Source organism: Pan troglodytes, chromosome 3, assembly GCF_028858775.2.
Source record: "Pan troglodytes isolate AG18354 chromosome 3, NHGRI_mPanTro3-v2.0_pri, whole genome shotgun sequence".
NCBI classification, from domain to species: domain Eukaryota; kingdom Metazoa; phylum Chordata; class Mammalia; order Primates; family Hominidae; genus Pan; species Pan troglodytes.
Genome location: NC_072401.2, coordinates 28,718,506 through 28,840,401, shown reverse-complemented (window position 1 = coordinate 28,840,401; position 121,896 = coordinate 28,718,506). Strand labels below are relative to the sequence as shown.

At 35.3% G+C, this 121,896-nt stretch overlaps 1 long non-coding RNA gene across 7 annotated transcripts; it reads left to right on the top strand.

The window, feature by feature from the left end:
• The first annotated feature begins 243 nt into the window (after positions 1 to 243).
• On the top strand, positions 244 to 85,586 carry LOC104006012 (uncharacterized). Of its 7 annotated transcripts, none has more exons than XR_010156509.1 (5): positions 244 to 543; positions 8,816 to 8,920; positions 9,732 to 9,879; positions 32,341 to 32,450; positions 83,851 to 85,586. It is a non-coding gene; the product is annotated as an uncharacterized LOC104006012 (long non-coding RNA). The 7 variants fall into 7 exon arrangements; XR_010156511.1 differs by lacking the exon at positions 83,851 to 85,586 and adding an exon at positions 40,611 to 40,846; XR_010156513.1 differs by lacking the exons at positions 244 to 543; positions 8,816 to 8,920; positions 9,732 to 9,879; positions 83,851 to 85,586 and adding exons at positions 26,582 to 26,734; positions 65,651 to 65,914; positions 69,589 to 71,190.
• The last annotated feature ends 36,310 nt before the right edge of the window (positions 85,587 to 121,896 follow it).

The following is a 121,896-nucleotide window of genomic DNA, read 5'->3' as shown; positions in this document are numbered from 1 at the left end:
TTCTGTCGTGATAGTGATACGGAAGTGCTGGGAAGGGAAGAGCGTGGTCCCTTTAAATGATACAGAAGTAGGGGAGGGAAGCGCTAGGTAGAGAAGGGCATGGTCTTTGCCTGGGGCTCCACCCAAATGGACCTACCTGAGGTCAGGCATTTCCTGCCCAAATGTTGCATTCCCCCGAGACCACTCTGGCCTGCCACGCCCCCATCCTGGGCCTATAAAAACCGGAGACCCTATTGGGCAGATGCGGAAGTGGCTGGAAGTCATGAGGAACACATCAGCGGAACAAGACAAAAGCAGCTGGTCGTGGAGATTCCGCCAGGGGAGGAGTACACCGGCAGGCACCGCAGGCCATCGATCGTCAGAAAGACACGGAGTTTGGCCAGAATTATCAGAGAAGAGTTTGGCCAGAGGGGTCAGAGAAGAGTCCAGGGGAAAACCATCACCCCTGTGACTCCGGAATCTTCTGAGAGCTACTTCTACTTAATAAAACCTTGCACTCATTCTCCAAGCCCACATGTGATCCGATTCATCCAGTACACCAAGGTAAGAAACCTCGGGATACAGAAATCCCTCTGTCCTTGTGAAAAGGAAGGGGGGGCTAATTGAGTTGGTTAATACAAGCTGCCTATACACGGCAACCTAAAAGAGCACCCTGTAACACAGGCCCACTGAGGCTTCAGCTGTGGTATTCACCCCTAGACACTGCTGTGGAGTCACCCCACGACCTGCCCATCTGTATGCTCCCCTAGAGGTTTGAGCAGCAGGGTACTGAAGAAGTGAGCCACACCCTCATCGTACACCCTTTGACGGAGACAAGGGAACCTTTCCCGTTTCAGTAGTAAACATTGTTGGAATTATACACATTAGGTAAATTGGTTTATGAAGTGGGGTGATATTCATTCTGTCTACCTACCTACTTATCTAATGTGTCTTTATCCTTTCAGTTTTATATATAGGGCTGGAAAATGAGAATACAAAATACATTATCACTATTCTGCATGCACCATTTTTTACTCTCTTGCACACATACTCCAGGTTCTAGTCACAAAGGATCTAATGAACCGATCAAAGCCAAAGTAATAACATTGTCTGCCTTCCCCACTTATGTACACGTTTTGTTTTGCAGTAAAAGGCTGAGGAAAAGGGACACTGATTAATAAAAATTCTCAGATATACATGGTAAGTTTCAGGCATTGTGGCACCAGTGTCTGACTTAGGCTTCAGACTGTGAGAGCTTACCTAATGCCTTTTAAATCAAAATACACTGCTGGTATTTCTCCAGTGTACTCACTGAGTCTGCAGACTTAGAAGAAAACTCTTCATACAAGTGCCAGAGAGAGACCAAGAGAAGCCTTTTTCTCTCCCTTGCCAGAAAGGATAATAAAACCTCAAGGATCATTATTCGTTTATTAAGTATTGTGTGATAGAATGGCAACTAAATAGTGTCATTTAATTATAAATAACATTAATTGCTTAATAATAGAGGATACACAGAGAACAATGTTAGCACTAAGGAATACACAGTGATTTTAGAAAGAAATCACAAAACATTTCTTAAATTAAGTAAAATATATTCCTTCTCTTTTACAATGCAGCACTACAAAGCTTTAAACACCTTGGTTTACAACGTTATGAATATTAAAGAATTGCATAAAAACTTTCTTTTAAAGAAGTAATTTATTATTTAATGTTTATTTTCTTTTTATTATTGTTGCCAGGCAAGCAACTTTCTAATGGTCAAATAAGAATGTTTTCATATTTTAGTGCTACAACATTAGTTCATTTATTATTAATACAACTCATAAATACTCTAACCATCAAAAATAGCCTCAAACAACCTTATCTGGGCAGACTCAGACTTTCCGTCTTCCCCAGGGTTTTCCAGTTTCTGGACTATAATTAGTTGTCATCTATTCTGACGGAGAAGATTCTACGAACCATCCCCCATGTCTCAATAATGTTCTTGACAGATTTTATATCTTGAGGCAACCTAAACAGTTTACTAAGTGAGACCCACTAGAAGAAAAAGAAAAGATAAAATGGGAAAAACTCATTATTTTTAGCCAGAAGTTAATTAGATGTTTTGGAGGTCTATTTTTCTGAAAGCATTCATATGTTGCCAAGTGTGGGACTCAGGTTATGCCACCTTTTAGAACCATTTTAGCCACTTGTTTTCACACTCTAACTGTAAGCCTGTGTCTTAAAAAAAACATTTTCATGTTAATTAAATGCCTCCTATTTAAAATTTCATGCTGTTAAATAATTCTTTTAGATTTAACACTCATATGTTCTGGAAAATAGCTCCGCTGTCATTTATTTCCTACAATTCGTTGAGACCATAAATGGCCATATAAAAATTTCAGTAGCTTCTACTTCTGATAAATACTACTACGCTCCGGCTACAGTTAACATGAAGAAGCTGCTCTTTCTATGACTACCTCAAGGAATATATAAGCTCATCCTCCACAGTGCAAGCACTGGCAAATGGTTCCAGAAGACTAAAAATAATCACAGCATAATCAAGCCAGGGCTTCACTATCAAACTGCAGACAAGGGTGGAAATCAACTTTCTTGAAAAGGGAGATCTTGGCTATATCATGTATGGTTGTGTCTGAAACTTCTTGATTGTGCAAGGTATGCAAATGAAAGATTTTTACAAAATAACTGTGAGCATTTTGTAGGCATTGTGTGCCTGTACTTGAAATAAAGGAGTGAATAACACAAGGATCAGCTTTCAAGAAAATGTTTTGTGTTTAGAGATAGGTAGATGAGTAAAGGGACATTTATGGTACAGTGTCACGTGTACTGTGATGAGGATTCCAATACACAGAAGAGGGGCCGTTTATCCAATTTGGAGGGGAGATGGTAGTGACTATTTAACAAAGTCTTTCTAGAAGAAAGGACATGTAAACTATGTTCTAAAATTTATTAAATAAATAATAGCTCCTTAAGGTGGAGTTTAGGGTGGGAGTAGAGATAGGTCTTAGATTGATCACTCTTTTTTTTTTTTTTTTTTTTTTTTTTTTTTGAGACGGAGTCTCGCTGTGTATCCCAGGCTGGAGTGCAGTGGCGCCATCTTGGCTCACTGCAGGCTCTGCCTCCCGGCTTCACGCAATTCTCCTTCCTCAGCCTCCCGAGTAGCTGGGACTACGGGCGCCCACCATCACGCCCGGCTAATTTTTGTTTGTATTTTTAGTAGAGACGGGGTTTCACTATGTTAGCCAGGATGGTCTCGATCTTCTGACCTCATGATCCGCCCGCCTTGGCCTCCCAAAGTGCTGGGATTACAGGCGTGAGCCACAGATTGATCACTCTTGTCATAAAATGTTCTCTCTCGGAAATTATCTTTGCTCCTAGAAATTGTCTTATCTATAACTGCCTCAAATTGTGTTCTTCACTTTTCCTACTCTTCAGTTTAATTTTATTTTATGAGGCAATGAAGTGGAACGAAGTGGCATAGCAGGAAGTGGAGAAAAGCATGTTCTTGAAGCTCACAAGAGAAACAGTTGGTTTTTTGAGATGGTAAAACACTGGGGAAGAGCGTGAACAGGGCTGTTTCTATTAGTTGCTCAGTTCTAACACATCTTCTATGCGTGGCTTTGAGCAAATGACTTAATCTTTCTGTGCCCAAGTCCCTTTATATAAAATATTAACAATTTCACAAGGTTTCCATGAGTGTTGAGTAAAAAATTTAAAGCATACAAAATATTCAATGTTACCTGTGATGATAATGATGATTTTCATCATCATCATCATCATCATCATCATCATCTTCATCATATTGTTTTATTAGCTTAAAAATTGGGGGTGCACATTAAATGTTGGTGTCTCCATAGGAACATTGTATACCAGGTCTAGCATATTCAATCAAGTGCAGCTAAATTCTCTTTTTAAATTGACAAGGTAGAATGTACTTATTTTCAAAAGCATTGCTTTGAGATAAATATAGCAAACCACGTAGTTCTTGTTTTATTTAGCTAGATGTAAATAAAATATATCTAGGATTTCCATTTCTAAAGCCATAGCACAGTTACCATATGAGACCTATGCACCCTTTGTAAACAAGTAGTAAAATACCCGCAGTATATAAAGTAAATGTTTTCAAGCAGTAGACGGCAGAGATTGTAAGACTATTTTATTTGAAAGAAGAGAAACACTTCGAGTGAGCTCTGCATTCACCCTGGCTTCTTGCATGGGAATTTTTTTTTTAGACCACAGCACAGAGATGAGGAACCCAGGAAGAAAGCTTGAGTGTCAATGAATGAAACAGGAAGACATAAGAATTCAGATCTTCTGAGTAGGGATAAGTTTATGAGGCAGGATAATAGAAAAGGGAGAGAAGTACAGAGAAGACCCTTAGGGCAGCATGTTATATCCTCTGTTTTTAAGGATGATGAGGACAAGGCTATGCATGCTCAAGGTGAGACTTTAAGGCCGGCGCAGCTTCCGGGAGGCTAATGAATGAATGAAGACTTCAGAGGTTGCTCAATTCTGGGAAATATTTTAGTATAGCTGAGCTAATGGGGAGACGCTTCCTAAGTAGCAAGTAATCCTGCTACGGTACAGTTGACAGTCCAGAAAGGTCACCCTTCAAAAGTAAGAGTTACAGACTATAACTAGGCAAAAAATTAAAACAGATACATGCAGAAAAAGCCTAAAATAAAGGCACGTGGTGGTTAATTATTCATTTAACTGTATGCCAGAACAAAATACAGTACTTCAAAGAAAGAAACACAATCCAAACATCTTACAATATAGCAAACAATCATAAATACTAGACATGAGATAACCAGAAACAGATTTTTCACACTTGAGAAATAGAAGCATGTATTCTTCAGCCAAAAGAATAAAAGACAGAGTAGAAACAGACCCTAAAGTGATACAGATGTTGGAATGTGCATATAAAATATTTGAAAAAGATATATATATATTCAAGCATTTGAAGGAAAAGGTAGTCAAAAAGAGAAAAAATGGGGGATCTCAGAAAAAGTAAACTGTAAGAAAAGAGTCCTAATGAATTCCCATAAAATAAAATATTAAGTATCTGAAGTGAAAAAACTCACAGGATCAACTGAAAGGAAAAATAAAAATATCCATTAACTTGAATTTAGGTTAATGGAAATTGTTGAAACTGAAGCAAAAGAGAAGGAAAGCTAGAATAAAAAATGAGCAGAGACTCAAATACTTGAGGGATCAAGTCAGCTGACATACATACAATTGGATTTTACAAAGGAAAGAGGAGATAGAAAATTTTGAAGAAATATTTGTCTGCAAACTTCCTAAATTTGCTGAAAAAGATGAACTCATGGTGTATCTTAAAAGCTTAGCAAGCCCAAAGAAGGTAACTATGTTAAAACAAAACAACAAATACACCAGGCACAGAGGTTCATGCCTGTAATCCCAGCACTTTGGGAGGCCAAGGAGGGAGAATTGCTTCAACCCAGGGATTCAAGATCAGCCTGGGCAACATAACATGACCACATTTCTACAAAAAATAAAAAAAAGGCAGATGTGGTGGTGTACATCTGTAGTCCTAGTTACTTGGAAGGGTGATGGAGGAGAATTTCTTAAGCCCAGGAGGTTAAGGCTATAATAAGCCGTGATTGCATCACTGCATTCTAGCCTGGGCAACAGAAAGAGGTCCTATCTCAAAAAAAAAAAAAAAAAAAAAAAAAAAAAACACACACAACGAAAAACACAGAAAAAAAAACTTCACGTATGCATATCATAGTAAAACTTCTGAAAACCTAACAAAAACAAGATATCAATATCAAAAATTCCAGCAACCTTATTAGATGAAGGTATGATAAAACACAATAAGTTTAATATGTTTTTAAAAAGTTGTCAACTGGAATCCTATAGCTAGAGAAATTATCCTTTATAAATAGGACTAAATTTGAAATACAGAATTTTCAGACAAAGTTTAAAGAAATAGTTCCCAACAGAAAAAAGCTGTAAGAAATGATTAAGGATGTTCTTCACATTGAAGGGAAATGTTACCAGATAGAAACTCAGGTATACATGAAGAAATGAAGAGAACCAGAAACTTTCTTGTCATAACATATGTGACAAGAAAGGCACAAAGGTTAGGAGAAGTTAATGAAATGATATTGTTTAATATTCTGTTGTTCTTATAATTTACATTTTATGTGAGGTAGTACAGTACTAAATCTAAGTAGTTTATTAGAAATAAGCAATATACTATAATCCCTAAAGCAAATTGGGAAAAATTATATCATCTGACATTAATAGATACTATAGTAATCAAGATAATTTAATTTTTACATAGGATTTTAAAAACTCATATTAATGGAACAGAATAGAATCCAAAAGTAGACTGGTATGTACATGGTAAATTTATTTTTAATAAAGTTATCAGTGTAGTACAATGGGAAAAAGATTATTGGAATAACCATATTAAACAAACGAACAAAACAATTTTGGTCCATCCCACGACATATTAAAACAGTACTTTGCAATAGATCATAGGTTGAAATGTAAAAGCAAACATTATAACGGATCAAGATAAAGATGACTGCTTTCACAGCCTTGGGGCACACAAAGCATTTTTAGATAGGACACAAAAAGAACAGTTCATATAAAACCAATCCCAAGATCCATAAAAATGCTAGGACCTTGTGTCCAGAGCTTCCTATCAGTGAAGCAGTACCCATATCTGCACTGATCCATTCCCAACTTACCTGCCATTTTTCCATAGGGGAAAATGGAACAGGTTTTCTTCTCTTGCTTGTACTATCAGAGTAAGTGATTAAAGGCTTGATTGTTACTTTCAATATATTTTGCTGAATTTATTGGCTACCGTCAACATCTGACAGCTCAACTCTCTCTCCAGCTCAACTGATCTGACACACAAAAAGGACAAAAAACAAATAGCAATCATAAGTAGCCATCTAGATCATGGAGACTCTTTTTAAGTTAATTGTTAAGATTGTTATCAATATGAAAACTTGAAATTAAAAGATTATCATAGACAAATCGTTTATTTCCCAAACCCAACTTGGTAAACATTGATTAGGTAGTTAGATGTTCAATTTTGGGGGTAATGAGAGAGGATCAATAATAGTTTAATATGTGTTAAAGGCCTTGATTTGATAGCAAAACTTTTTTTGATGTATAAAATAAACAAAAAAGTGTAAAAGTAAGTGGTTAGCCTGAAGAAACACTACAAAATGAGCACACATGTGTAACTAGTGATAAGGTCCGAATATAGAACAGTGTCATCACCCAAGAAGTCCTATGCCTTTTCCCATTTTCTAAGTACCATTCTCTTCTTTCTGAAGTTAAGAAATGTCAAGACATGTGACATTATAGATACGGTTTTATTGTTTTTTCACTTTATGTAAATAAAACCATAAGATATGTATTCTTTTTCTTTCTTTGACTCTTAACATTGTTTACACTCTTCTGCATTAGACTCCTCCAGAATATTTATGCTACTGTTCCCTCTTCATATGTTATGCCAGATATTTTTTCATATCTATGTCATGATTTTTGAAAGATAAAATAATTAAAAATAAAACTTAATGGATCTGATTAACAGCAGATCAAACATAGCTAAAGAAAAAATTTGTGACTAGAAAGAACAAAAATTTGGTTCTGAAATTTCCATTTCATTTTTGTTCATACTCTTGTTTTCTTCAGTATATTTTGCAATTCTTTGACATATTAATCAGTTTAAAGTCTATGTCTATAACTCTATTATCTGGATTTCTTGCGAGCCTGTATCTATTATTTTGTTTTTGCCACTTGATTAATTGTTAAGGCTTGTCTTGTTATATACTTGGTTATTATGATTTAAATGGCATACATTGCAAATAAAAATATAGCTATAATTTAAGGGTTGTATGAATCCATGTTCCCCAAGAGATAATTTCTTTTAGCTTCTGATAGGTTGATAGGCTAGGGAAACGAGCAATTCCATTTAATTTTGATCTAACCAGGAAATAACATTATGCAAGGATGAACTTCAGTCCTTCTAAGGACAAGTCAAATTCCACTTCCCCTGTACTCCTGGCATATATCTCTTAGGAATCCTGACTGAATGACTGGGATATTTCTAGACTCTTCCTTCTTGAAGCATTGAACTTCAGTTTGTACCATTCTTCTCTTTGGCTTCATGAGTCGACCAAAAGCTCTTAGCAGTTTCTCAGCCTATCAAACACCATATTGGTCTGTTCTTGCATTACTATAAAGAAATACCTGAGACTAGGTAGTTCGTGAAGAAAAGAGGTTTAATTGGCTCACGGTTCTGCAGGCTGTACAGGAAGCATGGTGCAGTCACCTGCTTGGCTTCTGGGGAGGCCTCAGGAAGCTTTTACTCATGGCAGAATGTGAAGTAGGAGCAAGCGTCTCACATGGCACAGCTTGAGCAAAAGTTTCCGAAGGTTTCGGGGGAGGGTACCACACTCTTTTAAACAACCAGATCTTGCGAAAACTCACTCACTGTCACAAGGACAGCACCAAGCCATGAGGGATCGTCACCCATGAACCACATATCTCCCACCAGACCCCACCTCCAACATTGAGGATTACAATTCAACATAAGATTTGAGTGGGGACACAGATCCAAACTATAGGAGATACCATTTTAAAAGTCAGCAACTACCTCAAGGGAAAAACATAAACCTAATGATAAGAAAGCTAGATTAAATTTCCAAAGTGTAACAATATAATACCTGAGATTAAAAATTTACTGCAGAGACTAAACTATAGACACAACAGAATAAAAGACCCAACAAAAAGTATCCTTCAAAAATGTGTTTCTGTGTCTTTGATCATATTTCTCTTTTTTCAGTGTCCAGGGACATCTAGATGATAGAAGTTCCTTCAGATGGGTCCCTGGTGTGAGGGTGTCCTGTATCAGACTGCCTATTGAAGTTCAACCTGTGGTTCAAGACAGGTATGATCCTTTGATGTTGAAGTCACTGAGATTGGGAGTTAGTTTGCTTTTGTGTTTGTTTTTGCTTTTTACTGCAGCTTGTTCTATACTATCAGAACTAATTAAAACATTTTAACTTTGGGAAATCTTTAAATATAATTTTCCTTATGGTTTGTCACATTAAATGGGAAAATAGGTGGTTTATATAAATATATGTGGAAAATATATGATAGCTTTCATCACACATTCATATTTTAAAAATCTTAGTAAAGCAGGACTAGGAGAAAGTTATTTAATATTTTGAAAGGTCCTAATAATACTTCTAATAAACATTTTAAATAAAATTTGTATTTTAGAACAGTTTTAGATTTAAAAAAAATTATGAAGATAGTATGGAGAGTATGCCCCAGTTTCCCATATTACTAATGTATTACATCAGTGTGGTACATTTGTACAAATAATGAACCAATATTTACATGTTGTTTGTTTGTTTGTTTGTTTGAGACGGAGTCTGGCTCTGTCACTCCAGGCTGGAGTGCAGCTCACTGCAAGCTCTGCCTCCTGAGTTCACGCCATTCTCCTGCCTCAGCCTCCCAAGTAGCTGGGACTACAGACGTCTGCCACCACGCCCGGCTAATTTTTTTTTTGTATTTTTAGTAGAGACGGGGTTTCACCGTATTCGCCAGGACCGTCTCGATCTCCTGACCTCGTGATCCACCCGCCTCAGCTTCCCAAAGTACTGGGATTACAGGCTTGAGCCGCTGCGCCCGGCCCCCTAAAGTCCATTCTTAACTCAGATTTCCTTGTTACCTCGTGCCCTTTTCTGTTCCAGGATCTCACTCAGAATACTACTTTCATTCAGGCTGGAGTGCAGTGGCATGATCTTAGCTCTCTGCAACTTCCAGCCTCCTGGGCTCAAGCGATTCTCCTGTCTCAGGCTCCGGAGTAGCTGGGACTACAGGCATGCGCCACAACACCAGGTAATTTTTGTATTTTTAGTAGAGACGGGGTTTTACCATGTTGGCCAGACTGGTCTCGAACTCCTGACCTCAAGTGATCCACCTGCCTCGGCCTCCCAAAGTGCTGGGATTATAGGCATGAGCCACCGTGCCAGGCCGATCTTGACAGTTTTAATGAGTATTGGTCAGACATTTTGTAGAGTATCTCTGTATTGGAATCTAGTTCATGTTTTTTTCATAATAGATAGGATTTTATATTCTTGGGAGAAAAAACATTGATATATACTGTCCCATTTTCATCACCTCAGAGCACAAGCCAAGGCTAATAACATCTTCATCTTAGAAATGTTTCTTTCACTTGCCTTCTGTATATCACACTCGCTGATTTTTTTTGTATGACTCTAGTAATACTTTATCAGTTTTATTAAATCCAATTTTCACCAATTTCATAATTTTAGAGCATCTTACGGATCATTTTTTAAGCTTTTATCTACACTTCTTCAGTGATTTCTTCTGGTTTCACAATTTCAATTGCCATCTGCATACTGATGACAAGTAAATTTATATCTCTGATTCAGATTTGTCCACTAAACTTGATAACACTATATATAACTGCATACTTGATATCTTTACTTGGAACATCTCAAAGTTGAAATGCTCAAAATAGAACTGCTTATTATTCCAGTAGAACCTGTTTCACCCACACACAGTCTTCCTTATCATTGTACTTGATCATTCTAGCCCATCCAGGGAAAAAAACACAATCAATCAAAAAAACTTGATTTATCCTTGAAATATTTTATTTGAATCCCACGTCTGAAACATCAGCAAAAATGGTTTTAATTACTTAATTTTTTCCAAAATATAGATAGAACCTGAAAATTTCCCACTATCACACACACTCCCACTATTCTCCAAGGCACCATTAGCTCTCACCCAGGTAAGAGTGATAGCCTCCTTTCTCACCCAGGTTACAGTGACAGCCTCCTGCTGTCATTATTGCCTTCCATAGAGTCTCACTGAAACACAGCAGCCAAAGTGATTCTTTGAACGTGTCAATGAGATCAAGTCACTGCTCTGCTAAATACTCTCCAGTGGCTCCTCATCTGATTCAGAGGAAAGCCAGTGGTTTTCAATGGCCTAATATTTTCTGCACAATCCAAGTTCCAGTCAAAACTCTGAGCTCATCCACCACACTGTCACGACACACTACTTCCAGTTACTCAAATATGCCAGTGTGTTCATGTCTCAGGGTATTACTACTGTTCCCTCTTTTTGAAACACTGTGCCCAAGTGTCATTGTCTCAATTCCTATCCTGGTTTCTTAAACTTAAGAGGAAAAAAATAAGGAAACTCCCTTATGTCCTCCTCCGACTAGTGATCATATTTTAGTTTCCCCGGCCTGTCTCTTCTGCTAATATTCCATTTTCTGAACTTACTTAATGTTTACCCTCTTTATCTTCCTATTAATAGATAATGAGTTTATGAGATCATGAGTCTCTCAGTTCTTACAGCTACTATAATACACTATATAGTTCTTGATACACTATGGGGACTTTATAAAGGTTTTGTGAATTAACTAGTTAATGAAAGACAAAAATAAATAAATAGCCTGGACCCCTGCAAGCTTTGACAGCAGCAAGAAATCAGCATCGTCTTCAGATTTTAAGTATTTTAGTGTCAACTATTTAAATCAGCTAAATAATACAGTAATAGAATCTATTTTGTTTCTAGTTAGAGTCATGACTGAAAGCACTGCTATTCCCTAAAGGGGAAATTCCCTCATTTGCAGAAATAACAAAAGACTAAAAAATATAATTATGTAAGAATCCTAAAGTAATAAAATACATGGATAGAAGAATCAATTTGTAGGCAACTTTTTTTTTTTAATATACACTAGTAAACCAATATGACCTTCAAAAGGTTAACAAAGAAAATAAGTAAGCACTGAACTTCATTTGATGAGTAACATGGCTGGCCTCTAAAAAGTCACCTTTATTATGAGAACAGCAACTGAAAATACCTCAGCAAAGAAATCTCAGGGGATTCTTCCACCAAAGAGAGTGGAAACAACCTATTTGGGCCGGGGTTTGGACATGACTAGTTCAAAGTCAGTGAACTGTGGGTAGCATGCAGAAAATAGAGACATTTTTTTGAGAGAAGGTTATAAAAGTTATTCCAAAGAGAGATGTACCTGTCATTGATTTCTTATACTCTAGTACAACAGAAATGAAAGAGTACAGTTTCTCTGTGGAGATGAAAAACAGGAGCTTTCAAGCTGGCCCTTTTACCATTTCTAAAATCCTTCATGAGTAACTGTAATTATTATTGTATTTCTCTTGTTAAAGGGTATTCCGTGAAAGAAACTATTAAAAATTATGAGAATCAGTGCTACTGTTATCTATCATTTTTCCATCTTGTGGACAGTAAGATCTTAATCTTAGAAGACAAGATCTAGAAGTCATTTTACTTGAACTTTAAAATAAACAAACCTATTTATCTATTTTGCCCAATTCTAATGGTGACATTGTATCACACCATTTGTTAGAGATAAATGAATCTCAATTATCCTGTGAAACTTAAAGACATATATAAAATTAAACAGCAACACCAATTCTGATTGCAGTTTATTTAAATAATTTTATTATTTACAAATGCATTCACTTACCTACCCACATAGATATTTATTTTTTTAAATTGCCATCAAGAACAAGATACGTTGAGTATCCATTTCAACACACAGGATGATTTTATATATCCTTCATGGTTTATTGTAAAAAAAAAATGTACTGGTTAAAAAAAAGTGGGGGAGTTAATTGTCTCTATTTCTTAGAGATATTAAAGGTAAAATGCATACCCCTTGACTCAGTGTGCTTTGATTTTAAGTCTTGATTATGGGTGGATAGTCAATATAATAAATCCTGTTGGCAATTTCATATCTGTTTTCCACATCATTGCACACAGATAACACAAAGCAGAATGTACTACCAATAACCATGAGCCAGTTCTTCAAATGTTGACTGTGATCATCTCTCAGAATAAAATTTTATAAATGTTGAAAGTGGAAATATATACAAATAAAATTAGGCCCTTTTATTTGTTACAGGCATACTTTAAATAAAGTTGAACATATTTTCATCAAATTGGGAAGATATATTTTGGATATGTAGTTTTTGTAGTGCAAACAAAATTCTTTGGGTACATACTCAAAGGGTAACACCTCCCACCAAGAAAAACAGAAACCTCTTACCATTAAGAAACCTCTGTGAATGCAAATCAGGAGAGATGAACCATTTGTTATACGTACCATGGAGAGGGGAAATAACACTTTATAATTTAAGAGTTATAAAAGTGCCTGTTCTAAAAAACAAGTGCTGTTTTATGATTGAGCTACTTCTCACATGGGCGAGTCTGTATAGCAAGCCCTCCTGTACTAGATTCAGGGAGTTAGATAATTATGCTTCATGATTCACAAGAAAAATAGAGTCTATCTAAAATGAGGTTTTAAAAAGATGAAAGTTTAGTTTGTGTGCATGATTTAAATGTAAAACAATTTTTTTAACTTCTAGAAAATAGATAATCCCTAAAGATCCTATTGTCCCAGTATATTTTCAGGGCCCAATATTTTAGGTGAGTTCTAATTTTACCTATATTAATACATTTATCTCTATAGGACTATAGTGTTTTGAGATACACACACACATTATGTATCCATTTTAAATAGTCATTGAAAAAGGCTATGTTAACATGTAATTTCTTTACATCATCTGGTTAATTAAGGTGTAATTCCATCGTGGCATGTACTCTTTCTCTAAGTTGTATGGTGCTGATAAATTACTTGCTGACTAACAAGTAATTCACGGCAATACAAATATCATATCTTTATACTGTTTACATGAAATGTCTCTGTTTGTCCTTTCTTCCCTCAACATTTCAACAGGATATATATATATATATATATATATATATATATATATATATATATATTTTTTTTTTTTTTTTTTTTTTTTTTTTTTTTTTGAGACAGAGTCTCACACTGTCACCTGGGCTGGAGTGCAATGGCATAATCTCGGTTAACTGCAACCTCCACCTCCCGGGTTCAAGCGATTCTCCTGCCTCAGCCTCCCAAGTAGCTGGGATTATAGGCGTGCACCACCACACCCGGCTAATATTTTGTAGTTTTAGTAGAGATGGGGTTTCGCTGTGTTGACCAGACTTGTCTGGAACTCCTGACCTTGTGATCCACCCACCTCGGCTCCCCAAAGTGCTGGGATTACAGGCGTGAGCCACTGCACCCGGCCTCAACAGGCTATGTTTTAAATGGAGTAATCCAATGATAAGAGGGGAGAAAAAAAAGGTCAGTTTAGATTCCAGATGTAAGAATCAATGTTTAGATCCACTTCTTCAAAGTGCTACTTAAGTCAAATAAGAAGCAAATATATCTTCGAGGTCAAAAATAAAAGAAAAAATATATGTTGTATGAATTGAAGGAGATTCTGATGAAATTCAAGCATTTCATTCCTGGTGTATTAGTTTACTAGGGGTGATGAAACAAAACCTCACCAACTGGGTGGTTTAAACAACAGAAATTTATTTCCTCACATTTCCTTAGGCTAGAAGACAGAGATGACAATGTTGGTAGGGTTGGTTTCTTCTGAAGCCTTTCTTTGTGGTTTGTAGATGGCAATCTTCTCTCTGGGCCTTCAGAGGACCTTCCTTCTGTATCTGTTATCTGTCTATATCGAAATATTCTCTCATTATAAGGACATCAGTCATGTAGGATTAGGACTTAACCCTAAGGACCTCATTTTAACTTAATTATCTCTTTATAGACCCTATCTCTAAATACAGTCATATCTGGGGTACTGAGGGTTGGGACTTGTATTAGCCTGTTTTCATACTGCTATAAAGAACTGCCCAAGACTGTGTAATTTAAGAAGGAAAGAAGTTTAACTGACTCAGAGTTCAGTATGGCTGGAGAGGCCTCAGGAAACACACAATCATGGCAGAAGGCAAATGGGTTTTTTGATATATTACTAGGTCCTCGTAAATACAAAACACACAGGACACCAAACGACCATGGAGCTAGATTTGATCATTAAAATCTGGTCTTGATTGACCCATGGTGGTATGCAGAATAGTGCCCCACCCACCCACCCAAAGATGTTCATGCCGTAACTTTGGTACCTGTGAATGTTTTTCCTTATGTAGATAAAGGGATTTCACATATATGGTTTCAATTACAGAACTTGAGATGGGGACACTATCCTAAAATATCGTAGTGGGCCCAATCTAATCATGAGTTCCCAAAAGTGCAGGACCTTTCCAGGCTGTGGCCAGAATGACATATTATGTTGGAACAATGCTCAGTGAGTTGTGACCTCAGTGCACTGAGGATAGAGAAGATGGTCAGGAGCAAAAAAGCATGGGAGGCCTCTAAAAGCCAGAAAAGGCAAGAGTACAAATAATCCTTTACAGCCTTCAGATAGAATGCAGCCCTGATGGCAGCTTGATTTTAGCTCTTGTCAGAATTCTGACCTGCTAAAATGTAAGATATCACATTTGTTTTGTTTTATGCTACTGAGTTTGTAGTACTTTGTTATGGCAACAGTGAAAATTAAAGAAAGATTTTCATGTGGGGATGGAGTGCTGCTGTACCAAATACCTAAAATTGTAGAAGTAATTCTGAAATTGGCAGTAAGTAGAGGCTGGGTGAATTTTGAGAAGAAGGACAGAGAAAGCACAGATTACCTTAAATATCCTGTTAGTAGAAACAGGGATGTTAACAATTCTACCAGTGAGTACTCAGGCAGAAGTGAGGAACATGGTAAGGGCAACATAAATCTTCTTAGAGAATACAGTCAGCCCTGCATATCCAAGGGACCCACATCCATAATTCAACCAACACCAGATTTAAAATATTTTTAAAAAGTTAAAAATAACAATATGACAATAAAAATGAAACAAATAGAATAATACAGTATAACAACTATTTACATAGCATTTACATTGTATCAAGTATTATAAGTAGTCTAGAGATTATTACTGTATACAGGAAGATATGCATAGGTTATATGCAAATACTACACCATTTTATGTAGAGTACTTGAGCATTAACAGATTTAAGTATCTGTGTGGGGTCCTGGAACCAATCCCCTGCTATGACTGAGGAACAACACTACCTAAATTTTTGTGAACAAAATATGAGTAAAAGTACAAACATTAAAGTCACTGTTGGTGAGGGCTTAGAGAAAGAAAAAGAGGAACATGCAACTAGAAATTGGAACAAAAAGGATTGTTGTTTCATAATGGCAGAAAGCTTAGTGTAATTGTTTCCTGCAGTCATTTGAAAACCAAAACTTGTAAATGGCAACAATGAACAGTAAGCTGAGAAAATTTTTGAGGAAAGTGTTGAAGGTACAGCCTGGTTTCTTTATGCCACTTATAGTAAAATGCAAAAGGAAAGAGATAAATTAAGGGATGAACTGTTTAATTAAAAGAAACACTGCACTCCAGCCTGGGTGGCAGAGCGAGACTCTGTCTCAAGAAAAAAAAAAAAAAAAGAAAAGAAAAGAAAAAAAGAAACCAAGGCTGGAAGATTTGGGAAATTATCCGTCTATCCATATTGCAAAATATGCTACATTTCACTATCATGAAATGTGCTTTAGAAGAAAAAGCCAAGGACGTGCCTATAAAACCTCTGCTAATACCTCAGAAAGATTAAAAGTTTAAAGTATTCAGACACATAAAGGCTCTTTAATATGATCCACAATGTGATTATCCCATCCTCTCAATAAAATTACAGAGCATCTAGGGAGTTTAAGGGTGTTGTCCTTCAGCCATTTCAGCAAGAGCCAATAAAGCATATGGAATTATACCACATTGTATGCATGTATCATACTATCACAAATACCCCTTAAATATGTACAAATGTTATGCATCAATGAACAAACAACAAAAAAATGTGTTATTTAGGCCACTTAGATTCTGGGGATTTCTTATGACAACAATAGAAAGCTACTATGCTCACCGAGTCATAAGGTTGGATGTGACCGACAATAACCCAACTCATCAAGGCTCATATAGTTTCCTTCTTATGGAAGAAGTACACCCACTGGGATTAAGCACAAGCAGGATCAGAGTGCACAAGAAAGCTGCATGAATAGATATCCCTCACTGCTCTGTCACCCACCACTATTCCTCTCAGCTTGCAACCGTAACTGTATAGAAAATCTGTACAGCTAGCTGAAGGAGGAGCTTTGGTTCACATGTGGGTTAGCTTTGTAGGTGGTGTAAGATAAAAAGTGAAATGCGTCTGTACTATGCAAGCACTACAGAGGTTGCCTTTAAGCACAACCATAAGAGAAAATGCTCTCAATGCCTAGAGCTTCAGGCAGTGCACCTGATCTGTCACTATGGGTGAGAAGATGAGTTATTTGATGTTATTATATATAGCTTATGCACCATGGTTAATTTCCTGACCAGCTGGTCAAATGTGAAAGATAAAGGTTGTAAGATCAGAAATAATGAGTTCTAGTGACAGAGGCATGTAAATGGACACATGGCAGTAGACACAAAGTGTGGTGATTTTTATCGGATATTAGTACTCCCCATGGGACATCTTCCATGTTTAGGAAGAGGCCCTAAACAACAAAGTAGCTAAAAAGGTCTGGCCTGTTATCTTTAGCCAGTTTTTTACACCAGCCATGGCAAAATTGCCACACGAGTGCATAAACATAGTGGCTGCAGTGGCAGAGACAGAGGCTGCTCATTGGCACAGCATAATAGACTCCTACTTACCAAGCCTAATCTAGCTACTGTCACATTGAAATGTCCAACCTGCCAGCCACAGATGACAAAGTGAGTGCATAACAGAACATCATTGTTTAAGGAGACCAGCTGGCCACTTGGTTGCAAGTTGATTATATCCCATCTAGAAGCACTAGCTGTTACACACATACTTCAGCTATAATATGATATTATCTTAAAAATGTAATCCTGAAAAAGAATAGTTAAACAAAATGAAGTCTGGAATACATCTCTATAAAGATAAATTCAATTTACTTAGAGAAAATAATAATACAAGTTTTATGGTAATGTACAAATAAAAATAAATCCATGTTTTCTCATAAGGGTAAGAGAGTGGGAAACAAAACATGGAGAAAAGATACATTAAAAAAAGTTGATCAAGTATCAATGATAGTGTGGCATGAAGAGTGGAGGGTGATTAACTCAACCCTTTGCATATATGGTTCAAATTAGTGTTTAAAAATGGTATGTCTAACTAAAATTTAAAATTAATATTTGATCTTTTATGTATATATTTCTTGTTGGGTTAAATTACAGAATAAAAAGGCAAATACATTAATGATTTAAGACATAAAGAACTAGGAAATGTAGCCAGGTGCTGTGGCTCATGTCTGTAATCCCAGCATTTTGAGAGGTGGAGACAGGTGCAGAGGGGAGCCTATTTTTTGTAGAGATGGGTTGTTGCCATGTTGCCTAGGCTGGCTTGAGCTTCTGGGCAACAGGAGCTATCTTAAAAATATACTTCTGAGTAAAAGAATAGTTAAACAAAATAAAGTCTCTACAAAAAAAAAATAATGAAGTCTCTACAAAACACCGTCTCTGCAAAAAATACAAAAAAATATTAGCCAGGCCTCATGGTGCATGCCTATATTCCTGGAAGGATTCATTGAGCCTTGTATGTTAGGGCTGCAGTGAGCTGTGATGACGCCACTCACTCCATCTTGGCTGAGAGAGAGGTGCTGTCTCAGAAGGAAGGAAGGAAGGAAGGAAAGAAGGAAAGAAGGAAGGAGGGAAGGAAGGAAAGAAGGAAGGGAAGGGAAAATGATTTTTTTAAAATCACAAAGCCTAATTTTTATAGCTCTAGGTTTATTAATTTATTTCATGAGGTCACATTAAATATCATAACCATATCTGTTCATTAATTTTGAAATCTCACTTATTAAAAGGATAATTATTCATTTAAAGTGGTATTTCCTCAAAGGTTTGTAAAGATTAAATGAATTATTATGTAAAGTATTTAGAAAAGGATAAGCTATGAAAACCATATAGAAGTGTTAGTTATCACTATTAGTGCACTAAAGCACAGTAAATTATAAAACAAATATAAAGTGGACATCTAAAGAAAACAAATGACATGTATTTTATTGCAAAAATATATTTATTCATGTTTTTAGCTTAGAAAAGCATACATAGTTTTTAGTAGTGTATATTTTTGTTATGAAAATAGCTTTCCTGCTTTGTGATAGATATTGCTTAGATTGGATATGTAGTACCTTTCTACTAAGTATTTTTAATATGTATGCTAAATCATCAGCATTAAACCAAGAGTGATTATCTTTCAAAATCGGGCATGTCATCCATACCCCAATTTACAATAACCTTCAACTCCTTGGCTCCCACCCTAAAGGGTTTCCATCCATATGAAAAGATTTGGCCATATAAACCCCAAAGGGTCTCCATCCATATGAGAAGATTTTGCCGTATAATTTGTCATTCACATTAGAGCACTTTTGAGAATCCATAAATATACCTTGAAAAAGACATAGTCCATGACTATTCCAGTTAGAATAGGTCCTACAGTCACAAATATAGGCATAGAGTACACATTCTTTCCTGAGAATGACCCTAAATCTACATTAGTTAGCATCACTTTCTTGTAAACACTATGCTCTGAGAAACTAGAGCTTGACCCCACTTTGAATCCTTGCCTTTCTCTCCAGTTTTAATGCCACCACATTAATATGGGTGATCACTGCCACAGCCCCTAACTGTTCCTGCTTCTTTCCCCCTTCTTCCCATTGCATTATCCACACAACAGCAAAATCACACAAGTCAAGAGATCCTGTCACTGCCCATTAAACATGCCTCAAAGACTTCATTTGCCTTAAAACAAAATCCAAAACCCTTAATCATGTTTCACAAAGCCTCACATGACCTGGTCCTTGACTATGACTCCGATGTGACTCTCATTTGGAAGGCATTATTTACCTTTCTTCTTTAAATCCCTTCAACTCACCAGCCTCTTGTCAAACTAAGAATCTATAGGACACCAAAGGGGAAACAGAAGGAAGCGCATAACAAGCATGAGACTTTAATGTGTCTGTCTTGCTCAGGTAGATGAAGAAGGCAATAAATCAGTAAGGCTATAGAGGAACCGAAAAGTACATGCAATATGGTACTTTTAACTCTGAGTTCCAATACTAAGGAATATAGTTTATTTTCAAAAACTCATACAACATTTATAAAAGCTAACCACACATTAAAACAAGGACAATCTTAACTCAGAATATATACCACTAATTATACACACATGTTAATTTGGCCACAATGAAATTAAGTCAAAAATTAATAGTAATGTCAAAAAACCAATTGCCTCTTCTACCAGGAAACATAAAACAAACAACCACCACTACAAAATATGATTTAAAAATATATGGGGTCAAAGGTGAAATATACACAGAAATTGAAGAATTGTTATAAATTCACAATGATATCTTGATGTATCAAACTCTATACAACATAACCAAAGCTATGTTCAGAGAAAAGTTCATAGCCTTAACACAGCTATCAATAAATCATAAATGAAATTGACACCTGCTTCCAAAAAGATAAAACTAAAACAATGAAACAACCTAAAATAAAGAACATCAAAAAAATCAATATATAAGCCAAACTTAGTGTGTTAGAAAAAAAGTAATAAAATAAATAAAGTATGCCTTGAAAAACAGCAAAAATACAGGATTAAATAACCTGATTTTTTAAAAAAGAGAAAACACAAATACCAAAACAATAAATGAAGACAATTTATTAGAAATCATTTTTGCAAATGTATTTTGAAACCTGAATCACATTGGTAATTTTACAAAAAAATAAACTGTGTATAAGTAGCATATCAAAAGTAAATGAAGAGACAGTTTTTAGCACAGTGACAAAGAAGAAATTGACCTTAGTTGAGTTAAGAAAATTTAAATTACTACCTTCCTTAGAAAATAGAGAGATTACTCAAGGGGAAAAAAAAAAAGGCCCGTTACAAAAATTTCCCAGATCTATATGAATTCACAGGGGGCTTTTAGAAACAGAGAGTCCTAAATTTATTTTAAACAATACCCAAGAATAGAAAAAAAAATTCTCTATTCTGTTTTCAAAAAGAAAAACTTTAAGGAAACTTCTGAAGTAATTTTTAAAAAGAAGGTGAGAAAATGACTTCAAGACCTGAAAAAGATGATACAGTATATTACAATTACAGGCCAATTTCACTTATGAATAGAAATAAAAAATTTAAATACAGAATTATTAAATAGAATTCAATAGAACTTTTTAACTTTGTATTGTAGGAAAAAACTTCTAGGGGAATTGGATGTGAAAAGTGTCCCTGGTCCTATGATCACAAAGATTTGCAGCAAGGTCAAGACACAGAAGTAACAAATGCTTCCAGCCTCAGCAAATGGTGCCCCATCTTCTGCATGGGGATACCCATTATTCCAAGCCTGTTTTCGGGGAAAGTGATAGACGATGGTGGTGCCCAGGGTGCAGGGAACAAAGGGGACTGGACAGATGGAAAATACGCATTGGGGTTATAAAATACAATTCTGCAGAGGTCCTTTTCCCCAGACACAACCTAGAAAATGGCAATGAAAAAGATAAGGAAAATTAAAGAGATGAAATCCAAGATCATTAGAAAGCTGTACATACTGATACAGACACCCAGGAACCTCAAAATCACAGGATACAAAGGGAGAAAAGCAGTAATCGACCAGCTAGGACTCAGCTAAGCAGGACAGCAGAGTAAAATCAGGCTCAAGTGCTAACTTCTGGCAGGTAGATCAGATAATCTGAATTATTGGTATTGTGTATGTGGTATAGGGTGGATTGTGTGATTGATTGATTGTTACCTGTATAATTCTCCTTTTGGTAATTACATTGAGTTTTTTTTTTTAAGTCTTTTTTTTTCTCAATACCACCTCTTAAGGTTTTAAAAACTGTTTCATATCTGATTAAGTAAAAATTTTCAATAACTGCATTGGTAAATTGCTAATAAAAATTAAATGTAACTTTAAACAGTCAATAAGCTATAAGTGCCTCTTAATAAAAGTACTGTATAATAGTTTTGAAAAATTCTATGGCTGTCAAATAGATGAATGTTTGATCATGTTTTTTAAAGAAGAAAGTTGAATCAATTGTTCAATGTAGCTATAGCCTTGAAATGAGAATGTATTACCTTTTTTCTTTTACTAAAAGGGATCTCCTCACAATAGTTATTATCCCCAAACATCCCTTAGAGTCTTTATTTTTTATTTTATTTTTATTTTTATTTTTGGGACAGAGTTTCGCTCTGTCACCCAGGCTGGAATGCAGTGGTGCGATCTCAGCTCACTGCAACCTCTGCCTCCTGGGTTCAAGCAATCCTCATGCCTCAGCCTCCCGAGTAGCTGGGAATACAGGCGCCTGCCACCACACCCAGCTCATTTTTGTATTTTTAGTAGAGACAGGGTTTCATCATGTTGGCCAGGCTGGTCTTGAACTCCTGACCTCAGATGATCTGCCCAAAATGCTGGGATTACAGGCATGAGCCACCACACCCAGCCTCATTAGGGTCTTTAAAGAGGATGGCATTGATAGTTATGGCAAGTCAACTTTTTTCACCACTTGACTTAGGAAACAACTTTATATATCATCAAGAAACCTGATTTGTTGAAATGTACAGGCTCCTTCTCATCTTAGAATCATTGGATTACCTTGTTATTCATAGTTCTCCCTTAATTGTAGAAATCTTATGCTCTCTTAATACCACCAGTGGAATCATGAAGGCATCTAAAGGTAAATGGCTACACATCCTGTGCTTGCTCACCTATTCTGCATTACTTGTCTGCAGTAGGGAACCTAGGAGAGTAGTATCTGAGCATATTTCCTGAGCACTTAAATGCTTATTTTGAGGGTTTTCTTCCTCTCTGAACCCTGGAAATAATGTATGGATAACTTCCATTGTTGTCATGAACACTTCCGTTCCTTGTTTCCTTTCAATAGAGGTCTTTCTTATACTGAAATTCCTTTGTGCTTTGGGAAGTCGTTCACTTTCTTTAACCCATAATCACCATATTCTAGTGTGCTTTGGTCTTAGTCAATTCTTGGCACGTTGACAATTTTTATACAAAATATCACCATCCAGAATCCAATTTATTTTCAACATATATAACTGTGATTATTATGGATTGGTGAATAAGAGATTATAAGAAATTATTTAATCTGTAGTTGATTACAAATTATCAATCCATCTCAAATAATCATAACTTTCTTATGAAATTCAAAAAGAAAATCAGAGGATAAAGCATATTTTTATAACTGGCATGTTAATCATTTTATTATCAAAATCTAAATATTTTAAATGAAAAAAACTGTGTTTGCAAACTTTGCCACTGTATATAAATCAGTCCACACACATGAAATTTACTTTTTATGAATGTATGTGTATTTTATGTATGTACATTTATCTTAATAAATATATAAAGCCACATTTGCAGCCTTATTATAAATAAATTTGGAAGATAAAGTCTTTAAGAATAGTCATTAAAATTATCATGTTAAAGTTCTGCTTTCATCGAATTTCATGATATAAGATATATAACTCAGATTAGATTTAAAAATTACTATTTCTAAAATTTTTAAACAAATGCAAATTAACTATGTGGAAAATTATGAACACACACACACACACACACACACACATACATATGCACACATACACACATACTTGGGAAAATCACATCTCTCCCACTATAAAAAAAACTGTCTTTTTTACAGGTAGATTTCTACATTTAAGAATCGATGGAAATTTTGTTCTCGCCTCCTGACAGGCTTTTAAGATCATAACACATGGTAATTTTTTATGTCAACAGTAAAACTGCAAAGAAAATAAGAAGCAAAAAAAGATGAAAGAGTTTCTTCTTAGGCCAAGTATTTCTACCTGTCTGAGGGGAAAGTTGATAAATCATATAATTAGGTGGTGTTTATGCCTTATTAATTAGATGTTAAACAAAGTCTCAGTTTATATTTTCATCCTACACAAATCTGGAAGAAAAGGACAGTTTGATATCATAATATACTAACAATATCAAAAATATTAAACTATACCAATAGAATAAAACAACTAATACACCTCAAACTATTCAAATTCTTCTAAATTTCTTTTCTTAGAATTTGTTTGTTTTCTTTTTTTTTTTAAGTAGGAAACCAAGTGAAACAACATGTCCTTAATGAAGTGTGTGTCTAAAACCATTCAGTTTCTGTTTCTAAGCATGATAGAGCAACAGAGACCAGACTTGTCTTAAAGCTTTAAAAAAAAGTAGACAAATTTATTACACAAAAAATTTACAGATAGATTGCAAAAGCAATGCAGGACTGTGTTCTCTGAGTGTTGGGAAGTGGTAATTAAGCAAAGTCCTAAAATTACTTCTGCTTGTGGATCACTCATAAACAGTTTTCAGAATGCTGTACGGTGGGGGAAACTCAAACCAAGCCTGGGGTTCTCTCTGGATTAAGGAGACAGATATCTGAGATTAGGGAGAGTAAGCCAGTCAGTATTTTTGAAGCAGAGTACTAGAGAACAGGGCAGTGAACAGAAACTCTAGAGAACTGCAGGGGACGCTGTTGAGTGCTCAGAGAAGGCCTGAAGAAGCGATACTTGGGCATAAATCTAAATGTGAAGAAAGCAGGATTCTTAAGATCAAAGAAAGAACATTTGAAGTGTATGGATGAACAAGAGTGAAAATCTAACATAGAAAAATCTGGAATATCTGAGGTTAAAAAATTTCGAAAGTATCATAGGCAATAAAGAAAAGATTGGTAAGAAATGGATCAAGTAAGCAGGGTACAGATGTTGCAGGACTTTCAGGCTTGGTTATAGTTTTCAATTTTGTTACAAATGTCTTGATCAACTATTGAAGGAGACTGACATCATCTACTCTGTACTTGAGAATAATCACACTGACTGTCCAATAGTGGATGCATTGCAGTAGCGCAAGAGTAATGACTGTGAGATGAGTTAGAGTTTTAGGTAGTCCTGATGAGGTCTTATGATGGTGGTTGTAGAGAAGCTGAAGAAAAGTAGTAATCATCGGAACATGTTTTGGCAGTAAAGTCAAAATGTTTACTGATGGTATATGAAGAAAAGGGAGGAATTTAAAATAATTCCTAGATTTTTGTCTGATTCAAAAGAATAGATTTTGTTGACATACAGTAAGATGAGAAAGGCTTTCAGATAGCTAAGATTTATCACCAATTAGAAGGTGTCTAAATTAGGAGTAGCAATCTAGGAGATATCAGTATGTAGTTGGTGATTAGATACACAAAAAAGAGCGAGTTCATATAGAAAGAGAATAGAAAGTGAAAACAGAAGACTGTCAAAGTAAGACCCCTGGAATACTCTAATATTTTTAAAGGAAGTCTGCAAATAAGGCTGAGAAAGATAGACAGTGAGATCAAGGGGAATTTTAGAAAACGGTATTTCCCCAAAACAAAAAATACATAGTAAATACTAATAAGAAAGAGGATCAAGTCTATCACAACTAAAGCTACTGAATGGTAGAGTAAAAGAAAAAGAGAAATTAATCAACACTCTTTGATCACCTTAATTAATAGCAATACAGTGGGGTTGTAGAGACAAACATACAACCAGAATAAAATGAGAAAAGCATAGCCATGAACAAGCAGAAAATACAAAAGAATGAGTTTAGACTAGTATGTCCGAAAAAGGTGGAAAGCATGGAATAAACTTATCTTTAAATGTTAGTTACATTTTCCAATAATTTCCAATATTTTAACTTGTTAATAACTTTATTTCTTACAATATTGTTTTTAGCTTCCAGACACCTTTTAAATTGTGGCACCTCTAAACTTAAAACCAACATTTCAGTTGTTTATTCAAAAAGAATGTAATATACTATATGTCTACTCTTTAGAGATTTTGGGGGCTTTCTGTAGCATATCTACTTTCAGATACCCTGCATTTTGAGAAGTTACTCTGTAAAGCAGACAAGAAACTTTTGGATCGGGCAGCATTTGGATCAGATATGGAAATGAAAGAAGTTTCTTCTTGATTTTTTTTACATCATTTTTATTTTTTATCCCCGAGTGGATAGAATAACTGCACTTGAATTCATTCCTTAAGGATACAGATAGTAATATAGAGAAAAAGAGTTATATTGCCAGAACTTAATTCGAAAGGCAAGAGTAAAAGGAAAAAGGGGTATTGGTAGTGAGGGAGGGCTTAGCTCTTAAAGGACACAGGGAAGTATCCTCCACTTTAACATGAAGAAAATATATGGTCACAAATTTAGCTAGGTTGATAAAACTGATGGTGGGTTAATGAGATACTTCTCTCAATATGGCATCAATATTCTTATGACTTTTATGTTGGAGTCACCATATGAGAGGGAGTGGAAGTAAGTAAGGATTTGACTCAGGAAATTATGAGTATGCTACCTGACACAGAGTATGATGGTTAATATTGAATGTCATCTTGATTGGATTGAAGGATGCAAAGTATTGTTTCTGGATGTGTCTGTAAGGGTATTGCCAAAGGAGATTAACATTTGAGTCAGTGGACTGGGAAAGGCAGATCAACCCTCAATATGAGTGGGCACCATCCAATCAGCTACCAGCATGGCTAGAATAAAGCAGGCAGAAGAGGTGGAGAGATTAGACTGGCTTAGCCTCCCAGCCGACATCTTACTCCCTTGCTTGATGTTTCCTGACCTCGAACATCGAACTCCAGGTTCTTAGGCTTTGGGACTCAGACTGGCTTCCTTGTTCCTCAGCTTGCAGATGGACTATTGAGGGACCTTGTGATCATGTGAGTTAATACTATTTAATAAACTCCCCTTTATATATGCATCTATTCCATTAATTCTATCCCTCCAGAGAACCCTGACTAATACAGGGAGGAATTGGTTTATGTATAGGGAAGAATGGTAGTATTGACTGGCATTATTGAGTTTGTATTTGATATTCCTGACCACTAATTAGAAAGGAATTCAGTCATCACTCTTGCATAGTTTTTTTTTTCCTACAATATTCAAACATATTGATCCAGGAAAATGATACAAAGGTAACTTAGTAAAGCCATAATTGGAATTTTTTTAAGGCAAGTAATTTGGAAAACAAAGGTAAACGAGTTAAGGGAACTCAACAAGAACATTAAGTTGTTGAAACATTGAAGTTACATGTAGAAGAAGGAAAGTGATTAGTAGACTAAAACATAATTAATATGAACAAGAAAATAAAATAACTTTGGATAAGTCAGATAATTCTTGGTTAAGACAAAACACAGCATGTGAACTGATAGATGGAGATGGTGAATAGGGAGTGGGATGTTTGAAAATGGGTTTAGATTTTTGTGATAACAAATTCTGGTGCCAGACTATGGAAATGGTGGCTGAGGTAAAATTAAAAATACAAAAAAAGAAGAAAAGAAAAAAAAATCACTGTTGGAGCTAAAGAGTATATGAACAGGGGGATCAGAGTTTTGGGTGTATCTAACATTTACCTGGATACTGGAACAGCCAACAAAGAATAGGCAGACAAGTGAGGAGGAAGACAATGAGTCAAGTGATGAAAAAAATGGGAGGAGTGGGCTGGGCGTCAGCAGTAACTGCAACTAGGAAGAAGTGGGAAAGTCTGACTGCATATATATCACAGAGCTTGAGCTTCTGAGGAAGTACAAAGAAGAGTTTGATCAGCATCAGCACACAAGGAGTACATTGACCTTGCGTAAGTGGAGGGTGGCAGAAAAAAACAGCTTGCACTTGTAAGGTCTTTGGGGAAAATCAGTGTTAATAGGAGCCAACCAGGTTTCACAGAGCAAGAAGATAAAGGAAACCTGCAGAGAAAACAGTGTATTGATCACCGCATAAATGCTGCTATTTCGAGGATGAAATATTTACGTAGGGCCATATATTTGACAAGTAATCTCAATGTTTATTAAATATACTTTATTAAATCCACACTAATCTCTCTTTTTCATTCAAATAAAGGTTCCTCACTATTGATTAAAAATAATTACTTACATAAATAACTAAATAAACTGATTGTTTCCTGAATTACCTAGTCAGTTGAGATAATTTCCAAAAGAAGTTGTTATAAAACAAGTTGGTAGTTAGTACAATTCTCATGTAACATAACCAGAATGAATTTTGTACTGGATGTTTCATACATGAAAGTAAAATCTAGGCAAGAGAACCAGAATGCTATAACCATACAAGCCATTATATAAGAAAGCACATCTTTTCAGTGTAGAAAACTCATAATGGGAATACTTTAAATCTGCCCATTTCCAAGCCAACATTCAACTCTGCCCTCAGGAGCCCAGTCTGTTATCAGCAGGCTATCCTCTGTAAGTTTATTTCATGTGCTTCCTTTGAATGAAAGTCATTTTTTACTCACCTTCTCCAGTTTTTCTCTTCCCATCATCTATTAAGCCCTCTCTAGGACACTGAAGAAATGCTTATTGCCAAACCCGGTTTTCAATTCTCTTCCACATCCAACTATATAGCTCTTCATTGAGAGATCAGTTGGCAAAGATGAACACTCCATTCGTAAAATGCTTTCTTTGCTTGGCCTCCAGTATATCACCCTCTTTTTAATTCTACATCTAGATCTGTGGCTGTTATTCCTTAATCTCTTTTACCAATTATTCCTCATCTTTATGAACTTAAATGTTGGACTTCCTTCCACTGTTTACTTTCTAAGTCATTTTGTCTAATCTCTAGTATTACATACCCTAATATTCATATTCCTGTATCCAATAGATTCTTACAAAATAAATAAATTTTGCCCATCTTATTGCCTTCCACATCTTAGTGAATAGTAATTCATTTTTTCTAGTTTCTCAGGCAATACATCTTTATTATACACCTTGTATCCAATCTACCAATAACTTTTTATTGGACATATCTACATATTACATACAGAATTCTACCATAATATTCTCTAATGTTCAGTTTCTAGCCATTGTTACTTCTAACTATTAAAATAATAGTGACATAAAATGGTATCCTCAAGAATTTGTTGTGCCTTTATACAACTTTACTTTGAATACAAGGCTTATCACTAAGTCTTGTATCTTACATCTTAGTATCTTACCTCTTACATCTTAGTAACTTGTATCTTACAACTTAGTATTTTACATCTTAGTATCTTACCTTATCTTACATCTTAGTAACTTATATCTTAGTATCTTGCCTTATCTTGATAAGTATCTTGCATTTCAGCAGAGGTCTGAGGGAAGTAAAGAAGCAAGCCATGACTATCTTGACTATATAACCATCCCATTTTCTGTTGTAGTTGTTGTTACTCAGGAGTAAATTATGAGAGCATGGTTTCAAAGGACATTTTGTGAAAAGGTGGTATGTCTCAGAATGATCCATAGCCAAGGTTCTTATCCCTGGTAAGGATATTCCTTCCTTCCTTACTTAGTCATTACTTACTAACCTACTTAGTCACTATTCCCTGAATATGGTATATATTGCATCATCATAATCATGGGTTTTGGAGAATTTCATGCAATGAGTTAGTAAATGCAAAAACACATACAGTTCTTGATTCATATTAGCTAAATTGAGTGTTGCCATAAGAGGTGTTCTATTTTCATTAAAGCAAATATTTACATATATTTTTTGTGAATATAATTGTATTTTAAAGAATGAACAACTGGAATTCAGGATCAGAATTTATAAGATACATTCATCAAAGCTGTCATTGCATTTGATGCTGCCTCACAGCAGGACAAGCAAGTTGAAGAACTACATTGAATTTCTATTGAGTTATTGCTATCATTATATGGTTATCCCCAGGATGACACAATTCAATTATAGCAGCCTTTGTATGACTTGTGTATTCAGTTAATGTAACCTCATAAATTTATTAAATGCCAAAATGAGGGCTCTTGTTTTTCCAGTGTGTTTATCAAACAATGAGTTCATATTGTTGGCTCTAAAAACCTTGCTTTAGAGTAATTAAAAGCAGTACTTATGTCACCCAAGGGCAATTGCTGCTTATTTATTTATTGTTTTATAATTTACCTTCATTAGTTCAGAGTGACGGGGCTAACTATAGAACAAGTGTCAGGTTATTAGGATGTTATGACTACCGACCATTTGAACTCACATATTCAGTGAAGTGCAAATTTCAACATTTAAATAGTATACCCATTTAAAAGTTATTAAGAGAAGTTGTGTAGACCACAAATAAAAGAAAAGCACACAACTAAATTTGGTCAAACTTATTTCATGCTTATTTTGTTTTGTTTTTTTCAATTATATATTCTGTGGGTACATGGGCAGGCTTGTTACCTGGATAAACTATGAAACGATAAAGTTTGGACTTCCAGTGAACACATCAAACAAAATATGAACATTATACCAAATAGGTAATTTTTCAACACTCACTCTATGCTCACTCTCCGCTGTTTTGGAATCCCCATGTCTATCATTGCCACCTTCATGCCCGTGTGTACCCATTGTTTATTTCCCACATATAAGTGAGAATATACAATATGTAATTTTTTTGCTTTTGAGTTATTTCACTTAGGATAATGGCCTCCAGCTCAATATATGTTGCTGTAAAAGACATAATTTCATTCTTTTTTATGGCTGCATAGTATTCTAGGGTGTATATACTATACCACACTTTATCCAATTATTTGTTGATGGATAATTAGATTGATTCCATGTTTTTACTATTGTGAATAGTGTCACAATAAATATATGAGTGTAGGTGTATTTTTTATATAATAATTCATTTCCCTTGGGTAGATCCTCAATAGTGGGATTGCTAGGTTGAATGCTGGCTCTATTTTTAGTTCTTCGAGAAACCTCCATGTTGTTTTTCATAGAGTTTGCACTAATCTACATTTCCAACAACAGTGGATAAGTATTTTCTTTCATCTGCATTCTCATCAACATCTGTTGTTTATTGACTATTAAATAAAAGTCATTCTGATTTGTAGAAAATGGTATCTCATTGTGCTTTAATTTGGATTTCTCTAATGTTTTGTGATACTGAGCCCTTTTTAATATGTTTGTTTTGTTGGCTGGCCACTGTATGTCTTTTGAGAAATGTCTGTTCATGTCCTTTGCCCACATTTTAATGGGATTATTTGTTTTTACCTTGTAGAGTTGTTTGAGTTGCTTATGGATTCTGAATATTAGTCCTTTGTTGTATGCATGGTTTGCAAACACTTTCTCCCATTCTGTAGGTTGTCTCTTTATACTGTTGATTAGTTATTTTGTTCTGCAGGAGCTTTTTAGTTTAATTAAGTCCCATTTGTCCATTTTTGTCTTTGTTGTATTTTCTTTTGAAATCAGTCATAAATTCTTTGCTTAGGTCAATGTTCAGAAGAGTTTCCCTAGGTTTCCTCCAGGATTTTTATTGTTTTAGGCCTTACATTTAAGTCTTTAATTCATTTTGAGTTAATTTTTGTATATAATGACAGATAGGAGTCTGCTTCATTCTTCTCCACTCTCACTACCCCTATTAACATAGTCCTGGAAGTCCTAGCCAGAGAAACTAGGCAAGAGACAAAAATAAAACACATCCAAATTGAAAAAAAGAAAGCAAATTATCTCTCTTTGCTGATGACATGATCTTATATCTAGAAAACGTTAAAGATTCCTCTGAAAGATTACTAGACTTGATCAATGACTTCAGTAAGGTTTCAGCATATAATACCAATGAACAAAAATGTAGTAGAGTTGCTCTAAACCAATAGCATTCAAGCTGAGATCCAAACCAAGAACTCAATCTCATTTATAATGGCCACAAAAATGAATAATTAAATAAATAAAAATAACTGGGAATACATTTAACTAAAAATATGAAAGATCTCTGTAAAAGAACTACAATGCACTGATGAAATAAATAATAATGACACAAATAAATGGAGAAATATCCCTGGCTCATGGATTGGAAAATCAATATCATTAAAATGTCCATATTGTTCAAAGCAATCTACCCATTCAATGCAATTCCTATCAAATTACCAACATCAGTTTTCACAGAATTAGGAGTAACCATCCACAAATTCTTATGGAGCCAAAAAAAAAAAAAAAAAGCCCAAAAGCCAAATTAATTCTAAGCAAAAAGAACAAAGCTGGAGGCATTGCGTTAGTTGAGGTATCACATTACCATTTTTTTTTTGCAAGCACAGATCAAGTCTATAGTAACCAAAACAGCATGGTTTGAGAACAAAAATAGATACATAGATAAATGGAACAGAATAGAGACCCCAGAAATAAAGCCATATCTCTACAGCCAACTGATCTGTGGGAAAGCTGACAAAAATAAAAACAGTGCAGAAAGGACACCCTATACAATATATGGTGTTGGGAAAATTGAATAGTCATATGCATAAGAATGAAGCTGGACCCCTGTCTCTCACCATATTTTTAAATATCTTTTTAGGGAAAAAAACCAACCAACCAACGAACTGAGCCTGAAACTGGTAACACAGATACGTACAGCATCATATTTAAGTAACCAATCGGAATTATTGCAGTGGAGATGTTTTATTGGTAAGAGTAACTAACCTTTTATTCAGAGTCATCTGATACTATGTCTATATATGCATAAAACCTAATCAAAAAGTCATCTATGAATGTGTACCTGTATCTCTGTGTGTCTATATTATATCTTGGAAAATTAATGTCTTGTTCTGAAATTTTAGCTTTGGCAATCACTAAATAAAGGTCCATCTGAAAGTTAAAATAAATGGACACTCCTTAACTAACTTCAGGAAATTAGAGATACATTTAGATGTATATATTGTTTTGCAAACCAGATATTAATTTTCACAAAGTTTATACACAGATGTGTGAATATAAAAATACTAAAATACTGACTATTGATACTTCATCTTATCTAAATATTAACTGAAGAGAACCGTTATTTTGTTCTTTAAACACATATGAACTAAGTACCTGTAAACTCTGTAATTAGTGAGTTTCTGGGTATTCAATAAAAATATGCAAAATATAATTTCCAGGTAGATTATAGCATTATATTAACAAAGTAATAAGTGAACTAGGTACCAAAACTAAGTAAATTATGTACTAGGTACTATGGTAAATTTATTACATGTGTTATTGATATATAATTGCTACATAATTGATGAAATTAAGTTAAGTCCCATAATTTGGAGATGATTTAACTGAATGAGCAATAAAATAACTCCTCCATTTCACACAGCTTTTAATTGTCAGAGCTGAGAAATGAATGACACATTTTGGCTCTAGATCCAAATGTCTTCACTGCTATATTTTGTTGTGCCTCTAGAGACATATAGACAAAATATTTCTCTAAAAGTTTGTTACAGATTCCATGATACCTATGTAAAAGGACCGGTATTAAAAAGTGGACAAAGCAAGGCAAGAATTCAAATCTACTCTCTTAACTTGAATGAAGCAAGTCGAGAGAGTTTATGTAGGATACCACCCAGTTGCTGGGTGTTGAAAAATTAGTCAGTGTCCATGAGATAGGTGAATCAGCTGGTCAAGAAGCAATACCTAAATAAAGGATTCAGTTTTAAAATATTCTAGCATTATGAAAGAATGTCAGGAAGTTCAGTAAGGCTAGAGGATATGATGCAATTAAGGTGGAGGAGGAAAAAGGAGGAGAAAGAAGTCTGAGAAAAGGCAAAATGTTACACTATTCTTACACTTTCAAATATAACACATATACAAGATAATTCTAGGAGAAACCCCAATAAACCCAAAATAGATTTATTTTAATACAAAAAGCAATTAACATAATTTTTGAGGAGTTTTTAATGCTTATTTTGGGGCTAAAAGTGTATGTAAATTTTAAATGATGAGGTGATGTAAAGAAAACTATCAAATGTATAATAATGCTCAAGTATGGCAAACAAAATTTGGAAAAACGTTGGGAAATTAAATTTATGTACAAAATAAGGAGCTTAACCTTTATCTGAAGAATAGTTAAGAGCAGTTGAAAGATTAAAAACATTTTTGTGTTAAGAGTTTTTATCTTGGAAATATTCGCTTAGCCTGAGTCTAAGGAAAATTTGGTTCCTAGTAAAGTGTTGGAAGGTAGGCAAAAGATACTGCTGAGGATGGCTGGGCACGGTGGCTGATGCCTGTAATTCCAGCACTTTGGGAGGCTGAGGCAGGTGGATCACGAGGTCAGGAGTTCAAGACCAGCCTGGCCAAGATGGTGAAACCTCATCTCTACTAAAAATACAAAAAAAAAAAATTAGCCAGGTGCGGTGGCAGGTGCCTGTAATCCCAGCTACTTGGGAGGCTGAAGCAGGAGAATCACTTGAACTCAGAGGGCAGAGGTTGCAATGAGCCGAGATCATGCCACTGCACTCTAGCCTGGGTGACAGAGTGAGAAAAAAAAAAAAAAAGATACTTCTGAGGATGACCCAGGTGATTCTGACTTGGGAAAAGTGGCGGCTACTGGTACCACCCAATGAAATGCAGAACAACAGTTGTTTTGTTTTGTTATGTTGTATTTTGAATTTGACGGGAGCACGTTAAAGATTTCCAACTTAGACATATTCAGGTTGAACGCTGAAGTGCAGATGACAATACAATGGGCACTGAGGGTCACTAAGTGCTTTGATAGAGAAAGTGACTTTCATCACCAGAACAGTTGTACTCATAAGCAAAGCACATGTTGAAATGGTATAAATGCATTTTGTACTATGAGACTTCAAAAATCTTGTGATCAGACAATGGTTCAAGGCACTTGGATCTAAATATATAGGACACACACTAAAAATAAACTCTTGCTTTCTTTACTGAACCCATTTGATCAGAATTTGTAGGTTGTGGGGCTTAGGACTTTGTATTTTTAACAAGTTTCTTACATAATTTATAAGCATAGCCTAATTTGAAAACAATTACTCTTAAATGAATTTAATCCTTCCGTCGATGCCTGCATTCCACACACCCTGCTACCATTCTAGGTGGTTAAAATAATATACAAAACATAAACCAGAGTAAGAGAAGGGGTGCTTTTTGCTCAATTTCAATAATCACGATAGAAGAGTCCAGGTTCAGAAAGATAACATTCATAATTAAAACAAATCAGATGTAAGAGTTGGGTCCACATGTCTCTTAAACTAAAGGGGGCAGCTGGTATTACACGCCAGGTGATTGTCCTCTTGCTAGCGTGTGGCTGCAGTGTCATACATTTGTATGTGTTTTAGATGTTTAGTTGGCAACCAAATTTAGAACAAACACAATATATCTATGGGCTGGTTTCAACTCGTTCATCTTTTTGAAGCTCTTCTCAAATTTATCCTCATCCATTGTTTTTTATAGAACAAGGAAGAATTTCAAATGATGGTATCCCTTAATTTTCCACCCCACTACTGATATAATTCATTTGTAAATGGATATAAATATATGAAATGCACAATTATGCTTCTAAGGGTTGATGTATAGTAGGTCACCAATCGCTCGGACACTTGTCATTAATAATGGACATTACTACTTTTTCTCTAAATAGCTGTCTCTGATCAAGGATCTAGACTATAGCACTGCTTAATATATGATAGTTACCCCAAGTCTTGACATTCTAAAACTATCACATTTTATGCTGGCAATGTATCTCCTTGCTCAGTAAAGGAAAAACATCCAACCCCTTTAGTCCTCTAGCTTTGTCTTTCAGTGAAACAAAAGTTAGTTTCTTTAAACAATGACTCTGTGAGTTATTAATAATCATAATAGCGTCTGCTAAATGAATATATTCCATTTGGCAGAAACTTACATAGTTTCAGACAGCAACTTTGGGCTTCTATGCTAAATACATTCAGTCTTTTCTTTCAAATTTTATTCTCTATACTCCTCTACCTTACTCCTCTTCCCAGAAAAATGACCACTGTGTTGCTATATCACGTGGCTCTCTGGTCTTCTGGCCAAAGGAGAACTGCAGGAGATGAAGAAGTGAAGTGTAAGAGTGAGATGGGAATTTACTTTCCTAGCATCCTCCCTGAAGGCTTCTCCACCCCTCCCTGAATCAAAACTCCCTCCAGCGTGGCTGTTTCTTCATTACTGCTACTCAAAAGTGTGATGCAAGGACCAGTGCTGGTGAGAAAGCATCTGGAAACATTAATTGTAATTCTACAGAAAAATTTTAGGTCTACTGGGTTTAAATTTTAAAAGCAGACCTGGCATTTTGTCTTTTTAAATTTTAATTTTTCAGTAATTTATTTTGATTTTATTTTACAATAGTATCTGTTTGCATAGGACTACAAAGTAAACAAAACAAAACTAGCACACACAAAAAATTGATTCTTCCTCATAGATAAAGTTGCCAGACTGAAAAACTAAAAGTAAATAAACCAGTTAATTTTGAATTTCAGAACAACTATTATATAGTATCCAAATATTATATGGATTTTCTTTGGCAACCCCAAACAACCCCTTCTCGAACAGATGGTTCGAGAAGTGCTGCTCTGCATGATCCTGTCTTCTCAGGTTTTAACATGCACTTGTAAGCTTTGCCCTTTTGGAGGTAGGGTTGGTAACAGCTCTAATGTCAAGAGCAGGGGCTTGCATGATTCCTGTGGTTTTCCAACATTATGCTCATACCTTTTTCAAAAGTTCCTTTACTAAAAACTCTCCTTTGATGAACCTAATTTCAGTATGCCATCTGTTCCTTGCTGGGACATAAACTGATACATCTTCCATGCTGAATTCTTTCAGTTGTTTCTAAATCCTAGTGTGCAATGCGCTTCCCAGTCTTCTCGCTAGATTCTTGCTCCTCAGAATTGCCACATTGTATATACCAACATGTTAACAAAAGGAATAGAAACAGCCACTGGATGCCTAATTTGGGGGAGACAAGAGCCGTTAAGCTGCCAATCAACATTATCCAGATGTCTGCATCCGGTTACCTCATTCCTCAAATCCTTTTCTCCCTCTGGCTAACCACTTTCAATATGTAGTTTACTTGCTCTCAGACTCTTGTCACAACCTTTTCTTAATTACCCTAATTCACATCCTGCAACTTTGCAATGGAGAAAATGAATAAACTTGCTGTGGACTAACAGTGACTGAATATGACACTGAGCACTCCTGTTTTCCAGTTTTACTTTTGTGCCCCATATGGGAACAGATCCAAGACTCTCCCAAACAGCAATGGTTTATCTCACCTTCACAAAGAATGCCAGAACTCTTGGATTGACAATTCTTTGTTCAACTCTTTTCAGGCAACTAACTCAATCACAGGAAACTCTAATTTTAGATAGTGTCTTAGGTTGAGCCGAAATCTGCTTCCTTGTAACTCTGAACTATTAGTTCTAGTCCTGCTCTCTGTAGTAAAAATATGTGTGTTCTCTTCTATACTAGACATTTATTCATTCTATCGACATTTACTGTGTGGCTAAAAAAAATATGTCATTGTATTAGACCTCTAATTATAATATGCTGCAATGCAATGACTTTCTTTGTGACTGATTATACACACACACACACACTATTTGTATGTTTTATAAAAACCATGTAAACTTTTAAGATATAATTATATCTATATGCAACTTAATCCTGCCTTACAGTACTAGTACTAAATTACATAGAGCCTCTAAAACTATTCTGTAAGCAAGCAAATAATTATTTTCTATTTGTGAGAAAAATAATGTTCCCAAAATTAAAAGGAAAAAAATACATGCATTTGGAGTGAAATCCAAGTCTACCACTTATTAGCAGTGTGATCCTGAGCAAGCCATTTAATTATTTTACAACTGGTGGATATAACACTTTTATTACACTATTACTAGCAGAAAGACTCATTTTCATTTTTGCCAGCCATGTGATGCTACACCCATTTTTTTTAATCTATTCTGCTCAACTTTTCTTCTTTTTTGTATGTAATGTTGGACTCAGTTTGCTAATCTGTTGTTTAGAATTTTTGCATTTGTTTTTACTCAAAATTAACCCACAACTTCCTTTCTTTCATTGTCTTTGCCTCATTTTGGTATGAAAATGGACAAAACAGAAACAAAAGCAAAGCACACACACACACATTGATCAAAATGGTCTTATCCTTTCCCCCAGCTTGACTAAAGTTTGAGCTGTTTTTCTTTGACTATAGGCCTCTAGCCTCCATTTTCTTAGAGTATTTACTTTAGAAATCTTGTACATTTGTTCTCAGCTCCTTTGAGATGTAGTCTTTTTCCAGTTTTGCAGCCAGGGATGTTTTTCTTAAGGACCTGGGAGCTATCTTTTCGAAGTGTCATCATATGTCATCATAGAAGGAGATAGTGTCCTTGTCTCCCAGTCTTTGTGGGAAGATAGGAGCCCAAATTTGCTAAGTACCAATGAGCAAACACAGACAGTCTACTCACATTGACCAGCCTTCCCACTAATATTCTCAAACACTTCTCCACTAGCTTCTTTTTTTTTCTTAACTTTTCTTTGACAATATATACACATGTTCCCCTTTCACCTCTTCTTTTCTCTCTGCCCCTTAAGCCCTTTGTAAAGCTCATTTTTTTTTTTTTTGAGATGTAGTTGCACCCACCACTATGCCCAGCTAAGTTTTTGTATTTTTAGTAGTGACGGGGTTTCACATGTTGGCCAGGCTGGTCTTGAACTCCTGACCTCGTGATTCACCCACCGCAGCCTCCCAAAGTGCTGGGATTACAGGCGTGAGCCAACGTGCCCGGCCTAAAACTCACTTTCTTATTATATAAAATGAGTCGAAGAAGGAAAGGCATGTGTCCTATTTACCATCTTTACCTAGAAATATTCCTCTGTTAGATGTATTCAATTTCCAAAAATATTTTTCCAGGGCTTTTATTTCCTTGTAGTGAGAGGAGCATTGATATTAGCTGGGTGCACAATGTTTCCTGATATCAATTATTCTTTTAGGAAAGAAGATTGTGAGTTATGCTTCTCGATATAAGTTTCATGAACAACATTTCTTTATCTTTTATTTCTTTATACCAAGCAACTGGCTCATGGCCAAGTACTTATTAGGAACAATGTACATGCCAAATGATTTAATTAATTTACAAGTTTGCTTTATGTTCTATTATCCATGATGACCTTTCACAATTACTCCATACAGAATTTCTAATGGAACTTGGTCCTAGGCTGTGATGGATCTGTCCTTCTCATATAGTAACCCCAAGCTTGATGGTGTATTTCATGAGAGCAGTTACATTGGCTACATTTTACATATTGTTTAACTGGTAAAGTGAATCTTAATTTTATCCGATTTCAGGAGCAACCTAGAGGCAGTCTATCTGTGTTCAAGGAAGCATAGGGCTGTGTAAGTCCCAATTTGGGCAGATAACTTGAAAGACATAAAATTATTTTAATATTTTTTAAATATTTAAAATAACTTTACTCATACATCTCCACTACATTCCACTGTTTTTTCCCTATGTCAATTCCTCATAGGTTGTTGAACATTAAGATTGCTGAGGAAACGTGGGGAGATTTTTTTATAGAAACATTTTAAAAAATAAGTAATCATATAATTTTAAAAATTAACCTATGAGAGGTCAGTGTCCACAGGAACTCCAAACCATTCCAACAGAAATTCTCATTTTTGTAATACCTTTTCTCCAAGCCATTATCCACCAAGATATTACAGTAGTCTTATAAGCTATAAATGAATTAGAGTCACTCTTCTGCTTAAAATACTCCAGTGCCTCCCTTTGTTCAACAAATAACATGAAAACTTCCTTACACATCCTTGGAGTTCTACCTGTGTTTTTGGTGCCTGGCTCAGATGCTGGTCCACATTAAGGGTTTCAATCCATATCTGTCAGTTACGTGGAGGAAATTACGACCCTCTCACTGACTTAGCTTCTCCCCTTGCATTGCACTAAAAAATATGCATTTTGAATTGCATTTCTTGCTAATATTTTCAATGGATATGTGATGTTTAAAGAGTTGAAGGTAACTTACTGAATGAGACCACATGATTCTTGATTTGGAGGATGAAAACAATGATAGCCTATATAAACATTTTTATGGTATTGAAATACTGCACATGGCTGATATTGTTTTCAGAGTCTGCAGACTAAGTTCAGTTAGAGGAGAAACTTTTTCATGTTGATAATTTGGGAACATTCTTCTAATGGAGAGAATTGTGTTACTGATATTGCCTCTTTTTATGTTTAAAGGACTAAAGACAAGTCCTACTTTTATCAGACTCAGAAAGAAATGACACCTTACTAAATATTTTAAAAAGGTGTCTAACACCTTAGAAAGGGTTTGAATGAATTCTTCGTGGAAATAGCATCCACAGGGAAAGGAAGAAATACACTAAACTTTAGCTTCATTGTAGTTGATTGTAAGAGTGCATATGAGACTATGAATATCATTTAATATACCTTATAGTATCATACATTTTAATACATTTAAATAAAATATTCTGAAATTCTGTTCTAGGGAAGTACGACACTTCTCTGACAATAAAACTGGCTAATTTTCACCCAAGCCCTGACTATTTTTTCTTTAGCAACAATTTAAATGGCTTTTAGAAACTCACTCAAGGAGTCATACATTATTCTACCCATGATAAACAAAAATGTGTACTGATCTCCAAGTCTCACTTTACTTCATTGCTAAGCTCCTTACCAACTAGATTTTACACTGCTATATTTGTCTACATTCCTCTGTCTTTTAATTTAGGTGGGAAATATGGTATCACACCATTTCAGACATCAGGAGATAATTATCCCTCTCTTCTAGGAACCAACTTCTTCAAAGGAGTCAGGAATTATTTATGATAGAAACTACTGAAACAATACTAAGGAGTTCATAGGTTGCTGAGAAGGTAGCTTCCTGCCCTCTGCTTGAGGAACACGGATGGAAGAAAGGAGAAGATTTGGTCAACACAGCTCCTGAAATGCTGATTAAGCATTATGGGATTTAAGGTTTCCTGGCCAAGTCTGAGCTAAAATGTTAACACTCCTGAAGAACCCCATAAAGAAAGAAAAACAAAAACAAAAAAAAATCTCTCGTTTTTTTGCTTCTCAGTCAATCTTCACACTAGGGTGAGGGATATACGGGTCGTTCTTAGGCTAAGAAAAAGAAACACTGCATGGTACAGATCATATTTTCTTCACTAAATTCAACTTTACTTAGCAAAATATTCAAGTGTCTTAGCTGATTCAGATGGGATAATTTATAAACAGCATAAATATATTGCTCACAGTTCTTGAGGGTAGGAAGTCCAAAATGAAGGTGCTGGCAGATTTGCTGTTTGGTGTGGCTCTCTGCTTCATAGATGGCATTTTCTATGCGTTCTCACATGGCAGAAGAAGCAAGGAAGTGCCCTTCAACTTCTTTTACAAGGGCTCTAATCCCATTCATGAAGGCAAGTTAGTTTTAACTTATGAATTTGGGCAGGGAGTGGGGATACCAATATTCATATCATAGCACCATGTAAAGGAAAAAGTAAAGATTCTAGTTATGGTACCTATGTATAAAAGCCGTTGTGTAAGATTCAACAGGGCCGGTATCATAGCTGTGTTTTTTACTACTAATATGGAATCTCACAAACCCAAGTGCAAAGTAGAATGAGATTGCTATGTTAGACTTCCTTTTGTTCTTTATACCTCTTGTCCTTAAATTTTGGTGCACATGTTGATCACATTAGCAGGTTTCAGACATCTGAATGTACAGGTTTTATTAATTTAGATTAATATCTCTAAGAACAAGGACCAGAACTCATGATTGTTTAAACCTCACCATATAATTCTAATGTACAGCCAAAGTTGATAAACATTGATATATTAGTTTGTTTTTTGTTGCTTATAATGGAACATCTGAATCTGGGTATTTGATAAGAAACAAAATTTATTTCTCACAGTTCTGGAAGGTGGAAGGTCCAAGGTCAAGGGATACCATGTAGTGAGAGACTTCTTGCCTGTGGGAACTGTCTGAAGAGTACCTGGTGGTGCAGTTGCTCATATAACAGAGATGATCTTGGCATATCCCTGGAAAAAACATTATCTCATGGTACATGTGTTTCCTCTCCTCCTACAATTTTGGCCAAATACAATCTATTCTTCCTTCCCTTGCCATCAGAAACTTGATGTTTGCGGGGAGCACGGAGGGATAATCTCACTCAAACTTTAATTTGTATGTTGGTATTCTCTCATTTCTTCCCTGTCTACAAGTATGGATATGTGATTGGATATAACCCAAGAAATAACCTATCCCATAAGTACTGTGAGGGTGCAGAGAGATGCATATAACCCAGTGTGGGGAAACGAGAGTCTATTCCAGGAGTTTTGTTCAAACTTGAAGGACAAAGAACTTCCTTCATGCTGGGCTTGACACTGCAAAATGTAAGGCTACACTACTTGAGTCATCTTATCACCAAGTAGCTTCTAGTTACATAAAGGAAAGCAGAACTGAGAGCAGTAGAGAGATCAGATCCTGGTACACTTGGGAGGACATCTGGATGACATGGTAACTTAAGCTAAATAAACTCTTAGGCTCTCAACATTTTTTGTTAGTTTTGTTGGCTGTTTTGCTTAAGCCAGTCTACAGTCTAGATTGCATTTGCTTACACTTTCAACCAAAAATTACCAAATGTACATACGTCTTTCTAAAATATTATTTCATTATTTTTGTTACCATTCTATGTGTAAAATCTATGACGTACAGATTACTATGTATAGTTTGACAACAATCACTTATTTATTTTGCTATTCTTTTCTTTTATGTGCTTTATTTCTGTAACAAATGGTCCCTTAGTCTGCCAGAATTCAGATCAGATGTTAAATCTTTATTTTTGCTTCAATTACCAGTAAGGATCACTCCTCTCCACTTCCCTATTACCTTTTATTTATATTAATTAATTAATTATGTTGTATACACCTGATAGTAAGATTAATGTATTCATCTTTTAACTTTCACGATTAGTGTAGTGGCTAGTATACAGTAGAAACTTTATTAATATTATTGAATTAACTGAATTGAATTTTTCCCCAAGTTAATAAAACTTCAGGCTGGCTACTTAAACATAATTATAATTTTTACAACAAGGGCAGCAATGTCTCAAATGTTTAACCATGCCTGAAACTTTGTGTTCAGTTCTGGTACAGTCCTTTTGAAGGAACAGAATGGATAATAACAAATTTAAATATTTCTATAAGAAAGTATCAGGCTGAATTATTCAAATTCATGTATTTAAAGCAACTGAAGAGCTTGTGATGTCTATTCTGATGTTTGTTTTTAATATTTGAAGAATTGTGCATCCAACTAGAAACAACACTAAAGCCTGTGGTAGAAATTATAGGGGATTAGGAGTATATGCAAGGTACATTGGGCAAATAGAAATATACACTCAGCATCTTCACATACTGTAAAAGTATCATGTTCTTTTAAAAGCTACCAAAGACAGAAGAGAAGGTTAAAGTAGAGGACTTCTAAAGTCTGTCAAATATTCTAGAATATTTAATTTAATAATAGGTGGCAAATACAATTGACCTATAAACAGGAGACAAAGATAATTTTAAAATCATAACAATCACATAGATCTGAACCCATTTAAAAATTTTTTTCAAACATTGTTGTTTCATTGACTAATTAGTGAATGAGATCTGAATGATCACAGATATTTTCCAGCTTAAGATTTATATCTCTTCTCAAATTTCCCTTAATCTTAATTAATATTCTACATAGATGAACAGTCTAAACTCAAATTAGGGAAATAAATGTAAACCTGAAAATGTTTATATATATATAGATAAATGAAAGCAAAATACTAGCATGTAAATTAAAAGGTTAAATTTCTGGGATAAAAATAAAACCTTTTTCATTTTAATGTATTAAAAATAATTCCATAATTAGTAATTGAAGGAACATTTTTCTATTATCTCTTTAATTAATTTTTGTCTCCAAATGGAGGTATATCCTTTGAAAATTTTTTCCTTTATATTTTAATAAGAGCAATGCAAATGTCGTTAACACTGACTGTGCTGTTTTAAAACAATGGAAAATTTTGCATTAATTTTATGAGGGAAGATAATAAGAGGCTATAATAAATCATATAAGATTTTAACCAAAGAAACTGAGAAACATACATTTTAGGAAGACTAAAATGATACATATTGTTTCAAGTAATTATTATGAAGTTTTAAATAAACATTGTAGAACAAGATTGGGTACGTTGATTTAGATTAGAAAGTTACATAATTCTTAGCTTCGTTGTAAAAGAGTCTCCTAATAGAGATACCTTGCAAGCAAAATGTTCATTTTAAAAGTCGATACTTAACAGTAGTTCTTTGAGGAGTTTATATACAAATGTGGTCAGAAGGAACCAACTACTACTTTTAGCAATTTTGTACAAGTTTCTGCACCATAAATAGTTTAAGAACGAAGTTAAAATTAGAACTTGGATGGATTTTTTGCCTTATTCAACATTTGATCTAGAAGAGGGAATACAGCTTGCCAATAATTCTAATCTCTCCCACATGTTGAAATATCAAGTCAACTGTGACCCATTTAAAAATCAACTTTAAAATCTCACTATTAGTGTGAATGGATAGACATGTGTCAAATAATAGACAGACACATAAAGTTATAATTTGAGGCAAATAATTCAAATCATCCTTGTACAAGAATAAAATCTGAGGGAACCAATTTGACACTTTCTATCCCCTCCACTCCTTGCTGACAACAATAATGAATTTTAAAATCTTTAAAAATAATTCACTTGCATTATTGGGCCAATATGGTGATTTGGTCTAAAAGGACAATATGTTATCATACCTCACTAGGAAAGATATAGGAAACAAACAGATCTATAATAATTATAAGAATAAGCAGTATCTTCTTTATGCCAGACTAGTAAACATTCCACATACATTAAATCCCCTAGAAAATTCATGGAGTTGTTTTATTTTTTATTCTTTAACGTATCTGGGGAAATGGGACTCTGTTAGTTAAAAGCAGTGATTCTCAGTCAAGGTTGATTTTGCTCCTCGGGGTACCTTTGGCAAATAAGTCTGGAGACAGTTTTGGGTGTCAAGAGTGCTGCTGGTGGTGGATGGCTGCTACTGGCATCTAGTGGGCAGAAGCAAGGGATGCTGCTGAACATCCTACAAATCCTTAAGACAGTCCCTGTCTCAACAAAATATGATCCAGCCCAGAGTGACATCAATAGTGCTGATTTCTAAAAACTCTGGCTAAGAAATGTGTCCCTAAAACTTGTCCGGCAACCCTTAAGCTTTGCATTGAGAGTTGTTCCACTTCGTACTTCATTCCTGTCCATACAGAGAAAAGTTTTAGAGATCAGTAAAGGGTTGGAGAGACTTCAACATAAAGCAGGCCAATATAGGAAGAAAGCATTAGTAAAGGAAGAAAGTGAAAGAGACATTCTTTCATTTTATTTTATCTCATGAATTAAACATATAAAATATAAAAATATTGAATTAAATAACAATACATGGAACCTACTCTCAATGATTTTGAAATCATTTAGTTAGGTAGATGCAAAAAAAAAAAGACATAAAGCAGAACAGAGCAAAGTATAATCAAAGTGTAATAAGTATAAGCAAAGTGTAATAAGTGTAAACACTTGAAGTTTTAAGTAGAAAGAACGCATATTTGTCTGGCAAAAATCAAAGCGACCTTGTAAAGAAACTTATATATATTTTTTGACCACTTTATTTTATTTTTTAATAGAGACAGGGTCTCACTATGTTGCCCAGGATAGTCTCAAGCTCTTGCCCTCAAGCCATCTACCCTCCTTGGCCTCCCAAAGTGTTGGTATTACAGGCATGAGCCACTGTTCCCAGCTGAAATTTTTCCTTGATCTTAATGAATAGGTGAATTTGTAGTAGAAAATGAAAGTGTCTATTTGGACACTTTACTTGCTCTATATTTTCTTTCTTTATCTCTTCCCTCTTCAGGTCTCTCTTCCTTCCCTCTCCTCCTTTCCCATCTCCTTCTTTGCCCATCTCTCCTGCTGTCTCTTTCCATTTCCATTTATTTGCTTTCCTTTTCTTCTTTGCTTTCTTCAACAAGCATATATTGAATTCTTGACATTTCCTACTCCAGAAAAAAATTGAAGGACATGGCCCTAAAAAGCTTTCACTCAACTGGAGCATCATAATTATTAAAAAGTAATTATAAAATAATGTTGAAAGTATCATAAAAGAGAAATAATACAATGTGAATAATGTGCCATTTGGGGGGTAACAGAAAGAGGGGTTAACTAGTCTGAGAAGAAAAGAGTGAGGAATGTTTTCTGGGAGACGTAAATTTTGAATCATGTGAAAAGGGAGAAGTGGATGAGGAAAAAAGGTAAATCAATGAAAGCCTGGAAGAAAGTAGGTAAGGTTCTGTTTTAATGGCCTTCCAATTCTCTTATTGCAAAGATAGCATCTATATCCTTTAGATCTTTGCTCTAAAATTCTATCTCAAGAAAGTTTTCCTGATTTCTCTCACTTAATCTCACTCTTTTGTAATTGGCCTATAGAAATACCACTGTGTTCCGCCAGGTGCAGTGGCTCACGACTGTAATCCCAGCACTTTGGGAGGCTGAGGCGGGTGGATCACGAGGTCAGGAGTTCAAGACCAGCCTGGCCAAGATGGTGAAACCTGGTATCTACTAAATATACAAAATATTAGCAGGGCGAGGTGGCAGGCACCTGTAATCCCAGCTACTCAAGAGGCTGAGGCAGGAGAATTGCTTGAACTCAGAGGGCAGAGGTTGCAGTGAGCTGAGATCACGCCACTATACTCCAGCCTAGATGACAGAGTGATGCTCCGTCTCAGAAAAAAAAAGAAATACCACTGTGTTCCCCTCTTTTATGCCTGTTGTCACAGTTGTGATTTTATATGTATTTATATGATTATTCAATTAATATCTGTCTCCCCGTCAGACTGTAAGAATCACAGTATCAGAGACTAGGTCCAATTTTTCTTACCCAATATAGACCATAGCAGTTTCAGCAGAGTAGCTGAACAATAAATATTCATAGGAAAAAAGAGATACATAAAATAATGAGGGAAGACACAGAAGAATATTATTGGAGTAGTAAGTACTTTCTACAGCATGGCAAATTTTGATTTGCAGGAGAATAATAATACCAATTAGGAAAGGTTCTTTTTTGTCTTGCTAAAGTGCTTGAAGCCTTATTCTATAAGGAATGAGAAAACACGGAAATACTTCAACCAGCACTGGGAATTTGCAATCATATTTCCCCTTAAATAACTTATTTAAACAACAATGTAAAGGATGTAGTCAGGATGTAGGTAAAAATGGGGGATAGTTATGAAAATATTGTAGTCTAGGGCTGAAACAGTAAGTTTCTTAGTAGAACTGTGGTATAATGTTAATAAGAAAGAATCAGTTTCAGAATTTGGGCTTAGAAACAAAAGGTAAATTAGAGCCAGATTATGAATAACTTTTTGCATAGCATCTAATGATACAATTCAAGTCGGAAAACAATTTCATTTTCTTTTCCCTGAGTATCTGTTATCCTTCCCAAATGATCCTGATGCCATTGTGTATGGTGTAGATCATTATGTGTGTACTATCCTTTTGATATTTCTTCTTTTGAGATAATTTATGACAAATCTATCAATGCATTGTTGTGCTCTAAATAAAATATATTCCTCAAGCATAAAGTCAGATCCTGTCTTTATAAATGATGTTGCAAGAAAAAGCTAACTACATGATGTATCTTCAGAGTCTTAAGACAAATTATTGTGGTGGATTAGATCTTAAAATGGAATCATAAATTATAGGCAGCACTAAACATTATAAGGTTTAATGATTAGCTTTGCTGTAACTCTCATCTGAGACAAATGTTGCCATAAAATTCTAAATCAGCATTTAATGAATTGACAGAAGCTGGAGAATATGAGTTGGTGCTAAGGTGGGAAAGACTACAGACATGGAAAAAGAACTTAGGTTAGAATTTAAAATCTGTGCCTCCTCCATTCAACCTTCTGTGAACTGAGAGGCTCTCAAATTACCTCTCTCTAAGATATATAAAAGGTTCTGAGGCTGAGGCTTGATCTGTGCAAGAACTAGCCTCTCATTTTTTGATGCTCCAAATGAGACAAAGAATTAGTAGCTGAAGCATCTGTTCCTGCACATGCTGAACAATGGATAAATTCTGTCTTTAGTGAAGTGGCAGACAGAGCAGAGTGATCCGGAAATGTAAATCACCAAAAGGATTTTCCCTGGAGTGTTAATAACAGGTCAGTAATTACTCTGAAAAGGAAGGAGGCAGATAGAACTCTACTGAGAGTCCAACCCTCCCTGTTTTACACCCACTATGTTTTCTTTGGGGAAAAGTAATTTAATTTCAATGGGAAAATATATTTTCTGGCTACAATCTCTATTAAATGTTTAATTAAAGTTAATGGAAAGTCTCCATTTAAAAAAGCAATTAAACACTAGAACACTAGAAAGTGTTTTTCCCCCTTTTGATTTTTACTCTGTTGGAAACAACAGTGTAATCATTGTCCTCAATGTTAGAAAAAATTCCAAATGGAAATATATTACTCATGTCATTTTCCAAAGCTTAGTTTATATGTGAGAAGGAAATAACTCATTTTTAAGATAATACAGAACACAATTATTTATGACAATTTTTCATTGGGAAATAGAGAAACTATACTGGTGATTACTTAGATTATTATTCGTTTTCAATATTGTTCGTATAAAGGCATTACCTAGCCAGAAAAACTTGATCTGGTTCAGATGGGAAAATATAAGCAAAAGTATTTCATCGTGGAGAGTGCTGAGCAAGCCAGACTTCAAAAGATAATGGGTATCTGGGACCTTCTTAAATATTAAATTAACATCTTTTCCTTTTGACAGTGCTGGGAGAAAATCTACACATTCAGTCTTCTAGACTTCTGAGTATATTTAGAAATTCATAAAGAGAGATTCAATGGCCTGAATGTGTCCTTACACCTCTCAAACTGCAAGGGATATAAGGGAAATAGTAACGTGCTTTCTTTTCTTTTTCTTTTGAGACAGAGTATCGCTCTGTTGCCCAGGCTGGAGTGCAGTGGCATGATCTCAGCTCACTGCAACCTCTGCCTCCCGGGTTCAAGTGATTCTCCTGCCTCAGCCTCCTAAGTAGTTGGGATTACAGGTGCGCACCATCAGGCTTAGCTAATTTTTGTATTTTCAGTAGGGATGGAGTTTCACCACATTGGCCAGGCTGGTCTCAAACTCCTGACCTCAAACGATCAGCCCTCCTCAGCCTCCCAAAGTTCTGGGATTACAGGTGTGAGCCACCTTGTCTAGCAAGTGACATGCTTTCTTAAAAACTCTCTACTCCACTCTAAGAATCCATACAAAAAGGACTATGTCTGTGTTATTCATCTTTGAGTCACCAACACCCAGTACAGTGCTTCTTACATAGTAGAAACTCAATAAAATACTGTTAAATAAAGAAATGTATTTTTCCCATATGTTTCATGTTTAAAAAATGGATTTTACACAGTGACGTAACATGAGTATGTGTGTGTGTGTGTTTAAAGCAATATTATCTCTATTGACTCTGTTATTCATTTTGTCTTTCCTAAAATCACAGTATGTTACTGTGATTTCCAGAAAAAAGATGGAGAAATAAATTCATGTCTGTAGTACAGACAGAAATAGTCTTACTAAAATAACTGGAGGAAAAGAGTGGCATAGGTGTTATAAGCAATCATTCTTATTTTGATTTTGGCATTTACACTTAAGTTTAGTGCATGTGGTAGTGGAGTAACAGAGGAAAAAGCAATATAGTGAAAAGAAGGTGTGAATATTGTGCTGTTCAGCTTACTATCTTTTCTTTCAGTTAACCTATTCCTCTGTACCTTACATGCTAGAAATTGACTGGGCCACATTGCAAAATTAGGAAGTGAACTTACATTTTGCAAAAAACTTTCAAACTTCCATTTCTCTAGAATAGAGATAATTAAGTGGACTTTCTTGTCCTTCTACTCTTAAATTGGACTAAACCAAGAAACTTGTTCTGTTAGCAGAATTTTTAATTGAGGGACATATTTTTCAATATAGTAAGAATGTGAAAACAAGATGTAAATGACAAAAGGCAAATTGTGGCAGGTGGAAAAAGAGGATACAAATGAGGAAGTGAAGGAAATTGGATTACAAAGGCGGATATCCAGGCATCTAGAAGTTGAAGTAAGGAAAGGTAAAAAAGAAATCATCATTCTCAGTAAACTATCGCAAGAACAAAAAACCAAACACCGCATATTCTCACTCATAGGTGGGAACTGAACAATGAGAACACATGGACACAGGAAGGGGAACATCACACTCTGGGGACTGTTGTGGGGTGGGGGGAGGGGGGAGGGATAGCATTAGGAGATATACCTAATGCTAAATGATGAGTTAATGGGTGCAGGACACCAGCATGGTACATGTATACATATGTAACTAACCTGCACATTGTGCACATGTACCCTAAAACTTAAAGTATAATAATAATAAAATAAAAAAAAAGTTTGAGGAAGAAGAGGGAAAAGAAAACGTAAACTATAATAGAAATAGAAATACAGAGACTCATTTTTAAAGAGGCAGAATACTTTTGTTTATATTTTTAAAAAAGATAAACTCCAAAAGGAAATATATAAGAGAAACGTAAGTTGTATTTTGCAAAATCTGAAATGGAAAGGTGTACTTTTAAGTCCCAATGATAATTTTTATCTTAAAGAAGAGCTCCAAAAGCAGAAAGTACTTGAGTTCTCTCTTTTCTTTATGCATCACGTACAGTTTCATGCAATTCTTGTTGACACACTTCCTAACCATATCCCACTTTTTTTCGCTTTTCTGTCTCCATTATTACCATACTGCAGCAATCCTGTTCTATTATCTTCCTAATGAGCTATAGCCTTCTAACTAGACCTCTTACATTCCCTTTTAATTCTATACAATCTAATCTAATCTTGATATAGTCACTACTAGATCTTTGTAATTATAAAATATATTAAATCACTCCTTTACTTAAAACAATGCAACAGTCTTGCCAATGGAATGCAATGTAGCAGTCTCTGGTTGCCTGAGGTAGTACCCAGCATCCTTTGATTCAGGACCAAGAAAGTTAAGGAGCATGGGCACTAAGGATGAGGTTGGAATGAAAGTGTAATAAGCAAAAGAAGAAATACTCCATGTTACTTTGTTCCCCTTACTGTGCATGTGTCAGAGGATGGAATTTTCCATTGCAGGCATGTCTGGGCAAGTCTCTTGTGTAGCTTTTCTCATCTGTGCGACAGTAGGCATGTCTTTGGCAAGACCCCCAACCCTCCACCCCACCCCGCCCCTCGCTCAAGTTCCCTGCAGGCTGTTCTTTTGTTTGAAAGATTTCAACCAAGGACCCTCACTAACTGCCTGCCTGACCGGTTTCTTCCTTTCTCCACTCTCAACAATTTGATGATTTTCTATCACACTAAAAGGAAGTCAAAACTCTTCAACTTGGCTTATAAAGCTTCATGGATTGCAAATTTTTTAAATAATCATTTTTTCTCCCCTGTAAGAGTATGATATTTCTGTTCTTACCATGCCTCCCTGGAGAGGAAGTACTCTTACTTATGCCTTTGCCTTTGGAGGCTTACACATTCATATTTTTATTGAATAAAGAAGTCACAGGCCATCCTTAGGCATGTAAGCACACACGATATGCAAGAAGAAAGTATAGCATCTACCACTGTCTCTTCATTCAATCCAGTCCCAGTCCACTCATATGAAAGCCTAAATACCAAAAGATCTGTAGTATCCATATTCATAAGATTCAGGCAACATAAATTAATGCTTCTTTGAGATGGACATTGCAAAGTGCACCTTAGGACAAAAGTCTACTATTCTCTTTGCTTTTATAGAGGCTTTGTTCTGTGGAGAGCTTCAGTACACTACTGGTCACAATGACAGCATAGGTGATGTCAGTGGAGTGTACAGGCCATACTTAACAGGCCAACAGAGAAAATAGCAAGTTCAGAAGCAAAGGATTAGTATGCCCATGGGCATTAGCAGCCCAGGCTTCTCACACACCTTGGATTGTTGAAACAGGTTAGGAGAAAACTGACAAAAGGACATAACATCTGACTTCACTATTTAAGAGTGGAAAAACCCTGATAAACTCCCTGACGTGTGTGATTTTTTTTTATATGAAGGGACCAAAATCACAGAAAAATTATTTGCTACAATAAGTGAGACTAAATTATTTACCATGAGATGGGTAATAATATAAACCTTTAAACCCTACCTGTTTGAATATATATCATGATTTCTACTAACTGCAACTTCACCTAAATCAGGTCAGATCAGGTGTTTACTAAATTTCAACAGCTGAATAATTCTATTTTGCATTTTTTCAATGTGGTAAAGGTTATATTAAATTTTACTTTAGCATTGAAAATAAATGGGCTGCTCTGATTATTTTACACAAGAGTCTGAAGTTTAACAGACTCTTTTAAGTAAATCTGAATCAGAATGTTCATAAGTGCTTGTGAATTGAAGCTTCAAGTTGCTTAATCTAAATCACAGCATGAGTAATTGCAATAAATCCTCCTCACATAGCTAACAGTCCACCAGAGGCCAGATCTGTGACAATCTTGTTCTCTAGGCTGGAATTGTGAATAGAACATTAAAAAAGATACTGCATTTGTGAACTTAAAGTGGTACTGTTTGTGCCTAGGTTATCTTCAACTTCAGAATATTTATTCCATCAAATAAAATACATATAATAATTTTTCTTTAATAATAATAGGTTTGTAGTAAAGCATTTAAAAAAATTTTAGCATAGTTTATTTAATTTGTCATAAATGTTTAAATCAATATCCATACTTAATTTTTGATTTGGGAACTAAAATATTTAATTTGACTAGCTAAATTAAATATGTCATGAATTGAAGTTAAGAACTGAAGGTTTACATAAATGTCATTGTCATTTTCTGAAGTGTTTCAAGTAAATCACAGGAAGCAGTTTGGGATGTTAACATTGATTTACAGATTAGTTTCATCACAGAGCAAACATGAATATTACAAACATCATAAAAATCATTAAATATGCATGAATTCCTGCATTTTGGACAGACATTGTATGAGTACTGTGTGCCAAATACTGCATTTGCAAGGTACTGGTGGATTAAAAGATAAAATAATTTTGTTTCAAAGCCTTGCTTTCTTTTATTTTGAGCGGGCTGTACCCATTGCAGAGGATCTGAATGGATCTATGACATGGCTGGATCTGAACTGTTTCCATTCTAAAGAAGAGGTTTACTGTAGCATACATGTACTGAGATATAGAAAAAAATGTTTAAACAGTGAAAGGGAGTGAGCATCATAAGGTGTGTCTGACCTCCCATCCCACCATGGCCAGGAATTCAGTTTTTAAGGTTCCTCTGGGGTCCCCTTGGCTAAAAGGGGGTCTGTTAAGTTGGTTGATGGCATTATATTTTATTTTTAGTTATCAAAATCTAGTGGTAAAATTATAAATTTTAGAGTTTCTATATAAACCTTCTCTCTTCTTCTAATGACAGACATTTCTTTTTAATTTTATATATTCCAAAGCCATATGCTCCATGCCTGGTAGTGATGGTCAGATATCAATTAGCATTAACAATCTGAAGAAGCCCCATACAACTAATTCTATATTAACCCACAATCTTTTCTGCTTTTACAAAATTTTATCAGTCTTTGGTTTGATTGTGTTAGATATTGTCAAACAACTTCTTATCTTCGTTTAATGTTCTTATGGTTGACTACGATGGATTCTGTTCTATTCTTGCAAGCTTTAGGATGAGAATTGAGTTTTATTCTCTCTTTGTTACTCTTCAACAGACTGAATGCATGTGTTCCCTCAAAATTCCTGTGTTGAAATCTAATTCCCATTGGGATGGTACTTGAAGGTGGAGACTTTAGGAGGTGATAAGCCTTAGCAGTTGAGCCCTTATGAATGGAATTAGTGCTCTTATAAAAGAGACCTCAGTGAGCCTCCTTCCCCCTTCAACTATGTGAAGATACAACTAAAATATGTCCATCTATTTGACAGGTAGCAGGTCTTTACCAGACACTGAATCTACCAGTGTCTTAATTTTAGACTTCCTTAGACTTCTAGAAATATAAGAAATAGATGTTTCTTGTTTATAAGACACTCAGGCTATGGGATTCCGTTAGAGCAGCCAGAGAGGACTAAGACTCTTCTCTCTCTGTGTGTGTATGTGTCCTCTCACTGTATTCGTGATTCTTCATAATACCCAGGTTATAACAGATACCATTCTTTATACAAAGATTGATCAGCAGAAGCCTGAGGAAGTAGATTTATAGTCCTAATGTGTTACCAAATAATTTCCTAAAAATAATTTGCCTAAAAATAATTTTCCTAAAAATGTACTGCCCTGCAAGAACGGAATCCACATATATTTCTTTTAAAATGAGAAAGGAAGAGGAATAAAATGAAGAGCTTTACACCTCTCTGATCTCAATGTTAAGTTAGGTTCATACCTTGAAGAAACTTCACTGCCTTGCAAATTTTCCCAAGTTTGTCCTTGTCTATAAAGGGCTACAAACAACTCTTTATAACATCTTAGCAGTGCCAGGCACTCAGAAGAAAACCCTGTATTAGCCTGAAGTGTCAACATATAATGCTGTAGTTTCCAAGACGCTTTTAAACTGTACTGTGGTATATAATGCGCATCCCTGAGCTGTTTGTGAGAAATATTTCTACAAAGTGAACCTCTAGGAAATCTCGTCTGCTCTTCCCATGTTTCATCATGAGGGTCTGTCATTAAAGGTTCTAATATATCCATCAGCTTTATGCTCATGAAACATGAAACTGAAAAATAAAAGAGGGTGAATCAATAATTCAACAACATAATTTGGCAGTATTTTTTAATTCTATGGTCTGCAGAGGACAAATTGTATTCTTTAAAGTATATGCATTTGATATGCAAAGCTAACTGCTCTCATACTTCTAGCCATACCCATTCTGAAGTTGTAAATTGGGAAGTGCAATGACATTCACTATCACTGGACAGAAGATACTATGAGGAGGTCAGAGAATATAGCTTTCGGCAAACAGGACTGCAGACGCTAAGAATGGAAGTGTGCAAGTTCTGTACAAACCCCTTAGCTCAAGACATCATGTAAATCATGAAGACCAATAAGCAAGATGCATCAATTTACAAATCAGATACTAATATTATATATTTCCTCTGGGTAAAGAAACACTCAAAAGATTTAAGGATTTCTTTTTAAACTGCAATTTTCTCTGAGCATCCATGTAGCCCTGACAAAAGAAAAACAATGCAACAAAATAAACACAAGACAAAAAAAAAAAAAAAGCATAGAATAACTTCAGTCTGATACAGTAGGAAGAAAAAGTAAAAACCTTTTTTTCTGGTAAACTTTTCTAACAATACTACATGACAATATAATTCAATTAAATTATATAATTTCTTATCTGAATAATAATTTGTACCATTTAATTGATAGACATGTCTAAACTTGGGAAGTAATTAATTTTGCTATTAGTGTTTTTTTAAGATATTGAGGAAAAGAGATTTTTAAATCTTTGAATTTGTACAAAAATGCATTATTCCAGCTGTCAGATAATTTCACCCCCAAATTGGTGAGCTCCAGGCTACTGTTATAGAATGTGCATTGTCACGTCCTCTGAAGCATTTTGTTCATGCCTTAATCAGTATTTATAACCTTGCTGTGTGACAACACTTGAAGTGATCATACTATTATATTACATGAAACCTGTCCCAGAGCTCAAACTTAAGATAAGGCACAATAAAAAATATAATAGGTGAGAATTAGTCTATTCAAAAAAGAAATGCAAAAGAGACACTTGGGGACAAATGAGATAAAGGGAGAATTATAAAGCATGCAGACTTTAGATATCTGCTATGAGAAACCTGCCTGCCTGCCCCAAATTTTTCAGGAGAATTTCAAATCCTACTGCTCTTTTTCAGGTAGATGACCCACAACCAATTTTATTTTGAATCTGAGCCCCTCATATTCTCTTCCCACACCCAACCCAACATCTTCCTCCAGTGGTTTACACTGTCTCTGTAGACGGCAACTAAGCCTCCAATTGCTCAGGACCAAAATTTTAGAACCATCCATGAGCCTCTCCCTCTCTGGTACTTCACATTTCTTTTCACCCCTTGCAAATTCTTTCAGCTCTACCTTAAAAATATATTAACATATATGCAGAACCTAAACACTCTTCATGATCTCCCTCCTACCACCCAGGTCTGAGACACCATCGCGAGTTATTGGGAACTAGGGGAGGGGGGTAGCCTCTCAACTAGTCTCATTTCTTTCCCTTTGGCCCTAAACTCTCCTTTCTCCATGTCCCCCGCTTCAGACTGTACTCAACACAGTAGTAAAAATGATTGTGTGATAGCCTGAGTCAGATATGTCACTCCACAACAGAAAGAGCCAATGGCTCCCCACCCTAGTCTGAGTGAAAACCAGTCTTAAAGATGAACTGTGAGATTTGAACTCCACCCTCCAGACCTGCAGTGTCACTATCTCAAGGAAAACCATTTCTTTGTCTGTTGCTATCATTTATTCTTCTCCAGGCACACTGATCACTTGTATGCTACTCATCATTCCTTCTTTCTGGAATGCTTCCCCAATATCTGTGTGGGTCACTGCCTCTGCCACTTCCAGCCTTTGCTTGGATGTCACCGTCTCCTTGATTTATCCTCCGACCACTGTAGTTAACATTTTAACCCTGCTTCTAACCTAGTCCTCCCAACCCTCATTCTTGATTCATTTTTTTTTTCTATCTTAAGCATTCCATTAAACATAAACATTGATTTCATATTTTTCATGAAGATTCCAGGTAATGTTTAGTAGGAATTATTGCTAAAAGTCAGTCCTTTGGGCAAATAACCTCTTTCTTCCTCTTCAGCTCTTATTCTTTGACCAAGTGCTTTACATACTGTATAATTTACTTGTTACTTCATTTTTATATCTTCTTTTTCTAGAACTTAAGTTTCATGAGAGGAGGATTTTTGCTTCTTTTATTAGCATCCATATGGTGAACATTTAGAGGTGTACTTGGAGCCTAATATTACTCAATAAATAAGTTGTTGAATATACTTTCAATGAATAATAATGGCTTTCATTTATCCCTTCCCTTTAGTATTTAGTAGGCTTATAGATGCCAGGTTTTGTAGAATGAAAGGGAAATGTAAAGGATTTCTATAGATCACAACATGTCTTTCTTCCTTCTCTATCCCCAAACCCCATGATATGAGGATTTTTAACTATTGAGGTTCATTTTTGTAGTTTATATACTTAGCATAGGCCCTTGACTAATGGGGCTTTTAATAAATATTTGGATATGGATGAATGAGTCATAAATATAATTTCTGTAAAATGAATAGCTTGGCTTAGAAGTGTTCCTCAATCTTGGTGCTATTGTCATTTTAAGGCACATTCTGGGTTACACGCTAGATGCCAGTAGTACTCATCACAACCCTTCGATAGTGACAACCAAAAATGTCTTCAGGTATTGCCAAATGTATCCTGGCAGCAAAATCACTCCAGAAAGGAACTTCTGCTCTAGAAGATTCTAACATTTTATAAAATGAAGCTATGAACTTCTCATCTACTACCCTAATGGATGATCCAGGCTTCTTATTCTCTCTCTTGCTTTCCTGATTTCAGCCACCAAAGATTTGCTGTCATCCACACAGAAGAATAAAAAGATGAAATATCAGTGAGTTGATCTATGTTGCTCTGATTCAAAGTTAATGATACAGTCTTCATGTTTCTGTGCTTTTTCCTGTTTTATCATCTCTGCCATCAACTCACTATTAAAGATTTTGTTTTCTTATTGTATGTGCAAAGGTAATATATAGACTACCAATACAATGAGGTGAATAGGTTTGCAGGTTGAAATATTGAACCGTTTTATGTATGCAAAAGCCAGTGAAAATAAACACTTAAGCTTTTTCTGACATTATCTGGTTCTCAAGAGACTCTTGACAAATGGAATTGCTAAGAAAACACAGCAAGAGTATCAAATATTTGGTGTTTATATCGTATCTTCAAATTGGTGAAATAAAATTTAGTACAATGTCTCTGTCAGGATATGTTATATCCATTGAATAGAATATTGCATGTAGATAAAAAAAACTCTTTTCATCAACTGCTATGTTTTTATTTTACAATGTTCCAAACAATTAGCAAAAAACTGAAACTACTTCATCAGTGAAGTTCAGGCTCTGGAGAACATCAATCAAGTGACTCTGCCAACAATTCAATGTAGTGTTTCTCTATTATTTCACAGGGAAATTGGAATGTTGCTGAAACACTTTAGCTAAGTACATTCTGGCAATGGAAAACATAGCACAACTCTCAAGTCAATCATCAACGTGATTGACATACAAAGCAGGAAGATTTCTACCCTCATGCCCCCTCTTTACCTTATTTCTCTCTTTCTACTACCCATACCATAAGCAGAGCAATCCCTAGTCAAAACTGTAAAATAAATCAACGTGGGGGGTGACTAATGCTGTTTTCATTTGTAATTTGGCCTCTACATCCATCAGGATAGATGAGCAACTCCCACAGACTTAGAAGTTTGAAACAACAAAAGCTTGTTTATCTCATGCTAAATATCTTGAGTCAGCAGGAGAGTCTGACTTGGAGACCTAAAGTGATGGGATCCTCACTATCTGGAACATTGGTAAAAGGAACAGAGTATGCTAAATTGTGGGTTAATACTTAAAGGCTCACATTTCGTTGGCCAAATCATATCACATAATTGCGTCTCACTTAAAGAGGAGTAAGGTTGAGTAATCCTGCCATGTGCTTACCCCATCAGAAACAGGTGAAATAGCAATAATGACCATCTCAGGCCTCCTTTATTTTTCAGAAATGTTCTGCTTTATTGTCATAACTCTGGTCATTTAAATCGCTCATATGTGATCTTTTTTTTCTACAACCAAAATCCCTATAATGATAGAAAAAAATGCAACTGATTGTATAATTTCAAAGAGGAAGAGCTTTGCTTGTTCCTAGCACAGATATGTTTTAGTCATCTTTGTATCCTCAATACCGAGGACAATATCTAAAATGAAAGTTGGAGGCACTCCATAATACTTGTTAAAAAATGAATAGTTTTTTTAAAGTAGTGAATTAACACGACCTCTGAACTTTCATACAAAAACAATAATGAAATAATTACTTTCAATTCAAATAGAAAGTGAAAAGTACACAGAGTAAAAATAATATGTCAGTGTTGGAAATGGGTTTATGACATCGGTAAGAATCCACACCAAGGCAATGATCACTCAGCAAGGCTAATTTACTTTCTGCAGAAAGGGTACAACTCACCAACAGTCTCACCACGAGAGCACGCCAAACAAAGGAGACAGGGACATTTATAACTTACATAACCTGATGCAATCGCCCTATGGCAGTGTCCTATTTCCATTGGTCAGAATGGGACCTCACATTCTAAGCTTGACCCAATTGGTTAACAGCTTGGAAATTTCCCAAATAGGCAAAAGAGAAAGAGGACAAAGCAAAGAGGAAGCTAGTCATGAGATGGCCAGGAGGGTTTCCAAATAAGGAATGGCATGCACTGTGGTCAGGGGCTTGTTTAGTCCTGTCCAGGTATGCCAGGGGAAGTTAGAGCAGCTGCATTAGAACATATAGATATAGATATACATAGAGCAAGGAAATGACAAGCTCTTTATGGTTTCAAGAAACTTTGAAGAAGAACTTCTCTATTCCTCACAGTCAGATAACTTTCTATTGTTATTGATTTTATCCTAATTGTATTGAAATTTTGATGTTCCCATAATCCTGCTTCCAGCCTTTTTCTCTTAGTATACATGCTAACCCCTGGTAATAAGGTAGAATCATGAGAGCAGAAACAACATTTACATTTTGTTTTTCTACTATAATGAAGCCAAAATCTTAATCAGGACTCATCACACAGTAGATAATACATTGAATGAATCTCCACCATTAAGGCTGAAGATATTCTCCATAAGATTATAATCCCCAATTCTTACATCCAGTCCAAATCTCTCTCTTAATCTTCAACTGTGTGTGTGTGTGAGTGTGTATATAAACATATACATATTCTTTATATGCTATGGGTATCTCAAACTACACAAGTCCAAACTGGATGCATTAACTCTACTTCCTTCCAAACTTGATCTTCTAGCCCACTATTCTATGAAAAATACTATCAGTTACCTAAATCAGAAATCTGAGTATTATTTTTGACTATTTCCTCACTCTTACAATCCATAGCCAGCCAATCAGTAAGTATGGTCAAATCTACCTCTTCCCTGTCTTTTAAATATTACTTTATTTTCTCCAAATTCCTTGACAATGACCTGCATTAAGCCACTATTACTTCTTATGGAATTAATGGAACATTCTTTTGACTTTCCTCTAGCCCGTTTGTAATTTTTCCTCCAAGCGATACATGAAAATCTGATTCTACCATTTTCCTGTTTAAAGTCATACAAGAGGATATTTTTGTCTCCAGTAAAAAATATCTAACACAAAATATATTTTTGTTTAATATTTTTAAATAATAATTATTTTTTCTCCGTTTTCCTTTTTAGCCTTATCTCTAAACATCAGCAGATATGACACCAGATTAAAACATTAGTATTTAACAATGGGGATTATATAAATCTTTGATAGTTTGAGTGATATTAAAAAAAGAACTTTTAGCAAACACACACACACGCGCGCACACACACACACATACACACACATACATATATATATTTCTAAAATCACTTTACTTCTCCCTAAAGAAAAAAAATGCTAGGATAGGTGGATATCTGAAAATCCACAGAAAAAAAAAAAAAAAAAAACTGATGGATTCCATCTCCTTAGCTGAGTGTGCCACTGATGTTCTTAGATGTTAGATATGGAGCTTGGATATTTGTCCATTTCTAAAATACTATGAATTTTATAGAACAGTCTTTGAGACACAGGGAATATATTATTATTATTTCTACATTGCAAATTGGGAAAATGAATTTTCAGTGAATTAATTGATTTGCCAAAGGTCGGTCAATTATTTTGTGACAGAGCAAAGATGAGTCTTCAGTTTTCTCACCCTTTTTTCTACTCCAGTGTTTATCTGGGATATATGAAAGTGGGGATAGGGACTACCAATCTCTGCATCCTAGAAGATTAAATCTAGATCTAAAGGAAAAGGAGAATTAAGTAGACTAAAATGAAAATCATGGTGATAATTTGACTTTAAAGGATGCCTTGCTTTTTCTGTGCCATATCATTTCCGCTAATAAACTATCATTTCAGTGTTTATAGTAACCTAGAATATTAGCAATACACTTGCAAAACAAATGGTGAATAGTTAAGTAAGATGTTAAGATAAAATAAACATGATTATAATACTGTCATTTACTACCTGTGCCTATGTACATTAACTCAATTCATTTTAATAATAATTTTACTTACCTATTGCCTACATATTTTCTTCTGACAGCACAAGTCTCCAAATTATGAGTGAGTTAGCACAATCTTAGATAATTTAGAGAAGACTGCATTGCTGTCACAGTGAATACTAAGTAACTTCTGTATTCTGCTACTGAGTTTTGATAATATTTGTAAAGTCTGTTACTTATAAAATCTGTAGCTGTGTTGCATTATACTAAATTATTTATTTTTTAATCAGGAAATATTCTTTGGGATTATTTGTTTTTCCTTGAAATTTTATACTTTTTTATGATCCTCACCAAAACTAATCTCTAGCTAATCACTTTCTCACTCCTTTCAAAAGCAAATTTTGAATGTTTTGTTTAGCAAGTAGATTTCGCTAGAGTTTAGAACAAAACACAGTAATTAAATGTTTTTTTGTTTTTTTTTTTTAACTTTGGAATGTGCATCTAACAACATGCTCTACAGTTCAGTCCTAAATCAATCACTGGAGTTTCTAATTTCTCCTCCTACTTTTTAATATCCTAGTGGCTCTAGAACATCTCAAGCATGAACTGTGTGCTAAGAGGCAAAAGATCTAATAAATATATTACTGTAGCATATTTAAGAGTTTTAGCTGTAGTTTTTTAAAAATTATATTTCCCTCTAAATAAAAGTAGCACTATAACAGGAGGAGTTTTAAGTGATCTTCAGGCATTTTCCCCCATTTTTTCTTTGTGAGACTACCACAAACATTTGGTTGCCAATTTAAGTGAGTACCATAATTTGACAATATATTTTAAACTGACAATGGAACTCACAAAGCACCACTTGCTTACTTACATGGCTGAAATCACTTTATTTCTCTGCATTCAAATATTTTCTCTGGAAAATGCAAGAAATAATATTGACCTTACTCAATGCTAACTAATAAAAGTGATCACCAAGCTCTTAATAGATGCAAAGTACTATGCAAATGTAAGTGCTCAATGAGGCAATGAGTCTCGTGGAATATTTTTCTGCTCTGTTAAAATGCTTGAATGTTCCATCTTCATAAAATCAGTTCACAATACTACTAAAGATGTTTCATTAATAAAATCATTGAAAAGTGCATCGATTTTTTCAATTAAAAGGTGGGATACTTCTTTAATGTAAAGTTAGAGTATTTGAGGAGCATTTGTACCAGAAGTCTGCTTAGAAATGCATGTCAATGAGTGATCAGTAAAACATTCAGCAGGTTGTTTGAGCCAAAGGCCAAATTACTTTTTAAAAATAGTGCTTTGTTTCTATAATGTGAAGCTGGTATTTCTAATTACCAAATCACCTACTGTTATTAGTAGAAAATATTTGGGATACGTACACATCACCTAATGCTCCCTGGAAAATCTATTTACATGGTTAGGGCTAGTAAAAACAAGGGATTCTGAATGATCTGATCATGCAATCAGATTTAATTGCTCTCTGTTGGTGCAAACCAATTTAGGATAAACTGGGAATTCATAAATAAAAATTAATATAACATTGCCAGTTTGGGTGACTAAGGTAGACCAAGTCCTTCACAAAGGCACCACTATGAGATATTTATCATGATAACAATTTTGGAGATGAGAAAATAGAGACTTAATGTTACTTCCTCAGAGTCATATTTCTCTAAGGGAGTTACTAAAATTTCATTCTATATCTATATAATTTGAAAGCTTCTGTTCTTTTTTTCCTACTATAGCACGAATAAAGTATCCAAACATTTGGACTTCGTCATCATCTATTACTTTCAAATGGCAGCAAATTCCCATAAGGAATGGATTTGTAAATATTAGTTGTCAAATTTTAAGGATAAACTGAAAATTGGTTAGGTCAAGGATTCATATATAAAACTTTAGTTCAACTCATATTCATGGAGCATCTATTTTATGCAAGACACAGTGCTTAATGCTGGAGAGAGATAAATAAAATATTAACTAACAGATACATTACTTTTGCACAAGACCTCACTCTAAGCATTTTACTTCTTAATAATTTAATCCTGACAACAATTCTATGTGCTAGATATAATTACCACATTTCATATATAAAATAATGAGGTTGGGGAGGGTTTTATATTTTACTTTCAAGAAATTGGATCTCCCTGTTGTGGAACCTGAATGTCAGAAATTTGTAAAACAGGAGGGCGGGCTGGAAATTCAGGTCAGCGTTGATGGTACAGTCGGGAGTCTGAAATCTGCAGGCTGGAAATTAGGCAAGGTTTATATGTTACAGTCTTTGAGTAGAATTACTTCGATTACTTCAAAAGTTAAATTCTTGAAGTAGAATTACTACTTCTCCAAGAAAGAGGAAACCTCCAACTGACTGGATGACATTCATCCACATTATGAAAAATAATCTGCTTTACTCAGTTTACTGATTTAAATGTTAATCACATCTAAAAAAAGAAAAACACCTTCACAGCAGCATCTAGATTGGTATTTAACCAAACATGGGTACCATAGCCTAGCCAAGTTGACACATATTAACCAGCATATCTTCATTTTATAAATGAAGAAATAGAGATAGAATAAGTATTTTTCACAAAATCAGCCAGCTACTAAATGGAAGAGCCACGATTCGAAGCCTGGTACTTTTTTTTGAAGTTTGAATGCTTAACTACAACTCCAATATGATTCAGTCCTTCTACCTTCTGTTTGCCTTCCAATCTAGAGGAAAGGTAGTTAAGGATGCCATTTTCAGTTTCCATGTTTTCATGTTATGCTTGGGAAGATGGTGATGATGCACTGCTCTTATCTAGTTGTATCAGATATTTTAATTATGAATGTTTTTAAAACTTCCTATAAGTAAAGGTGATCAAAAGAAACAGTAGGTAATCACTGTTATACAAAAATACATGAAGAGTTTGGAGTAGTTGGCCAAGTTGCATCTTTTTTCAATTCTGAAAGCTTAAGTGTCTGTGTCATAAACTTGCTAGTGCATTCCTCACATCTAGCAAGCCCAGAAGAGAAAGGGCACACAAAAGTCTGCAGTCACAACAAGCACAATTCTCCCTCGTTGACAATTAATTCCCTTAATACAGCCACTATCTATTGTGGCTTCGTGTATTTGCTGGGTTATTTTGTTTTGTTTTGTTTTGTTTTGGATTTTGAGATCCAAAGGTATCTCAATTAAATAATAATTTCAACTTGTCAAGTAATTAACAGAAATCTTACTATACATTTTAGTACATTAAGTTATTGCATGTTAATTGCTTAGAATAGTTGCTGAAAAATGTTTGTTGTAAGTATTATTATCATATAACTGACTGATATTACCCATCAATTTTTTAATTCATATAAATATCAATACATACTGACTGTTGAATTTTAGTTGTATTTTTTTGTTTGCTAGTTGCTATGTTACCCAAAAAGAACTCAAAACTAAGTCCTGGCTACCAATAAAAATCTAACCTCAAAGCAGTACTCTATATTTCTGCAAATATTATTTTATAATTTATTTTCTATATATAGAAAGAAAACTAAGTGTAAAACTTTTCCCAAAAACTATTTTGAAAAAAGAAATTGTGAGTTGCAGAATAGAGACACTGATAAGAACTTTTGTGATGCCTCTGAGTATTGTTGAATTTTAGTCAAAGGACTTAGCTCCAATCCTCTCTGTAAAGATGAGACTTTTGTTTACAATTTACTTGCAAGTCTTATTTCTGGATCCCAGTTTAATAAAGTACAAATGAAGCCTCTTGGACTTCATTCGTTTATCTCGTATCTATTAATGTTCTTTTTTTTTTTTTTTTTTTCTTTTTTCGAGATGGAGTCTTGCTCTGTCGCCCAGGCTGGAGTGCAGTGGCACGATCTTGGCTCACTGCAAGCTCCGCCTCCCGGGTTCACGCCATTCTCCTGCCTTAGCCTCCCGAGTAGCTGGGACTACAGGCTCCCGCCACCAAGCCGGGCTAATTTTTTGTATTTTTAGTAGAGATGGGGTTTCACCGTATTAGCCAAGATGGTCTCGATCTCCTGACCTGGTGATCCGCCGGCCTCAGCCTCCCAAAGTGCTGGGATTACAGGCGTGAGCCACAGCGCCCGGCCTATTAATGCTCTTTGACTCCAGATTTATCAAAGGGAAAGGGAAAATTTACTTCAATTTTACTCAGAAATTACATTTAATTCATTCCCTGCTAAAACTAATTGCTTATATCCCATCTATTAATTTTCAATGTCCTAAGTGATAATCCTGTGAACATGTAAGCTATATATAACCTCTACGAAGACACCTTTTTCTCTTTTAGTAGACACTGGCTGATTTATATTATATACATTGTCTATCAGATAACTTCACTTTATGCACAAATCTCTGGAACTTCTTATCTTTATGAACCTAGAGGAGACTGCATCAATGTCTTCTTTTACAAATGCTGTGGAATGGAGAAGACAGTGAATTCTAGTTCAAAGGAAGAAGGTGAAAGCAGGAGAAAATGATTGAGCCAAGGAGACATTGAGAACTTGGTCTGTCACAAGAGATCCCAGCAAGAATCAACAATGAGTTTGCTTCAAATCTAGATTCTCAGTCTTCATCTTTATTAATTCAAATGTAGTAAATCTAATGAAGGGGACCCTGAATTCTGAATTTTTAACTAGCTCCAAAGGTGAGTCATGAACTACCTTTGAAACAGACTGGTCGGTATAACACAGGTTGTTTCCAAATTCTTCCCTTTGCTCCATGGGCTTTTGGTTTATTTCACCCAAAGAGACTACAAATATTCAGTGCATTTCTCCTCTGTCACTTCTATTTATTTCATGTATGCCTCTGTCACTTCTATTTATTTCATGTATGTCTGCTTTTGACATTTATATTAGTCTTTCCTCACACTGCTATAAAGAACTTCCCTAAGACTGAGTAATTTATAAAGGAAAGAGGTTTAATTGGCTCACAGTTTCATATGGCTGAGGAGGCCTCAGAAAACTTACAATCGTGGTAGAAGGGGAAGCAGTGACGTTTTACATGGTGGCAGGTGAGAGAGAAGGTCGAAGGAGGAACTTCCAAATACTCATAAAACCATCAGATCTCGTGAGAACTCACTCACTATCAGGAGAACAGCATGGAGGAACCCACCCTCATGATCCAGTCGCCCCCTCCCTTGACACATGGGAATTACAAATCAAGATGAGGTTGGGTGGGGACACAGAGCCAAACCATATCAAGATTATTTATTAGGTTCTTTGACATAAATATCCTATCTTTTCTTATTTTCATTTTCATTTTAGTTCTTCCAGAGTTGGTTTTACACAAAAATGAGTTCTAACCTATACTCTCGCTTCTACCAACTCAGCTGTAATGTCACAGTCAGAATTCTGACAGCTTTCCCATGTTCTTCCAAGCATGCCCTTCCTTAGAGACCTTTTTTGTCCTGGCTCCATTGTGACTTCACACTCTTAGGCAACTGATATTTATTATAAGTCGGAGACCATCAGTAAAAAACAGATGAAGAAAAATACGGGTCAACTCCAAGGTCTGGTTATATATATCATGTTATTTGGTGGTTGATGATCCTCTTTCCCATAAATCTGTAAAGATAATGTGCATCACATGTAACTACATAGATAGAATCTCAGACATTTCCATCCCGCAAGGCTGCACATTTGCCCCTTCACCTGAGACAGTAGGGCTTTTAGAGTCCTAGCATCCATTCATTCAACTTAGATGACATTTCCTTTGTCGTTTGAGTTAATGGATGTACAATAACCTTATGGAAGTGTGAAAGGACGTCAAAAGGCACTCCAGCTTTGCCGCTATTTCTAGTGCTTTCAGAAGATGACATGACTGATGAATCAAACCTAAATGAAGCCATAGGCATTGTCGGTTACAAATATGCAGGGCACACACTACTGCTAGTTCTCCGGTCAGGACCACAGTACATTTCCTTAGACAGTAATTTAAAGTTAACTTCAAAAATTTCTCCTGGCACAACAAAACAGGGTTAATATTACCATAAAATTGCAATCTAAAATTACTATTGTTTTGGACTGCCTAGAATATTTATTAGTAACACTCAGTGTTTGGAGAGTAGATAACTATATGTATAAATTTCTCAGGGATCTCTGAGATTCTCAAGGTCAGCCTTTATATTTGATTTACATAAATAAGTACAGAGGCTTTAGAGTAGAGAATATAACAGGATTTGACATCACACAATCATCTTCAAATGAAGGCTATAGCATTACATCTCAGTTTGAGATAATATACAGAAAATAATGCCTATCTAATAAGATAATTTTTAGAATTATGTTACTATCATAGATAATATAAAATAATTGTACTGCAATTAGCATATATTACATTGTCAGAAAAACTTTAAGTGCCTAGTAAATAAACAAAAAAATAGAAAAAAATTAACCAGGAAAAATGCAAGTTAAACAATTCTATAATCAAGAATTTAATTAAGAAATAAAATTTTATTCTTAGAAATTTGAAATATATATATTTCTAAACTATGAATATCAAAGGCCCACAAATTTTTAGCAAAATGAGTTTACTCCTAGCTCTGAAAATTAGTATTAGCATTTTGGAAATAATATAAATCCAGATATTTTTGACATGATAGACATAAAAATTACTGTAAAGAAACTTTATACTAGTACATATATGAAATGTCTTTTTAAATAAAAGAAAATATAAAATAAACTATCTCATTTTAGTAGTATAGGTAGAAAAAGTATTATATATGGATAGAAGGTAAACATGCATAAATTAAAAATTATAATTATATGAAATATGAAAATACATTTATTTGAATGGAAAATGCCTGGAAAGCAGAAAATAAAAACTATAAAATCACTATGCTGACAACTACTTAAATAGCTATAAGATGGCATCTAGGTAAAAGATAAGTGATTAAAAGGTTTTTTTCTTGTAAACCAGGATTTTTTTACTTTTATATATTTTTTAAGTGTTTGCAATGCTCATAGTATGGAGAAATAGGAAACTGTACAATTTGCCACTACTTTCTTCATGCCTTTGATATGTCACTTAACTTATCTGAATTTCAGCTCATGCATTTATAAATTAGAGATAATTAATCTTATATTATGGATTACTTGGTATCATATGAGTAAATTTCCTGGACCACAGCCTGCAACATCATGGGTAATCAAAATATATTAGTTTGCATGAATTCCTCTTTTATCCCCACAAATCTAAAATGTAAAGGGGATGAACCGTATTATCTCAAAATTATCTTCCCATCCATAGTTAACCATTCCAAGACAACATATTTTACAATATTTAGCATGTGAGATATTTTGAAATGAGGCATTCATATTTCTGTAAGATATTTGTATCAAAAAAGTCCTGACATTGTATTTCCATGGGACTGTGAGATTTTCTTCATGAAAGTCCTTAAAGTAAAACTAAATGAAAAGCCAACTCTAATATGAAGAAACACTGGTGATTTAAATAATTATTCATAATATATACCATCTTTCTAGAATGACCTTAGGAAAATTAAATCACTAAACAACAAAGAAAAATGCAATAGAAAAAGACTAGTGGAGTCAACCAAGTAATTTATTTATTCATTTAAACAATTTTTTAAAGTAAATCATCATGCTAATGAGAGAATCAAAACATTTCCCAATTCAAAAGTTATGTTCTACTTTTGCATTTTTCAATACATAGATTTCTGTTTTCTGAATATTTTTTCACTCCCATTTCCTCAAAATGTGTTCTTCATCCATGCACTGGTCAGGAAAAAGTCACTTTAATGGGTAAAGGTAAAAGCTGTTCTAAGAGAAGCAGTTCTCCCAACTCTGGCCACCTTGCTGGCTGATAACTTTTTGGAGCATTCATATGTGACATTACACATATCTCTGAAAAAAGAACATAATTCTCATTATCTATCACTTTTGAATAATAGAATGTTAGTCTCACACTTTTATTTTGGTTCTTGTAGGCTGTAAAAGGCCTAGAGAGTGTCCATTCAAATCAAATTTTGACTATTTTTCTCAACACTTATTTCTCTTCTCAGCCTAAGGAGGCCAAATATTCTATCACTTAATGAATTTGAAGATGGCTTAAGGGTTGCCATGGCCTGTTTGTACCATATTTTTCTTTATATAAATTTTGTTGCAATATATGTGAATACAAGTCCAAAAATGGTCAGTGCTTCTGAAGTTTAATCTAGATTGTACCATGGGAGGTCTTTGGAGGAGAGTATCTTCATATGCCTCTCACTGCTCATCTATACAAAAAGGTATATATTAATAACTTAATTGCAGGTTGGTTTAATAAATTATGCATCTCATTTCTGTTTTCACATTTTAGAACATGATAATCCTCTCAGAATCCTCATGTGTTAGTTTCCTGGAACTGCTATAACAGAGTACCACAAATGGAGTGGCTTAAAACAACATAAATGTATTCTGTCCTGAAGGCTGGAAGTGAGAAATCAAGGTGTCAGCAGGGATAGTTCCTTCTGAGGGTTCCGAGGTGGACTCTGTTTCACGCCACTCTTCAAGCTTGTGGTGATGGCTGACAATCTTTGGCATTCCTAGGTTTGTAGATGCAACCCTCCAACCTCTGCCTCCATCTTCACATGGCATTGTCACCATGCCTTTTCCCATTATCCCTCATAAAGATGCTAGCCACACTGATATAGGAGCCCACCCTACTCCATTCATCTTACCTTTTCTAATCTGAAATGATGTAATTTCCAAATAAGGTCATCTTATGAGCTACCGGGGTTAGTACTTTGACATGTACTTTGGGAAGATACAATTCACTGATAATACCCCATTAAGAAATCTCCCTAAATGACTCCTCTGATGAGTTGAACTAGCTGAGCTGTCTTCCCACTCCACCCTCAAACCACATAGAGGTTTACCAGCCACCTGCCTGCCATTCTGAAGACTAGACAATTACACTTTTGTTTGTATTGCTTTGTGGCATTTGTTACAAAGAGACTACTTTAAAACTATTGAGTGAACAAGTTATTCTAATAGACCTATGCCACACATCGTACCCTCATATATTGATTTTATTTCCCATGTGGCCAAAGATGCTGCATATGAAAAAAGAGAGAGGCTCCTAAACTTATATGAGACCATCCATCACAAATCAGACTGACATCTTCTCACACAAGTGAGGGAAGCTATGGTGCTTTAATCCCTGACTAATCCTCTTACTTTAAAAATCACCTGTAGTCATCCATTAACCAATATTTTAAGAGAAACAAGCTAGAGGAGACAGCTCTATCAATAGGAAAGGGACTACTTTTAAAAGTGACCTTGCTTATTGAATACTCAGCGTTATAAAGGAGTAGCATTTTATACACACACACAGCCTGGAAAATGCTGTGCAGAGAAGAAAGCTCTAGAGAACGATAACATGTCTGTTAGCAGATATGAAACTTGTTAAAATGTGACCTAGACCAACCTGCCGTCAAATCAGTGGAACAAAATCCTCTGTGAGCCAACAGAAAGCATCGTGCCAACATTGAACAAGACATCACCTAGTTGCATGTTTCTGTGTATATTCTTTGTGATCCATGCTTAGAATTCTGTACATTTACAAATTCTCTGGTGAGAAACTTGCAATTTGATTAAAAACCTTAAATCTAGAATTTTAATAAAAAACATATTGGATCTCCCTTAGCAAAAGATTATATTAAAAGAGGAACATTTTGAGAGTAAGTTAATACAGAATCTCATCTAGTTTCAAAATCAGATCATTTGACCAACTTAATATTTCAAATTTACTAATCTTTTGCTAATTAAAAGTACATTGTATTTGTGTCTGTTAACATATTTATATAAATTCTTCATCAATCTGTTGTCTATGCTCTGAAAGTTTCATTCTATCTAAATACTACTTGATTGACCTATTTGTAATCAGGCTGATGTGGAATAAATGCCTTTTCATATTTGCAATGAATCTAAGTATCACTATATTCCAGCTATGAGGTGTATGTAATATAGATAATAGAGTATATACTTCTTGCAAAGTTACATGTATTTGCTATACCATCAAATCAGTTTAGCCATTTTGGAACCAAGCTACCTAGAGAGGTATTATTATTATATAGATATGTGTGTGTTTGTGTGTGTGTGTGTGTGTGTGTATTACTTAGCTGGTAGGATTTACTCACCTCGAGAAGGGCAGCTGTACATTATTTTGTTGTTATTGTTGAAATTTCAGGGAAGAATGTTTCTCCTTCAAACTTCAAAACTGTTTTAAAACTATTACTGTCAACCACTGGTTCTCACAAATTTTGTTCTCAAGATCTCTATATATGCATTAAAATTACTAAGGACTCCAGAGAACTTTTGTTTGTAGGTGTTGTATTTACTGATATTTATTGGGTTAGAAATTAAAACTCATTTAAGAATGTTTAAATTTTAAATTGATTTTAAATTTAAATATATACATTTACTGACTATTTACAAATATCAATAAACACATTATATGCTAATGTAAATAATACATATGTTATAAAGTAATAACTATATTTTCGAAAACAAAGTGAGAATAGTGCCACTGTTCTATGTTTTTTAAAATATCTTTAACTTTTAGATTAATAGTATACAGCTGGATTCTCATATCCGCATTTGCATACAATGTGGAATGAAATGTTGTTTTACTTGAAATACATAAAAAAATGAAGGCTCACATAGATAAGTATTTTGAAATTGGATATTTTGACAACATTTTTAGGTAATTTTGGATATTCTTTATAATATGCTACCAAAACTATCCTGTAATGGTTTATTCAAATTACTTGCAATGTGGAAACTGAAATCATATTTGGAAGAAACAATTGTTAGAGGTAATAGTTTTAAAACACTTTTGAAGTTTGAAGGACAAACATTTTTACCAGCGACAATACACTTCTCATACTATGCGATGTTGGTTTATCTTGAAGTTAAAATGGGTATTTTTTCCCAAGCATGAATTGGTAACATCATTCATTTGTCACTGGCTTATGTTGATTTTCCAAAGGAAGGCATATTTTTTATAATGTAACAATTATTAATATCACCAGTGACCTCAGGAAAAAATCTTTTTTTTTTTTTTTTTTTTGAGACGGAGTTTCACTCTTGTTGTCCAGGCTGGAGTGCAATGGCACAATCTCAGCTTACTGCAACCTCTGCCTCCTAGGTTCAAGTGATTCTCCTGACTCAGCCTTCCGAGTAGGTGGGATTACAGACTCATGCCACCATGCCCGGCTAATTTATTTTTTGTATTTTTAGTAGAGATGGGTTTTCACCATGTTGGCCAGGCTGGTCTCAAATTTCTTACCTCAGGTGATCCACTTGCCTCAGCAGGTTACAAGCGTGAGCCACCGCGCCAGGCCAAAAAATCTTTCAAGTAGTAAACTATCAAGTTCAAACTAGAAAAATACAAGTTTTTCTAAAATTTTAATTCTTGCTTTAAATCTATAATTTTATCATTGGTAATAAATAGTATCGATTGTTTTCCTTAAAAAGAAAGTGACAGGCTCACTTTGTTCATCTATAAGATGCCAAATACCCAAACCAAAATAATCAATTTTTTTGGTCAGTTTTGTTTTCCACAAAAATATTACTCCTGAAGAGAGGGGCTAGTGTAGCTTTCAATTCAATTACATAGTAATTTTCATGGAATAAACCATGTACTTTGGTCAGCAGCAGAAATGCTTTATGTGTAATTCTCATTTTATCACACAGAATACCTTAAGGGTTGAGGTCTTATAAAATAATAACTTTTACTGTTTAATAATGAAAATTGTTAAGTGTAACTGGTATCAGTGGGTATGTGTGTGTGTGTATCTGCAAGGATGTGTTTCCGCAAGAACATGGCAATAAAGAATATAGTGACTACGAGAATACTTAATGCCAGCACTTTAATTTATGCTAAGGCACCAGAAGTCTTACCTGCTAATTGCATTTGCATCATCAGGTCAAATTACATTGATAAAGACAAACAGTATCTTAGGGCTATAATAAAAATAGTTTTGATGTCACCTTGCATACCCTCTGAAAGTGCCTCAGGAGCACTTGGAAGTTAATGGACTATACTTTCAGAATCAATGCATAGAAAGGTAACCCTTAGAGGAAGTATCAGTGGAACCCATAACTCCTGATTGTATTTATATATTTAAAATAGTAAACTATGCTTCCCATTCAATCAAAATTGCTCTTTCTAAATTATATTTCTGGTTTAAACATCTTACGTTTTTCTTGCTGCTTCAGATGCCTTTAACTGCATCATTTTTCTTCTGTTTAACATTTTTCAAATTGTAATACAAAAAGGCACCAGTTAAACATTTTTTTCCTGGAAATTCTATGATATAGGACACTTAGAAAGCTTTTAGTTGACAAGACTCAGTTATGTATACTCTTCTTTGCCCCTTATACTAATCACTGTGTGCTGATAACAATGTGAAGCTTCGGCTTTTCTCTTTTGGCCATGCGAAGTACAGAAGTTCTCACTGTGATTTTAACCGGTTACATAGGAGATGAGGCAGAATTTTTTTTGACATTCTGAACATCTATCAAAAAATGTATCATCATATTATAACCTGAACTGTCAGGCTATTATATTAATTCCTTTGAAAGATTTCAATTTAGCTAAAGTTTCAAGTAGTGATAATCTTGGTTCTTAATGGATATTATTCTAGTAGCATATCCAGACATACACAAAAAAAATCACTTTCTCTTCAAGTGTTAAATATATTTGAAGATAACTTCAGAAAACCATTATGAGATGATGATGATCTTAGATTATAGTCACAAAAAGTCTTTATTTCTAAAACATCAGGATATAGGTACATGTATTTGCTTTTATATGTATGTGTATTATACACGTAAATATAAACACACAGGTATACACACAAAAGTGACTGTGTGTGTGTATGCATAGATATAAAATCATTATATGTATATATAAAAACATTCTCTTTTGCTAGCCTATCTTTTTCCATCACTGGAGAGTCTGCTTTAATTTTACATAAACTCTTGTCTGGAATCAAGTAATTTAAGTAATTAACAATTTATTTAATCAGTCTTAGTTATAGGAAACATCACTCTAATTTAAATTCATATTTATTGGTTACTAAAATTTTAATTTTAATAGCTCTATTAGACAAAAATTGATTGTAATCTCCTTCAAATTTTAATAGTCATTCATTCAGATATTTGTATCAAGAAACAGTTATTGAGACTTGAGATAAAGCAGTAATGAAGAGAGATGTGGCTCCTTTCCTTCATAGATCTTCCATTTTATTAGAGGAGGAGGCAGGATATTATAATTAAGTAAACAAATTAATAATCAAGATAATTCCCAAGATTGTTAAGTGTCCTAAAGAAAATCAAACTAAAGGTTGGAATAGAGAGTTGATTGGTTCTGGGAGGTTCCAATTTAAGTAGTCAAAGGAGGCAACTCTTCTATGTTACACTCAAACTGAATTATGAGAAGCTAGGTGTGTAGAAATCAAACAGAAGAGAAATGAAGACGACAATTCTCTTCAATTGAAGAGAATTGAAGAGAAGAGGTCTGAGATGTTAGAACAGAGAAGTGGTCATTCCATATGGCAACATGAAGATTATTTTTGCTGTTCATATAAGATGAATAAATGAAGTGGAAGAGCCCACATTCCTCTTACTCAGGGTTAAGTGAAGGACTGAGTCACAAAGCCTGAAAGAATGTAGAGATTTTCTTCAAGTTCACATGTGAATCAGAGTAGAGAAATATGGAGCTAGCTGACAAATGATGTAGCATCAATGGAGAAGAAGTTAAAAATGATTATACTAGGTCCCTTAAATGTGCCCATGGCCTAATTCCCTGTGAATATATTACTTAGATGGCAAAAGGAACTTTGCAGATGTAATTAGTTAAGGATCTTTGGATGGGGAGTTTATCCTGGATTATGCCTGTGAGTCCAGTATAATTCCAAGGATCCTTATCAGAGGAAAGCAGGAGAATCAGAGTCAAAGAAGAGAATGTGCTGATGAAAACAAACTGGAGAGATATGGCCATGAACCAAGAATTGTGGGCAGCCACTATAAGCCGGAAAAAGTAGGGAAGCAGATTCTTCCCTAAAGCCTCCAGGTTTTATTTGGATATTATTTGATTTGATTTGATTTATTTTATTATTATTTGAAAGTCTCGGTTAAAATGCATTTATTTTTCTCAAGACATATACACAAACTCATGTACTGAGAATGAGGGGTAAAGGGGATGAAAAGATAATTGAAGAGAAAAGAGTACATATAAGCTAATCCTTTTTCATAGGAAAGGTAGCATACTAGGTGGAAGTAGTAGATTTCTCTTTCCCAAGGAGAAAAGACTAAAGACTAGTCACATTTAGTATAGCATTAAGGTATCAATAAATCTGCAATTTCCAATGTAATCTATGTCAGTTTATTGAATTCAACAAACAATTGTCTAACATATAATATAAGCTGGGAACTATGGTAAATCTTCAAGATTAATGCCATAATCACTGCTTGCAGAGTTTCATAGTTGTTGGTCAAGATGTCAAGTTCAAGATGTCAAATCCAAAGGTAGCTTCAAATAGAATATATGAATCTTGTGTCTTGCTAACATTCAAGAGGAGAAAGAACCTAACCATAGTTTGCTAAACTACAGGACAAGTACAATTTTCCAGAAGAGATTAACGTGTCATTTGGGGCTTGAAGGACAAGGATAACAGGAGGATAAGAAGGCCTAGGATAAGAGGTTTCTATGTAAATGTCATTTTTTAAATGCTGTTTTAATGTTTATATTATGGGATGTAAGAACTATCAATCCTATAAATTGTACTTATTATTTAGTTATTACAAAACGTTATAATGTAGTGTTTTTCCAGGTCTTAGAGAGATAATTTGCTTCTTGATTTCTATAATTTACCTATGGAAGCCAAAGTTCTCCTAAACTTCTTTCCAAGAAAAAAAAATTGCAGCTCTTTCTTTCATGTACTCATTTCCAGCTAACTTACTGAATGTTCACTTTGTTCCACCAGGATAAAGAGAAAAATATAAGAAAATTTAAGAGGCCAGTTTTAATTCATTTTGTTTATAGTTTATCCCTTTGATTTGTAACATTTTCTAATCGATGAAAAGGAACCCTACTTCATAATGAAATTGCCTGAGGTCAAAAATTCAAAACCAAAATATTCACAATAAAGCACACAGAGATGTAGCAATTAAAATGGCATAGCAATAAAATATCACATTGTGATACCTTCTTTTAAAGTAAAAACACCACACATTATACTGCATCATTAATTTTACATGAAAAGATTCATAAATTCTTTCTCTTTGCTCTCTGCCCACATTCAAACTTCTGCACATTAGAAAATAGTAATTTGTGCTTGACTGGATATAATTCATTCAGTAGCAATTTCTTTTGGTGCTATTGTTGTATGTGTTTTTTCTTACTTTATTGTTATTTTTAATTAGAAAATGAATACATATTTCTTAGAATCCAAAGAATACAGACATTTATAAAGGAAGGGTGAATAGTCTTACCTTTCCCTCTCTTTTCCTCTCTCAACCTTGAGATGTGCTAAAGCAGTGTTGGCAATTTGGTATTTCTGCTTTCAAACTTTACTTTTTAAAAAATCCTTGTGCAAATATACATCCAATGTTTTATTTTCTGTTCTCTCATTTTTATATTTTACAAAACAAAATCATCCACTGTGGCATAACATGTTATAGACATGTGTCGAGGTCAATAAATAAATAACAAACTAATTTATTTAGCTACTGCATTTTTTACTACTTCATTTATTTAATAATTTTTTACTACTTCATTTATTTAATAATTCCATATTATTTGGCATTTAAATTGTTTTCCGTTATATAACTTGCTTCAATAAATATCCTTGTGCAAATACATACCTGTGTACAAATCTGGCAGTTTCTTGGGATTTGTTGTTGATGTGTGTGTGTAAGTGTGTGTGTGTGTGTGTGTGTGTGTGTGTGTGTGTTTTAGCAAAGTTTACTTTTAATAGATAATAGCATCTTGTTTTTCCGGAAGGTTGTTCTAATATACACTTCCATCAGCAATGTATAAGTGATTAAAAGCAACAACTATGTCAATCTTTAAAATACTTGCTGATACAATACATTAAATACGGTTTTTTTTTACTGTTTTTATTTTAATTTCCCTCACCACCAGTAATGCTGAAGAGTTGTCTAATATAATTTGATGGACATCTTCTTTTTCTTTTTTGTAAAGTATCAATTTATAAACTGTTTTCGTTTTTATTGGGATTTTTATATTTTTCATAAGTTTTCAAACTTTCTTCGTGTTTGTAAGTTTAACCCTTGACTTATTATGTATATTTTCAAGTTTATGTAGTGTACAAATATTTTCATTTTACGCAATTATACATGACTATTTTATCTTAAGGTTTCCTAAGATTAAGTTTGACAACTAGAGAACATGTCAATATTTTTCCTTTTTTAATTTGTTAATTATTGCAGCACTTATTATAAAAAATTTAGTACCTTGAAGTTTAAAAAGAATACAATGATTATTCTTATGGAGAATATCTAGATTCAATAACTGTTAACATTTTCATACATTTTCTTTGTTTACCTATCTAAGATTTTATTTGTGGAACCATTTGAAAGTTACAGAAATCTTAACATTTTACCCCAAAATACCTTCCATGCATCTCCAACAAATAAGGACATTTTTCAGTAGTTCATTCAATTAGTTGCTCCATTTGACCCAGAAAATCAGCTATAATTCTCCAATACCATCTACTATCAATCCATATTCAATTATACTTTTATTCTCAAAAGTTATAATTTTTTTTTCTAAACCAGAACCCAACTGTCAGTAATGCTAAACTTGCTCACTTTTTAAAGAAAATGACCACCAGATCTTTTTAAGAAAAAGACTCACTTACTTTTCCCACATTTTTTCCCCTTTGCAATTCTCAGGTAATCTATGCAGAGGTTCTTTGGAACTTTACAAATGTCTGTTCTGCAGCCCTTCAATAATTGGTTTTAGCATTCATTTCTATCTGACTCACACATACACACACATACACACAGATGCATACAAACACCCACATATTAAGGAATCATGAATTTTTAATCTTCTCCAATTACAGAAATGATATTAATAATAACAAAATACTAATTCAGGTGTGTCAGACTTAGCCTATGGGAGTCCCTTTACGCTTGACTTCTTTGTTCTTTAGCATGTTCTCATGATATTTTGACTACTTGCTTTGCTTTCTGTTATAAGATGTCCCAACATTACTTAATGCTTTCTTTTTCTGGTCCAGGAAGTGGCCATTTCTCCAAAGAGCCTGGTTCCAGTGATTCTTAGCAGTTAATATATTCTTCCTTCTGATTCACTGTCACTATCTTATTTTTGTGGCCGCTTTTTTTCCCCCCTCGCCTCCACTTACCTAAGGGAAATCTCCTATTTCCAAGTGTTTCTCTTTATTCCAGAAGTGGAGCTTTTGCAACACAACCACCACTAGCCCATGTACTTTTCAAGCCCCATTATTTCCAATCTTCAGGAGCAGGAGCCCGACCCATTGTTGGTGTAGCCACCAGAGTTAACATGGTCTCAGAAGGCCCACTTACACGTAAAAGTACTTGTTTAGAAATCACTGTCACCAAATTATGTGTAGTTATGGGTTATGGGTGATTGTTCCTTACCTTCTTGTCAATCTGCATTTTCTGGTTTTGTTCATTTACTTGTTTGTTTACTTGTTTGGATAATGTTAGAGATAGTCCACTTTATGTGGATACTTTATGTTACAGGAAGTAACTGTATTTATATATCTATATCAATATCATTTATATCTATATCAAGATATATTGCTGGTTGCCAATATCCATCTGTTTCTATATTGTATCTCTTTACACCAGTCTAATGGCAAGCTCTGCCAATAGTTACAGGGTAATCTATTTTAATATGTGCTACTCAAGTCCCTCTTCCATCACCTTCTTTTTTCCCAACTTACTTGAAAATTAATATGAACTATTTTTGCCACATGAATTATTAAATTAGCTTATCCAGTTTCAAAAAGTAATTCCTATTGGAAATAAATGTCATGCATAGATATATTTGTGAAAGCTGAAGTTTTCTGATAAGTTTTATACTCTAAAGGAAGGTACATCTCTTTCAGAATGTTTTATGTCTTTCAGTTATTCACTATAATTTATGCAAGTAACCTACTTTGAATTTACCTTTACATGCTTATTGATATTGGTGCTCAGAAAATAGTACCCCAGAATGAAGGCCTCAGAAGCAGTCTCAGAAGCAGTTTTCTCCGATCTGCTCCTGCCTTCCTATCTCTTAGCCCATTCTTCCCCAAGGCTAGCAATAGATCCCTCTTCCCCAAGGCAGGTCATAGAAACCACAACCATTTTTCCCCAGTGGTAACCATAAAACCTAAAATGATTATTCTAACTTTCCCTCCATCTTTCTGTGTAAAAACTGACTGTAAATAAATTATCCGACTACCTCGTTTGACTCTAAGTCATAAGACCCCTTTTCCAGAGAGTGCCTGCCTCATGTCCAGAAGAAAAAAATGCATGCTCAAAAAGGACAAGAAGAATCTAGACCACAGCCTTGCTGAGTTTTGCCTCTTAGTTTATTAGCATTAGATTATAACCTTTTTGTTCAATCATGTTTCTACAAGGCTGTCCACACTTTGTTGAACTTAAGGATAAAAATGGACTATTTCCTCTTTTTCTTTGGGTCTTCATTTTGAAGGTTCCCACATATACATGTTAAAAACATTTGTTTGCCTTTTCTCCAATTAGTCTGCCTTTTGTTAGTTGATTTTCAAACAAACCTTCAAAGGGCCCCCCACAGTTGTTTGGATATAACAAATGGACTATCTTCCTCATTTCTATTTATAAACAGGTAAAGTATAATAACAGAAAACTTCATTTTTGTTTGTCTACTATAAAATTAACAAATTATCTTTTATTAAGATTTGTGTAAATAACTTGGGTTTTCTTATTATGCAATTACAATTTATTCTATACAAACCTATAATTTATTTTAGACCTCTATTTTCCTGTCTTTATTTAAGTAATAGTAGTAAGAGAATATTTAGATTCTGTTTCTAAAAACTGCAACAGTTTCAATATTTAATATACGTGACTTTCATTCTTATGTTAACTGCACACATTCAATTGATACCTCTATTCCCATTTCACTAAACTTTGTATTATTTTTGATTTACTAAAATGTGTAAAATTCATCTCTACACTACATTGTTATAATTACATTGATTTTTTTCTACCTTATAAATATAATAACGTATTTGATTTATTTCCTAATGACAAAGCATTATTTTGTTTCTTGAATGAAATACTTGGTGTTTGGGTATTATTATTATTGAATATACTGATTTTATTTTTTGTGCTAATATTATATTTAGATTTTTTCAGCTATAATTATAAATCAAATTATTAGGCTTTTGTTTTGTGGTATTTTATTAAGGTTATGCTGGTTTTTACTTCAGTTTAGTAGCTTTCTGTAATTTTCTGTGGTCTTTACAAAAGAAATGGCAGAGAAATTATCTCACTGAACATTCAGTAGCAAAGTCATCCTAAATAGGACATTTTAAAACGTGTATTTTTATAAATTTTTTGTATTATTGATCTTCTGAGGTTTTCTACCTCTTCTTGAGTTTCTCTAAAATTTTATATTGTCTTAATATTATATATATAACGTGATATTCTGTATTGTTTCCTTATTATTTTACCTATTTTTTTGTGTTTGTTGTTGTTTTTGTTTTTAAACAAGCTGACAAATGATTCATATTGTTTATTTACTTTTGCAGTAATGTTTTAAACTTTCAGTGCGAAAGTCTTGCAACTCCTTGGTTAAATTTATTCCTATTTTTTTGATGTTGTTGAAAATTAAATAAATTTTTAAAATTTCCTTTTCAGGTTTTTCTTTGCTAGTATATAGGAAAAAACCCTGATTTTTTGTGTAGAACTGGTACCCTGAAACTTTTCTGAATTCATTTGTTAGCTTTAAGATGTTTTAAATGATTTTTTAGGAAATAAAGTCATGTCATCTGGGAATAAAAATAATTGTATCATTTCCCTTCAATTTGGATGCCTTTTATTTCCTTTTCTTGCCTAATTGTTCTGGCCAGAACTTCCAATACAATGTTGAATAGAAGTTGCAAAAACAGGTACTCTTCTCTTTTTCTCATTTTATGGGGAAATATTTCAATTCTTCACTATTGTGTATCATGATAGCTATGGGTTTCATATCAATGATCTTTATTATGTTGGAGAAGTTCGCTTTTATTTCTAGTTTACTGAGTTCATAAGAGAGTATTGAATTTTGCCAAATTATTTTTCTAGATCAATTGAGATTCTCATTTTTAATGTAATTGTTGTGGTGTATCACATTGATTGATTCTAATGTCGAACCACCCTCACTTTCTTGAAATAAACTCCACTTGGTTATAATGTATAGTGCATTTGCTATCTTACTGGATATGGCTGTTAGTATTCTGTAGAGAAGTTTTGAATCTATAGTTCTGAGGGATATTGGTCTTTAGTTTGCTCTTCTCATAGTGCCTTTGTTTGGCTTAGTATCAGGGTAATGCTGGCCTCATAGAACAAGTTTGGAAATGTTCTCTCTCTTCTAATTGTTGAAAGAGCTTAAGAAAGATTGATGTTGATTTATTTTTACATGTTTGGAAGAATTTACCAATGAACCCATGTGGTCCTGCACCTTTTTTTCTCGGGTGGTTTTTAAATCTGTATTCAGTATCTTTTCTTTTTTCATGGGTCTGTTCATATTTATTTTTCTTCCTGAGTCAGTTTTTGTATTTATTCTATACCTGTACTGTTCCATATACATTTTAGAATAGGCTTATCTGTGTCTTCACAAAACTGGACTGATATTTTGTTGGAATTGCATTAAAACTATACATCAATTTGGGAAGAATTACTATCTTTTCTATGTTGAATCATATATGTTATAATTTGTCTACTTTTTTTTGTTCCCATTTCCCATTTAGAAACTTCAATTAAACATATATGAAAATACATTACATTATTTCTCACCTTGCTGAATTTTTTTTTCAGTCTTTTTTCTCTCTATGTGTTTTTGGATACTGTCCATTATATTTTTCAGTTCAATAATCTTTACTTTTACAGTGTGTGATCTCCTGTTTATCCCATCCAAGTATCGTCATTTTGTAAATCTCGACCATGATTTCCTTCTCTAGAAGTTCAATTTGTTTTGTAATATCTTCCAAATCTCTAATTAATATATTTAATCTTCTTTTTTCTTAAATGCAGAGATTATAGTTATATACCTTTTAGCGAAGCCTATCATATGACTAATTTCTGGGTGTATATGTATACACTCTAATTTCTCCTAATTATGGTATAAATTTTTCTGGATTTGTATGCTTGGCAATTATTGTTGGATTATGGACACTCTGAATTTTACTATGTTGGAAGAAAGATGTTTTTGTAGTACTATAAATTTCTTGGCCTTTGCTCTGCAGTGCAGTTAATTTACTTAAAAATGTTTGATCGTTTGAGACTTGCTTTTAAACTTTGTTAGATATGACCAGAGTAGCCGATCTGTTCTGATCTGACGCTATTCCCTATAAATTCTAGCTACTTTGCCTTCCTTAAATATCTATCTCCAAATCCTCAGATCAAATAGACTGTCAGAAACTTCTCTTTAATTGGTAAATTGAGGCAATTTTAAGGATTATTTAATTTCACCTTCTTGCCTAAGTGATCACTCTTCTACGTGATCCAATGTCTTAAAACCATTTGTATATTTTGTCTTAAGTATTAATAGCTTCAGGCAGGAGTAATTTGGGTACCCATTACAACAATTTTCTCTGGAAGTAGAGATCAGTTGAAAAAGTCATATTGCAGTTGCAGATGAAGATTCGTGGGAAGAACATCCAGATGGAAAAACCAACTAGTAAGAAGTTTGCAGGTGGAGATGGGGTTTTCATGTTTGAGGAAGAAAAAAAGAGGTGGAGTAAGACTGTCAGGCAATGGGTGAGAAGAGAATGAGATGAAAGGAGACAGACAACGTGCCAAGAATATGCTGTGGAATGTGGGCCAGAGTACAAGTAAAATTAGGTTGTAGCTTTCCTATATGTAAATTGCACCATTTATTACTGTTTCAGAGAGATTGGATTACTATTTTATGAATTTTCTGGTTTGTTACTTTTAAGAATATGTTATATTTATCTTTTATCTGTAGTCTACTTGAATAATGTTTCATCTGTAACTATAAATGTACCATAAATTATTTTTCTTTCTGGTGGAAATTATAGAAATATAATTTATCAGAAATCCTATTTTCACAGAGCACAAATTTCTAGCAATATTGTGAAAGAAGTTTCTTGAAATACTTCTCATGTATGTAAAAACCTTAATAGATAATTTCTCAAAATTTGACAATTTTACATATTTGCATGAAAATATCAATTGTCATTGACTTGTGTCCCCCAAATTTATAAGTTGAATCCCTAACAGTCAATGTAACTGTATTTGGAGATAAGAACTTTAAGGAGGTAATTTAGATAAAGGGAATAATAAAGGTGGTCCCATAATTCAATAGGGCTGGTGTCCTCATCAGAAGAGGAAGAGACATCTGAAGCAGGTCTGCACAGAGGAGAAGCCATGCTGGGATACAATGAGAGGGCATCTGTCAGCAAGCCAAGGAGAGAAGCCTCAGGAGAAACCACAGCTATCGACACCTTGATTTTAGACTTCCAACCTCCAGAAATGTGAGAAATACATTTATGTTGTTTTAGCCACCCACTCTGTGATACCGTATTATGGCAGCCCTAGATGACTAATATACAAATAACTAGTTGTGAAACTGAAAACTTCTGAAAAATCTTTATAAAACATCAAATATTATTAACCTTGATTGTAAAAAGACTGAATTTTCTTTCTACTATCTTTATATAAAAAGATAATACAAAATATTTGTAATATGAATACGAAGTCAAAAATGTAAGAAAAAAGTATTATAGAGATGTATTAGGTAGCTGATTAAAAATGTTATTTTTCTAGAGTTTGCAATCCTTGTTATTTTTGCACCGATTTTTAAAATGTGAAATTTTTGCTTTTTGTCCTTATTCTAAGTGTTCACTCTCATATTTGAGTATGCATTTGTAATTTTGAATTAATTTCTTAAAGTAGGCTCCTCAAATTGAGTAAACCTCAGGTTTTACATAATCTGAATCTATCCCTGGTTAAAAGTTCTGGCTTTAAAACCAGAGTGACCTGAATCTGCACACAACTTCAGTATTATCACTGTCTGTAACTTGGGAAATATTTCAAAGGACTTAGGTCTTCTATAACAACACCTACCGCATGAGAGTGTTGTGTTAATTAAATGGCATAGCCGCATATAAAATAACTAGCAGAGTTCTCTTCTTATACTTCTTTGGTGGGCTTCAAAATATTGTACCCCAACAAAAGTGACACATGACAACAAAAGTGTATTGTTACACTTTTTTTGGGGTACAATATTTTGTTTAAGGTCTTGTGTCACTTAATGATAGGGATACATTCTGAGGAATGTGTTGTTAGGTAATTTTGTCATTATGTGAACATCATAGATTCTACTTATGCAAACCTAGATGGTTGAACTTACTACACATCTGGGCTTTATGGTAAGGCCTATTGCTCCTAGGCTACAAACCTGTACAGTATGTGATAGTAATGAATATTGTCACCAATTATTACACATTGGTATTTATGTATCTAAACATAGCTAAATATTTTTTAAAGGTACATTAAAAGCATTATAAAAGATAAAAAATGGCCAGGTGCAGTGGGTCGCACCTATCATCCCAACACTTTGGATAGACAAGGTAGGAGGATCACCTGAGCATAGGAGTTTAAGACCAAGCTTAGGAACATAGTGAGACACTGTCTCTAATAAAGCAAACAAAAATTAGCCAGGTATGGTGGCATGCAACTGTGGTTCCAGCTACTTGGGGGGCTGAGATGGGAGGATCACTTAAGCCCAGGAGTTTGAAGCTACAGTAAGCCATGATCGTGCCATTGCACTCCAGCTTGGGTGACAGAATGAGACACGGTCTTGGGAAATTTTTTTAAAATTAAAATTTAAAATGATACATATTTCTGAACCCCTTGAGTCCTATAAAGAAAAATTGAATATCAAATTTTATAGGCCAGCTACATTATAATCTTATGGGACCACTATTATATATGCAATCTGCTATTAATCAAAATGTCATTATGCAGTGAGTGACTATATATACATTTATGTAAATAATACATTATAAAAGAAATGAACAATAAACATTTATTAACATATTTTAATGAGCTTTTGATGTTCCTAATAAAGTTAGACTGCTATGGTTTTAATGTATGTTTTTCCCCAAATTTATATGTTGGAATTTAAACTTCAAAATAATGTAAGAAGAGGTGAGGCCCTTAGAAGGTGTTTAGCTCATGGGTGCTCCACACGCAAAATGGAATTAGAGCCTTTATAGAAAGACTTGAGGGAAATAGCTAGACCCTTTCTTGCCCTTCTTCCCTTCTGACTTCCTCCAGTAAGGACACAGAATTTGTCCCACTCAGAGGATGCAGCAATACGGCACCATCTCAGAAGCAGAGAGTAACCCTTCGCCAGACACCTCTGCTGGCCCCTTGATCTTGGACTTTCCAGCCTTCAGACCTGCGAGAAATAGAGTTCTATTCTTTATGAATTATCCAGTCTGTGGTATTTATAGTTATAATATCAGGAATAAACTAAGGCCCAGGGGAATTTTATTAAAAGGGAAAATATGAAGTCGCTGCAATCCTAATGGAAAGGCACAAGGAAAAGGAAGGTACAAAACTGAAGAGTGAAAAGTATAGAAACTGACTCTACAATGTTGTTCTGGGTTAGCCCAGTGGGAACAGAAATTAGGCCTATCATCTCCACCAACCTCAGAAGATGAGAATAACTGAGAAAGTTCACCCAATGTATCTAATATTATGTAGAACTATTTAGGTCAAATTCTTTTTTCACAGGACTATAAAAAATTACAGATGATGCCTATGTCTGTGCATATTTATTCAGTCTCTCATTTAAACAGAAAGTCAATTCAGATGCTTTGTTTCCCATATACATAGAGACAGTTTGAGCCACAGTTAAGGTTTCTAGGATTTAATGGCCAAGCTATAGGAAATTTATCTATGTAACTGCTGCACCAAATTCTTTAATATGTCATTTTCTTCACTTTTATTTTATTTCCCTTACTTCTGTTTAAGAAAATTTTCAGGTCCAAACATCTTGTTTAAACTCATTATTATTATTTTTTTTGTATTTCAATCTCTTTCACATTTCTGTCCACTTTATTTTTTTTCTTTTTTCTCTTTCATGAGTTTGTCCCCAGTTGGCATCTTCTCTTCTATGCTAGGATTTATTTTTTTTTAAAAAAGTTTTAGATGAAATGAAAGATATGAGAGATATAAATGAAAGTGGCATAAAAACTCCAAAGCTAAGGAAGATAATAGAAGGAGACATTTTAAAATTAAATGCAAACAGTGGCTCAGAGAGTACAAACAAAAGCAGGTGGAAAGAGGACAATCTCCAGCATCCAGAACCAGATATGGTTCTAAAAGGTCAGTGCATGAAGCACACAGCCAGGTCAGCAAACATTTCTCTCTCCTCTGGCCAGAGAAGTAAATAGAAAATTCACAGGAGACTTGAACAGTAAAGGAACAGTAAATAAAATTGCTACTTGGACGCCAAAGAGACAAGATTTGCACCAAACAAGAGTTTGAAGTTTAAAAATCACATGAAGGCACCTGAGGCTAGATCCACAAAAATTTCTGAAGACATAAATATTCTGATAAGGTCTGAGATATTGTTGAAAAACTAAATTCTCTAACAGAAAAGAGATGAGAGTTTAATTTCTTTTGTTTTCTCTTTCCTAGCTGTGTGACCTGTTAAAATTTATTCAACCCCTCCGAGCCTCAGTTACCTATCAATCATTAACTGAACAACACATGTCAGGTCATCACATAGATTAAATACATGAAAATTGCTGAGGACAGTATAACACAAAATAAAACCTTACCAAATTGTAGTTTGCTTCCTAAGAGACTGGATTACTAAATTGAGAGACTGTTTCCGTGGTCAATAAAACTGAAAAAAAGTATAATCTGAACATAGTTCTGGATTGTTATTTAGAAGGTGTGCAAAATTGTAAATGACTCATTCTCATAAAAAAGCAGCTTTCTTTGGTTCTTATATGCCTCAGGCTCTCCACAGCCAAAAAATGAATTAGATAAATGAACAAGTTCTGGGTAAGATTCAAGTACATACTTCATTGGAGTACTTCAGAATAAAGGTAAGATTGACCTGAACTCTTTTTTATTTTTTGTCTAAGATTTCTTGAGTATATTCAGTCAACTTTCCCTTTTCAGCTCCAACAGGCTGCTGCAATAACTATGATGAATAAAATGTACTATTTGCTTAGTTAGGACAATTAGGTCCTTAGATTTCATCGATCACCCATCGTGAATCCTCTATCAAACCATGTATCGAAGCTGACAATAAATAGCAGCATTCCTATATAACAAATTTATTTTCTGTTCTCTCTTTTGTATATTTGATATATAATAGAAAAACAAAGAACAAGAGTTCTTAGCATAGGTAATCTCAAATGGAGCACTATGTTGCTGGGTAAATAAGAGCCATCTTTGCTTCATGGAAATTAGACTTTTTCATATTGACATTCAGCATCATCTAGAAAGTAGTGCTCTATCCAGTTCAAGCTGTCTGCACAAGAGCTGTCTGCAAAACCAGCTTTAGCTAGTGGATGTGTCAAGTAATTTACTTTTCACTAACTAAAGATTTATTAAACATTTTTTAGCAACACTGTCCTGGGCTATGAAGGGATACAAAAGTTATATATGTTCCAACCCTCAAAGGAAATATTGTATCCTTGCATCAATAAGGGAACCAGGAATGGAACAATGGAAAATATTGGAAGTTTATAGTAAGTAGAATTGTAAGTAAAATGATAACAAACAGGTAAAATCACATATAGGAAATTTAGCATCAAAATTTGGCCTATAGACCAGGGATAATCAAACTTAACTATGTATCATAATCACCTGGAAGGCTTGGTGAGTTGCTGATTTAATAAGTAGCTTGGGTTGAGGCCCAAGAATTTGGATGTCTAGCATTCACATGTGATGTAGCTGCTACAAAGGGGATTGCAATTTGCAAAACATACCTAGAGCACCAGAAAGCCATTTAAAGATCAGTCTAGTTAATTTCAGATAACTTCTGTATCTTGTAGAGACGGCACATTGTGATGCCCATAATATACATATACACACACACATGTGCAGGTGCACACACACACACGAGCACACACACACCGCAGAAAAACATCAGGAATATTTAGCTGGATTGCGTTGGGAGTTTCTTTCTCCCGTTAGAGATCCTCAGCCTCAGCTATTGCTTTTAGATGAACGTGCAGCCTCTCCCTGCTCAGATTCAGATTCCCTTCCTCATCATAGGGTTTTTTTCTGTTAACCACAGTGTGTGATTTCACATGTTAATATAAAAACAATTCAGAAATACTGGGGAAAATATTTCTGTCTGTAGTTGCTCCTCTGATATTTATGAGACCCACCTGGTTTCCTTACTTGTGGAGTTTCTAGATGATAGTACAACATTTAAACATATTTTTAAAAATATTATTACAAATATTAACTAAAATTACTGAAAAACTAATATTCTTTTAAAATTATAATTTTACAATTATGACATAAGTACTCTACACTTATACAATACTTAGGAAAAAAATCCCCTAGTTAGATGAAGCAATCATTTTTTGTAGATTCTCATTTTCCCTTTCTTCTATTCATGTATATACCATGTTTCAAAGAATAAGATCAGGACTTGCATTTTGATCTGTAACCTGTTTTTGTGATGTAACAATCCACTATAAATCACCTTCATGTCAACAAAAATGTATCTAAAATATGAGATCACACAACATTTTAAAAGGTATGACTTTTCAACAATGTTTTTTAATTTTCTCCCTTATTTCCTGGTTTTAGGGAATTGAATATATAACTTAAAAGACTAGTTTGTTTTATATTGTGAATTTCTATTATTGGCTGTTTGTACTTTCCTGCCTGTAAGTATAATTGAGGTATGACTGTGCTTTCTATTACTGAATATATCTTATCTGTTTTTCAGGTCCACCATAGATTTGAAAGCATAAAGCCACCTATCAATAAAGACATATGTACAACTGACTCCATGAAAAAATGTAGCTTTCTTTGATTAGATGCCTGACACTTTCTGAAGGACCTTGAGAATTTTACTCATTTATGGAAAGATAATTTCCTACTAATGAAACGTGGGATTAAAAGTTGAATCAAAGAAAATTCAATAGCTAATTATAATCTGTGACAATTGGTGTCTCTTAACCAGTGAGATGATCTGTAACTAACAGAATTATTGCTAGGAGACAGGGAAAAATAAATATTTTTTTAAAAGATTCAGGAAAAAATATTTATCAAGTTTGATGGAAAATATATAGATTTATTAATTCATTTATAAACAGCATAATATCCAATGTTATGTTCTTATTAATTACGAGTTTTGGTGAGTCATTTTGAAGAATTTAAGAATGTTTTATAGAAGCTAGCTAATTTTATTTTGTTCCTTTTTAAATAAATTTTAAAATGAAATAATAAGTCACAGGAGTTTTTCTCACATGTAAATCTCTAAGTCAGACTATTGATGAGAACATTTAAAACAGTCAGTGCTGAATCATCACCAAAGTCCATATTTAGTTGAAATGCACATTGATCACCTGAGAGATGAGAATTCCCTCAACCATTACACAATTGCTGAATATGTCTTCAGTACTAGGCATTATGATAGTAGAGAATGAAAAGATGAATTAAAACATCATTAAAATTGCAGTATATATTTTAGTAGAGAATAAAAAAGAAAATCGATTACTATATAAATTGTTAAGTTAGCCTAAAAACAGAGGAAGTTGGGATTAGGCAATCTTAGTTTATTTGTAACATCAAGCTATCTTTCATGACTCACCTTGAGATTCCATGAAAGTTTTCTTTTTTTTTTTTTTAACTTATTTTAAGTTCAGAGGTATAAGTGTAGGTTTGTTACATAGGTAAACTTGTGTCATGGGAGTTTGTTGTACAGATTATTTCATCACCTAGTATTAAGCCTAGTGCCCATTAGTTGTTTTCTTGATCCTCTCACTCCTTCCAACTTCCACCTTCCAAAAGGCTCCAGTGTGTGTTGTTCCCCTCTGTGTGTCCATGTGTTCTCATCATTTAGTGCCCACTTATAAGTGAGAACAGGTAGTATTTGGTTTTCTGTCCCTGCATTAGTTTAGTAAGGATAATGACCTCCAGCTCCATCCATGTCCCTGACACATGGTCTCATTCTTTTTTATGGCTGCATAGTATTCTATACTGTATGTGTACCACCTTATACAGTGTTGTGTCTGGAGTTGGTTCCTTCCAGTGGGTTCTTGGTCTCACTGACTTCAAGAATGAAGCCATGGATCTTTGCAGTAAGTGTTACAGCTCTTAAAGGTGGCATGGACCCAAAGAGTGAGCAGCAGCAAAAGTTATTGTGAAGAGCAAAAGAACAAAACTTTGGCAGCATAGAAGGGGACCCAAGCAGGTTGCCACTGCTGGCTGGGGTGGCCAGCTTTTATTCCCTTCTTTGTCCCCACTCACGTCCTACTGATTGTTCCATTTTACAGAGTGCTGATTGATGCATTTACAATCCTTTAGCTAGACACAGAGTGCTGATTGGTGCGTTTTTACAGAGTACTGATTGGGGCATTTACAGTCCTTTAGCTAGACATAGAGCACTGATTGGTGCATTTTTACAGAGTGCTGATTGGTGCATTTAAAATCCTTTAGCTAGACACAGAGTACTGACTGGTGCATCTACAATCCTCTAGCTAGACACAGAGCTCTGATTGGTGTGTTTTTACAGAGTGCTGATTGGTGCATTTACAATCCTTTAGCTAGACAGAAAAGTTCTCCAAGTCCCCACTCGACCCAGGAAGTCCAGCTGACTTCACCTCTCAATCCCCCCTCTAAACAGGACACTCCAAATGCTGTTGGGAATTGGGCAATGACTGCTCTAGCTAATTCCTGCTAGATATGGGACAAAGAAGATGCCCTGCAGTTGTAGTGTCCTCCAGAGGGGAACTCTTTAGGCCAGTCAAAGGGCCAGTGGGTCGGTCCAGGGGTCCTCGGTAGAAGTTGTTAGTTGAGCTCATTTGGGGTTCCATTTGTAAGACCATCTGTAGCTTGATGGCCTCGATCCTAGAGGAAACACATTTGACAAGGAGATTAAAAATACAGGACCCAAAGGCAAGTAATAGCAAGATGTCTGTCACGGTACCTAGAAAGGGGAGAAGTCATGTCACCCAACTCCAGAGGTCAGTATAAGAGTTTGAAAGGCATTGTCTGATTTCAGAACCCTTTTCCTATAAACTTTGGGTGGTGTCTTATACTATTCCTGACTGGTTAGTGTAAAAGCAACACTCCTCCCCCAAGAAGGTGCAGAGTCCTCCTTTCTCAGTAGTAAGGAGGTCTAGGCCTCAGCAGTTTTGTAGAGTCACTGCTGCCAAAGAGTCTATTTTGGACTGTAGAGTAAGGATAGATTTTGTTATTTCTTGCAAACTGTCTGAGAAATCCTTTGAGAGTGTGTGGTAGTAGGATAATACATGTTAAACTGTTGACTTTTAGCAAACTTTACTTTTGTTGAAAATTTGTAAGTTTGGGATTTCAATTATTCTTTGCTATTAATAAGACCTCGTTCAGTCCATATTAACTTAAAATTGGTATAGATGGCTCCTTCCTGATTCTGTAAGTACTTTAAGGTTTAGCTGAGTGCAAACAGCTCACACGTTTGAGAAGACCAATTATTAGGCAATTTTCCTAACTCTGCTTCTACAAGAGTTTCCTTATCACTTACTGAATACCCATTTTGTCTTTTTCCTTTAATCACCCTGGAGGAACCATCTATCATCCTGTACTAAAGGGAGTTCTTCCTAGGTCTGGTCGGACTTTTGTATGGTAGTTAATTAAGATTTAGATCCCCTGTTATGAAACCTGCTGGGTGAAGGATTTTTGATAGGAAGGCTATGGGTTGTCAGTGAACTCAGTGCTTTTGGGCTACTCCCTTGTTCACACTGACAACAAGGTGGCATTGGAATGTTATAGGGTTGCAGAGAAGACCTTCAATTATCAATTATAGGTTTTAAATTTACTCTGGCTTTTAAAGGAATAGGGTACACTGTGTTTTCTTTACTACTTCCATCTCTCTCTTTCCTTCTCTTTCTGTCTGTCTCTTTCTCTCTGACTCCCTCTTTGTCTGTCTATTCCTCTCTCTCTCTCCCTTTCTCTGACTTTGTCTCTCTCTGTCTCTCTATCTCTTCCTCTCTCTCTCTCTTTCCTCTCTGCTGGTCTTTCCCTGCCTCTGCCAGCCACTTATGCTGCTGTTATCCCCTCTCCTTGCCCTTTTGATGGCTTTTGCCTCAGCAGTGTAAGACTGCCACCTCCTTGGATTTTTGCAGTGTGTACAATAACTCCATGATTTCCTTGTGGTATTTAATGGGGGTTCTCCTAGAGGTTAGGAACTCCCTTTCTTTCCATATTGCAGCATGGGCATGTAGGGTTAGATAAGCATACTTGATATCTGTATACACATTTATTCTTTTTCCCTTTCCCAGTTCTAAGGCTCGGGTAAGTGCCACTAGTTCTGCTAACTGGGTGCTTGTCCCTGGGGGAAGAAGCTTACTTTCAAGTACTGTTACATCACTAACTATGGCGTAACCTGCCTTTTGTATCCCATTCTCCACAAATGAACTTTCATCAGTATATAGGTTAAGGTCAGCATTAGCTAAGGGGACTTCTAAGAGATCCTCGTGGGTGGCATAAGTCTGGATTACAATTTGTTGGCAGTCATACTCGATTGGTTCTCCATCCTCTGGGAGAAAAGTGGCAGGGTTGAGGGCCACACACATGCACATTTGAAGCACCGGTTCCTCAAGAAGTAGGACCTGGTATCTGAGCAGGCAGTTGTCTGATAGCTGTAAACTTCCTTTGGCACCTGGCATGCCATTTACATCATGAGTAGTCCAGACAGTGAGATCCTTTCCTTGTATTATTTTGATGGCCTCTGACACTAAGATGGCCACCACCACAACTACCTGTAAACAGTGAGGCCAGCCTTTTGCTACTATATCAATTTCCTTATTTAGGTATGCCACTGATTTTGGGGTTGTCCCACGAGTCTGAGTAAGGACTCCAAGAGCTATTCCTGCTCTCTGTGTGATGTATAAAGAGAAGTTTTGTCATGTGGGAAGGCTTTAGGCTGGAGCTTGTAATAGGGCCTGCATTAGGGTTTGGAAGGCTGTTTCTGTCTCTGGTTCCCATTCTACTAGGTGAGTATTTGCCCTCTGGGTCTCGTTGATTAGAGTATAGAGTGGTCTGGCCATCTCACTGTATCCAGTGATCCATAGTCAGCAAAAGCCAGTGATTCCAAGGAACCCCCTGCAATTGTTTTAATGTCTTAGGGTGAGGATAAGCCAGTATAGGCTGTATTCATTCCGTGCTGAGGGTCCTGGTTCCTCTGGATAAGATTAGGCCTAAATATTTGACTTCTTGTAAGCACAGCTGGGCCTTCGATTTAGATGCCTTTTACTCTTGATTAGCTAGAAAGTTCAAGAAATCTAGAGTAGCCTGCTGGCATGAGGCTTCCGAACTGGTAGCCAAAAGTAAATCATCCACATACTGAAGGACCAGAGTGCCCAGACTTGAGAAGTGGCTTAGATCTTGGGCCAGTGCCTGACCAAATAGATGAGGGCTATCCCTAAACCCTTGGGGCAAGACTGTCCATGTAAGTTGGGACACGTGTGGTCTGTGGGATCCTGAAAGACAAAGAGAAACTGGAAGTCAGAGAGCAGGGGATTACAGAAGAAGGCATCCTTGAGGTCCAGAACCATAAACCATTCTGCTTACTCTGGTATTTAAGAGAGCAAGGTATAGGGGTTGGGTATAACTGGATATAGAGGAATTACTGCCTCATTGATGAGCCTAAGATCTTGCACTAGTCTCCACTGACCATTCAGTTTTTGTACTCCTAGAATTGTGGTGTTGCAGGAACTGCTGCATTTTCTTACTAAGCTGTGAGATTTTAAATGTCTAACAATATCCTGTAATCCTTTATGAGCTTCATGGCTTAAGGGATATTGCCTTTGATAAGGAAAAGTGGTGGGGTCTTTTAGCCTGATTTGGACTGCACAGGCATTTTTTGTCCTTAAAATTTGTCCTTCCAATGCCCAGACTTTAGGGTTGATTCCCTCCCCAAGCAGGGGAATACAAATGGGTAACTTGTTCCCCATATTAATGTAGATAATGGCTCCAGCTTTGGCAATAGCCTAATATGTCCCTCCCTAATAATGGTGTGGGACTTTCAGGCATAACAAGAAAGGCATGTGAAAAGAGCAAAGTCTCCCAATTACAACTGAGGAGGTGGGAGAAATACCTGGTTACAGGCTGTCCCAGGATTCCTCAGATGGTAACAGACCTTGAGGAAAGCCATCCGGGACAGGAGATTAACACTGAGAAGACTGCACCAGTGTACAGGAGGAAGTCAATTTCCTGGCCCTCAATGGTTAAACATACCTGGGGCTCAGTGAGGGTTATAACATGAGCTGGCACTTGCCCAGGGCACCCTCAGTCCTGTTGTTGGATCATCCGGCTGGGGGCTTCTGGCCCAGAGAACCTTTGTCCTCTGGGGCAATGTGCCTTCCAGTGATTGCCTTGGCAGAGAGGACATGGGTGAGGGGCAGCTTGTTTCTTGTTGGACAATCTTTTTTAAAAGTGTCCTTGCAAACAACACTGATAACAAACCCCACTGGGTGACTGGTCTGTTCCATCTTCTGTCCTCTCCAAACCACCAAGGTTTGTTTGTCTGAGGGCCATGACTAAGGCTGTGGCCTTTCTCTGATCTTGCTTTTCCTTTTTGGCCTGTTCCTCTTGGTCCCTATTATAGAACACCAAGGTTGTCAGGTTTAGTGATGCCTCCAGATATTGTTCAGGGCCCAGGGCTCGCTTTTGGAGACTTCTCCTGATATCTGTGGCTGATTGGGTAATAAACTTATCTTTTAGGATCAATTGACCCTCGAGTGAGTCGGGTGACAGGGGAGTATATTTTCTTAAGGCCTCCCGAAGCCACTCAAGAAAGGCTGAAGGATTTTCTTCTTTTCCCTGAGTTATGATGGACATCATTGAATAATTCATGGGCTTTTTCCCAATTCTCCTTAGTCCTTCTAGAACACAGGTCAATAGATGTTTACAAGTACAGTCCCCATGATCTGAGTAAAGGTTCCAGTGGGGATCCATACCGGGGATGGCTTGCTGACCAGTAGGGAATATGTCCCTTTCTTCAGCTGTCATTCTATCATTTACTTGACTAAGATACCAGGTATCTCCAAACTCTCAGGCTGCAGCTACAGCTGCATTCTTTTCATTAAAGGCCAGGGTTTGATATAATAGCATGACATCTCTCCAAGTGAGGTGAAAGGTTTGCCCTAGACCCTGTAGGACATCTATGTATGTATCAGGATCATCTGAAAACTTCCCCTGGTCTGCCTTGATCTGCTTTAAATCAGAGAGGGAGAAGGGGACATGCACCCATGTTGGGCCAAATTCCCTTCCCCCTACAGCTTGAAGGGGACATGCACCCATGTTGGGCCAAATTCCCTTCCCCCTACAGCTTGAAGGGGACATAACTGATAGCCAGGGGGGTTCTGCGGTCCCTTGGAGATTTCTTTGCTTGTTTCCTTCTGGGCAGGGGAGATTAGAGGAGGCTTATCATTAATAGGAAGGAGAGCTATAGGAAGGCTAGGATATGGGGGTAAGCTGAGAGGTCCTCTTGTGGGATGTAAATTGCAAGCTTTGCACAGTTGTGGATTTTCCTTCAATGAAAAGAAAGATTGGACATAAGGTATTTCACTCCATTTGCCTTCCCTCTTACAGAAAAGGTCAAGCTGCAGGATAGTATTGTAATATATACTTCCCTCAGGTGGCCATTTTTCCCTATCAGAGAGAAAATATTCAGGCCAGGCTGTAGTGCAGAAAAAATGAGTCACTTCTTTTTCAGGGTTTGCAGGTCATATTGGTCCCAATGGCTTAGGATGCATTTCAAGGGTGAGCCTGTTGATGACTGAGTGTTTCCCATCTGAAAGAAAAAACCACCTGTGGTTTTGGTTTGTTTTCCCCCTTTTACCTAAGAACTCACAACGGTCCCTGGACCCTGCTGATCAGAATAGTTGCACTCACCGACGCAGCAACAGAAACACTAGTTTTCCTCCTAGACCACAAGGAGGACCAAGGAAGGTCGGATTTGGTGGCCATTACTGACACATTCTCAAAAACCTGCACCCTTGCTTGTCCTCCTAGACCACAAAGAGGACTGAGAAAAATCAGATTTAGTGGCCCTTACCGATGCATTCTCAAAAACCTAAGAATGTTAGAGTCCTAAGCATTCTCCTGTTAGTATTGGGACATTACCCCTGTCCTATAAAGATGTTATTCCCCAAAAATAAAGTGGAGGGCCATACCCTGAAGAAGGGAAGGGATCTCCAGGGTTGGAAGAGTGACATGTTTTGTCCTCACTTCTCATCATGTGAATAGGAAGGATATAATTTCTGAGGCTCCCCATATCTTAGCTTCAGGAATAGCCTTTGTTAGGCCTGCTTGTCTGAGGAGGGATCCTAAAATTCCAGATAGTCCCCACCTCTGACAAGGCTTTGGGCAAAAATTATGTCTTTCTGATTGGTGAGCCTGGGTTCCTAAAGAAGGAAACAGAGTCCTGAGGTTTATAATAGAAATCATTCTTACAGGTGAAACCAGAAAAGCACCAGAGACAGGGAGTGGTTTTTAGAAGCAGGACTAGCTTTGGAGAAGAGAAACAAGAGGAAGTTTGTCTGACAGGCATTAGGACCCAGGAGGCAAGGTTCAGGATAGATAGGATAAATGGGTGAATCTCAGTTGGGTGACATGACTTTAAGAGTTCCGCTCATGGCTGCAGGGTCAACCAACTTTTTGTCAAGACCCCGTAGCTGAATGGCTTTCCTCTCTGTTGACCCTTGGCTCAGCCCAGAAGTACAGGAAAAATGGAAGCTGGTTCCAGGCAAACCAATGGTCCCAACTCCAAAGAGCCATGGGTTGTTAGAGAGCTCTTTCCCAGAAAGCCTGACACCCATGTCTTTAGTCCGGCAGCCATGCTGGTTGCTTTTAATTGGCTGGCAGGTGCCTAGTATTTAGCCCCTGAATTCTAAGGAAAAATAGGACAGACTAGCAAGTGAAAGGTGTCCAATGGTACTCAGCACTTGGCTATCATCCCATCGTGGTTGCCAAAATGTGTCCGGAGTTGGTTCCTTCCAGTGGGTTCTTGGTCTTGCTGACTTCAAGAATGAAGCCAAGGACCTTCATGTGAGTGTTACAGCTCTTAAAGGTGGCACGGGCCCAAAGAGAGAGCAGCAGCAAGTTTTACTGTGAAGAGCGAAAAAACAAAGATTCCACAGCATGGAAGGGGACCCGAGAGGGTTGCCACTGCTGGCTGAGGTGGCCAGCTTTTATTCCCTTATTTGTCCCTGCCCATGTCCTGCTGATTGGCCCATTTTACAGAGTGCTGATTGGTGCATTTACAATCCTTTAGCTAGACACAGAGTGCTGATTGGCGTGTTTTTACACAGTGCTGATTGTTGCATTTACAATCCTTTGGCTAGACACAGAGCACTGATGGGCGCATTTTTACAGAGTACTGATTGGTGCATTTACAGTCCTTTAGCTAGACACAGATTGCTGATTGGTGCGTTTTTACAGAGTGCTGACTGGTGCATTTACAATCCTTTAGCTAGACACAGAATGCTGATTGGTGTGTTTATAATCCTCTAGCTAGACAGAAACGTTCTCCAAGTCCCCACTTGACCCAGGAAGTTCAGCTGGCTTCACCTCTCCATGTGATGGTTAATATTGAGTGTTAACTTGATTGGACTGAAGGATGCAAAGTATTGTCCCTGGGTGTCTGTAAGGATGTTGCCAAAGGAGATTAACATTTGAGTCAGTGGACTGGGGAAAGGCAGATGTACTCTCAATCTGGGTGGGCACCATCTAGTCAGCAACCAGTGCAGCTAGGATAAAAGCAGGCCAAAGGACATGGAAGGACTAGACTAGCTAAATCTTCTGGCCTCCATCTTTTTCCAGTGCTGGATGCTTCCTGCCCTCGAACATTGCACTCCAAGTTCTTCAGCTTTTGGATGCTTGGACCTACACCAGTGGTTAACAAGGGGCTCTCAGGCCTTTGTCCATAGACTGAAGGCTACACTGTCAGCTTCCCTACTTTTGAGGTATGGAGACTCAGGCTGGCTTTCTTGCTCTTTAGCTTGCAGATGGCCTATTTTGGGACTCTCCTTAATAAACTCCCTTTCATATATACATCCATTCTATTAGTCCTGTCTCTAGATAACCCTGACTAATACATTCAGTCTATCATTGATGGGCATTTAGGTTGATTCCATGTCTTTGCTATTGTAAATTGTGCTGCAATGACCATACGTGTGTATGCTTCTTTATAATAGAATGATTTATATTTCATTGAGTATATACCCAGTCATGAGATTACTGAGTCAAATGGTATTTCTGTCTTGAGGTCTTTGAGGAATCGCCCCACTGTCTTCCATGCGGCTGAATTAATTTACACTTCCACTAACAGTGTGTAAAGTGTTCCTTTTTCTCCACAACACAGCCAGCATCTCTTATTTTTTGACATTTTAATAATAGCCATTCTGACTAGTGTTTGATGGTATCTCATTGCGGTTTTGATTTGCATTTCTCTAATGATGAGTGATGTCAAGCTTTTTTTCTTATATTTGTTGGTCACATGTATATCTTCTTTTTTAAAAAAGTTTTTTTTTTACTTGTTAAATATTTATTTGGAAAATTAATATGATATGCATTTTGGGGGAAGTTAAGGCCTCACCAGTATCAGCATGAACACCCACTGGCACATGAACTTGTTTCCACAGAATGAGTAAAATAGGAATGTTAATTTTATTGACCCAACACTACTGACTCATTGGAAAAAAAAAGCCAGAGAGAGAGACCTCTTTCTCTCTCTCTGTCACACACACACACACACACACACACACACACACACACGTGCGCACTGTGTAACATCAGTAGGAGTCACTGTACAATAGCATATCTGAAAGGCCAAGGTCCATATCTTTACAGATTAAGCTCTAATATATCTTCAACTTCATGCTAGGTGTCTAGTAAAGTATGTGTAAACATTAAATAGAGTTTCCAGGACTTATTAGAGCATCCTATTTGAAAGTGATAGAGGTCTTGTCTTTATAATTTTTTTTTCTGAAAAATATTATTTAATAATTGCTCTTAAAGAAAAAAACCCTTAATTTTTAGAGATATATCTGCATTTTTAATCATGTTTATATTCCTTTCTTCTTCCTCTTTCCTTCTTCCTTCCTTTCTTTTTTTAATTGTTTTATTTTATTTTATTATTATACTTTAAGGTTTAGGGTACATGTGCACAATGTGCAGGTTAGTTACATATGTATACATGTGCCATGCTGGTGTGCTGCACCCATTAACTCATCATTTAGCATTAGGTATATCTCCTAATGCTATCCCTCCCCACTCCCCCCACCTCACAACAGTCCCCAGAGTGTGATGTTCCCCTTCCTGTGTCCATGTGTTCTCATTGTTCAATTCCCACCTACGATAAAAAGTTTAAAGTTTTTTAAAAATTTAACTTTATTTTAAGTTCCAGGATACATATGCAGGTCACGCAGATATGTTACATACATTAACATGTGCCATGGTGCTTTCCTTCACTTATCAACCCACCACCTAGGTATTAAGCCCCACATGCATTAGCTATTTATCCTGATGCTCTTTCTCCCCTCGACCCCCTGAGAGTCCCTGGTGTGTGTTGTTCCCCTCCCTGTGTCCCTGTGTTCTCACAGTTCTGCTCCCACTTATGAGTGAGAACACGTAGTGTTTGGTTTTCTGTTCCTGTATTCATTTGCTACAGACAATGACTTCCAGCTCCATCCATGTCCTTGCAAGAGACATGATCTCATTCCTCTTTATGGCTGCATAGTATTCTATTGTGTATACGTAGCACATTTTCTTTATCCAGTCTATTATTGATGGGCATTTGGATTGATTCTATGTCTTTGCTATTGTGAATAGTGCTGCAATAAGCATATATGCATATGTATCTTTAAAACAGAATGATTTATATTCCTTTGAGTATATACCCAGTAATGGGATTGGTGAGTCAAATGGTATTTATGGTTTTAGATCCTTGAGGAATCGCCACAATGTCTTTGAAATGTTAAACTAATTTACATTCCCACCAAAGTGTAAAAGCATTCCTATTTCTCCACAGCCTTGCCAGCATTGTTGTTTCTTGACTTTTTAATAATGGCCATTCTGACTGGCATGAGATGGTATCTCATTATGGTTTTAATTCATATGTCTCTAATGATCAGTGATGTTGAACTTTTATTGATGTTTTTTGGCTGCAGAAAAGTCTTCTTTTGAGAAGTTTTTGTTCATGTACTTTGTCCACTTTTTGATGGGGTTGCTTGTTTTTATCCTGTAAATTTGTTTAAGTTCCTTGTAGATTCTGGATATTAGATCTTTGTCAGATGGATGGATTGCAAAAATTTACTCCCATTCCATAGATTGTCGGTTCACTCTGATGATAGTTTCTTTTGTTGTGCTGAAGCTGTTCAGTTAATTAGATCCCAAATGTCAATTTTTGCTTTTGTTGCAATTGCTTTTGATGTTTTTGTCATGAAATCTTTGCCGGTGCCTATGACCTGAATGGTTTTCTCCAGCTTTTTTTCTAGGGTTTTTATAGTTTTGGGTTTTACACTTCAGTCTTTAATCTATCTTTAGTTAATTTTTGTATAATGTGTAAGGAAGGGTCCAGTTTCAATTTTCTGCATATGTCTAGACAGTGTTCCCATCACCACTTATTAAATAGAGAATCCTTTCCCTATTGTTTGTTTTTGTCAGGCTTGTTGAGATCAGATGGTTGTAGATGTGTGATCTTATTTCTGAGATCTCTATTCTGTTCCACTGGTCTATGTGTCACTTTTGGTACCAATACCATGCTATTTTGGTTACTGTAGCTGTGCAGTGTAGTTTGAAGTCAGATAGCATGATGTTTCCAGCTTTGTTCTTTTTGCTTAGGATTGTCTTGGCAACATGGGCTTTTTTATGGTTCCAGATGAATTTTAAAGTAGTTTTTTTCTAATTCCGTGAAGAACATCAATGGTAGTTTAATGGGAATATCATTTAATCTGTAAATTACTTTGGGCAGAGGTACAACGAGGAGCTGGTGCCATTTCTTCTGAAACTATTCCAAACAATTGAAAAGGAAGAACTTCTCCCTAACTTATTTTATGAGACCAGCATCATCCTGATACCAAAACCTGGCAGAGATACAACAAAAAAAGAAAACATCATGCCAGTATCCCTGATAAATAGCAATGCAAAAATCCTCAATAAAATACTGACAAACCAAATCCAGCAGCACATCAAAAAGCTTATCCACCAGGATCAAGTTGGCTTCATCCCTAAAATGCAAGGCTGGTTCAACATAAGCAAATCAACAAATATGATTCATCTCATAAACAGAACTAATGACAAAAATCACATGATTATCTCCATAGATGCAGAAAAGGCCTTCAATAAAATTTAACATCCCTTCATGTTAAAAACTGTCAATAAACTAGGTATTCATGGAACATATCTCAAAATATTAGGAGTCATCTGTGACAAACCTACAGCCAAGAGCATACTGAATGGGCAAACGTTGGAAGCATTTCCTTTGAAAACTGGCGCAAGACAAGGATGTCCTCTCCCATCACTCCTATTTGACATAGTATTGGAAGTTTGGATCAGGGCAATCAGGAAGGAGAAAAAAAATAAAGGATATTCAAATAGGAAGAGAGGAAGTCAAATTGTCTCTGTTTGCAGATGACATGATCCTGTATCTAGAACACCCCATCATCTCAGCCCAAAAGTTTCTTTTTTCTTGTTTCATTCTTGTTGCCCAGGCTGGAGTACAGTGGCATGGTCTCGACTAACTACAACCTCCACCTCCCAGGTTCAAGCGGTTCTCCTGCATCAGCCTCTGGAGTAGCTGGGATTACAGGTGCCTGCCGCCATACCCAGCTAATTTTTTGTATTTTTAGTAGAGACAGCGTTTCATCATGTTGGCCAGGCTGGTCTCAAACTCCTGACCTCAGGTGATCTGCCTGCCTGGACCTCCCAAAGTGCTGGGGCTACAGGCATGAGCCACCATGCCCAGCTCAGCCCAAAACCTTCTTAAGCTGATAAGCAACTTCAGCAAAGTCTCAGGATACAAAATCAATGTGCAAAAATCACAAGCATTCCTGTACAACAACAATAGACAAGCAGAGAGCCAAATCATCAATGAAAACCGATTTACAATTGTTACAAAAAGAATAAAATACCTAGGAATACATCTAACAAGATACATGAAGGAAATTTTCAAGGAGAACTACAAACCACTGCTCAAGGAAATAAGAGTGGACACAAACAAATGGAAAAACATTTCATTCTTGGGGATAGGAAAAATCAATAACATGTATGTCATATTTGAAAAGTATCTGTTCATATCCTTTATCCACCTTTTAATGGGATTGCTTTTTTCTTGTAAATTTAATTTCCTTATATATGCTGGATATTAGATCTTTGTAAGATGTATAGTTTGCAAAATTTTTCTCCCAGTCTGTAGGTTGTCTGTTTACTCTGTTGATAGTTTCTTTTGCTCTGCAGAAGCTCTTTACTTTAAGTAGATCTTATTTGTCAATTTTTACTTGTGTTGCAATTGCTTTTGTAGTCGTTTGCATAAAATCTTTGCCAGTGCTTATGTTCTCAATGGTATTGCCTGGGTTGTCTTCCAGGGTTGTTATAGTTTTGAGTTTTACATTTAAGTCTTTAATACATCTTGAGTTAATTTTTGTGTATGGTGTAAGGAAGGGGTTCAGTTCCAATTTTCTGCATATGGCTAGCCAGGTATCTTAGCACCATTTATTTCATAGGGAATATTTTCCCCCATACTTTTTTTTGGTCAGGTTTTAAAAGATCAGATAGTTGTAGATGTCTGGTCTTATTTCTGGGTTTTCTATTCTGTCCAATTGGCCTATGTGTCTGTTCTTGTACCAGTACCATGTTGTTTTAATTACTGTAGCCCTTCAGTATAGTTTGAAGTCTGGCAGCATGATGCCTCAAGCTTTGTTCTTTTTGCTTTGTATTGTCATGGCTATTTGGACTCTTTCTTCGTTCCATATGAATTTTAAAATATTTTTCTAGTTTGGTGAAGAATGTCAATGCTAATTTTGTGGGAATAGCATTGAATTTATAAATTACTTTGGGCAGTGTGCAGTATGGCCATTTTTGTGATATTGATTCTTCCTATTCATGAGCATGAAATGTTTTCCATTTGTTTGTGTCATCTCTGATTTCTTGGAGCAGTGGTTTGTATTTCTCCTTGTAGAGATCTTTCACCTTGCTGTTTAACTGTATTCCCAGATATTTTATTATTTCTGTGGCTTTTGTAAGTGGGATTACATTCCTGATTTGACTCTCAGCTTGACTGTTGTTGGTGCATAGGAATGTTGTTAATTTTTGCACATTGATTTTCTATCCTGGGAATTTGCTGAAGTTGATTATCAGCTTAAGGTGCTTTTGGGCTGAGGCTATGAGGTTTGCGAGATATAGAATCACATCAACTGCAAACAGGGATAGCTTGACTTTCTTTTTTCTATTTGAATGTTCTTTATTTCTTTCTCTGGCCTAACTGCCCTGGCCAGAACTTCCAATACTATGTTGAATAGGAGTGGTGAGAGAAGGTATCCTGTTCTTGTGCCAGTTTTCAAGGGGAGTACTTCCTTCTATTGACTATTCAGTATAATGTTGGCTGTGGGTTTGTCATAGATGACTCATTATTTTGAGATATGTTCCTTCCAGACTCAATTCCATCACCTCCTGTATGCTCTATCTATAAAAATCTGCTGTTCCTTTTTAACTTTGCCATGTACATTTTATGTACCTCTGCTATATAATTTAGCACAATTAGGTTCATTATTAATGCCTTTTAAACATTTGTGGAGTTTTCTCTATTATGTTTTGAAGTCTGTGAGAGTTTATTATTTACATTTTCTTTCCAAAACTTCACACATTTTGTGAATGCTTCACATGTAATGTTAGCCAAAATGCTGAGAGGCAATATTTCATAAGTGCTTTGTTTTTTATCTTTTTGCTTTTCAGTCAATGAATTAATGCAAGCTCTATGAGAAAGGGACATGATTACTCTTGATCTCCAGTGAATTGACAGCCCTTAGCATAAGAGTGACTAGCACCTGTTAGGCATTTGATACATGTCTTGAACAATCTGTGAGTATATGACTGAAGCACTGAGATGGTGTAGTATAATAAAATATTCTAATAGGGTGATGAATACAGAAAAATAAGAAAAAAACAGTTATGCAAGAAATAAGAATAAGTCAACATACTGAAAGAATATCAATGATGAAAAATATAAAAAGACTGTCAAAATACCTATAATTTTGTACCAAGTCCTCAATGAGAAAAAAATAATTACAACCTTCATGTCTACATCTGATATTCATGAGGTAGAGAAAAAGCATGGTTTGAGTTTTCAGCAGGTAGAGTCTTTAGTAAAAGTTAAATAATTAGGATACCCAAAGCTGAGAATAGACTTAATTTCAGTAGGAGAAATCAATCCAAATTTAATAAGAGAAAAATTTGGTAAATATTTTCAAAATGAAGGCAAAATATTAAATATTTAAAATGATGAATATGTTAATTAGATTGATTTATTTTAAATTGTATTCAAATGTCATAGCATCCCTTTTTAGCCCATAAATATACACAATTATAATTTTTTCAATATGTAACAATTTTTTAAAAAGCATGAAAATGGCAGTTTCTAATACATATCCAATATTTTATAAATACTTATAAGTAAATGAATGAATTACATCATTGTGAGCACATACATCAAAAATATGCTTATTTACAACCAATTTGTTTCCCTTGTATGCTTTAAAAAGTAGGAGAGGGTTTCTCAGTTCCTCCTTTCTTTTTCCCTGTCATCTCTCCTTGTGGGGAAAAAAACAACTGTTAATTTACATAATAAGTGGGTGAGGTGGGCAGGAATAAAAACTCTGAGAGTTTTAAATTAAACAGAAAAAAATAAAAGGAGGTTTATAGTGCAACAGACATGGAAAAGGAGAATTTTGAAAAGTATTTCAGGAGAGGTAACAAGTCACACAATTTAAGCCACTGGGACTAAGGAAGGTAAGGCCACTGATTTTAATTAAAGTTCAGTAAGAATTAATGTTGATGGGATGTTAGGTAGAGAAAAGCATCCTTCCCATTCCATGCAATTCCTATAAATGTTTGAATTTCTTATTATTCTATTATGTTTAATAGAATTGTTTAAATATTTGGAATTACATGAAATTAAATGAAAAGTTTAATAAAATTATTTTTCCTTTCAATTTATCTCTCTAAATGATAATTTTATGACAATGCCTTCATCTACCACCTTTGTAGGAACAAAAAAAAATTACTTATAACCGTGTGTGTGTGTGTGTGTGTGTGTGTGTGTGTGTGTGTGTGCTGTGACCAGCTTATTTGCTCTTCACAGCAACATTGAGCAGAAGGTATAGAGATTTTTATATAACCCCTGCCCCCATACACACAAACCTCCCCCACTTTCAACATCCTTCACCAGAGTGATACATTTGTTACAATGGATTAACCTATTTTGAAATATCATTATCACCCAAAGTCTATCGTTTACATTAGGGTTATCTCTAGGTGTTGTATGCTGTGGGTTTTGGCAAAGGTGTAATGATATGCATCCACCATTATATAACACATGGAATAGTTTTACTGTCCTACAAATACTCTGTGCTCTGCCTACTGATCTCTTCCTCCCGCCTCCCCACCCACCAACTCCTGGCAATCACTTATCTTTTTACTGCCCCCATAGTTTTGCCTTTTATAGACTGTCATATGATTGGAATCATACACCACATAGCTTTTTCAGAATAGTTTCTTTCACTTAATGACATGCATTTAAGTTTTCTCTGTTTTCTCATGGCTTGATAGTTCATTCTGTGTTTTCTTTTTTTGTTTATTGTTTGTTTATTTGTTTTTGAGACAGAGTCTCCCTCTGTTGCCCAGGCTGGAGGGCAGTGGCATGATCTGGGCTCACTGCAACCTCCCCCTCCATGATTCAAGCGATTCTCCTCCCTCAGCCTCCCTAGTAGCTGGGATTACAAGTGCTTGCCACCACACCTGGATAATTTTTGTTTTTTGTAGAGACAGGGTTTCGGCATGCTGGCCAGGCTGGTCGTGAACTCCTGACCTCAAGTGATCTGCCCACTTCAGCCTCCAAAAGCGCTGGGATTACAGGCATGAGCCACCCTGCCTGGCCTAGTTTATTTCTTTTTAGTGTTGAATAATATTCTGTTGTCTGGATATAACAGAGATAATTTATCTATTCACCTGCTGAAGTACATCTTGTTTGCTTCCAAGTTTGGGTAATTATGAATAAAGCCTCTGTAAAATTTTGTATATAGGTTTTTGTGTAGACATAATTATTTTACTTCTTTCAGTAAATACTGAGGAGTACAGTTGCTAGATTGTATGGTAAGAGTACATTCATTTTTGTCAGAAATCACCACACTGTCTTCCAACATGGCTGTGCCATTTTGCATTCCCACAAGCAATGAATAAGGGTTCTTGTTGCTCCAAATTTTCTATAGCATTTGGTGTTATCAGTGTTCCAAATTCTGACCATTCTAATACATTCATAGTCATATCTTATTGTTGTTTTAATTTACATCCATCAAATGGCATATGATGTTTAACATCTGTTTATATTCTTAGTTCCCATGTATATATTTTTTTCAGTGAGGTGGCTTCAAGTCTTTGGCTTATTTTTTAAAATCTAGTTGTTCATTTTCTTATTGTTGACTTTTAAGGGTTTTTTATCTAACAGTTTTTTTATCAGTCATGTGCTTTGCAAATATTTTCTCTCATCTGTGGCTTGTTGTTTTTTAATTGTCTTGACAGTATCTTTTACAGAGCATAAAGTACTAATTTTAATAAAGGCCAACTTATCAAATGCCTTTTCATGAATTATCATTGGTGTTGTATCTGAAAACTCATTACCAAACCTGAGATCATCCACATTTTCTTGTATGTTATCTTCTAGGAGTTTTAAAGTTTTGCATTTTATATTTACATCTATGATCCATTTGAGTTCATTTTTATTAAGGGTGTAAAGTCATTGTGTAAATTTATTTTTTGACTGTGGATAGCCAGTTGTTACAGTACAGTTTGTTGAAAATGTAACTTTTGCTTATCAAGTTGCCTTTGCTTCTTTGTCAGAGATCAATTTACTATACTTACGTGAGTCTATTTCTGGGACCTCTATTTTATTTCATTCATTTATTCGTCATTCTTTCACCTACAGAACACTGTCCTGATTACTGTAGCTTTGTAGTAAGTCTTGAAGTAGGGTAGAGTCAATCCTTCATCTTTCTGCTTCTTCAATATTTTGTTGGCTTTTCTGAGTCTTTTCTTTCTTCACATAAACTTTAAGAACAGTTTTCTAATATCCACAAAAAACTTGTAATTTTGATTTTGATTGCATTAAATCTAAAGATCATGGGAAGAACTGACATATTGACAATACTGAGTCTTTTTATCCATGCAGATAGAATACCCCTTTATTTATTTAGATCTCTGATTTCTTTTTTCAGAAGTATGTAGCTATTAACCTTCAGAGTTTTGTATACTAACATTTTCTCCTACAACCTTGGTATCATTGCTTACAGTTACATGAGTTTTTTTATTGATTCTTTTGTATGTTATACATACATATATATGATTATGTCACCTGCAAATGAAGATAGTTTTAATTCTTTTTTCCAAAATAATACAATATAAACTTTATTTTACTTTCTTGTCTTGTGGGACTTCCAAAACGATTTTGAAAATGAGTGGTGAGAGGGGACATCCTTACCTTGTTCCTGATCTTAGTGGGAAAGCAATAAGTTTCTCACCATTAAGTATGATGTTGGCTGTGGTTTTTTTGGAGATATTTTTTATCAAATTGAGGAAGTGCCCTTCTATTGCTAGTTTACTGAGAGTTTTATAATAAATCATGTTAGATTTTGTTAAATGCCTTTTCAGCATGTACTGATATGATCATGTGATTTTTCATTTTGAACCTATTGATATGATGGATTAAAATAATGGATTTTAGAATGTTAAACCATCCCTGTGTACCTGAAACAAATCTCACTTTGTTGTGGTGTATAATTCTTTTTATACATTGTTGAATTCAATTTGCTAATATTTTACTGGAGATGTATATTTTTATCTTCATGAGAGATATTTGTCTGTAGTTTTCTTCTAAAAATTTCTTTGCCTGTTTTACATATTAGGGTAATTCTGGCTTCATAGAACAAGATGAGAAGTACAACCTCTGCTTTATGTTTTTAAAAAATTGTAGAGAATTGGTATAATTAATTAAATCATGGATAGAATTTACTAGTGAGACCATCAGGGTCTTCTGCTTTCTGTTTTGAAAGGTTACTGGTTATTGATTCAATTTATTTCATGCACACAGGTTTAGGCAGGTTGTCTATTTCTTTTTGTATGAGTGTTGGCAAACTGTGTCTTTCAAGAAATTGGTCTGTTCCATCTAGGTTATCAGATTTGTGGGTTAGAGTTCACAATTTGCCTTTATTATCCTTTTAATGTCCATGGGATTTGTAGTGATGCCTCCTCTTTCACTTCTAATACTGGAATTTGTTGCCTTTCTTATTTCCCCCACCCTTAGGTAGCCTATCTGGGGGCTTATACATTTTATTGATCTATTCAAATAATTGATTTTTTTAATTTCATTTTTTTGATTTTTTTAATTTTCATAATTGAAAATATTCCTTTTATTGTTCTTTCTTTCATTATGTACATTTGAACATTTGAATTTATGACCTATATCATTTTCCTTCTCTCTAAAAAACTTTTTAAAAACATTTCTTGAAAAGCAGTTCTACTGGCAACAAATTCCTTCAATGTTTATTTGTCTCATAAAGTTTTTATTTCTCCTCCATTTTAATGGTTAATTTTTCAGGCTACAGAATTTTAGCCTGGTGGTTTCTGGGGTTCTCTCTCTCTCTCCCCCCACCCAACATTTTAAACATTTTACTCTACTCTTATTGTTTTTGTGGCTTCTGAAGAGAAGTTTGATATAATTCTTATTTTGGTTCCTTTGTAGATAAGGCATTATTTCTTCTAGCTTCTTTCAGAGTATTTTTTAGTCTTTGATTTTCTGAAATTTAAACATGATGTGCTTAGATGCAGTTTTGTTTTGTTTGGGAATTTATTCTGCTTAGTAGTATCTGAACTCTCTTGATCTATGGTTTGGTGGCTAACATTAATTTGAGAAAAATTATCAGTTCATTTTTTCTAATAATTCTTTCATTCTTTTCTCTTTCTTCTCTTCTAATGTTTTCATTTCTGGTATCTTACATCTTTTATAGTTATACCACAGTTATTATATATTTAAATGTTTTATTTTTTGTATAGTTTATACATTTTAGATGTAAAAGATATTTACATATGATATATTTTATATGTTTAGATTTTCATTCAGTCTTTTTTTCTTTTTTTCACTTTCAAAGTAGCTACTTAAACATTCTGAATCTCAAGAGGTTTTCCTCAGCTATGTCGAATCTACTAATGAACCCATCAAAGGTATTCTTCATTTCTGTTGCAGTGCTTTTTATTGCTGACATTTCTTTCTGATTCTTTCTTAGAATTTCTGTTTCTGTGCTTACATTGCTTATCTGTACTTTCATGCTTTCTCTTTGATACATTAGAGTCCTTAGCAGATTATCCTCAGTTGTTTTACACTCCCTTCGGTTAACTCGAACACCCCTGCCATATCTGAGTGTGGTTCTGATGCTGATGTTTGCTCTGTCTCTTCAAACTGTGTCTTTTGCTTTTTACTATATCTTGTAATGCTTTCTTGATGCCTGGATATAATGTAATAGGTAAAAGAAACTACTGTGAGTAGCCCCTTTAGCAATGTGGTGGTCAAGTGTCAGAGCATGGGGAGCAATCTCTAGTCCTATAGATCTCCATATTTTAGTGCACCTGTGTCTCCGGATTGTGAATTTCACAGGTGATATTCACCTCTTCCCATTGTCCTCCCACCTTAGAAGGGATGGATTCACAAGACAGGGTTACAGTTGGGTATTTCCCTTATTCATTTTGGAAGTCTAGAGCCTGCTGGGTTTGGGAATTTCCCTGCCTCTAATTGGGTTAGACTATAATACTCCAGTAGAACAGCCTCTGGTTGAATAGCTTCTCTTGTGAGCAACCCTTGTTAGGAAGATAATGCTCTGGTATATTTCAAAATGATCACTTTTTCCCTCTTCTTGTTGGAAGCAGGTGGGGAATTTTTTTCTTGTATTCACTGTCAGAACCTGGTCAAGCTCTTTGAGATAAAACTAACAAAAGTGTGAAGCCTACTATAACTGGGTACTCTTGGAGAGGAGATTTTGGCTCTTAGACTTGGCCACATTGAGCTTTGAGCAATTCCTCAATTACAGTTTAGGTTTCCCTCCCCTGACACTGATTCCCTTGGAGCTTTCTGCCTCAGCGTTTCTGCTTTCGTGCGTTGTGATTCTCTGTATCCATCTGTCCTTCTCTCCAATTTTAAGGGCAGCGGTTTGTCCTGTCACTTATGGATCTAAGACTACTTGATTTGTCAGTTTGTTCAACTTTTTTACCAGTCTGGTTCTAGACTTTGTTTTTGTTGGTAACATTTTAATTACATTTCAATTTCACTGCTTTTTATTGGGCTGTTTATAATTTTTATTTCTGGATTAATCTAAGAGGGTTGTATATTTCCAGGAATTTATCCATCTCCTCTAGGTTTCCTAGTTTATGCGTATAAAGTTGTTCATTGTAGCCTTGACTAATCTTTTGTATTTCTGTGGTAATCGTTGTAATATCTCCTGTTTCTTTTCTAATTGAGCTTCTTTTTATTTTCTCTCTTCTTGGTTAATCTCACTAATGATGTATCAATTTTATTTATCTTTTTAAAGAACCAGTTTTTTTGTTTCATTCATCTTTTTTTGTTTTAATTTAATTCTGCTCTGATCTTTTTTGTTTTGTTTTGTTTTGTTTTTCTGCTGCTGGATTTGGGTTTGGTTTGTTCTTGTTTCTCTAGTTCCTTGAGGTGTGACCTTAGATTGTCTCTTTGTGCTCTTTCAGACTTTTTGATGTAGGCATTAATAGCTATGAACTTTCCTCTTAGCACTGCTTTTGCTGCTTCTCACAGGTTTTGACAGGTTGTGTGACTATTATCATTCAGTCAAGGAATTTTTAAATTTCCATAAGGATTTCATTGTTAACCTGATCATTCAGGAGCAGGATATTTAATTTCCATGTATTTGCATTGTTTTGAGGCTTCCTTTTGGAGTTGGTTTCCAATTTTACTCCACTGTGGTCTGAGAATACTTGCTATAATTTCAATTTTCTTAAATGTATTGAGACTTGTTTTGTGGCCTATCATATGGTGTATTTTGGAGAAAGTTCCATGTGCTGATGAATAGCACGTATATTCTGCAGTTGTTCAGTAGAATGTTCTGTAAGTATCTAAGTCCTAAATCTAGGGCATAGTTTAAGTCCATTGTTTCTTTGTTGACTTTCTGTCTTGATGACCTGTCTAGTGCTGTCTGTGGAGTAATTAAAACCCCCCATTATTATTGTGTTTATGTCTATCTCATTTCTTAAGTCTAGTAGCAACTGTTTTAAAAATTTGGGAGCTCCGGTGTTAGGTGCATATATACTAAGGAATGTGATATTTTCCTGTTGGATTGGTCCTTTTATCATTATATAATGTCCCTCTTTGTCTTTTTAAACTGCTGTTGCTTTAAAGTTAGTTTTGTCTGATATAAAAATAGCTACTCCTGCTCACTTTTGGTGTCCATTTGCATGGAATATTTTTTTCTACCCCTTTACTCTAAGTTTATTGAGTCCTTATATGTCAGGTGAGTCTCTTGAAGAGAGCAGATATTTGTTGGTCAGTTCTTATCTATTCTGCCTTTCTGTATCTTTTAAGTGGAGCATTTAGGCAATGTGCATTCAACATTAGTATTGAGATGTGAAGTACTATTCTGTTCATTGTGCTTTTTGTTGCCTGAATACCATGTTGCTGTTGTTTTTTCATTGTGTTATCGTCTTACAGGTCCTCTGACATTTATGCTTTGAGGAAATTCTATTTTTATGTATTTTGAGAATTTGTTTTAAGATTTAGAGCTCCTTTTAGCAGTTCTTGTAGTGCTGGCTTTGTAGTGGCAGATTCTCTCAGCATGTGTTTGTCTGAAAAAGACTGTAACTTTTCTTCATTTATAAGCCTTAGTTTCACTAGATACAAAATTCCTGACTGATAATTATTTTGTTTAAGTAGGCTAAAGATAGGACTTCAATCCCTTCTAACTTGTAGGGTTTCTGCTGAGAAATCTGCTGTTAATCTGATAGGTTTCCTTTATAGGTTACCTGATGCTTTTGACTCACAGCTCTTAAGATTCTTTCCTTCATCTTGACTTTAGGTAACCTAATGACTATGTGCCTAGGCAGTGATCTTTTTGTGATGAACTTCCCAGGTGTTCTTTTAGCTTCTTGTATTTGAATGTCTAGATCTTTAACAAGGACAGGGAAGTTTTCCTCAATTATTCCTTCAAATATGTTTTCAAAACTTAGATTTGTCTTATTCCTCTGGAACACCAATTATTCTTAGGCTTGGTCATTTAACATAATCCCAAACCTCTTGGAGGCTTTGTTCATTTTTTTTTTTTTTTTTTTTTTATCTTTTCTGGGTTGGGTTAACATGAAAACTTTGTGTTTGATCTCTGAAGTTTTTTTCTTCTGCTTGTTCTGTAGCAGGATGAGCCACAGACAAAACCTCAGACACAGTTAAAGAACGAAAGGCTTTATTTGGCCAGGAGCGTCGGCAAGACTCACTTCTCAAAAACCGAGCTCCCCAAGTGAGCAATTCCTATCCCTTTTAAGGGCTTACAACTCTAAGGGGGTCCGTGTGAGAGGGTCATGATCGATTGAGCAAGCAGGGGGTATGTGACTGTGTGCTGCATGCACTAGTAATCAGAACAGAACAGGACAGGGATTTTCACAGTGCTTTTCCATACAATGTCTGGAATCTATAGATAACATAACCAGTTTAGGTCAGGGGTCGATCTTTAACCAGGTCCAGGGCACGGTGCAGGGCTGTTTGCCTGTGGATTTCATTTCTGCCTTTTAGTTTTTACTTCTTTCTTTGGAGGCAGAAATTGGGCATAAGACAATATGAGGGGTGGTCTCCACTTAGTTTGATTCTATTGCTGAGACTTTGTGGTGCATTTTCCATTTCTCTAAGTGTGTCTTTGATTTCCAGAAGTTGTGATTGTTTTTTATTTATGCTATCTATTTCACTGGAGATTTTTCTATTCATATCCTGTATCATTTTTTTTTCTTTATTTCTTTAAGTTGGACTTCACCTTTCTCTAATGCCTCCTCGAGTGGCCTTTTTTTTGGAAATTCAGAGATTTTTGTCTTGGTTTGGATCCATTGCTGGTGAGCTCGTGTAATCTTTTGAGGGTGTTAAGGACTTTGTTTTGTCATATTACCCAAATTGTTTGCTGTTTATTATTTTATCTTTTTCTCATTTGGGTAGACTATGTTAGAGGGAAGATCTGGGACTCAAGGGCTGCTCTTCAGATTATTTCATCCCACAGTGGTGCTCCCTTGATGTGGTGTTCTCCCCTTTCCCCTAGGGATGGGGCTTCCTGAGAGCAGAACTGTAGTGAGTGTAATTTTTTTCTGGATCTAGCCATCCAGCAGAGCTACCAGGCACTGGGCCAGTACTGGGGAGTGTCTGCAGAGTCCGATGATGTGATCCATCTTCAGTTCTCTCAACCGTGGATATCAGCACCTACTCCAGTGGGGGTAGCAAGGGAGTGAAGTGGACTCTGTGAGGATCCTTGGTTGTATTTTTGTTAAGTGTGCTGGTCTTGTGTTGGTTGACTTCAAGCCAGGAGGTGGCACTTTCAAGGCTGCATTAGCTGCAGTTTTATAGGGAGGATCAGGTGGTGGGCAGGGACATAGAACTCCCAAAAGATTGTGTCCTTTATATTCAGCTACCAGGGTGGGTAGAGAAAGACCTTCAGGTTGGGGCAGAGTTAGGCATGTCTGAGCTCAGGCTGTCCTAGGGTGGGGCTCCCTGAGGCTGCTGTGGGGGATGGGGGTGTGCTTTCTGGGACAATGGAGTCATGTTCCCAGGGGGATTATGGCTGTCTTTGCTGTGTCACATAGGTCACCAGGGAAGTGGGGGAAAGCCAGCAGACACAGGCCTCACCCAGTTCCCACACAGCCCACAGCCCAAAAGGCCGGTCTCACTGCTACCATGCCCCCACAACAGCACTGAGTTTATTTCCAGGTAGCCAGTGAGCAATGCTGAGAACTTTCTTCAGACTACAAGCCTGTCAACTGAGAAAGTAAGCCAACTGACAGTTCCTTAGCTGTCCCACGGAGCCTGCAGAGGCAGACCACCTCCTTCAAAGGGACCGTGGGTTCTCTTGGCTTTCCTGGTATGTTCCTACAGTAGTTCTTGCAGCAAAAGTTCATGATGTGGGTAGCCACATACTACTCTGTCCATCTAAGTGGGAGCTTCAAGTTGGTCATATCTCCCGTCCTCCATTTTTCCAGGCTGTGACCCTCAGAATAACTTACTGATTTTACTTGGATAAATATGTAGGGTTCTTTTAATAAAAACTGTAGTACAAAAAGAGCAAGTTTATTGTTCAAAGGGGAGGAGGGAACAAAAAAATAAACAAAGTAGCCCTGAAACAAAATAAGATTCTGATAAATGTTATTTTCCTATATTTTCTGATGACAAGAATATTGAAAATATTCCTTTAAAGCTTTGACTGTGTTATGTTGATGAAAAGAGTCAAATTCTGTGAAATATTTGAAGTTTACTCTGAGCCAAATATAAGTGACCATGGCCTGTGACATAGCCCTCAGGAGGTCTTGAGAGAGGGTATCCAAGGTGATTGGGGTGGAGCTTGGTTTTATACATTTTAGGGAGACATGAGACTTCAATCAAGTACATTTCAGAAAGACATTGGTTTGAGCCAGAAAGGCAGGGGCTTCTAAGCTATAGGTAAATTTAAATATTTTCTGGTTGACAATTGGTTGAGTTTGTCTAAAGCCCTGTTGTCAACAGAAAGGAATGTCTGGGTTAAGGTAAAGAACTGTGGACATACAAGTTCTTATTTGCAGCAGAGGCCTTTAGGTAGTAGGCTGCAGACAGAATAGGTTGTAAAATGTTTCTTATCAGACTTAAAGTCTGTGTTGATGCTAACACTAGAGAGGTATAATGAGGCATGTCCAACCCCACTTCTCATCATGGCCTAACAGTCTCTTAGGTTACATTTTAAAAGAGCCCTGGCTGAGGAGGAAGTCCACTCAGGTGGCTGGGAGGCCTTATAATTTTATTTTTGGTTTACAATTATGTTATCTTGTTATTTGTGTGTGTTTTCCTTTTCTCAGTTTTCACTTACCCCAAACAAGGAAACATGTTCATAAATATGTATTAAACCACTACCGCAATCTCTAAACTGGGAAAATGTATGCATGTTTGGGTGTGGGTGTATGCTTACAGTCTGCTTAATTCCTGGGTTTTTTGTTTGTTTGTTTCTTTGTGTGTTCTTTTGTCAAACAAGCTGCTAACCTCCACCCCGCATCCCTCACAACCACTCCAAGACCTTTTTTGTTGTTGACACCTTCCCCAAACCAGAAAGAAATAAGGTGTGTTTATTACTGTCTCCCTGGCAGTTTTAATGAGGTCATTTCCCCAGTCCTTCCTCCAGGACAGACTGTACTTTCACTGTTGAGCCTCAATATTTGCTGCAGAAACTACAGATATGTGATAGAACTGCTGTCAGTTTGGTAAAGTAACCCTTTCTCCCCTTAATCCAACTTCAGATGACAAGAGTTATTGAGAGCTGAGAATGACATCTTTAAACTCATCCAGTAGCTAAAAATCAGTGGATTTTCTAACACAGTGTTTAAGCATAGCATACTTTGCTGCAAAAGAGCCAGCCAGGATCCTTTCTTACCAAACACAAATATTGGGATACCCAAGCGAAAAGAAGTGAAGATGAAGCTTGGAACTCTCTTGTGATGAGGAATGACTGTGTGAACTAGTGTGAGGTCCTGTTTTGGGCTAGGCACTTTTTCTGATTAGGTTCATAAGTTGGCATGCCCAATTTTCTTGTACACATGGCCTGGAAAATGCGGCAGAAGTGTATGTAAGAGTACAATGGAATAATCTTTGAAAAGGGAAAATATTGAAAGTTCATCTTCTTTCTTCCTTTTTTTTTTTCCAGTGTGCACAATTTCTAGCAACTCTTCCCTTAGCACCTCCCCAAATCCCCACCTCCTTGTGCACACATACAGGCCAGTTCCTATCATGTTGGAACCTGCTGAAATAGATTATAATCTCCACCATAGGAAAGCTTTCCTTTGTGACCTCATCTTTTTGCAATTCAGAGCCTGCTTATACATACTACATGGCACTGCTGGACCATTATGAAAAAGAGAAAACACTGTTTTCTTTATTCTCTACCAAGAGACCATCTCATTTTATTGCAATTTCAAAGGAAACCTTGTAAATGCAGCTGGGGAAATAAATGTACAAAACAAAACATGTAACCAGACATTCTTTTCTTATTGACTAAACATGTAATAGGTTCTTTGTTTCACAAAGACAATCACTGGTTTTGATTTTCAAAATTTCCCTATAAAGGAAAACACAATCAAACAATTCTTTGGTTTCACATTTGTATAATTGGAAATCACCAACATAACACATGCAATTAACAACTTTCTTCTTACACTTTTTTTACTTGCTTATTGAACCTGAGTAGGAATTTGTGTTGTTTAAAAATTAGACTTTAAAGCTCAAAAACAATTTTAAATATAATCACATTTGTAAGTAATTTAATTCCAAAACCATGAAAATGTTTTTACACATTATAGGAAATGGTTTATGAAACTTAAAAACATTAAGAATCTTAGAATGTCATTGTTCCCAATAGAGCAGAGCCAAAACTCACCTTGTGTGTTTTAAGGAACTTAGATAATATTTAATCTATCTCCTGTTTACTAGCAGCCAAAAGTTTCTGGGCATTATTATGACACCCATCTCAGTCCAGTAGTTGATTAATAAAATAATAAAAATGGAAGCATTATGATTTTATCTATTTTTTATATGTTCCTTAGTAGTTTTGCTCTCCAAGGCAGAAATGATCCCTTTAAAGTCAAGAAAGGGAACTTTCTATATATATATCTATATATAGATCGATATATATACACATAAATATATATACACACACACATATATACTTTATGTAGTAATTTTGAGATAAACTACCCTATATACATATATATATGATATGAACTGCCATATAACCATATATGTATATATACACACACATATACATACTTTATATATGTATAAACACACAAATAAACATGTATGTATACCCATCCATATATACACATAAATATATATGCACATATACATGTGTGTACATATATGCACATATATGCATATTGACACATACATATTTGTAATACTATTTTCTCTCCAATCTAGTTTTAGAAAATACCTGTTTGCTTGTAAAAAATGTAAAATATAATAAAATAACAAAAGTTACAATTAGACATGAAAAATAATCAAAGACTGTGCCAGAAACGAAGTTTAGAAATGTTTTAAAATCAATTACCATAAACTTTCCCCTCAGCATGTGAGTCTATTCCACACAACTGACAAAATATGGATATAGGAACATATCTATATGGCCAAAGTCACTCATTTTCTTTACCTGTTAGCTCTTTTCTTTACCTGTTAGCTCCTCATAGAAATGCTTTCTAACCGTAAACCTTGAATTGCTATTTATTTTAATAACAAACTTTCAAAACTGCTGACATTTTATCACATAAAATTCTACATTCATTGTAGTTGAAACTTCCCTGGCTTTATACCATAAACAGCAATTCCTTGTATTGTCAGAGTGAGCTGCCAATCTTATATGCCTGCTGTCAAGTGTTTACAATAGATATGATGATGAGTTTTCATAATAATATTTTATGATTTTTACCATAGGTGTAGTCTGATGGCATCGCTTCAAAGTGTAGTACTTTTGGCATAGTCAGTAATTCCCATAGAAAACGTTACTGTGATTTTTTAAACTAGATTTATAAGAAAATAATCTAGACTTTGAAAAGTGGCTTATATTAAAACATATTGGCCTGAAACACAGATTTAAAGAGTCTCAAGGCCTAAAATATGTGTTTGTGTGTGTGTGTGTATATATTAATTATATAAAATTAATTATCTATGTATAAACTTCATCTTAATGTATTTTAAACATTACATTTCCTCTTTGTAGTACATTAAACAATACATCTCACCTTTGTAGTACATTCTATCCAGCTAAAAAAAAGTAACTTTCATTTCTTCTGATTTACATAGTTCCCTTTTCTGATGCAAATAGTAATGATATATTTTATGTCCCTAAATTAGTTTAATGTCTTAAATTTCTTAAAAGGATTCCATATTCCTAATCTTCTTTGAGTCTTATAACATGTAGGATATGGTTAGTTAGAGTAGTTTATATCAAAATCACTACGTCCCAACTGGAACTTGTAATGCCCTCATTCAGATTTTACTGCCATATATTTCTATTTGGTAATATTACTATCTGTCATTGGTTATTCTAACTAAAATACTGGCACAGAGTTTTCATTCTTTTTTTTCCTCCCATTTGCTAAATTCAATTAAGTAACAAATTCAGTCATTTTAATTCCTATTTATGCATGTTATCTGTACGTGTGTGAGTATACATAGAGTGCACACACTACTCCCTGTTCAAACTACCTAGACTTACTTTTGGTGATCAAAGTTTAACTAAGATGATCATGACAGCATCTTAATTGTTTACCCTTCAAATTCATCTACCATAAAAACTATCAGAGTATTACACATAAAATAAAAATCTGGCCATGACATCTCTAGCCATTTGGTTTAATTTTTTTTAATTTCCATAGATTATTGGGGAACAGGTGGTGTTTGGTTACATGAGTAAGTTCTTTAGTCATGATTTGTAAGACTTTGGTGCACTCATTACCTAAGCAGTGTACACTGCACCCTACTTGTAGTCTTTTATCCCTCACCGCCTTCCCAACCTTTCCCTGTGGGACCTGAAAGTCCATTGTGTCACTCTTATGCTTTGCATCCTCATAGCTTAGCTCCTACTTACAAGTGAGAACATATGATATTTGGTTTTCCATCCCTGAGTTGAGTTACTTCATTAGAATAATAGTCTTCAATCTCATCCAGGTCACTGTGAATGCCATTAATTCATTCCTTTCTATGGCTGAGTAGTATCCCATTATGTATATATCATATATATAAATATGTATATCATATATATTTATGTATATTATGTATATATATGTATATCATATATATATATAAATATGATAAGTATATATGATATACATACATACATATATATATATATATATATCCCAGTTTCTTTATCCACTCTTTGATTGATGGGCATTTGGGTTGACAGCATTCCTGAGCAAATGTGAAAGAACTGAAGTAATAACAAACAGCCTCTCAGACCACAGTGCAATCAAATTAGAACTCAGGATTAAGAAACTCACTCAAAACCAGACAATTAAATGGAAATTGAACAACCTGCTCCTGAATGACTCCTGGGTAAATAATCAAATTAAGGTAGAAATCAAGAAATTCTTTGAAACTAATGAGAACAAAGAGACAATATACCAGAATCTCTGGGACACAGCTAGAGCAATGTTAAGAGGGAAATGTATAGCATTAAATGCCAACATCAGAAAGCTAGAAAGATCTCAAGTCGACACCCTAACATCACAATTAAAAGAGCTAGAGAGGCAAGAGCAAACTAATCCAAAAGCTAGCAGAAGAAATAACTAAGATCAGAGAAGAACTGAAGGAGATAGAGACATGAAACCCCTCAAAAAAAATCAATGAATCCAGGAGCTGGTTTTCTGAAAAAAATTAACAAAATATATAGACTGCTAGCTAGATTAATAAAGAAGAAAAGAGAGAAGAATCAAATAGACACACTAAAAAATGATAAAGGGAATATCACCACTGATCCCACAGAAATACAAACTACAATCAGAGAATATTATAAACACCTCTATGCAAAAAACCTAGAAAATCTAGAAGAAATGGTTAAATTCCTGGACACATACACTCTCCCAAGGTTAAACCAGGAAGAAGTCAAATCCCTGAATAGACCAATAACAAGTTCTTAAATTGAGGCAGTAATCAATAGCTTACCAACTAAATAAAGCCCAAGACTAGATAGATTCACAGCTGAATTCTACCAAAAATACAAAAAGGAGCTGGTACTATTCCTTCTGAAACTATTCCAAACAATTGAAAAGGAGGGACTCCTCCCTAACTCATTTTATGAAGGCAGTATCATCCTCATACCAAAAGCAAGAAGAGACAGAACAAAAAAAGAAAACTTCAGGCCAATATCCCTGATGAACATCGTTGTGAAAACCCTCAATGAAATACTGGCAAATCAAATCCAGCAGCACATCAAAAACTTATCCACCATGATCAAGTCGGCTTCATCCCTGGGATGCAAGGCTGGTTAAATATATGCAAATCAATCAACATAATTCATCACATAAGCAGAGCCAAAGACAAAAGACACATGATTATCTCAATAGATGCAAAAAAGGCCTTTGATAAAATTCAACACCTCTTCATGTTAAAAACTCTCAATAAACTACGTATTGATAGAACATATCTCAAAATAATAAGAGCTATGTATGACAAACCCACAGCCAATATCACATTGAATGGGCAAAAGCTGGAAGCATTCCACAGCCAATATCACATTGAATGGGCAAACCCACAGCCAATATCACATTGAATGGGCAAAAGCTGGAAACATTTGAAAACCGGTACAAGACAAGAATGCCCTCTCTCACCACTCCTATTCAACATAGTCCTAGAAGTTCTGGCCTGGGCAATCAGGAAAGAGAAAGAAATAGTGTATTCAAATAGGAAGAGAGGAAGTCAAATTCTCTCTGTTTGCAGATGGCATGATTTTATATTTAGAAAACACCATAACCTCAGCCCCCAAACTCCTTAAACTGATAAGCAACTTCAGCAAAGTCTCAGGATACAAAAATCAATGTGCAAAAATTGCAAGCATTCCTTCACACCAACAATAGGCAGAGCCAAATCATGAATGAACTCCCATTCACAATTGTTACA